At 45.7% G+C, this 144,179-nt stretch overlaps 1 protein-coding gene, 2 long non-coding RNA genes and 1 pseudogene across 4 annotated transcripts; 1 reads left to right on the top strand and 3 right to left on the bottom strand.

Annotated features, from left to right (window-relative positions):
• Positions 1-12,665: 12,665 nt before the first annotated feature.
• On the bottom strand, positions 12,666-15,364 carry LOC115310482 (annotated as a pseudogene).
• A 31,230-nt stretch (positions 15,365-46,594) lies between these two features.
• On the bottom strand, positions 46,595-69,902 carry LOC8037284 (juvenile hormone acid O-methyltransferase). The gene is made up of 4 exons (XM_040212697.1): positions 69,244-69,902; positions 58,083-58,248; positions 49,542-49,655; positions 46,595-47,195 (listed from the first exon to the last, which is right to left on the bottom strand). The coding sequence occupies exons 1-4, from the start codon at positions 69,862-69,864 to the stop codon at positions 47,164-47,166; spliced, it is 933 nt and encodes a 310-aa protein (XP_040068631.1). The 5' UTR covers positions 69,865-69,902; the 3' UTR covers positions 46,595-47,163.
• Positions 69,903-77,040: 7,138 nt separating this feature from the next.
• LOC115320974 lies at positions 77,041-84,897 on the top strand. Of its 2 annotated transcripts, none has more exons than XR_005715798.2 (3): positions 77,041-77,120; positions 77,184-77,337; positions 82,679-84,897. It is a non-coding gene; the product is annotated as an uncharacterized LOC115320974 (long non-coding RNA). The 2 variants fall into 2 exon arrangements; XR_003918742.3 differs by having other exon boundaries at positions 77,184-77,333.
• A 39,316-nt stretch (positions 84,898-124,213) lies between these two features.
• LOC120841734 lies at positions 124,214-125,421 on the bottom strand. The gene is made up of 3 exons (XR_005715801.1): positions 125,328-125,421; positions 124,424-124,522; positions 124,214-124,275 (listed from the first exon to the last, which is right to left on the bottom strand). It is a non-coding gene; the product is annotated as an uncharacterized LOC120841734 (long non-coding RNA).
• Between the last annotated feature and the right edge of the window lie 18,758 nt (positions 125,422-144,179).

Raw genomic sequence — 144,179 nt, forward strand, 5'->3', positions numbered from 1 at the left:
CTGTCTTGCTTTAAAATAACATAGTTTGTACATACTGAATTTAGCACTATTTTCTGCAAAGGGGGAGTGGTCTGAGAGCTCCATTTGTTTCAACAACGCTTCCGAGCGCCGCAGCGTTCTTGTTTTTGGACGTGACGTCACGGACCGTGAAGAAATCACTCGTCCTTCAAAAAATACTCGGTACACGAAGTTTGCCCTCAGGTATCAGTCTCCGGAGGCGTTCCACTCCGTTTAGTGAACGGAGTGCCAAACTGTCGCCCTCTGAGGTAAAACTTAACGCGCTCATTGATAGGTGGCGTCGACAGCCGCGCCGGAAGTTGTCGCCAACTTGCGAAAGAACTCAGACGACGCGCAAACGAAATCCGTTGGTAGCAAGAGCGCCGTCATAATGGAACCGCCTTTTTTATTTTTGTTGCTTTAAGACATGCTATCGTTGTCCGCATCTATTGTTTAATCAAAGATACATTACAAAAAAAAAAATGTATTTTAATACGCCATGGTCGTCGCGGTCACACTTTTGATAACGACCTCGCTCCATCTATCAATACGTGCGCCAAACTCTCCCCGCCACTCTACTCGGTCGTCTGCATCGCCAAACACCGATGACCCCGGCAGTTTGCGTGCCCTTTCTTGGGAGTTACGCGTTATAATTTTAAAAGGTAAAACCCACCTGTGTAATAGACATTTGACACAATTTTAGGTTGCTACGTGCAGACGCCGCTTTTTATTTCCCATTTTAGTCCATCCTTTGTATATCATAAACCCTTTTTACACTCTAATGTGAAATTTTCGACTCGCGCCTTTGATCTACTATACATTATTTTATGCCGCACTAGCCAATTGCCGCATATGGTGTCCGATAATCGCTGAGAGCTTAACGAAGGCCAGGCGTGGCTTCTTGTTCTAACGCTTCCTCCTTCCTCACTGGCCCCCAAGGTAGCACAGATTTTGGGGCAAAATGAGGGAAATGTCTGGGAGTTTTGGGCCTTAAGAAGAGCGAATAAGTCATAGTAGAGCCAAGTCTGACCTTCTTTGGCAAGAGTATGGGTATTTCGGCCCTACTTTGCCAAAAAAGTGCCACAGCTGGGCTTCACTTCCTGGTAATTAGGCTGACATGTGGCATCTTTAGGCCAAAATAGTCAAACGAATGCCAAAGTTAGGCTTTCTTTTTTTACAGCGGAGCAGTTAAGTGCTAGTTTCCCCAGGAATGTGTCCCCCGGAAAGAAATGTCGACACAAAACTCTGGTTGCCGCCGTCGCCCATAGACGGCGGTAGCTGTCCTTAGTGTTTTTTGCCGGTTGTCCACTTGCCGCTGTCGCTTATAGATGGCGCAACCTTTCCAGCCCATCCACTCTGGCTTCCGACTTGCGGCTGGCCATTACTTCATTCCCACCATAGTACAACTTCGCTGGTCTTCCTTCTTTACAAAGATTGAAAGGCTAAAAGTTTTCGATAGTTCGGTAGTCATCAGGCATTTCTGTGCCCAAATCGCCCAACAAGTACTAGAGTTAGGCTTCCCGTGTCAACGTTCGGTGGTCATCTGGTTTCTTTGGTCTAAAAATCACCAAGCAAGTGTAAGACATAAGTTTCTCTTTATAGTAGTACGGTTAAGGCTCCATTAAACTTGCATGTTGAGTGCAACGAACTCAGCGTAGTGCATAACGTGCGCCTTTCATTCGTAGGTGAGCAGGAACTCGCTATCTGCGACCAATCAGTATACGCTCGTGCTGCGCTACGCCGAGTTTAATATTAATAATAATTATAATAATCTTTTATTTGTATCATGCCCCAGACATCCTATTGGTTACAGTGTGGTGGCAGGTAAAAAGTTTAAAAAAGGGGAAAAAAACACATGAAACAGTAAACAATCTCAAACGACATATGCTCCTGAAATTAAAACATTTCACAAATCAGATGCCAAAAATATGCATATCAAGTAGTCTTTTGAACGCAGCAAAATTTAAAAATATGTCCACATGAGTTGGAAATTCATTTAAACAAATTTGCATTCAAGCCAAAGGGGACGGTCTCGTTTGAATAGATGTATAAAACACACCTGAGTTTCTAATGACACGGGCCGGTACATGAAATTTTAAAGGCGACACAAGATTGCTATCTATTTGGCCGTGAAAAAATTTGTATAAAAGTATAATGTCCCGAGCGATTCGTCTTTTTGACAGGTTTTGTAGTGAAAGTTCTCGAAGAAGGTATTCATATTCAAAATAACATTTTCTATTAAAATATTTATCTTAAACAAACTGTATAAATCGCTTCTGAACTCTTTCTATCCGTGCAGCGTCGGTTAATTGTTAGCGAATTCCACACTGAACTGCAAAACTCAAGTTTAACTCGTAAATGGGACAAAACAATCGTACTACGCACATTATATTTGAAAAATCATGCGTCCAAAGGCAGAAGCAACAATTTGTGTAACGTGATATGAAAAGGCAAGATTGCCATCGAAATATACACCAAGGTCATGTACTTGTTCCACACGTTCAATAGTACAATTACAGATAAAATATTGATGTAAAATTCTTTCACGTTTTCTACACACAGAGAGCACATCTGTTTTATCCGTATTGACCGTCAAAAAGTTACCTGAGCATCACTTTGAGATACGTGATACATCTTGCAAAATAGCACAATCATCTTCCGACTGGATTCTCACCTAGACCGTCGTCGCGAAGTGTGATCCGCTCTTGGGATGAAGCGTCGGGTGATGTTACCATCACAACCACGTCAGCACACCGTACCACGTCATTTCTTTTAGTAATCTTTACATAGACAATGGGTATGTTGCCAGCAGTCACAACCCTTCTTCCAAAATAGATGACGGCTCTTATGGCCGAAACATCCTTGACCTTTTGAAGGATTTTTCGAGAATGCCGAATCGGCTGGCCCATGGCGTCCTGCTGTCAAGGTAAGCCGCCAGCCCTGTCTGGGGAGAGTGGGTGTTATCAAAGCTAGGCGCATGAGGAAAAATGGCACCGTTGAATACGCTATGGATGCAACAAAAAACCAAATTATCAAGTTTATGAATGGTATTTTCATCTAGAAAACTAGAAACAAGCAGTATATAGTTATTAAACAGTAAAGGGCAGCAAACAGTCCATAGCCAAAAGAGGCGTATTCTATCAGGTGTCACTATAAAAAAAAATACGAAAACCCAGCGTTGCCCCTGCTGCTTCTCTAGAACACTTAACAAAACAGGTTTAAAACGAAAGTGTCTTAATTTTGTTTGCACTCAGGTATAATCTGGCACGGAGCAGAATATTTATCTTAAATGTTAAAGTAGGAAAAAAGTTGAAAGGATAAGACAGAGAGTGAAGTACTTTGAGAAGTGCACAACGTGGTCATACATGCTTTTAAGCCCCTGTCTGTAAATTGCCTTAAAGGGGCACTCAAGTGGTTTTTGAGTTCGTGTTTTGATGATGACAACTGAATTAAGACGCCCTAAGTATCCCCAAAAACCAAAAAATATGGTCATACAGTGATTATTTCTTTAATAAAAATGTAAATGAAGACCGCCAAACCTCGGATCAACCCGAAAACGAAACCACTCTCATTGGTCATCGTACGCATATCAAAACAATCTCGGGCCAATGGCGTTGAACGACGTTCCGTCGCGCAGCGATCCCGAGATAGCCGCACCGGCCGAACTTCTTTGTCATTCGAGCTTCGATTATGGCGGAGTTCTGTACGCTCGAGGACCTAACGCCGTTAGAGCTCGACATTCTTCGGCGGACAGCCGACCTGGGGATGATTTCCTACGACGCCACTCCGACGTGCGATGTATACGACAGCAGCGCATCGGTGTCGTGTTCGGGCTCTGAGGACGAGCAGGCGGCCATGTCCGAGGACGAAGACGGCGCCTTTGACGAGACGGGGCGGATCGGCAACACCGACTGGTGGGTGATACGCTGTTTTAGAGCGCAGCTCTTAGGGGCCCGTTCCCGGCTTGAGCGGCGTCGCCGTCGGCGTCGGCGTCGCCGTCGGCGTTGGCGTCGCCGTCGGCGTAACCAAGGTCATCCCAAGGTCACTTGACCCCCAAGGTCACGTGACCCCAAGGTCACCCCAAGGTCACGTGACCCCTCCCCAAGGGTCACGTGACCCCAAGGTCACGTGACACCCAAGGTCACGTGACTCCCCAAGGTCACGTGACCCCCAAGGTCACGTGACACCCAATCACGTGGCTCCCCAAGTCACATGACCCCCGGGGTCACGTGACCCCCGATGACGTCATCAGTGACGTCACTGGTGACGTCACCGGCATCTGCATCGTCATCGTCATCATCACTGATGACGTCATTAGTGACGTCACTGATGACGTCACCGGCATTCGTATCGTCATCGTCATCATCACTGATGACGTCACCGGCATCCGCATCGTCATCGTCATCATCACTGATGACCTCACCGGCATCCACATCGTCATTGTCATCATCACTGATGACGTCATCAGTGACGTCACTGATGACGTCACCGGCATCCGCATCGTCATCGTCATCATCGCTGATGACGTCACCGACATCCGCATCGTCATCGTCATCATCACTGATGACCTCACCGGCATCCGCATCGTCATTGTCATCATCACTGATGACGTCATCAGTGACGTCACTGATGACGTCACCGACATCCGCATCGTCATCGTCATCATCACTGATGACGTCACCGGCATCCGCATCGTCATCGTCATCATCACTGATGACCTCACCGGCATCCGCATCGTCATTGTCATCATCACTGATGACGTCATCAGTGACGTCACTGATAACGTCACCGGCATCCGCATCGTCATCGTCATCATCACTGATGATGTCACCGGCATCCGCATCGTCATTGTCATCATCACTGATGACGTCATCAGTGACGTCACTGATGACGTCATCGGTATCCGCATCGTCATCGTTACTGATGACGTCATTGGCATCGTCATCGTCACGTGACCCCCCTAGGTCACGTGACCCCCACCCAAGGTCACTTGACCCCCCAGTACCCTTCCCTCCTCCTCCTCCTCAAGAGCTGCGCTCTAATTCGGCGTTACAGGGAGTTGTAAACGGCTTTCACTTTTATTTTACCGCTGTATGTGTCATTTACGCTTGTTCTCTTCTTATCTTCTTTCTCAAGGGTGCCAGTGCGGATGTTGCGCGCAGATGCCGACAGCTGACGAGTGCGTCTGCTGCCGCGAGTACCCCGCCGCCGCGTCGAGGCAACCTGGCTGCCTCACAAGCAACCCTGATTTCAAGACGGTGCGCCTGAATCCGGGGGTGCTCGAGGTCGCCTACCTCATGATGCGCCACTACCGCCAGGCCGGAATGGGCACAACAACGCACGAGTGAGTTCAACGCCGTAATTTGTTGTTCGGCTAACTTGCAAACCGGCGCCAGCAGTAAAACGTTAGACAGCTGCTTTACTGTATGCTTCAGTGAGCGTTACGCACGTTACTTTTCAAATGTCAAGTCACATTAGTGGTTGCTTCGCATGTTTTACTTGCGTTTCGTGCCGTGTTTCATTGTGAAGTTGTGGGTCATCATAAAGTAAAATGTTCAAAACCTTGATTGCTGCATCAGTATCTCTTGCTCCAGAACAAGTTCGTGAGATCTGGTTAGCTCCAGTTTAGCTCATCACTAGTGATGGGACGGATCTTTATCCGAATCTGAAGGTTCGGAAAGATTCGGAAAAGTAGCCGAATCCCAAGCGATTCGGAAAAGTTCGGAAACATTCGGAGCGTTGCCATGGTTGCCAAATCACGTTGATGAGTGTTTCAACTTTTCGTGATATTATACTCACTGAATTCTACAAAGTGCACTAAATATATTGTAGTATAATATCACAGTAATAAATAAAATGTTCCACTTTGTTTAAATTATTTCGGATGTTTGTCGAGAACGGTAGCCAGACATCACGGGAAAATTGGTTTCAGTTCCAAATTACGACCCAATAGGCATGCTTGGTGCACACATATAGAAATGCAAACGAATTTTTTATCGCTGTCAGAGATCGATGCCGTACCTGCTCTTCGGTACAGACACATTTCGTGTCCATAATTACTGTCACAGTGGCACACAACCACACAAGTGAGTGTGTTCGATTCGATTATCTCCAACGAGTTTCCACTGAGGTATAGGTGACATTCATATGACGTCACTCGCTAGGTTCGCTGGCATCGCCCACCACGGTCGCCATCTTCGAGGTCTCTTTCTATCGCGGGTGTCGTATGGCCGGACCTTTTAAGAGTGGTTTAGCAACATTTTACAACTTTAAAGAGCTTTTTTAACCGAAACTAGGGGTTATTCTTATACTTTGGTACTTTTGAAGCGCCGTAGGAGTATTTTAGTGTGTTTTAGTTCGTTTTTGTCGCTATCGGGCTCGTTCACCGCGGCCGCGTTGCTCCCTCGGCTCCATGAAGCGCTCCGTGTCGCGCGCCGTGCCCACGGCGGTAGCTCTTGCAAGAACTGATTTTTCTACTTTGGTGCTTTTGTAGCACGGTGTGATTACTCTGTTTTGTTTTGCTAGTTTCTTTATTGTTTTTCTCTAGCGGATTTGCTGCACTACGGCCGTGTAACCGCGTTGCTCCATCGCCTCTGTGTCGTACATACGTCCTGCCTTCGGTGTTCGTTCCTGTGCAAAGACATACCGTGCGGCTCACAGAGTGCGCAGCTTATGAAAAATGCGGCGGATTTTTCAATAGCCCAAGCGATTTAAAAACCGCATGAAAGCGATTTGGCGAGCGGCGAGACAAGCGACGGCGACCCGCTTCGCTGCCGCGAGGCAAACCGCATGAAAGCGACGGGAGCAAACGACCAAGGCGATGAGCGCTAAGTTTTCTAAAAATCCCAAAACAGAGCTACGCGACGAGCGACAGTGAAGCGTGAACCGCATGTAAGCGATTTACCGAGCGGCGACGAGCGACGGAGATTTCTCACGGTCGGTCGTCGCTCGGTTTTTGGATTTCTAGAAAACGTCGCTGATCGCCTTGGTCGCTTGCTCCCGTCGTTTTCACGCGGCCTGTCTCGTCGCGCAAGTGACCGAGCGACAGCGAAGCGGGTCGTCGTCGCTTCTGTCGTGGCTGTCGCTCGTCTCGTCTCGTCGCTCGCTTACAAGCGGTTCAGCCTTACACACTCGCGGTACTCGGCGGCAACAAGAAAACTAAAACGGCCCGCCCCCGAGATAAACCTTTTTCTTTCTTGTTCAACGAAGCTTCTTCAACGATATGAAATTGTGCGACCGCGTAGCCAAGCCAGTCAAACCGCGACCTCGATGATGGCGAATCGCAGGTGGCGCTCCCTGGCAAAATTGAACGTGCAGGCTCAGTGAATACCACCTATTGCTATCGAAACACGGGAAACAATGTGAAACTCCTGGTTAATGCTATCCGATTTAGTTAGTGTTTGGTTGCGAACAATGAAGTTGTGTTGGACACCCCTGTGTTGTGTTTCTTTTTCGTCGAATAAAGTTCACGTATAAAAAAACTTGCTGACGAGAACGGAGAAACGACAGTGCAACGTTTTTCTTTGCCACCGGTGCCGGTACGCGGTCGAAGTTGTGACGAGCAACATTCATCTAGTTTTCGCGCCTTATAGGTGCAGACATACGCAGCTCTAGAGAAGGAGACAAATCATTTCCTTGCTTGAATATATATTTATTGTGCGTTGCGTCACATTATGTATAATACACAGCATTTTGCTACATTTTACCGATCACCGCGAAACCGCACAGGAAGCGAAACCGTGCATTGGTTAGGCCCACGTCAACCACACCGATCAGCTCAGCTGGACCTTGGCGCCTGCCAGGGTTTAGAACGACAGTTTAGCACATACCATATGTTGAAATAAGCAAGACGAAATCTGGTTATATGCAGTAACAGTACCTAAGAAAAGCACAACTGTCCACATTCGCGAAGTTTACGACTATTTTCACACTGCCGTCTGCAACCAGCGACGAATCTGATGAATCTCCGAATCTGTCCGAATCCAAATCTCCAGTGATTCGTCCCATCACTAATATTGCGTTCACACTATGGACCTAACGGGCGTAACTTTTACAACAAACGTTGGCACAACATGCATAAACGCTACGTTCAGGGTACACTACTGAACGCAGCGTTCACAGCCATTGGAGTAGTGCGCTCAAGTTTCGCCTCTGACTGCTGCGCCACTCGAGACCCCCGTGGGATGCCTTTGAAGTTTTGATATGGCCATTTTCTCCTCGGTAGCAGCGACGGGCTTGCAATTGTGGCGTTAAAAAAGCTGATAACGGCGGAATGTGCCCCTTGATTCCACTCCGGCAGGTGCAGCTTCCAGACGAAATGGTGCGTCGAGACTTTGAACACTAGATAAAAAACAACAAAAAAGCTAATTTCCCTGAGCTTCATTGAAGTCCCTCTCTGAATTATTCAAACGTTATTGATAGCGTGCAAGCAATTATGATAAAAGCAATGCCCCGTCTCTTCGGCGTGAACTACTGCATCTCTTTGCCACAAAGAGATGCAGTAGTTCGATCGAGTCAGCATGAACAGTGCTGCCGCATATTTTAGGGTTTTGACATGCATATTGTTATGCATGTTAGGCTTTGATCATCTGGTCTGTTGGAATTGACTTTTTCTAACAGTTCTTTGTGATGATTTATGGCCCATTACTACACGATGCAGAACTACAACGCAAAATGGTTGCACTTGTGCCCCATAACCGCTGCTACTTTCTTGTACATGGAGTATACACTACTGCGGTTCAATTAGCAACCTAATATAATGTTCACACCTGTCAATTGAATTTGTGGGAAGAATAATGGACACAATCTAGAACTTGCTTTGCTCCTCGGGTTATTTTAGATAGGTTGCTGCCCCAGGCATGAGGGCCCGTTGCAGCACTTTATTTTTGTTTCTGCTGGTAGAGCCCAGAATCTGCAATTTTCAAAGGTTGTGATATTGCGTCTTACAGAAAATTATTGTGGTTATTCTTTCAGGCGCAACCGCTACGCCGCCTACCGGCAGTGCGTCCTGTGGCTGTGGCGGCGCCTTGCCCAGCACAACAGGCGACCACTGCTATCCTGTGTGGTGAAGGCCATCAGGGGCCGGTTTCCCGACACTTCGTATTCTGGCTTTCGGCACAGTCACTGAAAGCCACTCTGGGGGCTGAAACATATGAGGGTAAGTCAAAACGCATCTGCATTGTGGCTATAACGTTTCGTACATTGTTTTTACTGACTTCTGCCTTTGTTTATTTTATTTTTATGCCGTTGTGGTTCTGCTATGAAAGTTTGACCATAATTCATTAGTTTTCTCTTTGCTGCAAATAGATCATGGCCTCTCCCTTGGAAGTTTGCACCAAAGAGGAAAAACGAGCAGGGAACCAGTGTCTCGCTCAACGGAGTGTCTATGAATTGAGTGTCCACACCTTCCGACCACATAAACCGGAACCCTGCTAGTTTTTCCTCTTTGGTGCAAACTTCCAAGGGAAGGGCTGTGATCTATTCGCAACAAAAGGAAAACAAATGCAGAATTATTATCAAACTTTCATAGCAGGACCACAACAGCATAACAATAAAATAAACGAAGACAGAAGTCAGTAAAAACAATGTACGAAAAGTTATAGCCACATTGCAGATATTTTTTCACTTGCCTGCCTCCCCCCCCCCCCTCCCCAAGAGGATTCCCACCTTACTGTGGTGGAGGGGTTTGTGTGCCCCAATGACCCTCTTGGGCTATGCCGGCCAGGGTCACCCATGCCGGACAGGCCAGAGGATAGGGGCCAGACAAAGAGGAATCCGTGGGTTTGTACCCACTCATGCCTGGCTTTGTGTGGCGTTGCCACTGTCTGGGAAAAGAGAGATTCTGGTGGTTGAGGTGAGCCCTGGGTCATTACTGGACCCTTGGTTAGCTTTGCTGCATATTACGAGTTTTCTTGTTGTGATTACTGTTGTAGCGTTAGCATTTTTACAGCTCTACTTCATGGAATAGCACAGATTGTGGGCGATGTTAGAAATGTTGAAGTATTGATTCCTTCGTTGATTGACAAAGTGTCAATAGTGCCATGTGATCTTTGAAATGCACTAAAGATATGTGAATCCGTCATGTATGTTGTGAAGGTAATAAAATGCGATTGCTTTTTTGGACACATTGGCCATGTCTTTGTCATGCGAGTTTCTCTTTGGGGAGGCATACAAACATGAGTGGTGTACCGGGTCGTACACTCTGCGTGGCCAGCGCTCCGCGAAGCGCCGCAAATGAGCGCCTTGCGAGTTAGGGCCAATTAGTGCGCAGGCTCAGGGAGAGCCAGGGGCCAAGCCTCCCCCGCGTCATCTGCTACAGTGTCGGCACAGCGGCCATGTTCTGAGGCGAAACAAGCACTGTTCTTACATCCCTGGTGTCACATGATACTCAGAAATTTTGATCTGCAAGTGCTCTGCACAACTTGTTCCTCTGAGAAAGGTAAACCAGCCGGCACACAGCAAGTGTCCCGCACGAGAAAAAATTACTTTGCCACATAGCGAAGTAATTGCCGCGTCGGCTGCTTATGTAGCAGACGACGCATCAAAGGCTTGGACAATGGCTATCTCTAATCGACCCCAATTCACAAGGCAGCCAACTGCGGCGCTCCACCGAGCGTCAGCCACGCAGTGCCGTGAGCACCCCAACAGTGGACAACCCTGTACATCGAGACCTACTTGCTTATTTGCAGGGCACAATCATGAAGCAATTTTTTAATATGATTTCACCATTCCTTTATTGGCAGAAAATGCCCTCTATCCATTTTTTTATGCCTGATGCGCCGGATCCTACAGGTAACTCTTAGGTTACATTCTATCTGCTTCCACCTTCTCTTGATGAGTCATGTGAAACAAAAACAAGTTATTCCAAACATTTATTTATAACTATCTGGAGTGCAGTGCACCTCCCGGTCTACACAGGAGAGATATCGCACAAAGGTGAAACAAGAGAATGATTCAAATGGGGGAAAACCGTGGTGTAGACTGGCAGTACTGCTTGGATATTATTAAAAATAACTCTGAGTGATCCGAGTTATGCACAACTTTATTCGGCATTGCCAGTTTACCTCCTGGCTGAAAACCCCATTTATTAAAAAAGTCGCAGGCGAGCAGTGCTGTAATCGTGGTAACTCCTCTTCAACCTGTCAGCTTGCCAGCACATGAAATGGAAAATCAACGCCAGGGTATTAGATGCTTCAATTATAAAAACGAAACGCGCCATGAACACGTTCATTAGTATGCTTCAACTGAATATACATTACACTTTCAGTAAACCGACTATTTTTTCTTTGACAATGTTGAAAATTCCTGGCATGCAATGACAGACCCTGTCCTTCTACTTGGTTGTCAATGTCACACTCCGGTCGAGGTCACATCGTGAACAGTGCGTGAGATGGTAGCCCACTGGTAAGTATAGGGTCCTGATTATCTTTACTTTACTAATGTAGCTGCACCGAAGACAATATACTGACCAGACTTTCTCAAATAAATGTTACGCCTCACTCCTTGCTAACAAATATTGAAAAATGGAGGCCTCCTGATATATTTTGCTTTGCTCGCTGGTGTTCCTTGTCCTCTAACATCCACACTGGCAGGTGATATCAGTCGTCAAAGCTTGCATCTCTCGTGGTCCTGAAATCTAAACACAACTGTTGGAATAGCTCTCAATTCTACTTAAAAATGATTGCAAAGCAACACATATCCTTACTGCGGGTCTGTGGTTTCAGGATTGGCCATTCTTTCCTGGTAGTGCTCACCTGGTGTAAGTGTTGTAAAACAAACTTGCTTCTTTATAAGCTGGTTCACCCTTTGCTGCAGCCAAACTTACTGCCCGGGGCATTTCTGTAGAGAAAAGGTTGCGTGGTTACAGGACTGCTAGCATCCTGCAGCGGCCACACTTACTGCTGGCTTTCATGACCAGACTGCGAGGCGAATGAGTGGAATTTGTACTGGCCGGAGCATTTCTGTAGAGAAAAGGTTGCGTAGTTACAGGACTGTTAGCATCGTGCAGCGGCCACACTTACTGCTGGCTTTCATGACGAGACTGTGGGACGAATGAGTGGACTTTGTAATGCCCAGGGCCTTTCTGTAGAGAAAAGGTTGCGTAGTTACAGGACTGTTAGCATCGTGCAGCGGCCACACTTACTGCTGGCTTTCATGACGAGACTGCGGGACGAATGAGTTGACTTTGTACTGCCCGGGGCATTTCTGTAGAAAAAAGGTTGCGTAGTTACAGGACTGCTAGCATCGTGCAGCGGCCACACTTACTTCTGGCTTTCATGACAAGACTGTGGGATGAATGAGTGGACTTTGTACTGCCCAGGGTATTTCTGTAGAGAAAAGGTTGAGTAGTTACAGGACTGCTAGCATCGTGCAGCGGCCACATTTACTGCTGGCTTTCATGACGAGACTGCGGGACGAATGAGTTGACTTTGTACTGCCCGGGGCATTTCTGTAGAGAAAAGGTTGCGTATTTATAAGCCGATTATCGCTTTGTTGCAGCCGCACTTACCACTGGCTTTGAGGATGAGATGGCAGGCTGCATGGAGGGCATGGCGATGTTCAGGGAGTCCTGTGAAAGTAGAGTCATTGATGTACTAGGACGCTCATTTTAACTGGCAGGTATACTTCGTTCAGGCTGCGGAAATGAAACATGAGTTTAGAGAGTGCCCTTACTGGAGACTACGGCCGAAGCGGGACCTCCGTGCTTCCACTAACTCCTCCTTTAAAGGCCTGGCAAAGGCCGCAGTCATGGGCGCCGGAAAGATGTTTGTGCTGGCCTTCGCCGCAGTAGCAAGACACCGCCATCGACTATTAATTGCGATCACCTCCTCTGCGAGCTTGTGAACGTAGCCTGGAATTGAAGGTTTTTTTTGTTGTTTTTTTTACTTTATTAAATGACCGAGCACGTCAACGACCATAAAATGAATGCCACACTTACTGTAGGTGGGTGCTGTCTTGACGGGACAAGCTGTGTGGTGGCCCTTGCGTGCTTTGGATGTTTTCACCGCCCAGCGTCGCTTGCCCTCTTGCGTCTCAACTTGGCAGCGATCAGCGTTCTCATTGAAATGCAAGAATGCCACTCGAGTCCTGCAGTGAAATGGTGTTTTATTAGGGATGATGTTTGTAATAATAATTGTCATTCGACCGTTTATCTTGTACTTTGAGAGACCAATATCTAGTCGTTGGGGAAAAGGACTAAGTCAAGTCGTCGTAGGTTCAGGTGATAAACGATTATATGCAAACTGATTAAACATTAATGCAGCTTAATCATAATATTACCTTGCCCGCATGCCCTCTGAAGTGAATGCCCGGGACTTGGGAGCGAAGTCAATGAGGACGCTGTGGAAGGATTCCAGGGCGAATGTCTGGCCGGGGGGGGGGGGGGGACATCTGGGCCAGGTCCTTCAGGAGGCGCTTGTTCCCAGTGATCTGCCCCCCGTGACCAGTGTGCTTGTCCATGACGTGGTTCTGCATGCTCAGCCAGATCTCGACGAGCAGCTCCCTGTTGCCTCCCGCAGCCATGGCAGACCAGTACATGTGGTTGGTGGTCGCCTGCGTCCACCCTTCTAGCGGTTGACATCCAGCTCGTTTTCGTGCTGCGTTCAGCTTTTTCTTCACACCTAAGATTTGACGAGATAACTGAGATCAACCTGCAGCATATTTCCCTGAAAATGTAGGTTAAATGCAATGCTTATCAAAATTGCTTACTTTTGGAGATGTGCCAAATGTCGAAGTAGTGGGCGGTCCCAGGTTCGTGCACCTCCATGTGTTTTCGTATGGCAAGGTGGCGGTCAGTGCTCAAGGATTTTACAGGATACCTGCACCATATAATTCCAGAAAGTTGCAATAATAAAACTAAATGTGAGGTCAGGTTGGTGAATTTGCTGCGTAGCTGCTGAGCCTTGACTCAGTGCACGTACGTTTCTCCTTGAAGAATTCCAGCAGCTTGATGAGGCCCTCCTTCTCCATGTTGACACTTGCCATGGCTCGCTCCAACTACAAGCAGAGGTGTGGCATATTTTAATCGAGTTATGCGACCAGCAAAGCAGTGTTTATATTTTCGCTCAGATCAGGTTTCTTACCTCTCCTAGCTGGACTTGGATGGAGTGGAGGATTTTGTTGATCTGCTGATCATGTGCAGTGTAGGTCAGGAACTTGGCAGAGAACTCAGGAGAGTCGAATCTGCCATCGCTGGTGATGTCAACATCCTGGTCCTCCAGCTGTCTGACCAGATCCTGTTGTTCTTGCAGGTAGACCTGTTAATGTAAATGATTGTTGCTGTTCAAACCAGGTGAACATTACAAAGTTACGGTTATGTGTGCACAATAAAATAAAACTTGCTTATTTGTAATTTCAGTACCTTCTAAATACACAAGTAAATAAATATTTAGTAGTCATAACCCTGGCTATGTTGCAGTATTTGTTTACAAAACTAAAATGCATTAGTCATTTTTCAACTAAGATTTCACCCTTCTCTGCCTTCAGATCTACCTATTTAAGCACCACTAAGAAAAAAAACAGAAAGCAACTAAGACCCTTTGAAATATTGCTCACTTCGTCGATTGCAGGGAACAGGAGGCTCTTCTGATACGTGTAGAAGGTCTGATCGCCGAAGACCTCCACGTTCATGTGGCGCAGCATCCTCAAGGTGCTTGTGACATTTGATCCAGAGAACAGCAGGCGGCTGGACAGCAGGATGTTTCCAGCTGCCCTCCCGTTCATGAGAGGCTGACTGCCCCATATCCGCTCGTGATTCAGGGGGCAGATGCATTTTCATCTTGATCAGTGTGCCCAGGGGGGTGATTGTGGTGTTGCAGGGCCTTGAACACTCCTGGCAGGTGCTGAACAGCTCCCTAAGGCAGCTCTCAAACATGAGGAACTGTCGCTCCCCTCTGGTGGGCCTGATGTGTATTGATCGCTGCAGCAGAATCAAGAAAATATTTAGAAACGAAACGGAATGTAAACAAGAACAGCTTGCCTCTCAAAATCTTCGTCACGAGTTGGGGAGTATGTCAGATCGGATCCCGATGAGATGCTGGTGGCTCCAGGGCTTAGCGGACTTGGCGAAACCGCCTCCTCCACAGCAATGGCTGTCGCTGGTGGTGCAGCTGCTGGTAGTGCAGATACTGGTGGTGTAACTGCCTCCTCCATGGCAATGGCTGTCGCTGGTGGTACAGCTGCTGGTGGTGCAGCTACTGGTGGTGCAGCTACTGGTGGTGCAGCTAATGGTGGTGCAGCTGCTACCACAGCAAGGGTGTTTGTCGCTGCTACAATTAGAAATTACAGAATTGTAACCTCTATATGCACGCTGATTTCCGAAAGTACTTACGAGCACCTTGACCTGTTGTGGCAGGCTCCACAGCACCATTGTCCTGATGCTCAGGACTACTAGAAGATACTAGTACCCCACTGGTGGCACCAGTGTCGTTGCCCTGCGGAATAGTTGTTTGAAGAAAGATAAGTATTTATTTATTGAATCTCATGGTGACACAGTGGTATTATGCATCATCTGCCTAGTTCTTGGGATATGTTCTGCATACATGATTTTCATTACTCGTAACAGTTTGCAATAGTACAAGCTTGGTTTGCAATAGTACAAGCTTGGCAAGTAGTAAAAGCAAGGGGGGCCCTATTGGAAAAACCAGCATGAAATTCAAACTGGCCAAGCTGGTAATTAAGCTGGTCAATCTGGTCAATGTGGCAGTCAAACTGGTTTAACTGGTAATCAAGCTGGTTTAAGCTGGGCAAGCTAGAATTTAAGTTGGTCAGTCTGGTTAACGTAAAAACCAGCATGGTCTAACTAGAATCTGGTTTTCGATTCAATCTGGAGTATCTGGGAGCCAGTCTGGTCCTAATTGGTCAAACTAGTTTTCCATGGAGTTAATGTGGTCAAGCTGGGAGAAAGCTGGTCATGCTGGAAGACAAGCTTGCAAATCTGGTCGAACTAATAACCCTGGTGGTCAAGCAGGTCATGCTAGGAGCGCGCATGCCAAGGTCGGCTGGAGATAGCCGAACTGGCATTGCTGGGAGCGCGTGCGCCATGGTCGGCTTAGGCTGAAACGAGGCCACGTCTTGTTCTTTGTCCTCTAGTTTTTGGTAGACGACCGGGCGCCCCATGCGCGCTGCAAGCTACCTTTGTGTGCGAGAAAATATATATATATACAGAGAGAGAGAGTGGTAGGAACGGAGAATTTGAGACGCGTTTGGCTATCTTGGACAGATTTTTTGAAGATACGGCTGTGTGCGCGTTGTTTGCAGACTACTTGAACGACGGTGCAAGCGAAGCGGGTTTTGCGGAGACAGCGAGCAGCAGTCCGTTCAGCGCGGGAAGATGTCGGACGTCCCGATTGAGGCCTCGCTTTGTGTTTTCTATCGTTTGTGTGCTCGTGAATGACGGTGGTGCCGAGGAGTATCGCCAGTGTCATCCAAGCCGCACGGATTTTCTCGCCTCTGCCAACCACGCAAGTTGCCGCTTCGCCCCCATCACTGGCGGGATCCAGGTTCGCTTCTCTAATCCGTGTAGTATTCTCTTTTGCTACTGCCTGTTTTTGGCGTGTGTCCAGTATTTTTCTTGTTTAAAGATAAGCAATCTGGTTTTATTAACATTGTTGGCTTAGCACCGAGAACCACTGTCTGTGTGTCGGTTAGTACTGTGTCAGCGCCGAGGGTATGTAGCATCTGAGTTCATGTGAGGTGGCCCCAAGTACGAAAAAATTAAATTGGATGCCGAGTTGGCTTTTCTGAAAAGCTTGGCTTGTTTATCCTGTGTATTAATTTAAACAGGTTAAACTGGTGTGGAAGTCCACCAGCATGGCCAGCATGTCAAACTGGGCATGCTGAGGCAATAACCCAGCTTGAAGCTGGGACCAGATCTTGCATTTCCCACACTTTTGTAACCCAATCATTTCCTTCTAACCTTCTACGCGCAACATGTACTATCGGGACCAAAAGAATGGAAACAAAGCAGCGCATAATACGGCGTGCAAGTGAACCAAAATGCGCCTTTGGCGTAGGAGAGAGTTTGTACGAGCTTCCGGGAAAACATAAATACGCATAAACAACGTGCCAATCAACGCGCAATTTAGAGAATACGCAAGAAACACACGTCTACGAAGCAGCCAGGTACGCGCTGCCGCTGGTTGATCTCAGATGGCAAACAAGAGCACGTGGGCACATGTCGGTTGTAAACGAACGCGTGAGATACGCGAACAGTAGACGCACTTGCACTCCGTATATATTCCACCCACCCTTATTTCGCCAAAGACTACCGTGAAAAGACGCTCACGCGCTCCTGTTCTATTTCATCTGGTGCCGACGGATCACAGTGTGCACAGTAACGACATTACTGTTGCTTGTGAAAACAAAATTACGCTGCGACCTTCCGGGGTCCGAAATATTGAGACTAACCCTCCATAAAACAGGAAATAACTGATCTTGACGACACTACTGGCGCTGGGATTATCTATTATTATACCTTACGTATCGATTGCACTTTTTGTGGGTATCGGTACGTCCGTGTTCGGTCACTGTCCAAATAAATCCCTTTACGTGGACAGCTCCTGCTCATAAGCTTCGCGTGCACGCGCAATTCGTCTTGCAACTTGTTCCGAACACGTGGCTTCTAAGATTTTCGGAACTCCCCACAAAAGCTATGCCGCGAAAAAAAGAAAACTAACTTACCACGACTTTCTGGCGCTTCGGCGGAGATGTCTCGATCACGTCCTCGACTGGAAGCAGAAGCGTCGGCATTGCGTTTTATCGAAGCTGTGAACGACCCGTGTCCTCCGCGCAGAAGAACTCACTTTGATCGAAATGGTCGTGACAAAAACGGGGCGTCATAGGCAAGTTCTGTGTGTCGTCTTGGCGGCCGGCGCGACGTGACCACGTGCTTATCCGAGGTTCATCTTTCCCCAGGACGACGAAACGCAGGCCTTTTCGGGCGTTCTTCGATTTGCGGTTGGGGCAAGTCGTAACCAAACAAACGTTTGGCATCGCAGCGTAACCTCTGGTACGTGATGTCAAACGGTGTCGCGACTTTGAATTTCGCCTCGGGAGGACGGGCAGACACGAACGCACTTCCCGAAAACCCGGAGGGAAAGAGTTCATGATACGCGCGCTTCCTCGCATCCCGAGGGAACGGGAAATTCACCCCACGCGGAGGAAGGCAAGGAGAAAACGTAGTCCCTTGTTTGTGAAACGATAATTGCAGTACCGCGTATTCTAAACGAGAAATATTTTACGTCTTGTGAAATTATCATGCACAACATATTTAAATGAACTGAAATTTGTTTCTTTAGCGAAACTTTACAAAGACCGCCAAAAGTTTCAAACATACGATAATTTCATTGGCCCTCGCAAGTACAGAAAAGAGTCTGCACGTATTTTATTCCTGCGTGATTAATAGGCGGTTCTGACTTCTTAAACTGAAGATACTCATTCACTGACACTTCCTTAACGCCATCGCACCAAAAAGTAGTTTCCCCAAAAACTGCTTGAGTGCCCCTTTAATGGGACAATTAACCTGTACTCTACAACTACAAAACGTGAAGTGACACGATTAGTGTGCGTTCCAAGATCACTTATATAACACAAATATTGTTACACTTTTATGATTATACATCATATATGTGCATATATTTCCTCTCTTGAGGGAATGTTTGCTAGGTGTAAATGTGTCTTGAAATTGTTTAATGGTTGGCGCATCTACCAGTTCGAACTATCTATTGAAACAGCGAGCGTTGAAAGACACTGCAACCACTTATGCTTGAGTAAACAATCATAGATCCCTAATAATATAAGCCAAACCTGCGCAGGCGAAGGGATAATAATTGAAAAAGAAGAGCTGGTTTCGTCATCCTTGATTACCATGCAGTCAGCACAAGTTTTTCCACTCTCACAAATAAGGCGAGCCTCCAATTCTTGTCCAAGCCTGCCAACAATGCGGACAGATGTTTTGTTCCCCAGTTCAAAGGGAAAAATAAACGTGCGCGTCAATGTCGTCACAAACGTTTCTGATGTCTTCAGAAGCTGTGTAAAACAGAAGAAAATAAAATAATCAATAATTTTGAAAACCAATTATATAAAATCGGAATTTTTCTAGATTTTCAAAAAGCTTTCAACACTATCGATCTTGACGTGCTTCTTCGAAAACTACCATTTTGCAGAATAAGAGGTATCCCATTAGAACTAATTCAAAAGTACTTATCTCATCGATCACAATACACTGTCATCAATGGCTACCAATATGAGCTGAAGCAGATAAAGGATGGCGTTCCCCAGGGCCGGTTTGCTCATCTGGTGGACCCGGCCGCGGCTGCGGCCAAGAGGGAGTTTCTGTCACAAATCTACTCTCGCATAATTCAGGGGGCAAACCTTTTTAAGCACACTGTTTCAAATCAACTTTTGCGGACCCCATCCGCACAGTGAGATATAACTTTGTTCACTCACCAGCACAGGTTGCTGCCACTCCGGAAGATTGGAACACAGGACATCTATTGCGGCTGCTTCAAGCTGTGATACATTGCCTGTGATACATTTTTGACATCTCCGAAGAAAAAGGCTTTTCCACCAGTTTTTTCTGCAAGCCTGTACAAGTCTCCAAATACAAAACCGAAGGTGTGGAGGACCACATTTTTGTTCAATATATTCCGGAAAATATTATCGGTGTCACCGCTCTGATTTGAGTTGGAGCTCACAAAAATACACACTGAAGCACCGTCGGGCGATTTGTCTTGTTATATTAGAACATGTTGATTAGAAGAAAATTTACAAAATAGGCTTTAAAATATTTTTTTATATTACCGTCATAGATCTTTCAAAACCGCAGGCGGCGCAGGTATCGCCACTTGGTCTAAGAGACCTGATGGCGTTCACAAATGTTTTTCTTTATTCTTTATTCATAAGTTACCCCGCATTGCCCGAAGGCGTTACTGCAGGGGGGTTACAAACGTGAAAAAAACAATTCTTCAGTTGCAGAGCACACTTGTTCCTCCGACAGCTTGTTCCATTGTTGGATAGTCTTGACAAAAAAAGAATTAGCGTACATGTTTGTTCTGGCACGGTATTCTCGTATTTTAAAACAGTGATCGGTCCGGCTTGAAATATAGTGCGGTTGCTTTAGGTAATCGTCTTTGTTAATGCCCAGTCGACCATTAAATATTGAAAACAAAAATTTCAGTTTTAATTTGTTCCGTCGGGCTGAGAGTAATTCCCAATTTAATTCTCTTTTCATGTCAGTACAACTATCCTTTTGCCCATATCGTCCCAGAACAAACCTCGCTGCCCTATATTGAATTTTTTCTAGTTTTTCAATTAGATACTTCTGCGCAGGGTCCCATACAACACATGCATATTCTAGAATTGGTCTAACACATGTCAGATATGCCGTTTTCTTCAAGTTTGTTTCGGAACATTTTAAATTTCGCTGAATGAAGTTTAATGCCCTGCCGGCCCTTAAGACTACATCATCGACTTGGGCGTTCCATGAACAGTCATTCGATAATATAACACCCAGATATTTGTACGTACATTCTGTTTTGATGAAGTCATTATTTATACTGTACTGAGTATCGATTTTTTTCTTACTCCTAGTAAAACTTAAATGGACACACTTTTTTGGATTCAAATTCATCTTCCATTTACAACACCAGTTTTCAACACGTACCAGGTCACTCTTTAATTGTTCTGCGTCATGCTCACTCGTAATGCTTCTATATAAAACACAATCGTCAGCAAACAGTCGAATACGGGATGTTTTTTGGCTAGAAATGTCGTTAGTATAAATTAAAAACAAAAGGGGTCCCAAGACGGAGCCCTGGGGGACTCCAGATGTAACATCAACGTAATCAGACTGCTTGCCGTTCAAAACCACACATTGACGCCGCTGGGACAAATAGCTTTCAATCCACCTAATAACAGTTGAATCTAAATTAAATATCTTAAGTTTCTGGAGAAGAAGCGAGTGTGAAACCGTGTCAAATGCTTTACGGAAGTCTAAGAAAATATAATCTGTTTGTCTGCGCTCATCAATACCAGATACTAATTCGTGAAAAAATTCCGCAAGCTGTGTTGTACAAGACAATCCCTTACAAAAACCGTGTTGCTCACTGATAATCAAATTGTTTGCGTTTAAGTGAGACACTATCTGTGAATAAAAAACGTGTTCAATAATCTTACATAAAATAGACGTCAATGAAATAGGTCTGTAATTAGAGACATCCTTCTTCGGACCGCCTTTGTGGATAGGTACAACGTGAGCAACTTTCCAGTCATCTGGTAGAACGCTCGTAGCCAGCGACTGGGTATAAATTAAGTATAGATAGGGCGAGATTGCCTGAGCGCACCTTTTTAAAACGCGTGGTGAGATGCCATCGGGACCACTGGCTTTGGCTTCATCGATATTCTGCAATAAGGTTTCAATGCCACTTACACTAAATTCGACTGGTGGCATTTCGGGAACACCGCTAGTGTATGAAATACTTTGGTAACTGCATTTAGCCAAAAAAACGGACTGAAAGTAATTATTTAAACACGTGGCTTTCTCTGCATCATCTGAAATTACCTGGCCATTTTGCACAATTTCGCTGATACCCACGGGATCCGAACCACAATTCTTTATATATTTCCAAAAAAGTTTAGAGTTAGTTTTCATGCAGCCGCTGAGTTTTTCGAAATATTGTGCCTTTGCGCTTCTGACATTCAAATCGTATTCATGTGTTATCTCCGATAACTTCTGCAAGTGCGTATCACTTTTGGTTCTCTTGTACCTAATAAATGCTCGCCTTCTTCTTTTCCTTAATCGAAGAATAGCTGATGTCATCCATGGTTTCTTTCGTTTCTTAAGCCTAGTGGAATCTATGCTTGGGATGTATTTTTCGACAAGGTCAAGCAGCTTACTTTTGAACAGGCTCCATAATTTGTGGACGTCAGAATCCTCAGCTAGGCACTCAAAAACAGGCAGATGATCACGGAGCGCCTTAGAGATATTACTGTAATCACCTTTTTTGAATAAAAACACCCTCCTTGACGCGTTTGATTTTTGCCTCTTGGTTTTTGTTCTTATACTCGCAACTATAGCATGGTGGTCACTTATGCCTGGGATAGTTACGACAGAGTTAACAAAGCTAGGAGAGTTACAAGACAAAAGGTCCAAGATATTATCATTTCGAGTTGGTTCTTTCACATATTGCGAGAGCCCAAATGTATCCACAATACTTTTCATTTCCAGGTTAGCGCGTCTGTTTACCTTGCATTGGCACATTTCATTTTGCCACATTAATTCCGGCAAATTAAAATCACCAGCAAGTACAAAAGTCTGACCAGAGGCCTCCGAAACTATTTCATGTAGTAATTGTAATGTGTTTAAATTAGAATCTGGTGGTCGGTAGAACACACCGGCTGCAAACGAGGAACTATCTGCTAAGGTGATTTTACACCATATCGATTCGACGTCAACGTGCCCCAGATCTAGTAAGGATGAGTTTAATGAAGAATGAATCAGTAGAAAAACCCCGCCCCCGAGACGAGTCCTATCCTTACGATAAACGCTATAATCTCTCCGAAACACCTCGCTATCAGCGATGTCAGGTCTCAACCACGACTCAGTTCCGAAAATAATATCAGCTTTTACGGATTCGATAAGTCCAGCAAATTTATCAACTTTATTTACAATACTTCTGCAGTTGACTATGACAGCGATTAGTTCATGTCGGATACATTTCTTTGGCTTGATTGGGCGTCAGTAATTCTTTACTGGAACAACTTCTTCAGTCTCTTTATTCCACGTGAAAGCCTTCCCATTAATGATTAGTTTGTCAAAATTTAGCTTCACTTGGTTAGTACTATCTTTCCTCTTTTCTTTCGCGTATTCCCACAACCTCTTCCGCGTGGCTCGAGTCTCAAAAGCGTAATCCTGGTCAAGGCTGTAAGGCGAACCCTTGAATTTTTTGGCATTTAACAAAACATTCTGTTTTTCTTTATATGAAGCGAAGTTCACTATGATTGGTCGCTTGAACTTTGGGTTATAACGGCCAACGCGGTGCGCCCTCTCTATGGTTTTAAGTTCAACTCCCAGGTTTTGTTTACAGATTTCTTTGACAATATTCTCTGACTCATTCCATGTTTCGGAGTGACTGTTGTCTTCGATTCCGTAAAAAACTAGATTTTGTCTCCGACTTCTATTTTCAAGGTCAACATTCTTGTTGTGTAACTCCTGGACTTTCTCAGAAAGTTGCCGAATTTGATTCTCTTTAACTGACAGTAATTTATTAGCCTTCTCTATCTGGCCCTCGGTTTTGTTAAGTTTATCTTTCATTTCTTTCATCATGGTTTCGTGCTTTGCGAATCTGAGGTCAATGCTATCTAGTTTCTGCATAATAGTTGTTTGACCACTTTGTAGGGATTTTAGTAATTCCATTTCGAATTCTGTGAGGGGACCAGGGTTTAGCTCTATGTCACCGGAGAGCAACAGCAATAAAATGAGGTAAAAAGCAGGGTTTACAAAAAGGCGAAAACGTCTACGAGACAATACGAGGCGCGTCCGCTTATGTATAAAGTCATCGACACTTGGAGTAGTGGGAGGAGCCGGCAAAGTGCACAACAGTTTTTGCACTTGGGTAGGGTAGTAAGGACTAACCTGCAGCATTAGGAGCAGCGTTAACTGCATGTCGGAGAGTGTGCCGGCTCCGAATCCCACGAAGCCAAAGTCGCCAGCCCTTATGTAGCTTTGGGTCGGATCACGCGGGTCACGTTGGTTAAAGGCGATTTGTAGATCCGTAGCGAATGGCTTGTCCGGGCATGGGTTATCAGCAGCGATGACTGTCGCTCCGTCGTGGCTTGCCGACACATGCAGTCCTGGTGACGTGGTTGAAGATGGCTTGGGCAAGTAAGGGAGTACTGCCTCCGCAGATCCCGCGTCGAACAATGCGGCTGATCCATGCACGGTCAAGACCTGCAGCATTAGGAGCAGCGTTAACTGCATGTCGGAGAGTGTGCCGGCTCCGAATCCCACGAAGCCAAAGTCGCCAGCCCTTATGTAGCTTTGGGTCGGATCACGTGGGTCACGTTGGTTAAAGGCGATTTGTAGATCCGTAGCGAATGGCTTGTCCGGGCATGGGTTATCAGCAGCGATGACTGTCGCTCCGTCGTGGCTTGCCGACACATGCAGTCCTGGTGACGTGGTTGAAGATGGCTTGGGCAAGTAAGGGAGTACTGCCTCCGCAGATCCCGCGTCGAACAATGCGGCTGATCCATGCACGGTCAAGACCTGCAGCATTAGGAACAGCGTTAACTGCATGTCGGAGAGTGTGCCGGCTCCGAATCACGGGTCGATGCACTAATGACAGCAAGGGCGTGCTCGATGTGACTGCCCTCGTTGAGTGACACAATGCTTAGTCGTTCTCCTTCCAAAAGTACACTTCGGATTATGTAGATAGCCGAACGTTTCACCAGACTGAAGAGTCTTGGCTCCTAAAATATTGAACCAGATGTTTCGAGTTACTGGGACCCAAGAGACTGACCTTTAAACGAAATAATTTTTTATCAAAGAAATAGTTTCACGAAGATTATCTTCACGACTGTATTCTATTTATTATGCAACAACGACATCTGAATTCTACACGAAATAAAGTTAGAAATAAATGATCACTACTACTACCGACGCTAGCTGTTCCGGAAGCAATATATTTTCCGAGGAATCCAGAAAACATATGCAATATATCGATGTCACATTTAAAAATGCGTACAAAAATATTATTGTTGTAGCTTATGCAAGCAGAGTCATAACGGCAACGTACATCTTTAATGGAGACAGGCGTTCTTCAACGACCATGGCTGGTTGCCGATGATTGAACCACAGGAGCACGGGCTCAGCTCGCCCACCTTAGAGTTCACGCGCCGGTTACGCTTGCCGGTCATGCAACCACGGCATTGTTGTATTATGCAACAATGATCACTATATTACATTCCTTCACCCTCAGGTGGGACAGTTCCGTAGCGGATGACTGGACGTCGCTCTCGTGCTGATCTTCTGAGTGGCTGCTCCGGCTGAGCCGCTGACGATAACACAACCTGAGGAACAGGTCTTTCTGCGTTTCGCCTGGCAGGAGATGTTTGTGGTGTTCCATGTCCAGGCGCAGTCGTTGGTGGCAGCTTGACGTCGTAGTCAATGTCAGCTTCAATGTTGCAATCCCAGTCAAGCCAAGCCTTCCTGAGCTGATCACGATGATGGCGATGAACTTCTCAATTGACCAACTGTACCTTGTAGGAAACTGGTCCTGTCACTGCAACAACCTTTGCTGCTTTCCATCGTGGTCCCGTCACAAAATTCCGGGCGTAGACGGTGTCGCCTGTGTAGAACCGCTCGACCTTTCGTTGATCCGCTCCTGGATCTCTTTGGAGGTCAGGATGCATTCTGTCCAACGGAGACCGCAGCCTCCGGCCCATCATCAACTCTCCCGGAGTCTTCCCGGTGTCCGAGTGAGGTGTCGTGTGCTGCTTAAATAAAAACGTGAAATCTTGCACTCTGTGTAGCCTTGAGTTAGCTTCTTTAAGGCAGACTTGACTTCCTTCACCATTCTTTCTGCTCTGCCATTGCTCGCAGGATGGTACGGGGCTGTGTAGATAAAACGGACAGCATTAAGTTTTAGGGACTCTTTCATTTCTGCACTTTTGAAGGCCGTTCCCTTGTCCGAAACAATTACGTCGGGCAACCCATGTTTCGCGAATAGTTTCCTCAGCGCCGTAATCACTGCAGCTGATTTCGTGGACGGCATAATCTCGACTTCGGCCCAGTTAGAAAATGCATCCACCACAATGAGAAAACGTTCACCTCGAACGGGTCCAGCGAAATCTATGTGCAGGTGGCTCCAGGGCTGTTCTGGTTTTATCCAAAAGTGAACAGGTGCTTTGGGATCGCTCTGCCTGTTTTCCTGGCACTGTTGGCAATGGAGTACAAAGTCTTCGATTGCTTGATCGATTTTAGGCCACCAAATGTACGCCCTGGCCGACGTTTTCATTGCTCTCATTCCTGGCTGGTTGGCATGAACCAATTGTAGGACCTTCCTTGTGGCTTGCTCGGGAATTACCACTCTATTTCCCCACAGAATACAATCTCGATGCAAGGAAAGTTCTGTGCGTCTTACCTCAAAAGGCGCAAAAGATCCCCCCAGGGCTTCTGGTAGCCAACCCCAGAGTATTTATGGTTTGACTCTTGCCAGCGTAGGGTCTTGCTCTGTCAGCTTTGCGATGTCTGCTGCTTGCAGTGGAGGGCACTCGACGGAGTAGTACGTCACCTGGTGGCACTGGCTCGTCGACATCACTTGGTGCTGGAAGGCGGCTTAACCCGTCTGCGTTGGTGTTGTCGATTCCTAGTGGAAACACAAGCTTGTAGTCATATGCTGCCAGCAGCAAGCTCCACCGCAGCATCCTTAGTGACAGGATTTGTGGCATTGGCTTCTCTGTGTCAAAATTTCAAGAAGCGGTTTATGATCGGTCACGATAGTGAATTCTCTTCCCGCGAGATACTGGTGAAAGTGCTTAACACCATAAATTACGGCAAGCCCTTCTTTGTCGATTTGAGCGTAATTGCGCTCACTTCGCACCAATGTCTGTGACGCATAAGCTATCGGCACTTCTGTACCATCATCGTTCTTGTGAGAAAGAACTGCACCAACACCAACCGGTGAAGCGTCACACGACAAGACCAGTGGAAGCGCTGGGACGTAGCGTACTAGCACCGCGTCGGAGCTGAGAAGCCCTTTTAGGATCCGGTACGCTTTCTCATGCTCCCGCGTCCACGCCCATTTCCTTTCTTGGTCCAGAAGGCGATGCAATGACTCAGCAGCTTCAGCTTTCCGTTCAAGAAATCTGCTGTAAAAGTTGACTGGTCCCAAAAAAGCTTGCAGTTGTTTTTTGCAATCAATCAAGTGCGCCGAGCAATCAAGAATGCTCGGCGCACTCTTGATTGCAGTCACTTTTTCTTCACTTGGGTGAATGCCGGTGGAATCAACCACCGGCATTCACCCAAACTTTGTACAATCCTTTCAACGAATTCACGGTGAGGACTTCTGATGACTCGTTGTCAAGTACGAGCTGCTGATATGCCTGGGCTAGGTCTAGTTTCGTGAATATCTTACTTGACCCTAGAGTGGCAAACAACTCGGTGACACGCGCTACTGGATAGACGTTGCTCTTAACCGCCTTGTTAACTGTGCTACAATAATCGCCGCACAGGCGTAAAGTTTCGTTTTCCTTTCTCACCACGACGAGCGGTGTGGCCTAGTCGGAGTACTGGGTCGGCTCCAGGATGCCTTGCTTCTCCAGGCGGTCTAGCTCCTTGGTCACATCCTCTCGAAGGGCGAACGGCACTGGCCGACTCCTTAAAAACTTGGGTTTGCACGTCGTTGAGCTCGATGTGGATCGGAGCTCCCTTGAATCCGGGCAAATCGGTGCAAAAAACCTCGGAAAACCGCGCTGTTAGCGCTTCGTCGGACGTGCTGAGGTGTCGTATGCCGTGTAACTCGATGCCTGGCGGTTGAAACCAGTTTCGTCCCATCAAGCTTCTTCCGTGCTGTGCCACGACCATGATTGGCTAAACAGCCTTACGTCCTTTAAACATGACGCTCACCATTGCTTTGCCAACTGTATGCAATGTTTGTTTTGACCAGGTTAACAACTTGGTGGGTGTACTCTCGATGGGAATCAGTCTCTTGTGTATCTGGCGAAACGTTTCTTCGCTCATGATAGAGGAAGACGCTCCAGAGTCAACTTCCATGATTACTTCTTGTGACTCTATCTTTAGTGGCACTAGAAACTTTTCTTCGGTTTCGTGCACCTCGCAGGTCGAACAGAGTTCGTCTACTTCGTAAACGCTGTCTCCCTTTTTTGCGTTTCTTCCTTTCTTTGCTGTGGCTGCCTTACTTTGGCATGCCTTTGCTATATTCCCCTTCTTCTGGCATGTGTAGCAGACGGAGTCTTTAAATTTGCACATGAAAGATTTGTGCATACCGGTGCAACGGTGGGGGTTTCCGCTGTCTGCTTGCTTCTGAGGTTTCATAGTTGTCGCTTGAATTTCCCCATCAGAGTCAACTTTAACGCTCTGTTGCCGTTGCTTCCTGATGTCTCGCTGTTGCTGCGACGTTGCCTCTGCTGTGACGGCCAAGTCGTAGGCTACGTCGAACGTCAAGTTCCGTTCAGCCAAAAGCCGTTGCTGCACTCTCTCGGGCGCGATCCCGCAGACGAACCTGTCGCGCATCATGATTTCAAGTGGCAGCTGTCTACCTCCGAAACCGCAGCCTTCTGCCACCTTTCGGAGCGCTGTCACGTAGTCTGCAACTGTCTCGCCGGCGTGCTGGTCGCGTTTGTAGAACAGGAACCTTGCGTAGAGTTCCGATGGCCTTGGGTGCTGATGAGCCTTGACCGCTGTCACTATCGTGGTATAGTCTGCAGCTGTCGGTCTCGTCGGCTTCACCAAGGTTACGATTAAGGACTATGTTTCTTCTCCGCAGCAACTCAGCAGGACGGCGCGCTTCTGCTCAGGCGTTGTCAGACTCTTGGCTTCGCAGTACATTTCCAGTCGCTCTACCTACTCGTCCCAGGAAGCGTTGGTGCTGAGGCGATACTCGTTGATGCCGCCCACAGCCATCCTCGGGGTCCGGGCAATGGACGCTTGCCCGTTGCCTTCGTCCGTTTCGTCGCCAATTGTTGTAGCTTATACAAGCAGAGCCATAACGGCAACGTACATCCTTAATAGAGACAGGCGTTCTTCAACGGCCATGGCTGGTTGCCGATGATCGAACCACAGGAGCACGGGCTCAGCTCGCGTACCTCAGAGTTCACGCGCCGGTCACGCTTGCCGGTCATGCAACCACGGCATTGTTGTATTATGCAACAATGATCACTATATTACAATTTAATAAAACATTTTACATTTATACCACTCACAGTCGTGCTCGATGTATCAAAAACAAGTACAGTTCGCCTTCCAGGCGCCTTAATGTGCTGAATCTCATGGAATATCACATCTGGCTTGGTCTCAAGGGCAGGTCCTTCAAACCTTCATGAGAGAAAGTATGCGATGCTATAAAAACGTTGATACTGAAAACACTTCATATTAAAACATATGCGTCAAATCAGCCTAAACAAGGCTTACTCATGAAAGTCGTCGCTTTCTCTGATTACAGCCCATGATGATTTAGATGAGCAAGTTCTGTAATGTGAATTTCTTGCTTGTTCAATTTCGATATTCCCTTCGTCTTTGCCAAACCTGAATTCCTGTAGAAAAATAGAGACGTAACAAAGTTCTTAATTACGTGAAACTCTAACGAAAACCACGCAAGGATTGCAATGCAGGTACCGTCCCTAATTTTAGAGTGCAGTTCTTAGGCACCCGCTTCCGGGTTGACCGGCATCGCCGACGGCTTAACTGCGTGACGTCACGAGGGTCACGAGTGACGACACCCTTGTGCACGTCATACAGACGTGCAGTCCCTTCCCGTCCTCCTTGTGAGGAGCTGCACTCAAATTCGGCATTCCAGATAATTCTGAACGTCTTTCATTTTATCCTTTTTTTTTTTGGGGGGGGGGGGGGGAGGGATGTTATTGTCGACGTCTGACATGTATAAACGTCCTTTTCTATGTCATAGAAAATGGCGAGCCTGAGTCAGCCCCTTTTATGTTTTTAGAGCGCAGCGTTTAAACGCCCGTTTCCACGTTTCGCGGCGTCGCCGTTGGCGGCGCTGTCGGCGTAACCACCCCACTAAATTTAACAGGAAATCAATTGGTGTTGAAGTCATGTGACATCAACTTTCTCACTAAATGTAGCGGAAAAACTGAATTTGTTCATGGGTGACGTGACACGAAGACGTGACGTCAATTTGTCCGCTAAATTTAGCGGGGTAGTACATTGGTGCTCAGGTCCCGTGACGTCAATTTCCCGGTTATATTTAGCCGGAAACTGACGTCACGTGACCTCAAACCCAATTCTGCTTCCCCGCTAAATTTAGTGGAGAAAACGACGTCACATAGCTTCGTGTCACGTCACCCATGAACAAATTCAGTTCTCTTCGCTAGATCTAGCGTGTAAAAGGAAAGGAGGGGAAGGTACGGAGGGCATGCCTTACTCTCCGTACTCTCCCATTCTCCTCCTCAGGAGCTGCGCTCTAATTTCGGATTATAGGGATTTGTAAACGTCTTTCATTCTTTCTTTGCAAGTTTAAAAATCACAGATAACGGGCTTCGCCAAATGTCGAATCTTTCATGGTGACTTAGGCAAACGCTTTGACTTATGTTTCTGAGGCTCTTTTTCCAATTTAGTGTACCAGATTCTATTGTTGAACGAATGCCGCAACAGAAGCTCTTTTCTTAAAAAATTGTTTTTACTACATCCAAAAATCTTTACTTGTTATTTCAGGCTGTAAAGCGATAATGGCATTTTCGTAGAAAGATGACTGTGTCACGAGAGGGGAATTTGGGTATTTTGTTTCTGTGTCAGGGTTCACTTTAGAACAAAGCACATTGAAGAGATAACACGCAAGCATAAAAATAAAACGTAAATATAGGAATTCATTTTACCTGCGCACTATCGTTGCAGAAGAATTCGCAAACGTCCTCAGAGGGATTTTCGAAATCGCCAAGCACTCCATACCGAAAACGAGCCCACTCGTAGGCCAAAAGGAACGCTGAAAAATAAACTACTTCAAGTTTTCAAATCAAACGGAGCGCCCCTAGCGACGCGCCACCGGCGCCCCGAATGCGCGATGGGGTGTGGGCAAGAAACGCGCCGTCCCCCATCGAAAAACCATTGGCGTGCAGTGGTGTCGGCGCATGCGCGGGTCCCCATGCTCTGTTCTGTATCGAAATTGTTAATTTGCTACGGCTAAGCGCCAACAAACCAGGACAGACTGAAGAACGACGATACTGCAAGGCGCGCTCACAACTGAAATTGTATTTGAAACACATTGGCTTTTATACTATTTAAAAACTAACACATTGTCTTTAAGGTGCGCCTTCATGTTCTAAAAATGAAGGTTCCTTATGTATCAAGGCCCAACTACAGCTCGCTTACCCACGTATCGGGACCCCCTGTTTTAGGCACACATGCTTGATGAATTTCTCTTGTAGTTTTCTTTTTGTGTCGCCCCAGAGTCCCTGTGCCAGAAAAACGTACATTGCACTAACATCGGTTGAAGTGAACTGCTAAATGCCCTGAGGGATTTGAGGAGGCCGCATGTTCTCTGGAGCGGTCATTAATACAAAGTTCAGTTTGGACCAAGTAGAGAGGCCAGCTGAAAAGTGGAATATCATATACGACCATAGTTTAGCATTCCATGACGTTTTTTTGTGTTTGGTCTTAGATTCATGCCTCTCTCCCTCTAGGGCCTTGATTTTTTTTTTTTTTGGGGGGGGTGGGGGGGATAATACGGACAGGTTGAGTTCAGCTCGCCCTCCTTTGTGTGGATCTTTGCTTGTGTAGTTTGGCTGTGATCGAAACATCCTCTGGAGGTGTGATTGTGGAGGACGGCAGAGGAAGTCGCCAGAGGGAGTAGTACCCCAAAACTTTAATCTCAAGCTGTATAATGTGCGAAGAGATGTAAATTAGTAATTCATTCATGTTCATTAAGTAAACAGCTCTTGGTTAATAACAGTTTCTTCATCAACAAAAAAACGTACCAATTTTCTTCGTAACAATATAACTTATATTTTGATCAACATAAAATAAAAGCTACATTTAAAATTCGCATAAAACATGAGACGTTTGCAACTCTCATAATGCAAAAATATAGTGCACCTCTTAAAGGGACCATGAAATGACCTTTTTACTTTTTCCAGATAACTTTTACATTAAACCGTCAATGTTCACTGAATGCCGAACAGGCATCCGTTTTCGTCTCGGTTTAGTAACTTCTACACAAAAAATTAATGAAATATCGACTTTTTCTTTCTCTCCAACTGACCGCAAAACAAGCCGTGACGTACACTGCTTCCGGAACCGGAAGTTCTCTCGGCAGTAGGAGAATGGGAGCGTTAGCGGCGACAAGTTGGGGTGCGCCGGTAGGTTTTACTGCGCTGATGTCACCGACGTATTTTCTGAATCGGCGCCTCTCATCGCCGCATCGCAGGTGAGCGAAATTCAATGTGATATGTTGCGCTACAGCGACAGCATGGGACTAGTCCCATACGCCGGTATGCCTGTTGGGAAGTGCAGCGAGTCTTCCGGTGAAGACTCCAGAAGTCAACCCAACTGTCATTCTTGGTAAAAGGCGGCCCGTGTCAGTCGTTTGCAAAGCGACGTAGATGGAAACAAATTGCCGCGGCGTTTTTCGCGGCCTCGAAGATGCAGGAGCGAGCCGACGTTAAAAAAGATACGTTTGAACTACGAGTGTCAGCAAGAGCCACGTAAATACCTATTCACACTCGGAGCGGACGCGCGCGTTTCATGGAGGTGCTGTATTCGCGCTGTTGGCAAGCGCTTCGGGACCGTTCTTTTACGATTGCAACTCGATACTGACGCGACACTCGGCAAGGAAAGGTTGGACCGGCATTGCACGTATACCTCCCACGAACTGTCATAGCTCGACAGTGACGTGCAGTCTGTCAGAATAAAAATGGCATACCAATAACAAAGTGTACATACCGTGTTACGAAGGTAATCCATACGGCGTTTATTTCAGCTCTATATCACACAAAACAAGATAGAATCGACGAGAGTCCCTTTTCGACGAGTGTTCGCCAACACTGCCTCGGAAAACATGGGGAAGAGATTGACCTCACCTCTTAATCTAAAATTGAGGTCAGCGATCAAACTATAATACGGGAAGAGTCCACAAGGGTCGCGCGGGCATATTCCATTCAGCACGCCAGCCGGTCGTAGGCAGACGGTCTTACGACGAAGCAATGCTGCGCCCAGTCGGAGTGCCTGCTAGGCCTATATTCTGAGCAGCTCGCTTCGTCGGAGTCAGTTCGGGTGTTTGTGGATCCAGCGTTCTTGTTCGCCGTGGTCTGCTTTAAGTACTTTTTGTCTTGCTGCTTGAAGTCGTTACGCGCGAGATGAACACGTAGAAATATAAACGTTCAGTCAGTCAGAGTTTTGAGAGGAAGGAAATCAAAGGAAATAAACGTTCGTCGGCCGTCGCGACCCTGCCCTACTGCGCACGCGCAGTAGTTGCTTCGTTTACCACACGATAGATGGCGCTTGGCTCTCAGCATTATGAAATTTGGCAATTTTCGCCACACATCTCTAATTATGCTACAAAATGTGGATCTGAATATTATTTAACAAAACTTTTAGGAACCATTCGCCGGCTATTTATTGTTTACGATCGCGGTGCTAGTGAGGTAGGCTGTTACCCAATAGGCGACGTGGATTCGGCTGACGTGCTCCGTTTCCGCGGATGCATCGTAGGGAAAAGGCGAAGGAAAGAAGGCGCAAAAGAGTGCAGTTTTTTTTTTAAAGTTCTATAGCAAATAATTTTTGGGGCTCCCTATTTTTGTGCTTTTGTGTTTCTTTTCACACCTTTTACGACGTGCGGTGGATGAAATTCGATTTTAAAATCATTTCATGGTCCCTTTAAGGAGGAGGAGGGGAGGGTGCGACCCTTCTTTTCCTCCGTACCCTCTTCTCCTCCCCTCCTCCTCCTCCAGTTTAGTTTCTCCGCTAAATTTAGTGGGGAAACTGGCGTCACATGACTTGATGTCACGTCCCCCATGAACAAATTCAGCTTCTCCACTAGATTTAGCAGAAAAAATGAGGTCACGTAACCTCAACATCAAATTAAATTCCCCGCTAAATTGAACTGGGAATTAAATTTGTATTGAGCTAAAGTGACGTCAATTTTTCCTCTAAATCTAGCAGAGAAACTAGATTTCCCCGCTTAATTTAGCGGGCAATTGAATTGGTTTTGAGGTCAGTGGCGGTTGATTAAATTGACGTCGTGATCACGTGACGTCAAGTTTTCCACTTAATCTTGCGGAGAAACTGAATTTTTCGCTAAGTCTATGGAATAAACAGATATTCCCCGCTAATTTAGCGGGGAATTCAATTGGTGTTCAGGTCATGTGACGTTAATGTTTCCGATAAGTTTATTGCGGTTACGCCGGCGCTGACGCCGACGCGGACGCGGACGCCGCGAAATACGAAAACGGGCGCCTAAAAGTTGCGCTCACAAAAGTAGAAAGAGGAAGGTAACTAAAGGACGATATTTACACGTAAAAAAATAAAGGTAATCCCCAGTACAAATAACTAAGGTGATAAAAAGTGTCCCAAATTTGGTACCACGCCAAAAATGCCTGGGTACAGATGGTGTCTACAATTCATGACACAGCAGCAAAAACTCAAAAGTCTTGCAGAAGATGTATGGTAGATTGTGTAGATCTGTTAATGACAATGGAACCAACTCCTGGAGGTAAGACAGATATTGTCAACATTGTATGTTATTTCAAGCAAAACAGAATGAAGTTCTTTGTTACTAGTAATGAAGGGGGAATTACTGTTCTAGAATAGATCTACTTCAATAAAGCAGAAATGCACCCATTGTAAAAACTTTAGCCAACGACAAATCTACAAATATAGGTCTGTAAAAGCTAAAGCAGTTCAAATGTCTCACGGGTCTGATCGAACACACCAAAAGAAAACAGATTTCAGCAGGCAATAAGGACCAATTGAATATCTTTTTCGCCGGCAAGACACAGAAGAAAGGTTGTCCATTTCTTGTGGCGGTCACGGAAAAAGGCTCGTAGCAAGGAACAATATCAAGGTATCTCCACATGCCAACCCTAAGTTTGGATGAGCCATCCCTCGCCCACAATTCGGAGTCAGCAGGTGACTATCTAGAAAACAACATTCAACCGTGTGTTACGGCCTGTCTTTTCCTGTAGGGGCTTCTTTGACTCAACCCCTTACGCGGATCTTTTAAATGCTTTGAGAGAGTGTATTGAGGAGAATGAAGCCGTCATACTTTAAAATGACCGTGGAACTCGAGTGGATTCCTTCATGGAACTTCTAAGATTTTAGCTAGCCTCCAGAGTGTACAAGTTTAGTAGCCATTTATATATACAAAATAAAAGTCTAAACATGGGATTGTGTTTGACACCTGTTTTGGGTGATTCATACCTCTCTTAATATAACAAAGTCATTACTGTGAATATTCCCATTGCACAGCTTACATGTATCTTCAGATATAGATTATTATCGTGTACTCCTATCATGCCCCACCACTAGGCGAATCACAACTGGTAAAAACCTTTGAAGCTATCGTCGTCGAGCAGGGTGGAATACTTAACTGCACACATGAATTACCCGAAAAACAGATTACGCAGTTTCTTGACCTGAGAATAGGGACCTTTCGCAGACCGCGTTTCCCCCTCCGCTAAGACTTCCGCAACAAAGCAGCCGATACTTTACCTGCGCGCCCATGACCCATACCCGAAACTGTAGAGTTTTGGGTATCGTGGCATTTGCAGAGAGCGTTCCAGGACGGCAAAGCAATCTACGAAAACTCCCTTATAACATTCGACGACGAAAATGTGTGCTGGAGGAATTCCCCAAGTTTTAAGAAAAGACAACTTCAATATTAATTAGGTCACACCATAATCGTCAAAAAAGAAATTATTGCCAGTGCCTTGGGTGCAGCACTTAAATGTCTTCTGAACACACTGCAGGGGAGAGTTTCAACAACCAAGTGCAAACACTTCAGACTTTAGGATGCCCAATATCACTAGTGTCCAACGTCGTCGAGATCAATATTAAACAAAACTTGTACACGTCACTATAGTCGGTTAAGAGTCAAGAAGGTAGGAGAAGCTCCTCCCACAAGCGTGATGCGTCCGTTTCAAATCCCTCCGCAGTGGAAACAAGAGTTCACTGGAAACGCTCCTTGTTCCGCTTCAATGGATAGATAATGGCCACAGAGTGGTGCCGACTTGTCTTCGACCCCCACTTTTTAAGAAAGCGATCTTTGTATTCATTGGAGGGGGAACCGAGCCCCTGAAAGCAGCCTTTGCATCCATCGGAGGGGGAAGCTAATCCCCGAAAGTCGTATTTGTTTCCATCGGAGGGGGAAAACTCTAATCTTTCTCTCGTGGCTTCCACAATGCTAAATCAAAGTGGAAAGATAGAGAGAATAGGTACAGAAAGGCAAGACCCTCCTCGCGCGTTGGCTGCGACGTCACGGAAACGATGGGACGCCATTGGATCCGGAGGTGGCGGAGGGATATATGATTCCCTTTAAGAGGCATTTGCCGCTATTTTTTTCACCTGTAACTTACTATAAATAAGTATAGAATTACATTTAGAATTACCTAAGACTGGATTGTAACCAATTACATTTACAATTACTGTTTAATAAATGTAACTAACCCTCACTTCAAGAACAAACCCTTTATTTTCGCGGCGTTCCTCTCAGCCTTCGGTCTTAGGGTAAGACGAACGACAAGAGTGTGAGGAACACTTTATGGTTGCCACCAGTCACAGTTTTGTAACTTTGAGCAACAGCTGGCTCTCGAAAGTCTCGTCGGACCTATTGCCTCGTTGTTAACGGGCAACTCTGCCCAGTTCCGAAAATTTTAGGACGAGAAGTGGCTTCACCGTGAAAAACACTTATAAAAGGCACTTCGTCACTTGCTTTGCGAAAAAGGGGATATCGATTGTGAAATCTCACCTTAGACATGAGCAGAAATCGAAACTGAAACTTCGGCTCCGTCCGGCAACAATGGCCTGGGGCCGCCAAAAACATGGCTATCATGTGGTACGAGATGTCACGTAATCCTTGACGCAACGACGGGCGAAATTAGGGAGGTTCCGGAACGCGATGATAATCTAATCATCAACGTTCCGAAACCGCTAGCCTTGTACCTGCTTGACGAGTGGTAAGTTTAGTGCACTATTACGCTTCTCATGCGCTCAAAATCTTTCTGATAATTACAGATTTAGTGGTTTTCGATGACGCTCAGCAAGTTTCTAATGGAATCATACGTATATTTTAACTAATGAAAAAGTTCAATAATAAATTTTAATTACCTAACAGACAGGGGCGGATTTAGAAGGGGGGTCCGGATGTCCTGACCCCCCTCTTGATTTCTGCATGTGTAAAATTTAGGGCGTGAAACGAGGGAGAGGAGGAGGGGGTTCCTAAACATAGGGTACGCTGACCAACAGCTGACACCCCCTCAGGAAATTCCTGCATCCGCCCCTGCTAGCAGACTTATCGCAAAGATTAGCCACTCACATAATGTCCCCCTAGCCGTATAACTCATCTCCACTCTCCGGCATAACTGTAACTTTCAAGTTATCTTAAACAAATTTGTTAGGTCAAAAAAAAACATTCTGTATATATATATATATATATATATATAGGTGAAGTAAGGTAAGTATAAAAACAATGAACCGGGAAAAGTCAATCAGTCAAAAATGCTTACTGTCGGAGTTACTAATAGGATGTTTATTGCGACATTTCGAGGGGGGCCCGCTCTTCATCAGGTAATATATAATAATCAGGTAATGTATATATATATATATGTATATAAATATATACAAGGTGTTCCAGATAACGCAGGAGAAATCGCTCCGGCAAAAACTAATCATCGCAACGAAAAAAGGCTTGTGGCGTTTTGGTCCTATTCCAGGGGCCGATTTAGGAAAATTATTAAAGTCCGGGATAATTAAGTTGTTAATTATTTTTTCGTAATTAGCTTTTTAATGTTGTGTCTAGAGGCATGGCTTAAATCAAAAAAATTGCTCAGCATCATCAAAAAATATTAAATCAACAAACTGCAGAACGATAGAAGGCACGCGAAGCATTTTACGGCTTTCTAGAAAACAGCACAAATTCGACCCGTTTTTAAGTTTCGGTTTGCTAACGGAGCGCATCTCGGCCCCGGCGGCACCGCGCCCCGTGAAGAGATAGTGCAACCAGCCTCTGCCGCGTCGCGCGATGACAGCGCAGTAGAGGTTGGTTGCACTATCTCTCCACGGGGCGCGGTGCCGCCGGGGCCGAGATGCGCTCCGATAGCAAACCGACTCGTTTGCGTAATTTATTTGTTCACTCATTTTATTGGGTCCCGGGCCACTGTGTACACCCCAAAAAAGTAATGCACTGTGGTAATTACACCTTGACGAGAAGCAGTCACTTAGCCAGGATGTTGTTTCAGGGGGGGGGGGGGGGGGGGAGGGGGGGGGGGAGGGGGCGGTCATGACAAAGTGTTCTATGAGGAGGAGGTGGGAGAGGAGGCCTCAGCAAATGGAAGATTTCGGGGGGTGCCTTGTGCCCCCCCCCCCCCCTCCCTGGGAACGTGCCTGACAAGAAGGGGTATTGTAGGTTTACATCTTTTTAAAAAGACTTTTAGTGCATTATCCCATGTTTTAAGAAACGTTTTTAAAAAATCACACATTTTTAAAATTGTGAGGTTTACATTTTTTATAAGGTCTATTGCTAGACTTATTAGGGGGTTATTTATAGGACACCCCACTTACATGTATAAAGGTGCGAAAATGTTGAATGGTGTATATACCTCTAACTGAAGAACATCTCTTTCATGTGATTACATCGCGTGCCGATTAAACGATCTGTCGATGACACGTCGTTCGATGAACTGATTTGACCGCCAATGAGTGACGACTGCCAGTACAATTTCGGGCAAATAATTCTGCCGGCTGCCGGGAGACTCGACCCTACCCAAGAATCACCCCGGTTCTTGTTTTTTTTCCAAAATTCTGAATTGTATACCAGCTTATTAGTGCGTCTTCAAATTTTACAGAAAAAACGATGGCAGCCGCAAAACCTCTGACAGCCCGGCTCACAGTCATGTGGGAGACTGACAGGTTGTCGTCAGTCGCCACCATGCCTTGAAAGCTACCGGTTCCGAAGAACCGGAGCGCGCAGACGACTTGTGGTTCCATGGTCATGGTAGACGCGATTGTCCGCGCCTCGAAGGCCGGGCACCGAACAAAGCTCGTCACAGAGTCAACGCGCAACGGCTTTCTATAGCCGGTACTGTCGCCGAAATTTGTCGTCGGGGAGTTGAAAGGCGTCCCCGGCGGTCTCGGTAGCGACGCCGACGATGGCGGAAGATAAGCTCGGCCGCAGCGTACGGTACCGCCATGTTGAAAAAGTGTAACTTCGCCTCGATCCGAAGCGAAGATCTTGAGCTCAAACCACGGCTCTCGCAAAGTTTTGAAACGTCACTTTGACGTCAGCGAACCTTTCGACAAACGAGGTTTCTTTTTAACACGAACTTTGGAGGAATTTGGAGCGTCAGCCGGTCGCCTAGGGACAATCTGCAAAGCATTAATTTTAGCTTGGCGTAGGGATGTAGGGACAAACGGGCGCTACGTCATCGGCGAAGCCGTTCAATCAGCGGGCTCATCGCGCCCCTCACGCGCTGCACGCGCGCTTCGATGAACTTCGCTACATTCTGCCTTTCTCAAAGAAATGAGCGTTCGAATGATTGACACCTTGCTCGGCGCGACGTCAGCGTCGCGAGAGTCCAATTAGCGCGTTCCGCAAACTTTGGGCACAAAGTTGTGCTTGACGAGTTTAGCGACCCAGAGCGTCGCGGGCGTCGAAGTCGGCGTAACAGTAGGTTCGAGCGCTAGGGCGAGACTGACTCCGCTCGCCTTGCGGAATCCTTCATGTACCCTCGTGGGTTTCTGGATCGTTCGGCGTAGAAGGTTTAGTGCGTAGAACATTCTAAACTCGAATCACCCAAGCCGGTTCCCGAATTCACCAGAACATCACATTACAGTGTTAAAAAAAAATGCGTAGCCGCACCAGGAATCGAACCCTGACCTTCTGCGTGGAAGGCAAGCGCGATAACCGTTAGGCCACGCGCGCGCTGCCCACTTGGGCAGTTGCGCGCGCGGCAATATCATGGCACAGGTCACACTTGCGATTTATGGTGACCCAATTATTTGTTTTTCTTTTTTCCTTTTATTAAAATTTCTAGTTGCGAGTTAGCACTATGTTCTATCCGGTGTGTTTCTTCCCTTTTTGCCCTTTTGCGCTGTGTATTTGTCATTGTGTATAACCAAAAGCAACTAGCCCAACTTTCTACTTTATACCATATTGAGGTATTTAGCGCACAAGGTAGACAGAAGAAGGACAGGACAGAAAAGAGCGCTAAATAAGTAGCGCTCTTTTCTGTCCTGTCCTCCTCTCTACCTTGTGCGCTAAATACTTCAATATGTTAAACTCAGAATAAATGTTGTTGGCTGTATTTAGCCAAAAGAATCGAATTCGTAGCGCGTTCCAATTCGGCGCCCGTTCTCAGATTTTTTGGGCGTTCGTGTGGGCTTTGATCGTCTGTCGCCGAAGATTTAGGCCTCCAACTATGCCGAAACTGAGATGACCGCGAGCGAGCATACTCTGCGAGCACCTGCTCTATTTAGATTTAAGCTGGAGCGACTCTAAAGCCCTGAAATTCTTGTTTTCAAGCTGCAGGTATGGTGCCACGAACGAGATCCACTCGGAGCCACAGAGTAGCGATACGTTGCCATGTCAACAATTACGTACAGCATCTCTTTATTTTTAGAAACGGCCAAAATCAGGGGCGATCTTTAAAATGGGGCGAGCCCACCGCTCATTTTTTGTGACTTGAGCGAGATAAAGCAAAGCGAAAGCCGGCTGCATCATTCAGTGGCAATGAAATCGGCTGATACTGCAGCGACCATGACGGATTCGCTCCGAAGCGAGCGGAAAGGGCGCCGCCATGTTGGCCGACGCAACCCGGCCCCAAGCAATTGGGGGCCCCACGGTATTTCTCCAATTCTGCGTGGGGGGCCAGCGCCAACCCAAAACCTCAAACGAAGTTCGGGTTGTGCGCATGTGCAGTGGTGAGCCCCTATTTCTCGGGGGCCCCCAAGCATTGGGACACGGTCGTGCATTGGGGGCACCTATTCTAAAACTCTCTAATATCTCCCCTGTGAGGTTATCACATAGAGTAATATAGTAAACGTAAAGAGAGGACACTAAAGCCGAATCGCGGCAGAGATAGTGCGGTTAATGCCCTCCGCTACGTGGCGCCGTTCTGTAATTTGGTTAAAATTAATTATAACTCTTACTGTGGGGAGTCTTTATTTTTTAAATTGTTATGCTTTATAAATATTTGAGTACTTAAAACGACTAAATAGTTCTAATCTAATAATCCACAAAAACCCCGTGATGATTGGCGCTTGGTTGAAGCTAAAGACCACAAAGATGCGGTTGAAGACGAAAAACTCGTGCATAGAATTTTGGTCAAAAAAATATATGCGAGACGCGGTATCGAATTTAGATATTTAAAAAAGTTCCCAAGCAACATATATATCCTATGGACGTCCACGGGGCATCCAGTACATCCATGAAACTTGTGGGGGCGTCGTCAGAAGGAGAGGACGACCTAGAAAGGAGCGAGTGGGGGCGAGCCGGGGGACAAGCGTCAGAAAATGAAAAGAACTTGAGGAACGAGGGGAACGCCAGGAACCGAGAGGCGGAACGGGCGGTCGACAGACGGTCGTCTTATTTCCCCGTCACTCGCTGCTCCAGGACCGGCGGCCAGTGGCCAGCGAGGACAGCCAGGCCGTCTCCCCGGGCAAGAGAACAAGAGAGGCACCCGGCAACCTTAGAAAAGATTAATGCAAGTTGCGCTTACTTCCAAGCTTCCCGTTGTTTGATTTCTTAGGGAGCGAACAGAGCGCAACCCAGTCGGGCGGAATTATGCTATTGAGCGGCCCAGAAGCTTAAGGGCACCCTGAGGATTTACGAGGACCGTGTGCGATGCTAAGGCTTGCTATAAAACAAAACTGCGTCAACATTAAAAAAACAGCTGCTCCGGGTGTTGAGGAGCTCCCGAGAGCAGCGAGGAGGGAGGCGAGAAGGAAAGAGAGGGAGGAAAAAAGAAGTGTGCAGGAGAACCGTAGCAGAAATGCCCAAACCGAAACCGAAACTACTTGAGCGGAACCGGAACTAGGATATGCTTCATGCAGCCCGCTAGGAGCACTAGCTGTCACTGGTCTATCTGGGCCGCTGGGGCCTATGGCAGTGTCCGCTCTTTACCTTGAGTATATTACTCTATGGTTATCCTTTTCTCTCTCGTTTCTTTTTGTTTCGCGAGCTTTTTCTCTTTATCTTCCACTTTAACCGTCACTTCAAGAACGTGGCATTCCCCCCTCCTTCAAGAGCCTGACTTCCTGAGGCGGAGAAACCGCAAAGCTCTTATCAGGTGTGCGTCATGTCGTTGACGTCGCTTATCTTCCCCACAAACTCGCACACACACACACACACACACGCAGAAAAACATTAACTTACACACACAAAAAATTAGACATTGATATTCGCACCAGTCTTACACTGTTTATAACACTTCTTCAAACTCAGCAGTTTATCCTTTGAAAGTTTCGGACAGACGTCTTCTTATCGACACATTTCTGTGACTTTTCTTTAACTTTGTTTCAAATTGTCTTAAAGCTCAATGGTAAATTATATTGGCTAGACACGACTCCTCACACGCGACTTATAAAATCAGCCCCTACGTTGTCTATACTTTTAATATATTCTACAAGAAAACTTCGTTCTTGTAATGTCATACTTCATCTAATCACTAGACAGGTTGTGAGCATGGCTTTGTTAAAAATATACAAAGGAATATTTTAACAAAGCCGCTCTCGACTCAGAACGTCCTACAAAAACAGCTTGAACCTGGCAACGGCCCATACCAAAGCCAAAAAGTTTTTTTCACCGTTGCCAACTTCCTTTCTGCATTTCTAAACTTTCTGCTTGCATACGCTGCTGGTCATCTTTCTCTTGAAACAAGACTGCACCCACACTTCCATCAGTGGCGTCCTTCCTTAGTACGAACTCTTTTTCTGAGTTCGGTGCTAATAGGATATGCGACTGCCCCAGTCTTATCTTTAACTGCTCGAAAGCCTCTTCCTGCTCTAGCTCCCACTCAACCTGATCCGCGATCCCTTTTAAGTTAGCTCTACTAGTGGTGAAGTCAGACGAGCATAGTTCTCAGCGAATTCTCGATAGAAGCCCGTAAGACCGAGGAACGATCTTATTTGTACGGGGGATTGGAACATCCTGAATCATTCAATGAGTTTAGGATTCCGTGGTATCTTCCCTAGTCCAGTATCGTGTCCCAAGAAGCTGATCTCTTCGAATTCTAACTCGCCCTTTTTCGGCTTGATCATGATGCTGGCCGCTGGCAGGCGTTGAAAAATACGGCAGAGCGTATCAATGAGCTTCTCCCACGAACGTATTGCGACTGGGATATCATCAATGTAATCATGCGCGTCTGGGATGCCGTCCAGCAACTTGCGCATTAGTTTAGTGAATGGTAGTTGATGCAGTCTTTAAATCAAAGAACATAAAGTTGAACTGGAAGAGTCCGCTTGCTGAAGAGAACGCTGTATTTTCCTTCGTGCATTCCTCCATGGGTACCTGCCATTATCCCTTGGCTACATCAAGCTTCAAGAAAAAGCGCTTCTCTCCTGTTTTGGCAAACGTGCCGTCAATTTTCGATATCGGCTCCGCATTGGGTTTGAGGACGTCTATAAGTCTCCTGTAATCAATACAAAATCTGTTTGACACGTCCTTCTTCTTCACGATCACGAATGGTGTGTTGTAATATTACGTACATCTCTCGATATCACCTAGCGTTAACAACTCGGAGATCTCTTCCTCGATCGCCTCTTGAACCGACAGCGGAAGTGGATGTTGTTTCACATGCACTGGTCGTGTCATGGTTACTTGCAAAAAACACGTTACAAAATGAGTTCTTCCTAGAAGATCGGAGAAGATATCTTGATAAGCTTTGATTAGCGCACGCACCTCGCTACTTATTTTTGTGTCCAAGTTCTTGCTGACAATCACATGTTCCCATCCTTGCTGCTTCGTCCAACTCGCCATGGAAATTTCCTTGACGTCTTCGAGACTTAGCTCTCCTGGAGCCTTCTCGTTGACTAACGCAGCAATATTACAGGTTGTCTGCTCTTGTCGCGTCATCTCCATCTCCTCGTGTTCCTTTAAAATGTTGACATAAAAAAAACCTTCGTCTTGCCTCTCACTTCTAATTCATATAAAACTTCATTATTCCTTGCCGTTACTACGAAGGGCACTTCCCACTGAATGTTCATCTTGTTGGAGTTTGTCGGCAGAGGAATTAAATCCAAGTCGCCTGGTCCCATCTTGCGAGTAGAGCTCCTTCTGTCGTAGTAACCCTTACAATTGGCTCTGGCTTCGTCTAAATCCATATGCGCCCAGTTCGCAGGTTCTCCCCAGTTTTTTTTCTTAGCTCAAGAATATAGCTGTACGACTTATTCATCTTTTTCTTCAGCATTTCGCATGATCATACTTTTTTTTAGAATCGTGAAGGGACCTCGTGCTTGTTTGTCGTAGAGTTGCCGGAATGGTGAAAACTTAAGACTCGACGACGGCACCTCTCTGTATGCAAAGAGCAGCGCTGGAAAGTACCTGTCCTTGTATTTTCGTCTCTCTTAAAACATCCTCCTTAGCATTCGCTTGATGGTGCCTTTAAACCTTTCGACCAGTCCGTTACACATAGGGTGGTAGGGTGTGGCAAGCAGGTGCTTCATCGGTAACACGCGAGCATTTTCTTTCACCGTGTAAGATGTAAAGTTAGCGCCGCGGTCGCTAAGCATGTCTGTCGGTACACCCCCCCCCCCCTTCCATAGTGTGTGAACATTTCTACCAACGCTTCGGCCACCTGCTGATATCGAATGCTTTGCAACGCTACCGCGTCCGGATATTTCGTTGCCATGTCTGCCATGGTCAAGATGTACAGTGGCCCAAGTTTTTAATAATATCAAGCGAGCGTCGATTGCCGGGCCGGCCAGCGCCGCGCCGTGGAGGGGTGCGGCGATACGGGAGAGGTTAGGCGCGTGAGCACAAATCTTTCTGGTGTGAGCGTCGTCTTCTAGGCTATTTCTTTCACCGCAAAAACCCCTGCTACGTAGCAAAGGCGCGCAAAGCGCTGTTTTATCCAACGCCCACTTCTCTTTTTCTTTTTCTTTCTCTCTCCTTCTCTTATCTGTTGGTAGAGGAAATATCTGAAGAGCGCGCTCTGGCACGATACTCGTCTTGCGTGGCATAAACAGTGCCGCAAAGACGCGCGGTTTCGGCCAACGTTACTCGATCAACTCAGTTGGCAAACTCTCCCGGAGAGCGCGATCACTTCTAAGACACACGCTGACACATGTCGGTTTCCGCTGATAACCCCTAGATACGGAAATTCTGTTTGAAGCGTCAACCTTCTTGCCCGCTGCGGCCGTGTTTTGAACTGATGTTGCAAGACGCACCGCAGCGAGCAGGAAGGTTGGCACTTCGAACAGCGTTAGCCCGGCTGAGGGGTACGAGAAGGAATCACGCTCTCCGTGGGAATTTGCCAACTTAGTTGGTCGAGTAACGTTGGTTTATGCTGCGCATGAGCAGTACCACGCTTAGCTCTGCCAGCAGATAAGGAGCAGGGGTTCTGTGCGGTCAGCGGAATAGCCTTGCAGACGACGCTCGCACCGGAAACAGCTTTGTGCCCACGCGCCTAATCTCTCCTGTATCGCCGCAACCCCCCCTCCCTCCGCGGCACGGCGTTGGTCGGCCCTGCGGTCGACACTCGCGTCGCGTGATCTTATAGTAAACTTTGGCCACTGTACTTGTTTCTCGCAGTGGCGTCACGAGGGTCAGCGGCACCCAGAACGGAAGCCCAACAGGACCCCCCCCCCCCCCCCCCCCCCCGCTCTCGCCGCTCGCGTGACCCGCCGCTACTCCTCCCCGCTCTCGTGGCCCGCCGTCCTCGTAGTGCTCGTTAAATAGTTATCTCGTTTTACTCTACTCTATACCTATATTGAAGTTCCTTCGCAATCACACGCCCAACAATAATTATACTGATTTAAGAGTGTATCTTGTTTTAGACGGCTTGATTGGGATTTACCATAACTATTATTTGTAAACAAAAAGTTCTTGCTGAACACATATTTTTTTACTTTTTTTCGATTATTGCGCTCGTTAGCCGCATTCACGATGCAAGCAGGAAACGTAAGCGCGCTGAGCTGCGTTGCGAAACTCCTATTTTATACACCGTCGACCTGCATTTGGATCCCCCAATTTCTTAGGGTAACCCAAACGTTCGGGCCCCCTATCCTAAAACTGTCTATTGGTGCGATGGGTCGAATAATGTTGATTCCCACTTTCTCGAATGGCGTCTCAGTCGTGGGCATATTCCCCCAAGTTGCCCTGACAACTTTTTCTTTTGGCACCGTGCGCTGACAGAGATCGCATGATCGGACGTACAGTCGGCACGGAATGAAACGCGAACGAGGAGCGCATGGTTTTCGACCCACGCTGAGTCACCTAGAGACGCAACACCGAAGGTTTGGATGCACTAAGCAAGAGTCTAACACATCGAAGGAGGAGCCATCTTCTTGCAGCTCTCATCTGGTTCAGGTGGTGCAGCATCTAGCGAAAACCATGCACCCACTGTTCGCGTTTCATTCCGTGCCGACTGTACCTTCTAATATCGCTTTTCATCCCAGGCCAGAAAAATTCTTGTCACCAAGTTCAGCGTATTCTTCATTCCTTGGTGCCCGGACATGATGCCGTTGCGAGCGAATTTGCGAATGTTATCACTGCCTGTCAGAGCTTTTTCGGGATTTCGGGAGTACCAGTTGGGTTGTCTTCCTCCCTGACGAGTACTCAACATACCTGTAGAACAGGTCGATTTTCACGAAGGACTGAAACTTCGTCCTAGACTTAGGCGTTCTCGTGATTTGCCCAACCACATCAAAACACTTAATAAGTGTGTCATCTTCTCTCTGCTCTCTAGTGAGCGCCTCTGTAGTTGTATTGATCATTGAAACCTGCGGTACCTTCAGGCGTGCCTCTTCGTTTTTCTTTTCTCTACTACGCGTCACGTTCGTACCTAGACAACTTCCGCTGGAATCACCGGACATGACCTCACATTGTCCTTGACCGAGCCAGACCCTCCGTGAACATCAGACCACCTTTCGGACCATCGACGCTACTTGACCTTGTCGTCTGAAATCTCATGTGCCACTTTACTTGTCTTTTCGCAATTCGGGTCTGGATTGTCCGCGTTTCGGACTTGCGGAATGTTCCCAAGCACCAGATAACACAATAGATTGTCGATACTTCGCTGAAACCTGACCTGTGTAGAACGGCGTCTGGATCAAAATCTTCGCTTCAGGTAGATACTTGACCCTGCGGTCCAATAAAAAAAAGAGTGTGGGTGGGCAAAGCCAAAATTAGCTCCTTATCTACTGTACTCGGCCTCTCGGACATTCGACTTAGAAAGTTCGGGAGTGAGCTACGGCGAGACTGATTAGGCAAGATCATTCTCGCCTCTTTATCTTTTCACTCGGGTTAGGAGTAAAAACGAATCATCTAGATGTATTGAAATCGTTTCTTCTCGATCATGCACGCGGCACTATTACATACACGGAACGATCATGGGGTAACATGGTTTGAGAAAACTTATCAGTCTGTGAATCTCAAACCGAAATAATTAATCGGGACCATGCCCTGTCGTGTTTTTTTTTTTTTTTTTTTTTTGGCAGATTACTTTCCTATCATGTTGTCATTCGAAGCGCTACATTAAGAGAATTGTATAGCCTAGCAATATAAATAAAAATAGCACTTGTATACCTATAACACTTGCAAATACTCTCTGTATTTATCTAGAAAACAGCGGTACTCACTACCCGAAACATTGGCCGAATATGGTAGGGCATATATACAAATCGGGTCGGTAGGTGGTTAGAATAGCGACTCGCGCACCTGTCGCATCGGAGTTGTTTGTGCGTTTTTGTACTGCTGAAGTGTATATGCCTGTAGCTGGTGCTCAGTACGTCGGTTCTTGTTCGTTTTGTGCATATATGCTGTATGTGGTAATGTGCAACCTCAGAAGCCCGGAGTAAAAAAAATCCCTTTTAGCGCTCTCTAGTGGTTACTGCTACACTTTCTAGGTGGCGCAAGCTGCCACCTGATTTAAGAAGCTAAGTGTTGAGCTGTCATGCATCTATTGATTTAGAAACAGCTGACCTACTGGCCAGTTAGTTGTACCCTCCATACCTCTCAGTTCGATAAAAATCGTGATAATCATGCCACCCAGCAATCTAAATGCGCGTTCTGCGTCCAAGAGCTGCGAATCGCAGGCACACATGCACACGAAGGAATACCCACATGGTAGATGTAAACACAAAAAAGAAACAATCAAAAAAAAATAGCTGCAGAAAAAACTATTGTTGGTTGTCTTTGCCGTGCGATATCATTCGTCTAGAACAAGCTCAAGGACGACGTCAAGGAAGACGTCGAGGACGATGTCCTAGGACCTAGAGGAGGACATCAAAGGCGAGGTTTGGGACGACTTCAAGGACGACCTTTATTACGACGTCTAAGACGACGTCAAGAACGACGTCTAGGATGACCTCTAGGACGACCATAAGGAAGACCTCTCGGAAGACGTCGAGGAAGACGTCAAGATTGTCAGGTCCTTCGAAGAGGGTGCTATTATAAAGGAGTGTGAGATTGTGAGCTGAAATGGTCTACTGCGCAGACTTACTGTACATTAGGAGGCCAGAACGTCCAATAAATCCGAGGGCGGGGGGGGGGGGGGGGGGGGGTCGTGTAGGTAATAAGTGCTGTCGCATTAAAACTCCATATGGAGCGTACGTGCCAAAGCGTCAAGCAGTGTACAGTGCTCACCTAACGTATACGAACGACGCGAACTGTGTCTTATCTTATGAGAGCGATATCCTGACTGCAGCCAGAGTTGCTCCACGCCATAGCGCTCTTTAGGGCAGCCAAGCAGGGTAGGTCACACGCTCATGGTCGAATTCGGAGCTGGGCCATTGACACCACAGGAATTCTGCAAACCGGTAAATCACGCTTATCGCAATTTCTTTTTCGCACAAGTTGCCTAGGCCAAGCCCGTAAGTGATTGGATTGGGTTAAATTAGTAAGAATCATGTTTCTACTGAGTGAGCCATCCACTAATTAACAATCTTGGCATTCCTTAGTGAGAGGGGGTAGAGAAAAATGTTATTCGCCCTGCAGGTAAAATTGCTGCGTTTTTCTCAGGTCAGCCACGATTTAGCTTTGAGGGAGGGAGCTCCCTATTAGAATGAACATCTGGGCGAGTTCATAGTGAAAAACAGCGCGACGGGGACGAGAACATAGAAGAAAGATACACTGGACAAGCGCTGTCCAATGTGAATATTTTTTGTCCTCGTACCAGTTGTGCGGTCTTTCACTGTCATCTCCCCATCTTGGGCTGTTTCATGGAGCTCTACGACACTAATCAGTTTTTCGGCTGCCGTCAGGATTGTGCTCCCTTGACATTAAACCGAGTTCGCTTGTGTCGTACAAGATTGATAAAAACTATACATAGGTAACCGGGGAGCTAATGCCTCAAAGGTTCTGAAGCATTATTTCGTAACGTCTTTAAAAAAAGTTTTATTATCACTCTCTTTCCTTTACCCTATTGTGGGACATCTTGGAGGACCTTCTTAGTGTGAAAAAGAAAGAGATTGATGTCGAAGCTCGAACCGTTGGGTGTCATCTTGAATCTCTTCATCAGCCTGGATGACAGTTCGCTCCTCATGTTTGATGTCTCCTCCTTCGATGCGCCTGCTTTCACAGACACAGTCGGAACCAGGATGTCTGCATAGAATTTGAGCCTGGGTTGTAAAACGTTTAATCGGGTTTTACGTTAGAAGACTGTTCACTATTCCTACATTTAGAGTGTTAAACCGGTCATCATTCCGGTTCGGTTCAGGTTCGCGTTCAGCGTTTTGTATTTTGTTCCGGTTTGGTTAAGATTAAGTCCTACAAACAATATTTCGCTATGGTTTCCTCCACCAAGCGCGAATCGGTTCAAACCGGTTCCTATTTCTACCTTTGGTCGTGGCCGCCCATGCCTTTCCTTGTTGAGCAAGCGCTACTTGCAGGATTCGCACAGAAGGATGAAGTGTAATGTTTTCATCGCACTAAAATAACAAGGCAGAATGGGAAAGACATGCGTATTATGTTGGTCAATATATGCGAACTTTGCTGGGTCGCCGTGCGCGATGAGCGCACTATCTCCGTGTGGCAGTTCTGGTCATGTTCAGGGAATAAAATGTAAAAAACAAAAAAAACATACTACTTCGAAGGTCAATGTTTTGGAAATATCCTACAAATTGATTAGTTATTAAACGACAGAGGGTCCGTTGGGTGAGACTAAAGTTTCGAACAAATGCGACGAAAGGTCAAGTCTTATTATTAGTGGCATTTCGTCTTCTAACTAACTATATCAACTGAGATCATCAGGTGGCACAACAGCTTAGCAATCGGTATGCAGTTATTTCTTTTCAGGAAAAACGCTTGTCTTCAACATAAGAAGCACAAATATAATGTTGAGGAATGCGGAAACGCTAGCACAATTTCTATTTTAATTAGAAGTAAAATTGTTTGATGCATTGCCGGATTTCAGTCATAAATATTTATAGATAGAATCGTGAGAGCGTGCTGGTTAAACATCTTGGTATGCCAACGCAAAAGGAGACTAGGGACACGCAAAAGCTGTCCGTGTCTGACGAGTTTTTGTGTGTCCCCTGTCTCCTTTGGCGTTCGTATACCAAGAGGTATAAATAATTGTATGCACCGAAAAAATATAATGGAGACTCTTCATATAATAAAAATAGGCTTAAAAATAATTCCTTTCGTAAAAAGATTTTTTTGGTTACCATGAATCAGTTTAAATAAGGAATTAACCTAGTCTCAGTCGTTATTTATATTGTCTTCATTTTCATTGTACCAGACTCCATCGCAGTGCCGTCGAGTAAAACACAGAGGAAATACAAGCGACAATATAAGTCAACCCCCGCTCGGCTATTTGTTTGTGCTTTCATTTTATCTATTTAGCTATGTGGTCTCGAATCTAAGTTGCCGCGTGGATTATACAAGCTGAAACACCAGATCTGGCCTTTTTCTATGTCTGCGGTCCCTAGAAACTCGATCCATAAGATTCCTAGACCTTAGACTGTTCATAAAAAACCACAATATCTGCTGGTCCTACGAATCTACAGAAAAAAAAACACTCCTTAGCTATAGCTCAGCACACTCAAAGTTTATTAAGAGGAGCATTGCCAAACCCTGTCTAAAATAACTCTCTTAAGAAATTATGCAAGCACAAAGTGCATACGAGCTTCGAAGTGCAAATATCTCGATTTGACTCCGCGGGGTACCCTTCGTCTTTATTAACAGCAGTTACCGAATGCCTCCTCAGGGAAGTCAAGCATGAAGGAGTTAAGAGACGCAGTCCAAGAGACCGCACCACAGGGCCTCTTATTGTACCCTATCTTCACAACTTCTCCCACAAGCTCAATAAAACAGCGAATCGGGTCAATGTAGACTCGTCTTTTCCGCTCCGCATAAACTTTCCAGCTTAAATAAGAAGGTAAATGGGCCTTGGAGGCATGCCGCAAATTTCCCCCTAGTTTAGACATGATAGCTCGTCAAGTCTGCCCGACCTGAGCTATCCGTGAAGGGCGCCCCAACGGCTCATCCATTTCTTTTGGCGGCACCGTCCAAGGGAATTTACGGGAACGGGCTGACATGGCCGCGTGGGAAGCGAGCCGAGTAGCCGTTACCAGAGCCGCATTAGAATCGTTTTCGTGGAGCGAGGGCGGAAAGGGTGGTAGGGAAGCCTTGGCTGCTCACCTTGTATGCGTGGAGAGTTTGCTGTCACTAGGGCCAATAGGATTGCTTAATCTCCCTGATTGGTCAGGCCCATCGTCAGTACGTGGGTTTTGAGGTCCTGGCGAGCGAGGACGGGTTTAGTTGAAACGGGTCCGCGGTTCGAGGGCCGGGTTTGTGTCCCGCGGTCCGAGGGCCGCGTAAGTTTGTCGTGCGCGACAAAGTAGTCTGCCTGCACCGTGCGCTGTTGGGCACTTGGCGCCGAGGCGCATCATCGTTGACTGAGGCTGTCGCGAGCGACAGTTCGCAGAAGCGCGACGTGTCCTTGTTTTGTTTTCTAAAAATCTGCTCGTCATCTCTAAATATATTCATATTTCCCCGACCACCGAGCCTGAGCGTCACTGAGCTGACCGGAAACGAGTGACCCTCCAGCCATCGCAGCACCCAACGATCGACCGGTCCTGATCGGGACTTCGAGGGAGGCACCCACGGACCGGGGAAAGCAATCATCCTCGGGGGAGGACGAAACCTTACTGGCCTTCTATTCAACCAGTGGGCTGCACCAAGAACCACCAAGCGAAGTTTGTTCCTTCCACATTGTTATAATTGAGCGCAAATAGAAAGGAACAGAGGAGAGTGAAGAGACAAGCGCAAACAATAGGGGATTCAAAGTCTACCTCCTAAACCCTGTGAGGCTGAGCTCAGTAAAATACATTCGACACCCACGGCTGCTCGTGTAAAACTCTCCTTTGCTTCCTCTAAAGAACATGCACGCCCCCTTCACACTAAGAGGGCGCCACTAACTGGACCTTTTAAACTCAAAACTAGCGACCACTACATCCCCCCTTAGAGGCCGCATTTTCGCCAAAACAGTTCTTGTGTCGAAGCAGACCCGCTTATTGTTCTAAATGGTCCCATAAACTGCAATGTTTTTAAACTGTCCGCCCTTACAAGGCAGTAATACATAAAGGAGGGGATAAAAATGATTTAAACAATTATATACAAATTTCTGTTCTACCAGTGTTTTCGAAAACTATAGAACAAGTTATCAATGAACGAATTCTACACTACTTTAAAATGACAAATCTTATATCAGAACAACAGTACGGCTTCCAGTAGAAAAACTCGACGGAAATCGCACTGTTAAGCCTAAAAGATAAAATAATTGCTAATTTTGAACACCAACTGTATACAGTAGGCGTATTCATTGACTTAAAAAAAGCGTTCTATTCAATCAAGCACGATATTTAATTGGGAAAACCTTATAGATGTGGGATTAGATGGAATTCGCTTAGCCTAATAAACAGTTATTTATCTAATCGGTTGCAATATACAGACGTTAATAACGCGAAGTCAAATATGGGTAAAATCAAGCATGGTGTCCCGCAGGGCTCTATCCTTGGCCCGCTGTTATTTTTAGTGTATATCAACGACATAACTAACACACCGCTTTCTGGAATATAATTCTTTACGCTGATGACACTAATATATTTTTTTCTGGGAAAAACCTTCAAGAGATTGAGCACCATACCAGTACGTGGCGCAGAAATGTATCATTATGCTCATAGCAAATAAGCTAGAATTGAATACTAAAAAAAAATAAGTATATAATTTTTAGACCACGCAATAAATGTGTCGAGCAAAAAATCCTCATACAATATCCAAGTGAAATTATTGAACGGGTTGTTTCGCACAAATTCCTTGGCGTTTTGTTTCACGAAAACTTAAGCTGGTCTTTTCATGTAGACAAACTAAGAACCGAGATCTCGCGCTTCATTGGTCTTATCTGTAGAGTTAGACATTTATTGCCACGTCAAATAAAGAAACAGTTATACTGCGCATTGGTTCATTCTCGTTTTAACTACTGCCTACTTGTATGGGGAACAACTACAAAAACAAATATAGACAGCCTATATACACACTGCAAAAGCAAGTCCTGCGTTCAATAGAAAATCCACCGTACAGGAGTCATTCTGCTCCACTTTTCAGAAAGCACCAATTATTAACATTGCAAAATGTTATAAAAGAAATTATAAAGTCCGAGCCAACAGCCTTCTTTCAACAGTACCTTTGGAGAGAACATACATACAATCTTATATCTACAAACTACACAAGAGAAAAAGTACGCACAAACTACGGCAACCAAAAACTATCTAACCAGATACCCATCCTTTTAAATGACCATCCTGATCTGATGGCTATAATCTAATGGTGAATTCCGCTCGCAGATCTCGAGCGCTCCAAAAGCGCTCCATTTGGAGCGCGCATATTCCGCTCGCAGATCTGGATCAAGTTGGTCATCTTCCGCTCGTAGATCTCTGGCAGCGCCCGCTCCACGGAGCGCCCCAAACGCCGCCGAACTTGCTCGGCGGGGTTTCACAGATCTCTCCGGAAGTTGACAGAGCGGCCCACGTGATTTCCGTCTAAATCGGCGGTGCACATCCGCGGCGAGGTTGGAGAGATCGGCGGGCCGCTCGGCCGGTCGTTGAGTTGGATCTGTTCGGGTGCGTCGGTTGTTTACTCTGGATTGTGACGGCTCCAACGCTTCTACTTCGCGTAGATCAGGGATAAAAAGCCGGGAATGTGGAGCGTGGCAAATTGTAAGCGCTGACTCTGTGATCGCGAGAGGAAGAACGAGAAAAGGAACGACAGAAAAGCCGGAGGCAGACGCAAGGTTAGGCCTATTCATTCTGCAGCCAGTGATTGTTTACCTTTTTGCACTGCATTCCGTCGGCGTTTTCCCGTGAAATAAAGCAAGAAGTGGTTAGGCAACGACCGCGCAAGTAATGGTTTGTTACCTCTGTGTTTATTAAAGTCGTACTACAAATCTGAACTCCACCGCTGGCAATCGCTGTCCGTGCCCCGCCGCTTCGAGGCGGCCGAAAGGTGTGTGACGGTGCCGAACGCGGACGTCTTCGTTATTTGTGACATGAGCGCCGTGGTACGTATAATTTCGCCCGGTCTGTGTCGCGTGTTACTTCTGCAGCTAAGCAGTGACAGTCGTCACTGGTCGTCGTAAAGGTTAGCCGGCTGAGGCGTTGGTGGGACTGGTCAAGTTCGACCAGCGGCCATTTTGTACGGCGGAGGGAGAAGGGATGGGAAGGGGTGTGGGGGAGGTCGCTCCAAAAATGCAAGTTTATCTTCCCCTCGTCGATTCGGAGCGGGTCCCACGGAGCGGAATTTCACCTCCCTCGCGGATTTTGGAAAGCGCTCCAGATCTACGAGTGGAATTCACCATAAGACAGTGTATCAATTCAGGCTTTACTTTCTGTCATATTAAGAGTGACTGCGTTCTCGGTTTTTTTATTTGTTTCTTAGAGTGTTATGATATGTGCTGTGTCATGTTTAATACTTCTTTTTTTTTATCAAAGCAAGTTATTTGTTATTTCTTGACCTTTATGCTGTGCTATCCGTGTGCACTGTTGTGCTTATGGTTTTCATATGCTTGTTTACGTTTCGCAAGTTTTCATTATTCTGCCTTCGTGTGTGGCACGCTGAGTGATGTGCGGGGGGGGGGGGGGGGGGGGGAGAGAGGGGGTCGACGCCTCGTCAGGCATTTAGTGGCCTTTTGCGACGGCCCCCTAGACAACTGTCTGATGTATATTGTCTGAATAAAACATTGAATTAAACGTCTGGAGTGGGCCACGGCTCGTCCGCTGCGAGTCCGATAGGAACTTGTCGACACAGGTGGCCTTCTTGGGTCACTGCTAATATTCTGCTGAGCAGCTATTGGGAATGGAGGCGCACCATTGGCTGCCTGGTTGTTCAACCAGTGACCTTGGGGATGCAAACCCAACCAGTCCCCTGTGGTTGCGCTTAAAGACCGCTTCACTGTGGTCAGCTTCCACCAGATAGCTGCGGGGACGCTGTCCTGGGATGAGCACCATGGCCGGACACTGTTTTGACTGTACCCAAACTCTTTTTTCAGAACGTAGAGGAGGCAACTCGCGGGCAGCAGGTCGTTGGTTGAATGCATGAGCTTGTTTCCGTTTATACAACTGATTCCTCCTTGCCACGCGAGTGGGCGACGGTGGCCGCGGAGGAGCTTCATCTTGAGCCCTATGAGGCCGTGTCCTCAACCGACGCCCGAACAGAAGTTGTGCGGGGCTGTCTCCAGAAACACTAGGTTGCAGGAATAAACAAAATACACGTCGCTCCCCGGAATCGAACCCTGACTTTTAGCGTGGGAGGCAGGCGCGATAACCGTTAGGCTACGCGCGCGCTGCCTACTTGGCCAGCTGCGCGCGCGGCAATATGCATATATTGTGAAACTTATTTCGTAAACTATATTTCACGATATATATGGCGAGAAGCTGCCCATTCACGATTTTATGTTCTTTAATTAACTCCTAAGTTCAAGAGCACCAACTAGCATTTAACTTTTAATTCTGCAACGCAAAGTTGTATCCATCACGGGTGTTTTAGACGAGCCACCAGACTGATAACCTTTCGATTCCAGTAAAATATGTGCGAGCGAGTTAAACAAATAGATGTTGAGTAGTATAAATACGACGTTTTTTATGTTAATAACGTTTTTCTTTTAATGCTTCGTCGAAATTAAGTGACGCAATTTTTATCTTTGGCACCCGAAACTAAAAGTGGATTGTACGAATGATAAGAAGCTATATCATTACTCGTTCCAAGGTTGTAATTGTACCTAATGTGAAAACAACTAGGAAAATAGGTTCTGAATTTAGCAGTTCAAACCGGTTCAAACAAGTTCGAACAACTTCCGAACCGTTCAACCGAGTGCCTGTTGCCAAAACAAATCCGAAAATATGTTCTCAAAAGAAAGGTTCGTAACGGTCCAAACCGGTTCGAATCGTTATTTTTGCTTCCCAGATCTGAACCGAAACTGAGCTGAAAACCGTGAACCAGAACCCGAACCAAACCGATACCAATTTCGGTTCGACACTCTACTAGCCACTCAGCTTCAACTGCCCGTGCCAACAACTGATGGTATCGAGACAGTGCACAGGTTGGGTCCTCGCGAAGAAAATATCCCACCAATAATCGTACGATTCAGACACCGTTCTGTACGTGACCGTTGAGTTGCTAAGTGCGCGGCAATCAGGGACAAGCCTATCGTTGATGATAAGAACTTTACCGGGCACTGAGGCAATTGCTCTGCAGTGCAAAGCAGCCTGCTAGATAAAAATGTTAAACGTTGCAAGTTCGTGCGGGTAAGGAACGGAAAATTCTTTTTCCGTCAGAACGGGCACAAGGCAGATATTCGTATTGAAAATGACGGTGATTTGTTGAAAATCTCGTAATGGAGCGAAAATCAAGAAAGTCTTGTAGTGTTAACAACCGTGTTCAAATCGTCTGCAGTGCGATAAGTACTGAAAATATACCTTGGAAGCCTGTTAAAACTAAAGTGGCCCTAAAATACTGCACATTTATATAAGAAGTTTACACAAGCATTCGGACCAGTTACTGGTTTATTTGTCATATATATTAGATGATCAGAATGTTTTAATACTAACTGAAACAAACATTGACTCAGCGGCCTGCAACTTGTTTTCTTCGAATGGTTTTCACTCAATTTTCTTATGCAAAGTAATTCAAAAGAGAGGGAGCATGCATGCTCTCGCAGTCTGATGTTAACACACCTTTCAGTTTCGCCAAGGTAGGGTCTCCCGCAGGTAAATGATATATCGTATGCTCGTAAACTGCGAGAGCGTGCCCTTTTATTTAAGTCGACACCGGCTGGACATCTAGCCACTCACGTGAGAGACTGCAAATGCTTCCCAGTGTTAAGCCAAACTAAAGTCCTCAAGCGGTATTATAACCGGAACAGCAGAGATATTTATGAGGTCCACGCCATCAAGCTAAAGGGTATACGTGCATTAGTGCACCGCCTATAGGTCTGTCTGACAAAAAAATAAGCTCCCTCGAATTCTTTTCATAAACAATTTTTCCTGGAGATTTTTAAGGCTATCATGAAACATTTATGTTTTGTTTAATTTATATGATTTCCAAAAACAAATTTCACAATTTCTTTACCTTATTATCATCTCTTCCTGTATTTTTAATTAACACTTCCCTCACTGCCTCCTAGTCTTTCACTACTAATGAATTAAAATGTCAGTTTATAGTAAGCGCTTTTCCTATCTTGTTCTACGTCTCGTCCTTGTCCTTTGCGCATTTCGATATTTATTCTGTGTAACCAACTAGCCTAACAGTTAATTTTAATCCGGACATTTTGCATATTATTTTTTTAATTTTCGCGACATTCACAAATGTATATACTGTACGCTAATGTATTTCTGATATGAGTTTCTTGCGATACACGATCAGTGCTCTGAAGTGCTAATTTTCTATGCAGTATACACAGAGCAATTTGGAATATACTGAGCACCACATGTGTTTCCCCCTTGCTGACGGCAAAAAATAATGCATACTACTTACCAAGCACTCCTGCATAACTGGGGACATGTGCCACTGTCGAATAGAACTCGCATGAAAGGGTTGACATTCCTGCGTCGACAATTAATTGTCGCACAGCATTCTCAAGTTCGTTCATGCTTGGTGACGGATCGCGATGCCAGATGTTTGGGAAAAGGTCCTTGGTGTCCTAGACCGAAAAAAAAATGTATTAAATATAATTTTTATTACTGTGTTCATCCTTTAACCTTAAAACTTTTGTTCGAGCTGTTTGTTTTATTGTAATATAAAGGATGTAAGAAGCGCGATCTAGGCACAGACAAAAAAAGAGACGCTTGCAACGCGTTCAAATGGTGTCAGTGTGGCACCTGTACATTCCCTCCTCCCTGCCTATACACCGACACGCGGGTTTGACGTCACGGAGCTGCGGCGGCGCTGCGATCGCGCCGGAGCCGGGGGGTGTGGGCAAAAGCGCGCACGTTTCGCATGGGCGTCATAGCATTTCAGCATGTCGCGAAGCTGTGTTGTCGTTAATTGCACCGAAATGTACAAGAAAAGCAGCGGAGTGAGTTTCCACAAGTTCCCGGCAGACTCTGAAAGGCATAGAAGGTGGATAATATCCGTGGATCGAAAAGAATGGTCGCGTCGCGCGAACGACCGTTTGTGCGGCAAACACTTTCTTGGAGGCAAGTGCGGCTTCCATTCCAATCTCCGTCGCGAGGCTTGCTTATGTGCAGGGAAACCGTCGTCTGATCAAGACCACCCGGATTTTGTTCCCACGGTGTTCGCGCACAACGCACAGGCCAAGCGCTCGTCGGAGGCCCGCTACGCCCGTGCTACCGAGCAGAAGGGGATCGGCGACAGAACGGCAGAGTTGTAGGCGTTACCGAAAAAAAGTAACGAAATACGTCACTCGTTACTTGCAAATAAAAGGTACGCGTTACTGAGCTACGTTACCTAAATATAAAAGAAACGCGTTACCGCTACCGATAAAAAGTAAGGCACGTTACTTCTGCGATACTTTTTTAAATTATGATTTAACACATTTTACGGTTTTGACGATACAGGTCATATATCAAGCAGAAGCTGAACATAAATACTTTATCTCTTTTTACGGTTTCACCTAAATACTTACGAGAAAAATCGCAAAGAAAACATGGCTTCACGCCTAAAACACGGAAACAATTGAAGTGCGATTTCTTTAAGACTTGGGAAGTACTAACGACTAACGTAACTACGTTATTTGAAATAGTAGCATAAGTACGTTACCCGTTACTGTGTCAAGAACGTAGCGAGTAGGGAACTACGTTACTGAAAAAAGTAACGCATTCCTGGTAACGCCGTTACTTGTAACCTGTTACCGCCAAGACTGCAGAACGGACAAACCTTTACTGGTTGTAATGCCTTGTGGTCACGAGGGTATGAAAAATATCATACCTTGACTTGAAGACGCTCTGTGTATTTAATCAATTAATGAATACACACACTTCCGCAGACCCACAGTCTGCTGATCCCGCCGGCGGTGCGGAAACCGACTCGATGTAATCGTAGGCCTTGAGAGACTTGTAGGCCTGCACCGTGTCGGCCGTGAACTGACTTGGCGAAAACTAAATAAACGACGACCTGAGCCGTCGACTTCCGTGGCAGCAACTTTACGTCGGAAGTCCAACACCTAGGCCTTGTTTACGGCGTGCGGATCCTCGTAGGCAACGCCGTCCACGCACAGTTTGTTTCGATACCGCTACCGTTCAGGCTCGGGCAACGAGTTCAAATAGTCGGGCATAGCATACGACATACGTTATGAGGAAATACGACGCACAAATAAAGATACAAGCGTCCCTGCAACGTCAACAACGAGCGCACGCCATAGAGCGCAATGGCGAAAAAACGGAGAGCCGGGATGCTTTTGCCCACATAGCTACCGCGCATGCGCGGCCTTCCGGCCGTGTTGGTAAACAGAGCCGCTCCGCGTGTCGGTCTATAGCTTGTGCTTTCGTGATTGATTGTAGAGCGCAGCCCTTAGGCCCCCGTTACCGGCTTGCGCGGCGTCGCCGTCGACGTCGGCGTAACCGCGCGGTGCATTATGGGACGCGCGACGTCACTGATGACGTCATATGGGACGCGTGACCTCACTGATGAGATCATCAGGGACGTCATAAGTGACGTCAACGACGTCGTCATCGTCATTGATGACGTCATCAGTGACGTCACCGCTGACGTCATTGTAATCGTCACTGATGACGTCATTAGTGACCTACTGATGACCAATCTTGGGTAAGTTACTTTTAAAAAGTAATTCGTTACAGTTACAGTTACTTTCAGAAAAAAGTAGCGAAGTTACCGTTACAGTTACCGCAACAAAAGAGTAACTCGCTACAGTTTCAGTTCCTTTCAAAAAGTAACGACGTTACTTTTAAGTTACTTTTCGATAACACAAAAAATTTAGGAAAAACTAGTGTCTGAAAGAAAAAAAATATAGACACGAATCAGCAAAGCGTTCACCATAGCGGTAAATTGGAACTTCATAGTTTAGCTGGAAAGTTAGTCAATATTATAAAAAAAAATGAAGTCCAAAATTCAACTGAATGTGTTTTCTCAGATTTAAATACGAAGACTTGTTGTCGGAGTACTCCTTGCTGCAAAGTTTGCATACTGCCGTCAAATTGTTAGCAACCCCCTTCACACAGCAAAATACTGTCTGTACGCCGTTCATACTAATTCTTTGTTCTCATCAATCCTTGGTAGCACTAGCACATTGCTTGCTCGTTGACGGTTGCGCTGGGTTCATGGAGTCTTCGGCATATTTCAGTACGTACACGGCAAGCCAGAAACAAACCCCGCGCAAACAACAGTAAATTTTGCCTCCACTGTTGACACCACGCTGGAGTTGGGGCGCAAATCAAAATACGAAACATACGAAGTGCCCTCGCGTGTATTGTTGTTTCACGGTTGATTCACCCGATTAAAAGAGTGTGCGCAGAAAAAAAAAACTGCAACAGAGATAGTGCTTTAAGATACTAAGATATAAGTGTTCAGTCACAAAGTACAAGCACGTGCGTAAAGATAACTAGATTCTTCTTTTCTTCTTTTTTTCCATCAAATCTACACGTGGCTATATTCGGGTCGTGACTCGCGAGAAAGAACGTATACCCAAGTTTGTGCAAGGCCAACTGACACTCGAAATGTCGGAACAGACAATCTGGAAAGTGCAAGGAATGGCTAGATTATACTCGTTCAATGATATATTATTCGTAAAAAACTGAAAAGTAACGACAAAAGTAACATCGTTACTTTCATTGTTACCTCAGAAAAAGTAATAGAACTACAGTTACAAGTTACTTTCTTAAAAAGTAACTCGTTAGTTACAAGTTACCGAAAAAGTAACGAAGTTGGAGTAACGCGTTACTAGTAACGCGTTACTAGTAACGCGTTACTACCCAAGCCTGCTGATGACGTCATCGGCATTCGCATCGTCATCGTCCCTGATAACGTCATCAGTGACGTCACTGATGACGTCATCGGCATCCGCATCGGCATCATCCCTGATGACGTCATCGGTGACGTCACTGATGACGTCATCGGAATCCGCATTGTCATCGTCACTGATGACGTCACCGGCATCGGCACTGATGACGTTATCAGTGACGTCACTGATGACGTCAGCGTCACGTGACCCCATAATGGTCACGTGACCTCGTGAGGTCACGTGACCCCCGTGAGGTCACGTGACCCCCGTGAGACGACGGAGGAGGGAGGATGAGGACGTGAGGAGGAGGGAGGAGGGGTATACCCGCCCCTTGGTACCCTTCCCCTCTTCCTCCTCAAGAGCTGCGCTCTAATCCGGCATTACAGGGCTTTCATTTTTTGTTTTGGGCAGAAGTTCGCCCCATTAAACGTTTCAATTTCCTCAGATATTTCTTGTTCGTCACCTCGTCATTCGTGGCAATATTAGTAGTAGCTCTATTTCCAAAAGCAGCAAGAGCACACAGTGTGGGTGTAATATACAAAAAACAGTGTAAAAACCATTCGGCACAGAAACCTGAATTCGCAATTTGACGCAGGACAGTCAATCGCAGGCAATCGCGTTACCCGCCTTGCGAATCGCACACATTCGAAACTTAGTCTGCGTGTGTCGCCCGCTATGAAGCACGAAAAGCGACCGCTTGTGATTTGCAGTCTCATATCCGACGGCGCCCATTACTTTCGGCGCCGAATCTCAGAAAAGCGGATGTGTTGCGATTTTTGACCCCGTGCTGATAAGGATGTGGGAAGCGTATCAGTGTACTCTCTGGTTTATTTAAAATGGTTAGAACCCGCCGACTGATTGATCATTATAGATAGACGATCCGGAAAACCAGTTGCACCCTTAAGCATTTTTTTTCCTATTGTGGGTTCTTAATCACATTACTGGCTCATTTCTTGGTGCTCGATCTCCGACTAAGCGCCGATGGCGTGACAGGAATTTTTGATATATTTCTCTTCCGCTTGGTTTGCGAATGTAATCTATGGGAATAAATTGCATGCACATGCGGTACTGCACAAAGAAAGGATGGTTTCCGAAAGCCCTAATTTTTTCCATGGCAATAGAATTGCGTAAACACAGTCCAATGAATTTTTCGAACTCTTTTTATTTTTGCAACTTTGATACCACGCAACAGTTCGAGATTATGAAGGTTTTGTTTTTGATCTATAAAAATAGAATTGCTTTTATGCCCGGCATTGTTTATAAATTCTCTACAAGAACGACAGGTGTAATAAAAAGCAATGGTAAGTTGAAGAATTAATATCAAGTTAAGATAGATATATCGTGACTGCGCAGATAATTATGAGCATGAAAATATCCTCCACATGCAGCTATAACTTTGGAAGAATATCTGTCTAGCGGATACTCAAATGTGTGAAAGGCGGCCAGCGCTGGTAGTGCTAGCAGCGAAGAGGGTTGAGGTTACTCTTGAACTGGATTGTAAGTAAGTCGCACACAAAAAAAAAGGATCGCTACCGGACTTATTAAAATTATTTCCAGATATATATGGATATTATTTTAGTACGTATTGCGCAACTCTGGGGCACACTATGCCACTATAAGATGTTGACCACAGATATATGCGTCATATAATATGTTTAGCGAACACACAAACCAATGTGGAATTTAGATTTCAATGTCATTACTAACAGTGTGACTTCAGGGTACCTATTAACCAAAACCATCCGCCTTGCATTCGAAGTAAAGTGCAAACATTTGGAACAAACGAACCAGCCTCCTTCTCCCGGGCTAAACTAAACAACTAAACTAAAACTAAATCTCAACAACCGGCACAAAACCCACAGGGGAAAAGAACGCTTGCGCTTCATGCCTTTGAGTGCTTCTGTCGTCTCTCTAAAGTACAGCAGAAACTGTCGTGCCCACCAGACACACCATATCCGTAATCCTGCGGGGCCTAACGCCAGTGCCCCTCAAGCCTAACGCTGAGAGCTTCAACATGGCATCGCTCCAGAACACATCTCGTCTTACTTTTTCCTCAACATCGTCGGTGCGCTTCTTGTCAAAGTGAACGCCGGTAGACTCTTACACCAAGGATTTTAATTGCATCGTGTTTTGTTGTTTCTAACGCCGGCGGAACTCGAGGTGCTGAGACAGCGGTGTCGGAGGTTACGAGTGCGTGAAGTGCAGTGTTCCGCTCCCGTGCACTCCGAGGTAGAATTTCAAGTTGCGGGACGTTCTCGGATGTGGCTTGCGAATTGCTGCTGCCTTTACTTCGTCCCCTCTCTTCGGGTCTGCCGCAGGAAGACGGCGGATGCCTTACGGGGAAGTGAGCGCCGAGAACTCGTCTGGAAACAGGCGCGTCCGTGCTCACGTCGCGTGTTGCCGAACCGAGCTCCGTCTGCTGGATGCTCGCTTATTTGCCTGACAACTCGTGCAAAGCACTCGCGAGCTTGTTTTTTCTGCCCTTTTGTCGTAGCAATTTGAACAACTTTGCTTGAGTGAGATCGTTTTATACGAACCCGACCGTCGGCCTCTTTGGCTCTTGGTAGGACTCCGTGCCTAATTACTTTTTTACATTGCGCGGTTCAGTCAGGCTCCAGAATGCCGAACATGTTGTCGTGGCCGATTCCAGACAGAAGGAAAAGAAGTGCATGTGGGAAGATGAAAAAAGTAAAAGCAGCGGGAGAGCGAGCTGCGTGGGATATTCGAACCAGGCTGTGTCAGGACGCTGGACCTCCATTGTCGCTTGGGCCTCAAGAGGTCCAACAAAGTCTGCTGCTTATGGATGGGTCTTGGCGCCAATTTGGAGGGACTGACCTGACCTCTTTGGGAGCAGGGACGGTGTCCACATCTGACGCCGAGCAAGACCGAAAGCTCGCGTTGCAAATCAAGATCCCGCCAACACCTAGAGAGACCTCAAGACCGAAGCGCCCTTCCCCACCTGACTCAACTCGACCCCAAAGTCGAGTTGAGTCCGGTAGGGAAGAGCGCGCCAAGGTCGAGTCGAGTTGACCAGCCTGCGGCCCGTTATCTACACCGAACTCGCGAGCTAGACCTAACCCTCCGCCACTTGTAACTTTTCAGATCCTTTCGCTTCCTTGGTGTATATATTTATGCATTTATGCTTTCCTTAAATCTAGTACTTTTTTTTTTTTGTATTGAGAATGGGCTTTTTTTTAGAGATAAAACAGTGTATCGTTCACTTATTAACACATGTAAGTCACGAACAACACCGCGACACTCTGCTTTGAACATCACTAGCTGTTGACCCAATTAAGACGTGTGCTTATCTTAAATACTGCACTCAAGATACTGTATCTTAAATACTTTTGGTAGTATTTCGGTATCCTGAAAATATATTTCTCCTGTAGCGTTTGCTACTGTGTCTTAATTACATTTCCACTTATCTTGTACTCAGTATCATAAATGCATTTTTGAAAATTCGAAAACGTTTTTTCCAGGACAATTTAAGGTGCTAGGGATCGTCAGACTCCAGGGCAAAGCTGAACCGATTGCGCACTTGGAGTCAAACGACCATACAGAGGACAGGAAACAAGGCACGAGCAAAATGCAGTCTCCAAAAGCAAACAAAATACCAAATAGATACCCCCAAGTACACACGCCTTAATGGGTCCGCCTGTCCGCTTTTCTTTTCTTTCTTTTTTTCAAGTTGTCTTTGAATGGCACAGTACGCTTGAAGGTACCGAAGTGCCGGTGACGTCATCCAGATTTTACAACTTTCTTCTGACGCTAGAGCGGTTCCGTTAGTGGAAGATCGTGACGCCACCGCCTGGTACGGTTGATAATGGACCATTTTTGGAAATCGCCGGTACAGGCGGTTTTGCCTTGGTTTTCGTATGAAAAGACGCGAGCGCGTTTTCATGTGAGCGCGAACACTTCCTCGGCCAAGGAAGCTGGATGCTGCAGGTTTTATTGAGCTGCAGTGACCTAAATTGGGCTTCCCAAAAGCCACTTGTGTGCCTATTGTGTCTTAACTTTGGATCCCACTTTCTGCTAGGTGGAGCCAGGGATTGAAAGTGGTTTCGTAGACATTCTCTTGCGTTCCTCGCCTTCCCTCCATTGGACCACCCTCGGATGCGACTGCGTTAATAAAGTGCCCCCGGATGCGAAAAAAAAAACAAAAAACAAGACACGTTTATTGGTAAGTTCTGCAGCTGTGTACAAGTAAGTATATTTTGTGTTAAATACAATATTTTATTAATGTCTTATTATGCACTGGATGCAATTTATAGGTTAATTTACTAACACTTTTTTATCAGATATCCTCCCCGGGAACAACGATCGTTTAGTCTATATTGTCAGAAACATAGAAAAAATATTGAACTAGGAGAAGATTAATGCATAATCATGCCCACTGATATCTGCAACTGAAACGTAAAGTGCGCTGCATACCTTGCAATGGCAAGGAAAAGTAAACGCATTCGACAGAAGACTGCCTTGTTGGGATCGAATTATAAGAAATTAAAAATATTTTCCAACCAATTTCTAACTATCAAGGGGCCCGACGTTTCAATAACAACAAGGTTCCTTCATGTGGGGCGACTGTGTCCGTTGAGGAGTCGCTTCTTCTTCGTCTAAGAGCGGGTATTAACGTATACACGCATCAGTTTCTTTTTTTGTCTAAAAGTTTTTTTGTTTTTTTTTAACCAGCATTTGAATATATTTTTTTTCTACCCAGGCACGGTTTTAAGATCGAATTTTGATTTTGCCGAAAAAAAAATGTACGCTTTGGGAGTTTTCTTGGAATGAAGAAGGCAGGAAAGGGCAAGCTTGGTAGACAATTTGTTATCAAGTTACTGACCAGCCGAGGCGAAAGCCTACGTTTCTCTCACCCGTTGGGAACCACATGTTTGACCGTTCGCAATTTTGTCACTTTTAAAGCTACTGCAATAGGATTTTTGGGAAAACTCGCAAAACGTTTTTATTATATATAACTATAATTTAAACAAAACTCCCATATTTTAAAAGATAAAGAAAAAAATTTCTAACCTCTTCGCCTTTATTAATATTTGCCAGCGTTTGGCAAATTCTTAACTGTCACCTATTTCAAATATTTAATGACCTTTATATCAAATAAAAAAGATCTAAAATTAGTTACTTTTATTGAATTCAATTTCAGTATTATATGTGCAAGCAAAAATTAGATACAATCATTTCAATGAAGAAATGTTTCGAAGTTTAACAACCTCCAAATAAATATTTCTAGGTATTACTTCTTCGGAACCCTTAATGTAGCAAGGTATGATAGTTGCTCAACAGAAAATGTAAGTAGAAGTTGAGTATTTAGTTTGTGTGACCGCAAATAGAGCTTTAATTTTAGGTGGTAAACGTTATAATAAATCCTCCCATGGGTGCTATTCCGGCCAATAATATGGCGTGGGTATGCTTAATTACAAAAGAATATAACGTTTACCTTCAAATTTAATTAAACATACAATGGCGTGAATAATACATGCTTCTATGACCGTTATATTGGTCGTACTGTTTACTGTTCTTCTGCGAAACGCTTTGAACGACGCAACTGCCCTACTTCGTGCTCTAGACGGCGTGCGCGAGATATAATTTTCCTGTATAAATGTATTTATGGATTGATTGAATGTCCTGATCTTACACAGCCATTAATATTTTTGTTCCTAGTCAATTTTTCCGGATTTCTCTGACTTTCCAAATTAGTGAAATCATCGCAACCAGACCCATGACCCAGATTCTACACTGGTATAATGCTCTCGGCGTTATAATGCTCTCGGCGTTACAATCGCCACTTTTGTGGCGATTGTAACTAACCTGTGATCAATCTGTTGTGCATCAATATCAAGGCATCAAGCTGTTCATGTGCTCATAAAATAAAGAAATTAATGAAAGAATGAACAAAACATTTCTGAATGAATGAATGAATGAATGAATGAATGAATGAATGAATGAATGAATGAATGAATGAATGAATGAATGAAGAATTTATTTCGAGGGGTTGTTGGCTATATACAAGTGTGGACCCCGAAAAAACGAAACTTGTATTTACATAATTGTGTATGTATTTTTGCATGCTCATATTTTAGTCATCCTGAAAGTACTCTCCACCTAATGAAATGTCCATATCCAGTCATGTCGGCTCAATACACGAAATGAGTGCAAACTCGTTGATTTTGGTACCTTTCAATGCTAGTGCCGCTTTTTGTTTTCTTCTTGCACATCGGCACACAGTTTCACTTTTTGATAACTTTTTTTATTTCATCCGGGGAAGTAAGGTTGGGTGAAGTAAGGAGGTGAACGCGGGAGAGGTCATTTTTGGTCAAAGACCTATGAACACTCAGCGCGGTTTGGACAGAATGACGACCCGAGTTTTCGCGTGACAGGTTCGTCCACCGTGACAACGTGACCGTCACCCCTCTCTGAGTGTTCCGCTGTTTTCGACCAAGAACGGCATGATTCTCTTGCAACACCCTTCCTATACATCCGAACTCGCCCCTTGTGACTTTTTGTTTTGTTACACCGCATGAAAAAGTTACCAAAATGAAACAGTGTTCTATGACGTCTAAGAGCTGAAGAAAATAAAACTGTAGCACGGAAAGGCATTCAAATCACGAGCTTCTAGGTTACCTAGAGCATTGGCAGAAACGTCTTGATAAGATGCATTGCATTAGGCAGAAAGTACTTTGAAGGCTACTGAAATTTCAGCGTTTACAAATAAATACGCAATTTCGTAATAACAAATACCGGTTTCTTTAGGGTACCCTCGTACACAACAATGAGTCCCACACCATTTAGCAACACAAAATCTAAAACATAATATAATGTACAAATTAGCACGACCTACATAAGCGGAAGGTTTCCGCAACGTCATCAGAGTCAGATCGATCGAGGCCTGAGATTTGGCATGAGTGCTGCGTCAGTGTTCGGCCGGGGCTCGTGTTCAATCAGCGCGTCGAAGGTTGGGCTTCAGCCCAATGGCCGAGTTAGCGCGATCCGACTCCTATGACGTTTCATAAAGGGAGAGGTGGCAATGCGGAGGCTTTTATTCTTCTACGTTGTTTTGGCAAATAAATGGACGAAAAGGATTACGACTAGAACAATTTAGCAGAAATCGGTGGCAGTAGAATTTAAATGTAAGACGTAGCACTTTTATTTTATAGGCCACACACTTTATGAAATGTTCCAAAATTTACCAGTTACTGTAGTTGTTGCCAAGTGCGTGGTCCGCATCCTTCTCGAGCAGCCCGGTGAAGGTCAACAAGCGCGTGCTTGAAACGGAGCCTCCACTGAAATCTTAGCCTGTCACCGACTAATTGGTTTGCTTTTTGTAAGCTGCAGTACAAGAGACGAGGGTAGAAAATTGTATTTACTCGTAGGTACATATGGCATTACCCTATCAAAATATGGCATTGAGTTTCAAACATCGATAGTAAGAACTTATGTTCTACTCGTTATCAGAAAAGCGTAACAATATTACTTATTGTCTCTGGGTATCTGAAAAGAACCCCAGTGCAGTATTTCGAAAAATGAGCGAGCGGTCAGACATGCGATCCGCGGTAGGTGAAGAAACGTCAGCTTTGGCTTCGGCTGCTTTAATTATCAATATCTTAAAAACAAATCAGCCAAGCATGCTCTTTCAATTCAAGACTGCTCCATATATATATATATATATATATATATATTAAAAAAAAAACACGGTCCAATACTCACACCAATGATGTCTTTCCAGCGTTCCATTTTGGCCATCTCTAGCCAAACGTCGTAAAGAAAAAATGGAGCAGTGAACAGAAGCAGGCACTCTCCATCATCTGTCAAGAGCCTGCCAATGTTCCTGAACGCCGCCTCCTGGTCTTTAATCCAGTTCAAGCAGCAGAAGGAGTAGATCCGAGTAAACTTGCCGTGTTTGTCCAGGAATAGGGTAACGTCCGGCGTCGTTATGTCAAGGACCTCGTAGCGGATTCGCGAATGAGCGTGATTTCTTCTTGCATAGTCTACCATCAGCGTGGATGCGTCGACGGCTACAATCGAGTGGCAGGGTTGGTTCCAGGGCAGTAGCACATCACTTGTGAAGTCTCCGGTCCCGCAGCCAACGTCAAGGATCTTTTGACACTGGATAAAATTGTTTTGAAAGGTTGTCTTCTTCAAAGCGATGATGTTTTCCTCTCTTATCCAGTTATGGGATCGCTCATAAGAGTTGGGATTAAAATATGCTGTCATTGAAGTTTGTTCAGAATTCACTGTAGCTTGAAAGTTCATCACTGCCGCCCTCTTGTTGCACCGATTATGCCACCGGATGGGCGTAAAAAATATCAAAAGTTTCTTTAAACTCATAGTGTCTTTAGAGCCTGTGGACAACAGCGTCGATGATAGCAAAGAACTTCAAATGCCCCCCTGCCCTCATACCCGCTGAGCGGCGGATGGGGAGGGGCACGATAATGGGGCATCGCTGTGTATCGGCCATTGCCCTAGCAAAACAAGCGACCGCGCGCATCCATAGACCACGCGCAAACGAAATAATATTGGCTGCTCTAATCAGCTTCTCTCAACGTTGATATGATTGTCGTCCGTGAAAGAAGTGTTAGCGTGTTTCCCCTGTGTGAAACTAATCGGCCATAGTGATTTGAGGTTGGCACCCCGTGCAAGCGAGAAGATAAACGCCTGTCCCTGGCACTATGTAAGTTTTAGTTATTTATTTATTAGTTGGAATTATATGGGAGAGCGTATACTGCTTGTGAGCGCCATACGCTCTATTTTTCCGAAATTTAGCTATGAAGAGTAGACATGTCGCGATTTTTTGTTGTGTTTTTAAGAGGAAAAATGGCTATGCATTATTGTTTTGTTGAATGTTCTGGGATGCTTAGAACCTGCAGGTTGAGATTGCGCCATATAATACCGAGCTTAAAAGTTTACTTTAGGGCAACTTTAAGAAGCTGAAACATTGCGGTATGGGGGAACATGCCATTCCTCTACTTAATTTCAATGTACAGCATTGACAGCACTAGAACCGTCTAGATAGGTACTCCTTAGCTGTGAAACCTTTTCTTTCGGGGGTCCCTCCAGGAACCTGCTTGACGGGCTTCTTTTTAATGTCTAGTACATCAACTACAGAACTAACAATGACGTAAGAATGAAGGTTGTTACATGAACTAACGACGCTAGAATATTTTTATATGAATCATTTTAAAATAATAAAGTCATGGCACAAAATATAGCAACTTTAAAATTATTCCGATAAAAATGAAGGCAGTACTTTTTTATTAAAAAATAAATGATTTCGAATATTGAAGCAGCTGCTATAAACTTATTGTGTTATTGAAATTATCAACGAATTGAAATCTCTTGGAGGGATATTTTCGGGTCATACGACATGGAAAAAAGCAGATCGATTATGTTCATTCTATGGCGAACCACACTGTGACACTAGTACGACGTCACAAAGCCATGTTTGCAACCAAAGCTAAACGATTACTCTCCAACTCATTGTTTCACTCACATATCAGTTACTGTGCCCCCCCCCCTCTCTATGTTGAGCAACAATCATTACAAACCTGAAAAATAATTCATGCAGACATATAACCCGAGTAATAGAAAACTTGAAAGTCTCATGAAAACAACGCATACTCCGTAAATTAAAAAAACACCACATCCTCAACCCTCATGCAAAACTTTAAAAATCTTAGATATGCAAGCTCAGTCTGATACAGGTACACGGCAACCAAGCGAGCACTCACACACGTTCCTCGTCGCACCGAGTTATTGATAAAAAAAAAAACCTCTGCCCTCTGTTTATTGTGCGCATTCACATCTGGTGCAATTGACAGCCAGATTACTCCATACGAGATTCGACTCAACCTTATAAAGCTTGAATCAGAGGTCTGAGACCTCAGTTTGCGTATCACAAAGAAGTGTGTCGATCTGGAATGTTGCAGCTATCTTTCACTCTTCGACTTCCCTTGGCTTCAAGGAAGAAAATTCTCAAGGTGTAAGAATGCAAATGTTCAGCATTTGAAACACCCACAGCATACCTCTGAGATAGTTTAGGAAAGCTACAGAAAACAAAATTTTAAGTGTTTTTTGTTTTGTTAATATTCGGTTGGGTAGACCTTAGAAGCTCAGATTTTTATGGCGGTTTAGGCGCAACAAAACGTGTGTCGCAGATTGGTTGGGTAGCTCGGAAACCATTAGACAAACCGTCACAAGGAGTTGTAGCAAAGTTGGCTGTGTGAACTAATCGTCCATTTGTAGGCAGCGTCAAGAATCCTTTCAACATTCCTTTGTCTGGAAGGCTCCAGAAACGTTTAGCTGGTGGGCCGAAGCTTTGTACAATATTAAATCGGACAGACTTGATATAGTGACCTCGGTGCAAACGATTACAAGAATGTTGAAGACTAGGGTAAAAGTGATATTTAAAAAAAAAAAAACTTTTAGAGGTCTGTTTAGATTGGTAAATAACTTGTGCTTTCCTGTCCTCTCCTATGTATCTCTCTTCTTTGACCTCGTCCCAGTCACGTTGTTTTTCAGCGTGAACTTTTACCAACTTGTCCAAACACAAATTTTGATATACTCGTTTTACATTGCTTAGAGTGATTTTAGGACAGTAAAGCAAACAAAACAAAAAATAGAGCAGAAGAATTTGATGTTGCCGATAGAAATAAAAGAGGGGTGTTTGCCGTTTTGCCAACGCAATCTTTTATTGTCAGTGTTTAGGCTGCTGTGGTCACCTTGTTCCCGTCGTGCACAAAGAATATTAAGAAGAGAAGACAGAACTTATTGCTACCCTTAAGCGCTGAAGTTAACTTCGGTAGTGAAGGGAGTAACAGTACGAAGGCAGCTTTAGCTTTCATGCTCTTGCTAAAAGACTCCAAGCCACAGCTTAATGTCGCTTTGCGGTAAACGAGAATGGGACGTGGCACTATGTCCTCTCGGATTTTCTTAAAAAATCTATTAAAATCCAAGAGGTTCAAAATCTGTTATCGCTCAGACGCTTCGAGGGCCCTCCAACCCTTCCCTACAAAACCCTGCAAGTTGAAATTGCTATATAAATTTCTTTTTATTATTTATTTTTTATTTTTTACAGATTTGTTTTAAAAAAGCCATGAAAGCTACAGTTATGCGGTTTGTGCGAGTGAGTTTTACGCCGAGGGGGACATTATGTGGGTGGCTAATTTTTGCGATAAGTCGGCTAATTAATTAAAATTTGTTAAATAACTTTCTTAAGTAGTGAAAATGGACATATGGTTCGAAACAGAAACTTGCTGAGCGTTGTCAAAAACCACTAAATGAGTCGTTTTCAGAAAGACTTTCAGCACTTGAGAAGGGTAGTAGTGCACTAATGTTGCCACTCGTGGAACAGATACAAGGCCAGTGGTCGCGGTAAGGCGCCCGCGCAATTTTTCTGTCTCCTATTTAGCCCCAGCCTTGCACCTGCTCCACGAGTGGTAACTTTAGCGCTAATGCACTTCTCACTCGCTCAAAATCTTTCTAAAAATTGCTGACAGGGGTTTTTAAAAACGCTCAGCGATTTTCTAATTGGAACTTAAGACTATTTTTACTACTTAAAAAGTTATTTAACAAATTTTACTTAATCATCCTACTTATCGCAAAGGTTAGCCATCCATAATAATGTCCCCCTGGCCGTATTACTCACTCGCACGAACAGCATAAGTGTAGCTTTCATGACTTTTTTTTTTTTAATCTGTAAAGAATAAAAAAAAAAAAACATTGTATACTAAGAAGCCATGTTATTTGCTGATATGCTCATGTTTTAATTTCGAATTTGCATCGAATAATGATTGCTCGAATAAGTTGATTTAGTTCTTAAATTTCCAGTGTTCGAGTTTTTAAATAATCGACACATCCAATGCTGAAGAACAAAATCTATGCTTCATTCAATAACGGTCTCCATATGGGGACCACGTCCTCGCACGTTTCTGCTGAATATGAAGCAAGCCTGCCTTAACACGGTGTTAATAACTACGCATTTTAATGAAAAAAAGTACTTTGATTTCTGTATTCCTTGAACAAATCAGTTGTACTCAAGTTCCTTCGAAGCGCTTAATGAAAACACGCAAACCACGTATGGTGCCAGTGTTGTAGGCATTACAAAAAAAAAGTAAGTAAAATACGCTATTCGTTAATTGCAATATAAAGGAAAGCATCGCCGACCTATGTTACCTCGCAGTAATAGGCAGGGTTGTAAAAGTTACTTAAAAAATGTACCTAAGATACAGTTACAGTTACTCCTACGAAAAGGTACTTAGGTACGCACCTAGGTACTTGGTTAAAGATGTACCTAGGTACAGGTACAGTTACTTTAAAGATACTGTCTTTATTTACCTTCCCCTAATGTATAAAAATATATTGGAAGTAGAGCTTTTATACTAAGGATACACTAAAAAACGAGTTCGATAAATGTGCTTTATTGGTGTCAATGCGATGTCCACATCGGTGTGGAGTCATGTGCCTTGACCCCAAGCTCCAATTGGTTCACCGAGTCCACAGCTTCCACTCTTTACCATGTCACGCCGAAACCGCCGAAACTCGCTTATAGACGTTCTTGGCCTCAAAGCCGGTGCTGACGCCGACGGGCCCAGGAGACGTCGGCCGCATGAAGAAACGCATGAATCGAGTGCATATGCACCTAACCTTCACGACGACGAGCGAAAGGCTTCAAGCTTCCTCGTTTTTTCTTTTTCTTTCGTTAGTCAGTAGAAAAATGAGATTTTTTGTTTTTGTTTTTTCTTTCTTCCTTTGGAACTTTCTCAGTTCTGATAACTGCAAGATTTAAGTCCGATTTATTGAGTGGAAACTGCATTATATATGCAATGTTACATTGCTTTACGATTGTAATTATAATTTATTTATAATTACATTTTATATCGCATTAATGGCAGAACAGTGCCACGACCAGGACAAGATACGGGCGACAGAAACTGCGCACATCGTTCAAGTTATCTCCTTCCTTGTATAGCTGACAGAGGAACTTCAAACACGCAATGAAGTCGATTTCAGTTGGAGATGAAGGAAGAAGGTCGCTATTTTTCCTAAGCGGAGTTCCAAAGCGATTAAATAAATTGGTATCGCTAGAACGGCATTGCTAATTCACACTCGCTCAAATGAACACCTACATTCACTAAAGTGTGTCGTTCGCTGAAACATCATAGGCGGGGCTTCATTCGCTAAAACGTTGTTCGATCAAGTCAGTGCCTCCAATGCCGTGCACAACTCAATGTTAATTACGGCACATGGTAGTGGGTTAATACTTCAAGATTTATAGTTTCTACCATTTTGACGAAGTGAATAGAAAAGTACCTGTAAAAAATAGCTTCACTTAGTTACAAGTTACTGAAAAATGTACCTAAGATACAAATACAGATACCGAGAAATTCAAGTACCTAGGTTTGTACCTCAGGTACAACTAAAGTACCTAGATACCGATTTCCAGTTACTTGTACCTAGGTACTTTACAACCCTGGTAATAGGAACGCCTTCCGTTGCTGCGATAAAAAGTAACCCCTTTACTCTTGCGTTCTTTTTTATTTATAAATTGATTGTAAGAGCGTTTTGGGGGGCAACAGCGTTTTTCGACACTGGGACAAAGGGCGTTGCGATGGGGTTTTTCTAAACTGGGACTTTTTGCTTGAGGAATGGTCACGCAAACTTTCGAAGGTACGTGAAATGAGTTCAATAATGAATTACTTGGCGCCTCCACTTTGTTATGGGCTTGAGTTGAGCTAGTTGGAGCAGTACTAGGATAGGGCCAGCTTGAACTTGAAAGGCAAAAAATCTATCTTTGTTTTTTACTTTTTTTCGCATCCCAAGTTCAGGCTGGCCCCATCCTAGCCTCTACTTCGTTCCAGCTTAAGGTGCTTATGTCCAGACGCACCCGACACTACGAGCGATGAGGCCAATCAAACCGCGTCAAAAGTGCAACTCACCAAGACTGTTTTGCTTATGATTGGTTCAGCGATGATAGCACATGTAACGAAACATAAGAAACACCATGATGGTGCCCTTTTAAAGCTCTCTCATTTGTCCCATGAGCTCGTGGCGTCGGCTGTGTCTGGACCTTTGGTAAAACGAAGTATAGAAACACGAAAACAATTTAAGTGCACTTTTTTTTGTTTCGGGGAAGATGTCAAAGTTAAATTTGGGGGTTTTACTTGCCAAACCAACGACGGGCATCTGGCACGCCCCAGCGGAGAACTGAGGATTAATTTGGACCACCTGGGGATCTTTTGACGTGCAACCGAAAGCTCGGTTACACGGCGCCTCCTCCGCCATAAGCCTCCGTCAGATTGCGGGCACCTAGGCCGAAATTCGAACCCGCCACATGGGGATCCGTAGGCCAGCGCTATCGCTTCGGAGCCACCGAGGCGGCTTTGGGGAAGATGTAACAAGTAGCTAACTATGTCACCCTTTATTTAAAATGCGTGACATAAGTGCGTTACCCGTTACTCTTATGGAAAAGTCAAGAGTACGTTACTGCGTTAAGCGCGATCCAAACCATCGTGTGTTTGTGCGCGCGCAGGTCATGCCCTTCCCGGAAATTCCGTATTCCGTGACGTTTTTGCTGTTTCCGGTGAGCTTTCTGTCACAAGCATGCGTGTGGGTTAGGTCGGTGAACTTTCGGCCAAGCGGAGTGCCAGACGACGAAAAAGCGCGGAGCCGGATGTGGTGCCCTCCGCCGATTGGCCGGGAGAGGATATAGGGGAGGAGCGCCCTACTACGTCACAGCACGTGTTCGTGCGCGTTCAGAAATAGTTGAAATCATCCAACTTCCTTATGCGCGCCCGGAAGGCCCAAGAGATCAGCGCGACATCCCGAAATACGCAATTTCCGGGAAGCGCACCATTTACACGCGCACAAAAACGCGTAGGTATGGATCGCGTTTTGCCGAAAGAAGTAACGCGTTGCCGGTAAGGCCGTTACCTAAAACGCGTTAACGCCTTCACTGTTGAATTCAAATTCCTTGAATCACCTACTGCCAGTTCTTTGCGCTTAATCTGTGGCCCCAATTATTTCTTAATTATTTCGGTGTTTTAGATAGCTAAGTGAATGAGAATGTACTGTCGTTCCAGCCAAATGGACCTTTTCCGAGAAGCGTTCTGCGCACGCGCGAGCGCCCGATGCCAAGCGGCGGAAGTCAGCACTAGAAATCAAGGAAATTCGGAAGGAGGCTGTGAATTAGCGAGTAGAACACGTAATTGCAACATATATATAATTATGTTACACAAAAAAAGAAAGCGGATGGAAAGAAAAACACGACGGTTGGGTGGACGCCGCGGATTTAAAGTCGCGTTGGTGGCGCGACCAGTCAACAACTCGGTAGGGAAAAAAAACCTAGAATGGCGCGAATGGCGGCTGTACCTCTAATCGCTGTAGTCGTCAGCTGTGCAACCTGTTTTTGGTTTTGCGGTTTTGCGTGAACTGCGCGTCATGTTGTCAAACCACCCTACCTAAGGTATGCCAACAAACAACGTTGCCGTTGACTGTCGTAATTTTCACCGGCTTCGCTTCGATTTGGGCGGCTTGGATTAGAGAGTGCTCCCGCCTGACGCGGGTTAGACACTTCACAACAGGCAGAGGTAGGTCGTTTTCACCGTCCCTCGGAAAAGCATCGGTACCATAACATTACCGCTTTATCACAGTGTCACCGTCGCAGGACGAGAGCCACTCCGACAACGTTCTCCGACCACGGCCGCTTGATTCACCGTCGGGCCCATCGAGGGGCCGCGCTCCGACATACAACTCCGGCTACGTGGCTCCTCGGGTGCTACGAACGACATCGTATGAGTAGGGTAGGTAGTAAGTTCCACTTCGTAATCACTCTTTATTTTGACCTGTGCTAACTTGAGGATCGTGCTCGAAAGACACAGTCGTCGATACGGGCGTTGATTTTGTAGTACTTGTTTTCTTTTGGAACGACGGATGATAGGCGTCGGAGGACAGGGTCAGTGCACAGTGTGCTGAGCCATCTCACTGCACGAATGCATGTTAGCCCAGTGAAAATCCTTGATCGTGATACGTTTTATATGGCAAAACATACTTGAAGCTGTCATAAGACTCATAACTAATTATTCTAACAATATCTATTGCATACATGTCCAGTGATGTGATTGCTGCGCCAATTGCGCCAAACTGCGCCAAGGGGCGAACCCTGCTACATCCTGCTACATTTTGCCAAAATATGGGAAATCTGCGCCAAGCCTGCGCCAAAAGAGCAATTTTGGTCGGCTTTCAAGACCGAAACTAAACTGAGTACCGTAATTGAGTATGCATGAGCTAGGTAGCACAAGCGGCCGCCCAACAAAAAGTACCCTGTATCAATTTTCCTTCCGGTCTTGCATAGTTTTTCCCGCCACCTCTCATTTCACGCTCTCCTCGTTCATGTGTCTCGTCTCGCGTCTTTTTAGAAACAGTTTCAAAGATAGACGCGGTCGTGTGTTGACACTTTAGTGCTTCAGTCGTTGCGCAAAGCGCTCCAAGTACATTTTTGACCCTGAATCGCGATGTCCTGTTTTAACCTGACTCGCTGAGGTTCTTTTTTTCTGTGTGTTTAGCTTGTACCTTGCCTGCTGGCCTGGCAAGCACTTGCCGCTGGACTGTTTTTTTTCGTATGCTGGACAATGGACCGATCTCACTCGGCAGGTTGACTACGCCACCGCTGCCGCAATGCATCTAGGGAACTTTAGTATTTCTGCACGTGCGATAATCCTGTTGGAGCTCTGCACGTGTTAAACACGAGACGGCACGAGCCCTGGCATGCATGGCCTTCTGCCTCCTATGAGCTAAACTTATGTCGGCGTCAGGCATGCGCTGAACGTTTAGTGAGATCGGTCTATTACATTTTGCATACAATTTTGGGAACCAGTTGGCGACGGAGCGGAGTGGCATGGTGTCTGCTTCGATCGAACAGCCATCTCCGCTCGCGCGACGAAGCACGTGCAGATGCAAGCCTGCCGAAGTTGCCCTGATGTAACGGTGGGAAGCGGTTTTTCTGAATTGCTTGGCAACGGCCACAGCACTGTTCACTTGTGGGATGTCTCAATGTCTCTTTGGAGACATTGAAAGTGGGAATTCATTACAAGCCAAAGGCAAAGTGAGGCTTGCAGCAGCCTTGTAGAAAGTTTCTAAAAGCAAAAAGAAAAGCGCCCGCTAGTCTTAAAGGCGCCCTGCAATCATATTTAAGCGTCTACCTTTTTTGCGGTTTCCACGTCTCTTGGGGTTCGGGCAACCTAGCGGACACGGAGGGAGTAACTAAATATCAGTGCGTCATATTTTAAATGGACGACGCGGAAACCTCCTACCCCTACGAGGGCGACCCACGTTGCCAAAAGCGCGCGATATGTGACGTCTTTGGTCTTGGGCTTACTACTGGTCAGAACCGCTAAAATCTCTTTTTTTTTAGTCGAGATAAAAAATATAAGTGTCGCGAACCATTTCTATTATGTATGAAAGTAGTTTTTGTTCAGTCTTTTAGATCAGAAAAGAAACAAATGCAGTTTATAAAGTACGGAAACAAGAAATGACCAGTCGACATACCCGCCATCAAGCGGCGGAAAAAAAGCGCATACTAGAAAGGGCTAGTGGGATGAGGCGCCAACGAACGGTGAACGTAGAAAGGTCCCGGATGTACGTGGCGGCGCTGCGGTTGTATACCGGTACGAGGGTCCGACCGGTTCCGAGCGTTCCGAGGGCTTTCGGCGCGGGCTTGACTGGCGATTTTACCATTTGGCGTTATGGCAGCGTGAAGTGGCTCCCGTTCTGAACTGATATTAACCCCGTGTTTGCTGTCGTTTGTGGCCAATGAAATGTTATGCCGAATTAGTCTTTAATCGTGCAGCAAATGCAATGCGATCCGCCCTGGCCGTCCGCTTCATACAGCCTATCCAACACGTGCTTTAGCGGCGCCCTCTCGAGCCGTCGGCACGAAGTGCGGCAGCCGTGACGCTCGATGAGCCCACTACCCCTCCTCTAGTTTACGGCTACTCAAGCCAGGACCTACGACGTCATAAAGGAGGTTAGTTTTTGCTTGTTTTGTAATTCTAATTTGCATATAACTTCTAAAATAAAGCGAAATTTGAGAAAAGAAAAGTTTCATTAAGTTACTACGTTCAGGGCGCTCAGGATTGGTGCAAATTAAAAACCAGTCAAAAATTTGTTGCAGGGCCCCTTTAATGCACCTTTGTCTTGTGTAGAATTTCGCATTGCAGTGCAGTAGTTACGTGTTTCATCAGTCGGAGACAGCTTCCATTTATTATATAACTACGGTAGTCAACCTAATGCTGTGATATTTACTAATAAGCTGGTCATTTTCAAATAAATTTTAATATGTGCAGTTTGGTTATTTATCTATAACTGTACAGATATATCACTTAACTTAAGCGTCGCAAAATGTCATCTCATTGGCATTTCAGTTACATGTTGAAAGACTCCCAGGTGGCCTAACTTGACCATAATTTGTTTATTGCGGCGAGCGAAGTGTCTTTCGTTTGTCCAGCACTTAAAACAAATATGTTTATTTTTCTAAGAATATCTTCTCCAAAAGCCACTTTTGCTGCTCCTAAACACTGTTTTGGCCGCTCCAAAAGCAACTTTTGTTGCTCCAGAACACTGTTTTACCTGCTCCAAAGGCCACTTTTGCTGCTCCAAAACACCGTTTTGGCTGCTCCAAAAGGTGCTCCAAAACGGCTTTGGCCAATCACATCACTGCATGTCTTTTGCAGTTCGGTATGTATGGCATTGCCCCAAAGGTGGAAGTTGTTCAAATGAGAAGGAAATGAGTAATTGTAGAGTGAAAGTGTGACGTGTCCATTCCACCGGCAGCCGGTACTCTAGCCCAGGAAAGACATTTGGCGACGGTAACCCCCATGTCCGACTACACTCATGTTACTATAATATCGTCGTACCTTTTCGGATGCCGGATGCCGGCACCGAACCGACACATATTCGCCGGCATACCCTTTCTTATGCGGATGATATTGTACCTGTTTCCACCTGTCTAATTGCGGCATTAAGTATTTGCTGATTTTCTAACAGCTATGTTTATTTATTTGGTTATAATGTGTGCTTGAGAAAAATGACAGGCACCAACTGGCAGTATAAAAAGTTGAAAACGGACATGGTCAGAATTTTGTTTATGTTAAACAAGCATCTGCAAGAAAACTACAGCGGTCCATCTCGTATCCGAGAGTAGGTGTAAGAATAAAAGGGCGGCAGATGCTAGTGCCATCTGTGTATTAGCGAGCGCACCCCTTGTGCGCATCTCCAGCGTTGTCAAGAACTAGGACGCTCAAAATCCCAGACGAGCGTTGATAGAAAATCAGTTATTGAATCGAGCCCCCATTCTACGTCTTCTTTTTCGGGCCCCTGTCTCGCAATGTTATAACATCCTAGAACACGCGCCGCCGTAACGAGCAGAAAGTACACATGCCACTCTCGTACCGCTATGGGCTCCAAAAATCGCCGGTGTACCCAGCTGTTGCAGAACCAGCAAAAAGCCCTGCACACCAGCAAATGCGCAAGACAGTTGCGCACAGCTGACCCAAATTTGAATACCTACATGAACTACGCATGGTATAGCTCGATTTCTACAGTGCTCGCGTCCCACCCCGCTGACCCAGGTTCAATGCCCAACAGGGGATGATTCATTCTTACTTCAAAGTCAGCGAACACACAATTAGAAAAGGTTTCTGACATATTTCGAAAAGGTTTGGGAGTAGATTTAGAGAACGGTTTTGGAGAAGGTGTGGCGACAATGAGAGCAATATGCATTTCATGCTCAAAAATGTACACCTTCCTGACTCTAATAGTTTATTTTGCACTTACATTATACAAAATGCAACACTCTGCAATATTGCCCGCTATTTCTGTAGAAGACAGCCCTCCTCTTGTACCCGAGGCGTCATTTAACTTTTTGGGTATGGTTACACTCACTGCCGAAGATAAGATTTCTTTCGTCCCCATCACGCAACCGTAATCTACCTGAAATAGTAAGAAAACGGACTTTCAAATTTCCACATGGGGAATCACAGTACCACGGAAAAGAACCTGGCAATCAGACGTCCTGTGCCTTGACAGATTAGAGGGCACTGCTGGCAATTTGTTTCCAAACTACTATGGTGTCCCATCAACTAGAAATGTGGAACTGTGACGTAATGTCATTGGTACGACACTTAACATTTTTGCTCGTAGTTTCTGTGGTTGTCCCATGACATCCAAACTACTAAGATCATTAAAAAGAGTACTAGGTGTAAGTGTCAGAGTTGTAAATACAATCGTGTCTCTTTAATAGGAAATTCCCCAGAGAAAATGTTCATAATAACGAATCAAGGTAGCCCTGTCCATTTGTGCTTTGTTGTCTTCTTTTCCGCTTTCGAACTGACCACAGAGACCTCCAGCCTTGCATGTGCTCAGGTTAGTGCTATGATTGTAACCTAATTTACACTAATGGAGTCAGAAAAACCTTTCTGACCCATTTAAATTTTTCTTCGCTGTTTTTCTGCTCTCTCTTAAGGCCCAGGAACAAATACTGTCTTTGGTGGAGATCGCCTGCTAAGAGAGCTCAGAAATAGCTTTAAGTGAAGCCTTCCTGGAACAACCATTGCTAAGCAACTCGGGGCATGTTTAGCAAACCTCCACATTTTACCCTGATAGCATTTGCCAATTGCCTCTGTGCATTTATTGTTTTTGTGTGTCCATTCGCAACTTTCAGCGATAGTGGTGCAGCGGTGTGAGTCATGTTCCCTAGCTCGTGGAGGATAGATTGCCAAATAAAGATTCTGGCCAGCTCTTCTTTCGGGCAAAATTATATTGCATATGTCTCATATATTTGCATCACTTGTGCGTGGAGCCTGGCCACGTTCTGGTTCATACAAATGACGGCCATTTTAACTGGTGCCAGCACACCCCCTTTAGACCGTGAAACTTGCAAATAATTCCAATGCGAATAGTTCCAGCCTGTTTAGAGAGCAGATTGCAGCCAGAAATAAAAACCCAAGTCCCTATGTATGTTTGGATACAGGTAGGTGAGTTCAGATTCCTGTAGGAACAACCTATATATAACAACTGAGAAGTTAGGAATAAGGAAAAAAAATGGCTGTATAAACTTTAGTTCATATATGCATGCATTTTGTTTTTACAGAGCTGGACCAGGAGGATACCATTGGACTGTTAATGATGTCCAAGACTTGTGACGGGTTCAGGTCATGGGATCTAAGGACTGCTGAGATGCAGCTGCAGATCTAATCCACAAGGTGACAAGGAGATGGAAGTTCAAGCAGTGAATCTGGAAGGACGACAGCTGTCTCCTAGTTCTTCACAAAACAGAAAACAATGTATTTATTACGCAATGCTTTCAGAGCCTCCTGTATTCATATCATGGATGGTCCTGATGTCCCTGTGATTCTAAAGCAATGAGAAGAAAGGCCACCATCTGAAAATGAAACTCATTGACAAGTTCTTTGCGGTATTTGTGAGAGTGACGCTACAAATGGTCTACTCCTTTGATGTGTGATAATGAGTAGGCTTCCCCACTCGCATCAAGCTTTACCGCCCGACACCTGTGTTCTCAGGTGAAATTGTGCTGTTGTGTGTAAAGCTTTATTGCTTTGCACCGGAATGCGTGCAGAAGCTGTGGAGCATCAGTTAGCTCAATGTTGCTCACTGTTATGGCTCTTTGGTTACGAGTTATAGATATGGGGGACCCTTAAAGGGATGCTGAAGCGAAATTTGAATTTCCCAAAACACGCGGCAAAAGCGTGCAACGGGATGCTACAAACACCGAAACATCCCTCAATCGGCGATATCTCGAACGGATGACCGTATTTTAAAAAAAAGAGGCGCATTTGGCAGGAATGTTGACGTCATGTTTCTCTGAGAAGGAGAGGGAACGGCCTCTTGTCTTCTCCGCCTCGCGGCCTTGAGGGAGCGAAGCGAAGAGAGAAGGAAACACGGTATCTTGACGTCACGCGCCTCGTCGGCCTGGTTCAATCTCGACCTCTTTTTCCAAAAATACGGCCGTCCATTCGAGATATCGCCTTGCGAGTAGTGTTGTAGGGATTGTAGCGTCCCGCCTACATCCCCTGCATTGTTTTTTTTAAATCCAATTTTCGGTTCACCATCCCTTTAAAGTGAATTAATTGAACCACGATAGCACTTTTACTGTGATCAGGAATTTCTCCCCGAGATGTTGCTGCCTGCCATTACTCTTTTAAAATATTTATACATTATAGTTTGGTCTACCCCCAACTGATAAGGAAGGGGAGACGTTTGTCACTTCAAGCCAGCATGAGTCTATTGGAATGGAAAGCTTGATACTAGAGAGTTCTATAGAACATTTTCCACAATTTGGATTGATAGCCTGATCCAACCCCAGCCAGCCGCAAAATGAGGCCTTGTATTGGATTGAGTTTCAAAAATGGTTCTCTAAAACCCTCTAATGTCAAAGGCAAGCACCTGTGGCTGTTTGTAAAAATAGGGACAGCTATTCTTCCCTGTGGCACGACGCTGGTTAGTATTTACTGTAAACGACTAAATTTTCGCGAATCGCCTACAATTCGCGAAAAATATGTCCCACGTACAATTCGGGCAATATGTGAACGCTACGAAAGCTACACTCGATTCACGAAAATTGGAACCCGCAAATAATTTCAAATTTTCAGCTTTGGCCTGATTCGCGAAAATTAAGTCGTTTACAGTATAGTTGCTCTGCTTTCTTTGCCATTCGAAAAGTTACAGGCCACATTGGGGTGGCAGTAATTAAATTCTGTTTTGGCAGCCCTCTTCCCATGGCTCTGAATGGCTTGGCTGCAGCACAAATATTTTGAAACACGTGCCAACAGGTGCAAGTTCCTCATAAAATAAATGAAAAGGCATGCAGGACCTCTCATATGATTACCTGCATGTGCTCCCAGTGAAAGTTTAGTGCACAGTCAATGTTTTCTAAATATTTCTATACACAAAGTTAAAGTTCAGGTGCCATTAGGCATTAAATGTTTATACATTTTGAGGTACACGTCTTCCAAATATGGGATTGAAACATACTCTCATTATAATTGTCATGCCAACCTAGCTTCATAAAATACCCTCGGTTCCAACCAACGTTGTACTGAGCAGATGTGAGCTGCTTTTATCTCTTTTGTATGGTCGTCAATTTATCTGCTGGCATATGCTTTGTCTTACGAGTGCTTCAGAAGGCACATTTCCTGAATTTGGCTTGTGTGCCATCTTGTGCAGGCATATTTGAAATCTGTGTAGTCTAAATGATTGTATAAATGTTATAAGAGCATATTGCAACAAAATGTATTATTTGGCAGCTGGTTGCAGGCTAATAATACCAATAAAATAGAGCTTCGAAACATCTGCGATGTTTTCCTGCATCATCATAGACACACAATAGTTTTGTAAGTGCCAATTTTCCAGGCAGACTTCTTAGACTGTAACACTATAGCACATGGCTTACCACGGCAAGCTTTGTCTAAACCAAGTTGGTGATAAAGGAAGTGGCAGGCCAACACTCATTTAGTATGGAAGGAGCATGTATCGACCATTTTTAGTACTCGGCAGAGGCAGTAACTGCAGCTACGACCTCCATCCTTCTTTCAGAAAGTTGCCAGTTGCTGACGTAGGAGAAAGTGGCCATAAAACTATGCTTAACTAGAAAGCGGACAATACGCTTCTTTTAATAACATATTAGTTGTTTCTGTCACTGATACCGTGGTGAAATCCAATAGGTTATGTAAGGCTGCGCTAAGATAGGTTGTTGCGCGAACTTTTTTTGCAAACCTGACCAATCCGACCATGTTCAGAGTCGCAAGTGCTCATTCAGGAACCCTGATCCTCAATGAGCACTGCAGTTTAACTTACACAATATTTTCCGCAGACAAAAGTACCATTCCACCCTAGAGTTTTTGGTTGAAACTGGTAGCATGATACACTTTCTCTTCGTGGAATTGTTGTGTAGTCTGGTACAAGGACCGACGACCTCAGGAAAACAAGGCATGCTCAATATGATGAGTTAGCCAGGCAGCAGCTCCTCACTGACAAACCCCTCATCAAGGCTGACGGTTTCAATGTTTTATCCTTGCAAGAGTGGTGTGGTTTGTCCAAATACCAATGTCGCGCATCTTGCACCGACACATTGTCATCTGGTATTTATCCTGATAAGAGTGTGCATGGTGTGCATATCTCCATGAACCAGTACACTGAGAAGCTCATTTTCATGCGGGTGATAAACCAGTCTTTTTTAAGGGATACTGTCCTGAAGGGCCGACGAGCACGGAGCACCTGCTGGTGGGAAGACCCTCTCCCAGTGACCTTCTTTCCATTCCTTGTCGCACTCTTTTCTTCTTACCCGAAAGGAGGAAGTCTGGAAGCTGATCTCTGCCAAAAGGAAGAGGACTCTCCTCCTGTTTTGGATGAAAAGGAGAAGTTGAGGGGCGTTTTCCTGCTCTCTACCTGTTGGTCGGCCTAGTCCCTTCTTTGTTAAACCTTCTACACGACCCCGTCAGAGGACGTTGCAAGAAGGTTTTGGAGCTTGCGTGGGGAATTAGAAACAATGAAAAGTGGCCGCCAATGGGAAGCACGAGGAGGAGGTGATAGAACTGGACAGAAGTTTGCAACTAGACGTCACGGCTAAGTGGCATTGATGGCCATTACCATCATGCCTTGCGCGCCCCCTCTGGATAAGCAGTGAGCGTGCATATTTCAACATGCAGTCAATTTTGATATGTTTGCATTTTCAAAAATTTAAATAAATGGAGATGTTAGCCACTCGAAGGCATGACCGGCTACTCCATTACCATTGAAGAAAATATTAGAAATTAAACATTTCAAACATAGATGCAGTGCATCTCAGCACCCACACACCCCTCTTCCCCCATTCCCATTCTATTGTCTTGGTATCCCACAAGCTCAACATGCACAGCAACAGCACCGTCCTTCTTTACAATTGGATACTGGAACACTTCACTTGTTGCATCTCGCCCTCGACTCGAGATTCCCTTAAAGGTCGACCAACAAGCAGAGAGGAAGAAACTTTTTCTTGATTTCCTTTTTCCATCCAAAAAAGAAGGAGAGCCATCCTCCTTGCGGTGGAGGTTAGCTTCCAGACCTGCTCCTTTTGGATGAGGAGGGCAAAGTGCAAGAAGGAATGGGGGAAAGGACATTGAGAGAGGGTCTTTCTTCTTGCAGAAGATGCTTCGTGCGCGTCGGGCTTTGAATTAGTATGGTCATTACGCAGTCTTAGGTTGCCAGCCTGATGGTGACGGATGTTACGACATCTGCCCCATTTCCTCCATAAACCTGCATGCTACTGCACTATTTCTTTGTCCTCCTAGCTCTACAAAGATTGTTAATCATTGCTTGGCAGGAGGAGCTATTACTCCTTTGCTAGCTTCATGGGACGCACATTGGCACATTGTACCCAGGGAAGGCAGGATTTGGTGCTGCAATGGTCAGCCTTTGATGCAGCAATGTCAAAAGGCAATGAACCAGGAATATCCCCCACTCTTAGAAACGTCTCTCCTTCTGATGGATAATAAATATACTCTCAGCAAGCAACTGAAAAGTGGTGTAGAATCGGCAAGCCTCTCTTGGCTGCAACAGCAGGGAAATAGGGGCCAGATAAGCAATGATCATTTAGAATCGGAAAATGTTTATTGAATGAAAGACAGCACTGCTTGCTCTGAGCTTTTTACCATGAATCTGGAGTAGGTGAGTATATTTAATGAAAATTTCAATGCGGGCGAGAGCCTTATCAAGAGCTGCGAGGGTGAGAGCACCGGCTTGATGAAGGCCAGTTAGAGTTTCATATCTCATTGCTGTGTCCGTCTTTTTCCCTCTGGGCAACCCAGTCCTTGTTAATGTAAGGCAGAATGTGGTAAGCATTTTTTTTATCTGTATCTTGCACCTTAATAGGTATTGTTTAATCTCAAATACTTTTAATTTAGAAATAATTACATTGGCAAAAGTTGTATCAGGATACATATCCAAGTAAATAAAAAAATTAAAAAAAACGTCCTACTCTAGGCAGAAATATATCCTTCTGAGTACCGGGCGGTTCAGATATCAGGTCGAGACCTAAATAAATCGCAAAAAAATTGGATTTGTAAGCTACGACACTGACTTAATGCATAAGTTTGGCTATGGTTTTATTTGTAAGAATATATAAACAGTGCTGACCTCAGTGAAACGTTACAAAACAAGAAACTTCGTATGCATTCCAATGAAACCAAAAAAGCATTGTTGTAGGCCATAAGGACCTTAAATCGGCCCAGTTTTCTTTTTTTTTTTTTGTAATTTTTGATTGGGTGAATCCATCACCCAGTTGGTCTTGTGTGGTAAATTAGTGTCATAGTTCACAAATAAAAAAAATATTGCGATTTATTTAAGTCTCGGCCCGATATCTCGAAGACATTGCTCACATCGTATCCCAGTATTTTCTCCATTGCTGAAGGTTCTCCTTTGCTACCGCATTCTCGATACTGTGCTTTCGGCTCTCGTGCAGAGACCACTTCTGGTATATCTTATCTTTAGCATGGGGTACACCTAAGGTTCAGAAGCAACCATGTCATGGGCGCAAGAAGCTGGCCGCTCCTTATCTTTCTTTCTGTCGCAGGAAGTATTGCAAAAACACCACAGCGATTATTTCTTCAGGGAATGTGATTAGGATCTAATGATTTCCAAAACAGCCGTGGTAGTGACTGTACAAATAAAACGTACGGTGTGAACGTGCGACCGGAACTTCATCTCAGCCCACGTCAAACACGGGCATCTTTTCAACTGAAGCCGTCGTGCTCTCTCGCGGGGTTTACACTCCACGTGCGACTGCAACTCACCGGACATTACTTTGCAATTTTTGCAACGTATCAGTCGCTTAGGAATCCAACTGGAAATACAGCCCGTGACGCAGCCACGCGTAAGCGCCTATTCTATAAACGCAATGCTCCCGGATATACTCTGTTTCACCTTATGATGTACCGCAAGAAAGGCTACAAGCGCGAGCTCCTTGCTTTAGGGCACATTTCGGCGGCACAAGCTCTCGTGCGTTAAGAGCAGCTCCCAACGCTATGAGCTCGCGCTTCTAGCCTTGTCTGCGGTACAACATAAGGTGAAACGGAGTATATTTTAAGGCACACTAATGGAAAATCGTCAAACTTCCACAAAACGTTCGGTCGGGATGGCCTGGGCAGCCAGCTGCGAGGATTCCCCTTAACCGCCACACACGCTCCCGAAGAAAGGTTGGCCACAACGGGTGTTCTCATCTTCAGCCGTTGCTATCGTTCGGCGGAAAGTGATGAAAAGAAGCATACCACGCTGCTAAATCCACTGGCGCGAGTAACTGAACGGGAGGTTGTGGGTTTGGTTTGTCCAGCGATTGATTTGCACGCGCTCGCGCCAGCAGCATTGACTGCGTTGCACAGGAGGTATCCAGGTACGAAGCACAGTACGGACTAAAATCAGCGCGCAAAAAGAACGTAGGCACCAAACAATACGGGAAAATAAAGTCCAACTCGCGTGCCCGCTCAGCCGCCCAGCTGACCACCGTGGCCCCGCAACCGTTGCGCTCAGCCAACGCTCAGCCAATGGCCAAGCCAGCCAAGCATAGAGCCAAGCGCCAAGCGGTCAAGCGATGTTTGAAGCTTTCGATTTGGAAGTTTGTATTTCTGAATTTGCAACTTTCAACAAACTCCAGTAGAGATAAGCATTCGACGCCGCGAAAAAAGAACAAGAAAGGAAAGTGCAAGCATAAAGTTTGCGGATTTTGACACAAAAACAAATCGCATGGTTAAAAAAAAAAAATGGCCACAAGCGCATCATCATCATCATCATGGCGCGTAGCAGACGACGTATCGCTGTCTGTTATGCGCGGCAGTTTTGAAGCGCATAGACAAGCATGGCAGCAACCTGCTCCTCTTTACTAGACGCAAAGGGTTGGACAACCAACCTAGCGGAAGCTCCCGCGGTGTCGGAGGGAGATATAGACAGGTTCTTCAGGGAAAAAGCTCCAATTTCAGCAAGACAAACGCTCAGAGGGTGGAGCTTCAAGGAAGAGAAGTTTGTGAGGAACGTCCAGTTCCTCCGAAACGACGACAGCAGCTGCTACATAAGAAGCACCTGTCTGCCCTCTATGAAGGCAGGCCACTACAAGCAGCTTGTTTTCATCCAGAATGATCCGGTGACGATACGTCACGCATTCTGCCAGTGTGCAGCAGGGTGAGGCGTTTCAAATATTGCCTTTTTTTATTTTCTGCAACTTTGTTTTCTTTGTTAATAAAATAGTCGCAACTTACATCAATAAATAAATGTGCACATACTCGAATTAGTTCATTTCCTTTCCAGGCTCAGCCAAACATACCAGCACGTCGCTGGCTTGCTGTATGCGTTGGTGGCAATCAAAACACCCTCATGTACGGACACACCTTGCACATGGGTTGTTCCAAGCAATGGTAGGTACACATACCAACACTCATGTCTACTTAATCAACACTTAAGGGTGCTTCAGACATCAGCGTTTGACTGCGCTGCGTCGCATCAGGAAAGGCATGCGTCCTTTGTAAAAGGATTGCATTAGTCCCCTTACAAAGGTAGCGCGCATGGTCTCAAGCGGACGCACTGGAGATTAGCACAACCAAACGCAATGTCTGAGGCACCCTTTAGTAAGCAAAATTATGATTAGGCAGACAGGTGATGCAAGTTTGAGAGACCAAACAATATCACTTAAAACTGTTACCATGAACAGATGCGTACCTATGGATCTGGTCTGGTTTGTGCCAACCCTTGTCCGCTTTTCTACCATTTGTTTAAAGAAAACATTAGGTCACCGTCTCCATCCCTCATGTCAAATATTATTCACAGCTGCAACTGTCAAGAATATGACCCCACTTTGCTGAGGCTGCAGAATTTGTTTTGAGAAGGATATTGAGTTTAAATCATGTGGGTTTGAAAAACAAAGTGCTTAATCCACGAGTTCTTTCTCATCGTGTGCGTACTGTACTTGTTATTTATTGTTATTGGGATTACCCCTAGGACTGCATTGATGCTTAACTAAACAGTGTTAATTTTTACATGTCACACTTTTTTGAGTGGTATACTTCCAAGTTTGAAGGGCAGTCATTATCACAGTTTGAACCACTATAACATAGCGTGCCAACCAGAAAGGTAACAACATGCTACCATGACGACAATAAAGTGCCTACCAGAAGTATTCTTCTGTCTGACTCGTGATTTGGACGACACAAATATGAAGAAATAACTAGCTCATGCCATGCAGCCTTTTTGCACAATGTATTAGTGATCAGTTTCTATTAATCACTGTCTAATTACGACTAGCTCACGCCATGAAGCCTTTTTGCACAATGTCAGTGTCGATTAATGACTGTCTAATGACTATGCTCATGCCATGGAGCCTTTTTGCACAATGTATAAGTGATTACAGTCTCTATTAATGACTGCCTTTCAGACCATGATTACAGTGTGACCAATAAAAAAAGGTTTTGGTTGTTTATCAAACTGACCATCACGGTTAAATACCCAACTGACATTCACAGAGCCAGATAAACGCAATGAGGATGGTGTTTGTGCAATGGTCACTTCTTTTCCTTGAGATGTCTGCACTATTGGGTAATTATTTTGCAAATTATAACACCACACTCGTGCCTGACACTCATCGCTTTGGACTATGTTAGTCTGGAAGAATAATTTTTCTATCTTGAGAAGCCCTTTTTATTTTCACTTTTAGGTGGAATGCCCTATAATACCCCGTCTGTTGACAGGACCTAGTATCTGTACATCGTTTTGCTAATAACTACAGCAGGCTGAAACTTCCATGTTTGCGGTACTGCTCACATAATTTCATTTGGGAGCAAGTGTCTGCTTTAAAGTGAGACATTTGACTGTTATGCCCAAATAAGACCTCAAACTTTCTCAGGGATATTTATCACCACAAAACCTGGAATTCGCTCAATGTCATACGGTGGTCGGTAGCACACAATTTCTTGCTATATTGATGCCTATTCCATAACAAGTATGTCTCCTTCAGCACAGAAGAGACCAGCCCCAACGGAACTGGACAAGGTCCGGTTTTGGAAGGTCAAGGAGGGGAAGGCAGCCTTCGACAAACCAAAGCAAAGGAGTACCCAGCCGATGACTTCCACGGAAGGGGACCCTCTCGATGTTCTTGTTGCATCGCTGAAAAAGACTGCACCAAATGTTCTCTGGCTCCGCTATGCGGCTGACGAAGCCAGCCAACCAAACCCGTCCCCTCCTCTTCCTGACACAGAGGATCTGCTATCAAAGAGAGCGCAGTTCCTCTGTGACGAGCATTTTGAGGGAATCAGGCCACTCAGTCTAGAACAAATTGAAACGATCAGGACCACCACTATCGGGCCGACAGAAAATGACAATTGGTTAAAAGAAAGGGTGGGGAAGATCACAGCTTCCAAATTCAAAAAAGCACTGTCCTGCAGAAAACCCGAAGGCCTGGTGAGGGACATCCTCTACCCAGAAAAACCGAAGCAATGCTCCGACCTCCACCCGAGCGATCCACGCCGCTACGGGCTAGAAACCGAGCCGGTTGCTGTGGAGGCTTATAAGCATTGGTGCCGCCTCCTAGATAAGGACACCGTTGTGACGTCCACTGGACTTCATATCCATGAGTGGTTCCCTTTTCTTGGGGCATCACCTGATGGCCTAGTGTGTGAGGCAGGAGAGAATGGTCTTTTAGAAGTTAAGTGCCCAAAATCCAAAGCAGGAATGACGCCTCGTGAGGCCTGTGCCGACAAAAAATTCTGCAGCTTGTTTGTAAATGGCGAGGCCACACTGAAGACGGACCATGCCTACTACTATCAGGTCCAAGGCCAGCTGGCAGTGACAGGCTGCCAGTGGTGCGACTTCGTCATTTACACCAACAACAAAACATTGGCAAAAAGTCTCGCTGTCGAGCGCATTTACTTTGACCCCAAATTTTGGCAGACTCTCATCCTCCCTGGACTACTTTATTTTTACAAGAGGGCGGTGATCCCAGAAGTCCTGACAAAGAGAATTCAAAGAATGAACATGTTGTACACATGTGGTCCTGGCTATCTGCCATTCAAAAAACATGTCAAAGGGTACTACGAGTGCACCCTTGACGAGGAGTCACTCAAGGTAACAATTCGGAAATTGTAACTCATTTTTTTGCTCAGAATGGAAGCTTGGGTGTGTTGCTAAGGCATGATGATTACAACGTACTGCGCAACAGACGGGACGCAAGGAAGGAGACAAACAATCATTGATGATTAAGACGTACAGAGATTGTTTGTCTCATTTCTTCCGTCCCGTCTGCTGCACTGTACGTTTTAATTTCTTTGCTTCAACCAAATTTTAATTTCTTTGCCTTCTCTTAACCTACTAGGTGTCATTCCTGCTTTCGATGTAGATATAAATTCTTTGCTTCAACCAAATTTTAATTTCTTTGCCTTCTCTTAACCTACTAGGTGTCATTCTTGCTTTCGATGTAGACGAGCGTCATGCTGGCGTGCAGCCATGCGATCAGCATTGTGAAGTGTAAAATGGTTGTTTCTTGAAGCATGAGGTTAGCCTGCCTTTGAGGCGTGGTGCCATTGTTGCACAGTGTGGATGAGCAATTTAGTCAGTGCAGTATGGCCGTTAGCCTGGAGTCTTTAATGTGTATTATGCAGTAGCGATACACAAATGTGTGCCGGTATGATACTCATCTAGATCGAAACAGGCAGGGATGGGGAATGAACCCGGCATCCCTAACTGCTGTAGCGCGAGCTTTCACCCCACGTGCTCCCAGCTGAGACGTGTTAGCATGCCAGGCCACCAGGCTTTTAATTTGTTTCTAGTCTGTAATATATATATTCAACATGCAGCAGTCATTTTTTTGTAGGGAACATAACCCCCTTAGCTCCATTTTCTCTGAACTAAAGGGGCAACATTTCCCCTTACTATTTCAAATAAGAGCCCTGGCCATTGGCAATCGGTTCAAAGCTGGCATCAGCTTCTGGTGTATAAAACAGTCGAGTTCAAGAGTTTGTTCAAATTGTTGCTTATATTGCTCAAGCAAAGTCTCCGAGCACATTGCGTTTTCAGAAATGCATTGACCCAGTTCAGCTTATGTTGAAGACATCCCTATAATACAAGTTAGGTAATGGAGATGATGTCTTTTAGAATTCAACTGTACAAAAATCAACACGGCAACAAGTGCAAAGTACTATTCACAGATATAGTTTGCCACATCTACATCGCTCGTCATGCTTGCTGGAGGTTGGAGGCACATCAGCTTTTCCCCTTTCACCCAATGTTAGCCTCCACCGCCTAGTGATGCTTCAGGTCATGTTACTCATGAAGAAAGTGCTGCTTTAATTGGTCATCTTCCCTGACTTCACAAACCTTTGGATGGCTTTGCTTGATAGTTCTGGTGCTTTTCCAGATGCCTAAAATTCCCTGCCAATGCAAGTTTTCTGGGTCAGTAAACAGCCTGTAAACTATACTGCTTAAGGCCGGTTCAAACCTAAAAAGATTTTCCCTTTGCCTTTATACCGGAACTAGGACGATTCCCGCGAGACGCTATGACATCACAGCGGCGTTTGTCCAGCGTTCCTTCTGTTATACACGCCGAAGTGACATCATAGCGTCTCGCAGGAATCGTCCTAGTTCCAGTATAAGGAAAAGAGAAAATCCTTTTCGGTTTGAACCGGCCTTTAGATGACAAGGAACAGAAAAAAATGAGAGAATGTAATGACCTATTAACATATCTAATTGCTACAAAAAGCTCCGCAACCACAAGGTATACAAAATAATGGATGTTCGGAATGAACTCAGGCAGTGCTCTTTTGCAATGATTTTATTGCAAGCTGTGCAAAAACAACCACCTGCTAACTGTACATTTCTATTGTAAACAATGCATGGTACTGCGAGAAGTAAAAATATCATACAGCCTTGTACAACATAAAACCTCAACAGCTTTTGTGTTTGTGGTGTTGTGTTTCAATCTCTGGTGTCCTTGTAAATACAGATTGCAACCCCCAGTGATGTTGTGTCTAAAGTCATGCTTTGTACGTCACACGCACAGCTAGTCCAAAATGTGGCAATAACTCTGAAGAGCAACACAAAGCTAATCACGAAATTACATCACGAGTAACCTTAGCCAACCTGATTCATATTTACTAGACAACTGAAACAACCCCAACCTGGTTGGTAAATTATTCACAGTGTGGCTAAAATCTCAAAACCAACTTTTAGTAGCTCAAAAGAGCTGCAGAGGTAACATACAGCGAAACCTCCCCGGTGCTGCACCTTCGTAAGTCAGATACACAAAAATTGTACCCCACATATGACAACTCATAACCAAAATATTCCCCAGCCACACTGCTCAGTTGTGGAGGATCCATGCCTCAGGTCGAGTGCTATCAACCCAGATCTACTCCAAGTCTTAGGATAGTCTATTGAACAGATATACACAAAACCGCAGAGCAATATGTTTTGACACAGGAAGAAACAGATGATAATATTGAACTCCTTAGCACAAGTGTATAAGCCATACGTGGAAATAAGTGCTACAAAGCACACTTGCTGCAAACTATTACATTCCCCCCCTGTTGTGGGTTTTCCGTACCAGCGATTTTCACTAAGGCAGAAAGAAGCCCTAAATATGAGACATGATCCCTGCATGCCAGTGGAAGCTAGAATGAAGAACCTAGGTGGGTTATGATATTATGTTTCCATGGAAAAGAAAACTTCAGTGCAGCCTTTGCAACAGCATTGCTCGACCTCGTTCTCCACCCCCTTGCAGCAGCTTTTATTTTCCCGATTGTGCCATAACAATGCACCACCTGAATATCTTGGAAGAAATCCACTCTCCCAGTACCACTAAAAACAAGATGGTTAAAGACTAGTCTCGCTCGGACCCAAGGGTGCAAAAGCACCCTACAGCATATCCACTCAGAGCGGCGTGATAATGATACCCGATAGCAACTCCACATATGACCCAGAACAATGCACAGGCCCTCCAAACATATGAAGTGTGTGAGAATAAAAACAATGTTATGATGTTCCAAGAACCTGGAGTGGTGGCACCTGAACAGCTTTAGGAATAATTTTCCTATGGCCAAATGAGGCTCTACAGAAAAATGATTGCCCGTGGTGGCTCGGAAAATTTTCGGCCTCGTGGAACAAATATTTCTTTTGATTGACAGCCAGGAAACCCCCCCTGCTTTTGGCGTCATGGCAGTACAGCAGCACAGAAGCATAGAGAACTTATAAACCGCAATAAAACACACTATTTAATGTAGGAATGTAGCACGTATAGTTATGCACCAATGGTTGGTTCACATTTGCTGGAGTTTTCCTAGGTGGACAAATACTGTAAACAGCCTATTTTTTATTAATTTTACGCCTCACTGAAAATCATGAGAAAGTGGTCATGTAAAGAAGTTGCTGCATAGATATGACTACATTCAGTATCATTCCTCACACCCTGCCGGTTTTTCTTTTTGCGCGTTGGTTTAGCGGACGTTTCATGCTAGCAATGCACTATGACGCTCTGCAGTATATCTAAGATAGATCACAAGCATGTGCCTGAGGCTTGGATTATTTCCTGTTCCAATCAGGACCATCATGCTTCCAAAAGACATTTCACTCCTGAAGTTAACTCTTCTTGCTCGGATCCACCTACGGCGGGGGATCTTCTTTAGACATCACTCGAAAAGCCACTTAGATGAATCGCTTCATCATTATTGGTTCCATTGGAGTTAAAAATTTTAGTAGTCCATAATTTTTGTCATCCGTCCAAGAGCGGACGCAGATGTAACACTGACTCGCCATGGCTGCGCTGCCGACGAAGCGGATGGGAAGGGTTAACCAAACTTTGATAATTAACTTTTTAAGTAACGGTTTAATTGGCCATGCTGCAATTGCAGTTTTGAAGGCAGCAGTTAATAAAGCCTAACCCAATTGAAGCAATTAAAAAAAGACAACGAGCTTTGTGATATTCATCGTTAAAATGTTGACGTTTTTTGCTTGATTCAAAGCCATGTGCTGAAGAGCCTGCCAGATTAAGGGGTGTCCAAACAGGATACTACAAAACTCACGACTCCGGCAAATCGTGCCGCGCTCTGCCGCGATCCGCTTCCGGCCGTCGGAGGGAAATTTCCCTCCGTCAATTCTTCCCGGGGGAAAACTTCCCTCCGTCAAATCTCCCCCTCGCTTCCTCCACGGCGGCCTTGCTCTGCTCATCACGTGGGTCCGGAGAGCCACTCACACGCTCTGTTGGCTGTCGGTCAATCGCTCAAGGCCTCCGCTGTTTTTCAGGTCCCGAAAACGGGAAAGACAACGATAGGCTCCTTGCACTGACGTCACATCGCATACTTTCGAACACCATGTAAGAGGAGGAGAGAGAAGCTGCTTTTGTGAGAATTTTGAGTGACAGGTTAATCTTCTATAATCTTCTGGGAGGAGAATAGCGACACCTATGCAAATCCTGGAGGCACAAAGGAGGATCCTGATAAGAGGGGAGCTCCTTCTTCCCCTTTTCTCTGGAGGGCATCGGAAATGACGTCATGTGCAAGCCACGTATACAAAGGTGTCCTCCTCTTTTCCAGTGGGAAGCGAAACACACGCTTCGACGCAGGAATATGTGTGGCTCTCCGGACCTACGTGATGAGCAGAGCAAGGCCGCCGTGGAGGAAGCGAGGGGGAGATTTGACGGGGAAAAATTTCCCCCGGCAAAAAGAACGGCTGGAAGCGGAACGCCGAACGATTTGTCGGAGTCATGTGCCCTGACGATCTTTGCAGTGTCGTGTTTGAATACCCCTTTATGAGTGGTAGAAGAGTGTATATCTGTCACTGTCTTGGAAGTGTAACGCCAGTGTGCCTGCCAAAGACATGCTGTCGAGATAGTGACAAAGAGCCCGAAACAGATGCGTCACTCTTCTATGCATCATAATCAGGCGCGCCCCTCAGGGCGCAGTTTTGATTCAAGCGAAGAGAGGAAAAATTTTAACCATGAATATCTCAAAATTTGTTGCTTTTTCGGGAACTGTGTCAATTGGGTTAGCCGTTATTATTTGACCCCTTTAAAACTGCAATTGCAACCATTAAACCTTTATTTAATAAGTCAAAAGAATTTGGTTAATTAGTCAAAATACCGTGACATTTATGCACTCCTCTAATGTCCACCAAGCCCTAAAAACATACATTAAGACAACATTCACGTTATTGCCACGTCTATTTTTAAATATTCTGTCCATATTAAAATAAAACGCCCGGTACATTGTGTCAATGGCTGTAAGTGCTAGAAAAAGTTTTAATTTAGTACAGTCAAACCTCGATGTAACGAGGTCGGTAAAATTCCGAATTTACTTTGTTACATCGAAATTTCGCTACATAAAAATTGTGGGGTAACGTTAATGAAAGTTTAACAAATGTTTCTCGGGTGCACAAAACTCACCGAGGACATCTTTATTTCGGTTGAATGTAGTCTGTCACCTTTATCTGGGCCACTGTTGGCATTATTATTGGCATCACGCGACGTTCGCATAGCCAGACGGCCTGCATCGTGTCTTCGTTTTGCTGTGTGCTCGCGAACCGCCTCAAGACATCGATTGCGTCTACCATCTCCCGGTTACTGGGCACAGAGCAGGTGTCTTGCTCATTAGGCCTGATGTCGTCTCCGTCTTCAGAGTTCCCACGAACATCGCTAGCTATTGCCTCGTTGGTCATTTCCTCCGTTGCAATGAGAGGAGCGTCGGCTTATAGAAAGTTGTCGACGTTGGGGTGGCTCCATCGCCTTCAAAGCTCCATCATCCAGGTTGAGAAACGCACGCTTTTAGTTAGGCCTCGAAACGAACTATGCAGCGCGAACAAAGGGCGAGGGTAAAGCGGGCCGGGGGGTAGGAAGCAGACAGAACGCTAAAGAGAGAAGGAGGTTCCCCCTCTCTTCTCCAGCGTTCCGTCTGCTTCCTCCTCCCCAGCCCGCCCTACCCTCACCCTTCGTTCTTGAGTTGCAACGGACTATAGTGTCCTCTAGTGGCTGTTCTGTAAACCACGTGTGCCAAATTCGGCCCGTTTCAGCGTATGTGCTTCCTAAGATCTCCTTTGGGAACCAAACGTTTGTGATGAATTGTCCACGAAACTTCGTTACATCGAAATTTCGGCGAACGGGACTTCGTTACATAGAGGTCAAAAATACATGGCGTGCATACACTTGCGGTTAGAAAAAGTTATGTACTTTGTTACATCGAGGGTTTCGTTACATAGAGGTTTGCTACATCGAGGTTTGGCTGTAGTATATTTCTGGGCTGCACCAACGTTGTGCAAATATCGCAACTGCCAAAGCTTCCAATTCCCTTATGTATCCTCTGGTATAGTTCAGATTGACGGAACATTGAAAGGGAATTTATAATTAAACAAGGTGCACACACTTGACATAAGGATGTTTGCACTGTTAATGCTAAGTACGTGCCGCTTGTTTAATTAGTGATAATCCCGGATTTTGGAATAATTTGGCATTTAAGGCATGGGTTCTCAGAGTTTGTGATCTTGAGGAACTTGCATTTCTCCACTGACAACTGGGGAATGCTTATCACTCTCAGCAGTGAGGCAATGATGCAGTGGAGAGGCTTACAGACCTTGTAGACAATAATGCCCACATTAGAGATTGTTTAGTACATAGCCCGGCACTAATGGACAACTCGAATCTGCTTAAACCGGAAAAAAACAAACAAAAAAAAAACTTCGCCTAGGAAGAGGAATAACCAAGGATGTTTGAGAGCTCAGGGAAACCCACCGAGTGCTTTGGGTAACCCCTGGGTTCGCTGGAATCCAGTTTGAGAATCCATAATTCAAGGTATCTGCACTCGTCTAGTTTTCCTCAAACACAGCCTGTGAGTGCTCAACCGCCGAGAAAATCATTTGAGCCCGAAATCTCGCTCTCTCCTGCTCGAAAACTGTCAAATGAGATTTGCCTAATCAGCACTATCTCCCTCTTTTTCCCTGGCCACATGTGGTGACGACATAATGCACAGGTAGTTTTTGAATTCTGGGCTATCTTTAGGCATTTACTGATAATTAAGACTAAAAGATTTCAGGTAACATCATTTTTATTAGCACAGCGACACCAAACATGTACATTAGACTTGTGTAATATACTCAGAAGACATGTTTAAGTTATCAAGTAACCACTTAGGCAACTGTATAGACCAGTGCTTCTCAGTCACTGATGGCTCAGGGACCCTTTGTGGACTGGTGGAAGTAATGGGGGACACCTTGCATTGTGCAGACTGGTGAAAAAAGGGGGGAATTGAGCGATTACAGTAGTAAGATGAAAAAATACCACTACCATGTTTGCTCTACATTGACTATAGTGCAGGTCGGTCCCTATATAAAATAACGGATTGAGTAAAAAATGTTTCTGTAAATAGGTCGACCCATCGTCCTAACAGAAAAAGGTATTTCATAGTGCTCACTAGTTGCCCTAGCTAAAAATCACTTACCAATTGCACTGGCGACATCATAGTTAGAACTTACAGAACAATCAACCGCATGAATTTTTAAGCCGTGGCACTCGTGATGCAACAATCGCGCCATGCTTTTCGCACCAGTCCCCTGTGCCAAGCCTTCCCGCATTGCACCATTGCGCGTGGAGAAGTGCCAGCGTTCCTGCGACAGGCTTTCCCGCATCGCACCAGTGTGCATGTAGAGAAGTAGCTGCAACGGCGGAGCGTATCGACATCGCACAAAAAAGGTAACATTTGTTCTGTGCACAACAGAGAAAAGTTTGTAGCTTAGCTTTATTAACGACCGAGGATTCTGCAGACCCTATAGAAATGCTTTCTCGGACTGCCATTTGAGAACCACTGGAGTAGAGTACAGTGTAGACCGCATATAACGTTTGTCGCGGGAGTCGCGAAAATCCGCACTGTAAACGGTACCGCGCTATAACCAAAACATCAATTTTTCAGGCCAAAATGCATGCCATCAGACAACTTACATTTGGAAAAGAATTTATTTTATGTTAGATGAAAAATAAAGCTTAGTTTGAGGAAAGTCTTTATTTCACCACACTAGTACACTTCTCTCTCAAGTGTGTCACACATTTTGAAAGAAATTAGCAACTTTTGCCTGGCGCAGCCTTTTAACAGCGTCGCGGGTTGCGGACGGACGTTGCGAGCGTTGAGGATTGCTAACCCTAATCACTTTTCCCCGGCGATGAAAACGTGTGAAAATTCACATCCTTTATACGGTATGCGCCAGTAATACCTTCAACTTTAGCACAGGCGTGAAATGTTCCAAATAAGAAATCTAAGCGATGTTCGAAAACACAAATGCTTAGAAAGCACCACTGCAGTCGAAGTAAACAAACACGACGACACGGGCGTTTCTGCAGTCTTGAGAGTGCCGCCACAACATCGCCGCACAAGTAGGTGGATCTTCCCTTCTAGTACACACAACGAAAATTCACAGTCAAGGATAGCGCTTTTACGCGGAACGATGAGCTTCTACCACGCCGTCTACATCGACTATCAAAACCGACGCCATGTTTGCGGATAGAAGCAGCCGGCCGGCCGGCCGGCCCGCGACCGGCATGCAACGCGCGCGAACACTTCTCCTCGACCTGCGATTGGTCTGTCGTTGCGGTTGTTTCCAACGCAGCGAAGGGACGCACGCACGTGAACGACACGTGCGTGCATCCCTCCGTCGCTATGGCAACTGAAGCCTCTCTCCGCTTCTTCAAGCAACCTCCTTGCCCCGCGAGTGCCGCTTGCGGCTCGCGCCGTTATCTAGTGTCACACAGGGAAGCGTGCTCTCTGCGTCGGTCAGTCGGCGCGGTCGCCGGGTTGTTCCGAAAACCGCACTGTAACCGGTATTTCCCTTTGCGCGCCTGCATTTTAAGTGGTATGTAATTACATGGAGTTCTATGGGAGGCGAACCGGTGGTTTAAAAAAGCCGCGTTATACCCGGTCCTGCACTATAAGCGGTTACGTTGTAAGTGGTCTATACTGTATTGCAGTTACATACAAGTCTGCCCCGCACTGGTCTTCTGGTTTCAGTGTGGCTATGTCAGCTTTTCTCAGGAAATGTGGGACCCTTCAGCGACTAAAATTTTTTTAAGTTTACAAGTCTTTTCTTGACAAATAATGTTTTCAGATGCCTTGTAATGATGGGATGGCTGTGCCATTTGATCCAAACAGCACCAAAGTATGCACTTACAGTGCCACAGGTGACCGAGATGTGAAGCCTATACATCAACCTTGCACCAATACTTGGCCAAACTTTATCAGCACTGCAATTTGATCTCAAGGAATGTATATCACTGTTGACTGGATTCCGAAGAACCTACCATGCTCTCGGCACTGTCGCAATAAAGCAGCAAAGAAAGTGAGTAACCCTGTAAATAACAATGTACAGTATGCGACACTGTTAGCACGAACAAGCTGTCGCCAGGTTTGTTGGCTTCTCTCAGAGAATTTGAAGGTAGTCATAGAAACAAACAGTGCAGTCAAAAGTGCTAATCTGGGACTCTAAGTTAGGCAGTAAAACTGGCTGCTTGTGAAAACCCTGTTTGAGCAAAGCCCGGAAAAGCGCAGACATTGTGTTCTTGCTAATTGTGTCGCGTAGTGTACATACTAGGGAATGTCTAGCACACAGTTAGGCATCAGTTGACGCCCAAGAGTTGCTTATACAATGCTTAAATTAAAAAAAAAAAAAACTTTTCATGATAGCTGGGACAATAGGAAAAGTTTAAGAGGTCGGGGGACGCCTGAGGGTGCTCCAGGGAACCCTTGTGTTCCCAGGAACCCAGTCAGTGATACCTATGCAACACCGAAAATAATAGATGAGGCCATGCTGCACCGACGTATTGCTATGGTAGGATTCCGCAAGTTTCATAAACTTGCGGAATCCTACCGGAGTAACATACTCTTAAGATTATTCCTCATATTGTAGACAGCTAGCAACCAAAAGTTCTAAAATAATTTTAAATTTTTCGTGGTCCATTCGAGTGTTGCTCACAGCTCACTAGGTGGGTGGATGGGTATGGCTAGACCTTTGAAATAGGCTAATAGCTCTCATGTTTGGAACATCTGCGCTAGCAAGAAAGATAGGGTATTTTTATGTTGCATTCCCACCGTGCATCTTAGGATCTCTCACATCAATCAGGGATGCTAAGCTGCAAAGTGGCCAGTGTTTCGAAATGATGACATGAGCTGCATTGGTAATGATAAGACGTTGGTCACCGGCATACCTTGGCAAACCTCACTCATGAGGGCCCTCACTCACCCTCATCTTCACAAGTGAGGTGAGGGTGAGAGTTTCCAAACCAGGAAAATTCATGCTTCTGAGGGTGAGTGAGGGCCGTGAGGGCGGTGAGTGCGTGAGGGGCGTGAGGAGTGTAAGGGCCATGAGTGCGTGAGGGGTGTGAGAGCCATGAGTGCGTGAGGGGCATGAGGGCGGTGAGTGTGTGAGTGGCATGAGGTCCGTGAGGGGTGCGAGTGCGTGAAAGCCGAGAGGGCGGTGAGTGCGTGAAGGGTGTGAGGGCCATGAGTGCATGAGGGGCGCGAGAAGTATGGGTGCGTGAGGGCGGTGAGTGGCATGAGGGCCATGTGTGCGTGAGGGACGTGAGGTCGGTGAGTGGCATGACGGCCCTGAGTACATGAGGGGCGCGAGGGCGGTGAGTGGCATGAGGGCCATGAGTGTGTGAGGGGTGCGAGGGTGAGTGAAGGGCTGAAGGTGAGAGTGACTGTGAGGATGAGGGTGAGTGAGGGGCTTAGGTGAGTGTGGCTGTGAGGGTGAGGGTGAGTGACCTAAAATGCCAGCCTCTGGTCACCGGTTGGTGTGGTACCGCTTCATGTGAAAAATGGCGTGGTCACATCCAGTGGCGTCACTAGGGTCAGCGGCACCCAAGGCGGTGGCCAGCTGCGACCCCCCCCCCCAGCTCGTTGCCCGCCTACATCCCCCCCGCCCTCCGCGACACCCCCCCACCCCCCTCCTCTCTCGTGGCCCGTCGCGACACCCCCCGGAGCGCTGCACCCGGGACGGTCTCCGCCCCCCCCTTGTGACGCCACAGGTCGCATCGACGCTTCCAAATTTAGATAGTTACGTCTTATGGGCACTGCAACACACCCAGGCTGAGAGGAACATGTCTATCAGGCAGCGGGTTGTGCTACTTAGCCTTGGCAATTGTGAGTACTATCTATGTTTTAACAAGAGTTAGGTTATCCAGAATGACTCGGTTCAATTACGTCGTTACCTTGTGGACTCGCAGGAGGGACCCTTTCACATTTTGTAGGCGAAAGTAATGATTATGGTGACAAGATGCATTCATTGCTTGTGCAAACCAAACTTGTTTCATTAGTGTATACCGGGTGTAACAAGAAAGTGTTTGCACTAAAAGAGTCTGCAAAAATATAAGAAACCTGACAGATCAGGTAGTAACTGCCCTCAAAAATGTCTTTTGCGGGTAACATTTTCATGCCAAAAATTGAAAGTCTGAGCTCAGAGTACTAAGAAAACAAGGAAAAAAAAGTGTTTCACTTGTTTTTTTCGACGGCGCAGCAGAGACGCTAAACGACTGCTGTGCTTCTTTGCCCTGTCCAGGGATGGCACCACCAGCAGAAAAATATGCTAGGCACCCAGGCTGCTTGGCGTTAAATGTCTCTATTTGCTGGCGGTGTTATCTCTGGATAAGGCAAACAAGCATGGCCATTGTTCAGGGTTTTCCTTCTACACCAATGAAAAAGCAAGTAAAACGCAGGTTTTCTTTTGTTATATTTTTTTTGTGCTAAGAGGACAGACCTCCAATTTTCGCACAAAAATCGACTAGAAAAAGACGCTTCTGAGAGCCGTTACTATCTCATCTGAAATTTTAATTATGTTTGCGGACAACTTTAGTGTGTTAACACTTTTTTGTGACACCCCGAACAACAGGAACATCACAGTAGTGTTATGCTTCAGTGCGTGACAAATTTTATTGCTTGCATTGAAAAAGGTCTGGTTCACACCAGCAAATCGGCAGGCGAATTTGCAAGATATCTGACACCGGGCGTAGCGTTCATTGTGCATCGGCGCGGCCGAATCCCTTTTGGCGGCAGGGGATTCGCTGTACATGTGAACCAGGCTCAAGGGCATAGGCCTTTGCACACCCCGAAAATTCCTCCATGGACCGCATCTTGATAACCACTGGCATAGTCTCTCACATCAGTAATAAATTAACATATTTTTCGGTCTATGAGTGGCAACGGTGCACAAGATTAATTTTTTTGCATAGTCAGAGTGATTAAACTGCATTCATAAGCACGGTATGTGTACTGTAATCGCAGCATGCACTTGCCGACCAGTTTTTTGGACGGCGAAATTTGTGACGTGTCCTATTATTCGGACGTTTATGTGGAACCATCAGTCTCTTCGTAGGAATACTGTATAGCATATACTAAAATTTAGCATGCTGTACTACTCGTTAGAATTTTCTTACATAAATTTGAGTGGTTTACTCCGTTCACTCATAAACAGCCACCTTCGACTACAATGCCACCATTTTTGTTTTGGCTTGTAGCCTCGATACCACATCTCTGCTATTGCCGATATGGCCGTCATCTAACCGCCTTTCCGGTTCCTTTAGTGTTTAGTGTCTTTAGAGTGCAGCTGACAAAGACAGAAATGCCTTGTTTCGCTGCCACACCGCCGGCCCTTGCCTGCAGAACCAAAAATGAAAGAGAGAAGAATGTCCATCTGCAATGTTCCTGGAGTGCGAGTGTTTTCTGCTGATATTAGTACTGGATTGAGCTTAGTCGGCTAAACACCGTTATGAAGTCAAAGGCCGAGACGCAATGGGCATGTCCCTCCTTCTAGAAGACACCCCCCCAATGTCCTTCTCGTGCTCTTCGCATCTCCTTTCCCAAAAGGAGCGGGTCCGAAGACTAACCTCCACGAACAAAACAAGCGATTTCGCTACTTCCGCGACCAGGATGAAGAAATAGAGGGGCGCCTTCCTTCCTCTGCTTGTTCGTTGACCTTTAAGCCAACAAAGGCCCAATTCACAGTACCCAACGACTGTTTCTGATGGATCTAGACCCGCTAAGATGTAGCAATACAATAAAAAGATGATATACGCACCTGCCATTTTAAGGTGTGTGCAAGATGTGCGATCGCGGACAAAGATCACCACGGCATTTGAGCAGCAACTGGAGTGCATCGATGCGCCATCTGCCGGTGGCTCGACTGATTTCAAGACTGCAGAAGAGTGCATGCGTATCCTAGTGTTTCCAGGCTCTTTTGCAAAAAAGTGTCATCCCCCACAATCTGGTGCAAGGTGCCACTTGGATGGTGGCCATGATGAATGTCTGCTATGGATCCCGTGACTAGGATTTGCGGCTATATCACAGAGCCAGCAGCATGCGCTGCAAACCTCATTCATGAGAAAACACAAAATAGATCGCCTTTCCTCTATGAGAGCCGAAGTGAACATAATTATTAGAAACCAGAAGTCTGACCGAAGAACTTAAATTACGGTTACAGCATGTCACTGGCCAGTACTGAGTTTGGTTTTGTAATGGGACAATTTCATGTTTTTCTTCGTAACATGAATGTTAGGGTGCATTGCCTGCTGCAGACTCTATAAAGCGACAAGTGACAAGCGGAGTTGAGCGACAAGGTCAGCTTGATCAAAAGTTGGGCGCAACTGCTCAGCGATATGAGTCACACAGCCACAAGTGTGTAGCGCTGAAAACACGTGGACTTCCATGCTACTTAAAATAAAAACTATTTTTAATTATCGTTATAAACTCGGAGCTAGCTAACTGACCGAGTACCGGGATCAGTTAGAATGAGAATGGCGGTTGGTCAGAGTTTCAGCCTCGGGACGCGCCTGTTCATGCCCCAGTGGTCTTTCGCACGTGCAAAAGGCGCACTGGAGCTTGTCGGCGATGCTTCTTCTTACTGGCATCTGTTGGGTCTTTTGACGGCCACAGGAGCTCCCCCCTAGTCACAGGACGGGGAACACGTCGTGTGCTACGATGGTGTGGAAGAGGTTCAGTAACAAAGTGCACCCTTTTGGGAGTCGTATTTTTTGTCGGTGCCTTGGTTGTGGTTGTCGTAGGATGGCCTTTAGTTGAGTCGTTTGTCTCAGCTTTTGTGGAGGCGTTGGAAGACTTAAGGTTACTTGCATTTGTTTCGAGTGTGTTGGCCATGTAAGCGGGTTTCAACCTGTCTATTGATACTGTGTCTTCTTTGCCATTAATGTTAAGCCTGTCATATTTTGACGATCGCGAAATTACTTTAAAAGGACCGGTATACGGAGGTTGTAGTGGCCGCCTTACTGCATCATTTCGGACAAATACGTGGGTTGCCGTTTCCAGATCGGGGCTCACAAACACTTGTGGTTGACGTGGTTTGCGAAAGGGAACGGGCTGAAGGGCCTGCATCATTGTTTTAAGTCGTGTTACGTAGTTGAGAGGGTCTGGCAACTCCGCGTCTGGTGAGGCAACTAAAAGGTCCCCTGGCAGACGAAGCGAACATCCGTAGACTAGTTCGGCTACGGTGCAGTCGGTGTCCTCTTTGAGCGTAGTTCGGATTCCTAGAAGAATCATGGGGAGGGCTTCTGTCCAGGATGTGGTGTCTGAAGCCTTCAGTGCTGCTTTTAGTTGCCTATGAAATCTTTCGACTAGTCCGTTAGAAGCGAGATGGTATGCTGTCGTTGAAATATGCTTAATGCCGAGTAGGTGTGAAATTTCTTTGAATAACCGGCTTTGGAATTGTCGTCCTCTATCCGTTGTTATAGTCACCGGTACGCCAAATCAACTTATCCAAGTTGACAAAAAGGATTTTGCGACCGTCTCTGCAGACACGTCGACAATGGGACACACTTCGGGCCAATGTGTGAATCGGTCGATGCAGGTCAACATGTACCGGTATCCTCTTGACGGCGGGAGGGGACCGACAAGGTCAATGTGTACATGGGAAAATCTTGCATCTGGAGAAAGAAATGTTGAAATTGGGGTAGTGGTATGACGATGAATCTTGGTTTGTTGACACTTTAGACATGTCCGAGCCCAGTGACGAACGTCTGTGTTCATTCGAGGCCACACATATCGCTTTGCAATTAAGCGTTGAGTGGCACGAATGCCAGGGAGTGATAGAGAATGGTACATGTCGAAGATCTTTCGTCTGAATTCGGTGGGAAGATAAGGTCGAGGTGTGCCAGTTGACATGTCGCAAACCAATTTCACTGAAGGTGAATCCAGCTGGACGTCTTCTAGGACAAGGGCAGTTGTTGATGTTCGGAGTTGTTGAAGCTCATTGTCCAGAGTTTGTGACGTGGCCAGTGCAGGATAGTCGATGGAAGGACGTGTGGCGCCTGTTGCATTCACGGTCATTCTTGATAGGGCATCTGCAACAACGTTCTTGTGGCCGGAGATGTGTCGAATGTCTGTGGTAAACTCAGAGACAAAGGCAAGGTGCCTGATTTCTCGAGGTGAGTGCGAAGCGCTAGAGGTCATTGCATATGTGAGCGGCTTGTGGTCGGTGTAGATAGAAAACTGACGTCCTTCGAGTAAGTACCGGAAGTATTTCACAAAGAGGTAGATGGCGAGCAATTCTCGGCCGAACGTGCTATAACGGGTTTCAGCTGGAGAGAGAGCTTTGGAGAAAAATCCAATCGGGCACCACTTGCCCCCGAGATACTGTTGAAAAACAGCACCAACTGCAGCGTCAGAAGCGTCCACCATTAATGAAGAGGGGGCATCACAGTGAGGATGAGTCAAAAGTACTGCATCAGCAAGTTGCTTTTTTACAGTAGTAAACGCGGCAGTTGCTGTGTCATTCCACACAAGTGGTGCGGTTTTGCTCTTAATTCCCGCTAGTAAGGTGTTGAGCGGTTTGAGTGTTGCTGCTGCATTTGGAAGAAATCGACGGTAAAAGTTCAGTAGGCCGAGAAATTCTCGCAACTGCTTCACCGTTGACGGCACGGGGAAGTCATTGATTGCTTGGACTCGAGACTGTAGTGGACGTATTCCATTTCGGTCAAGGTGGTGGCCAAGGAAGTCAAGTGCCGGCACGCCAAACTCACATTTTTCAAGTTGTATGGTAACGCCGTAGTCGTCTAACCTTGAAAATATGGTATGAAGATGCTCCTCGTGTTCTGTTGCAGTGTGGCTGAAGACAAGGATGTCGTCTAAGTATGCAAAGCAGAACGAGAGCCCTCTCAAGATATGGTCCACAAAACGTTGGAATGTTTGTGCAGCATTACGGAGGCCGAAAGGCATGCGCAAAAATTCAAATAATCCGAAAGGTGTAATAATCGCTGTCTTAGGAATGTCGGACGGTTCCACCGGGATTTGGTGATAGGCCTTAATAAGGTCAATCTTTGAGAATATTGTTGATCCTGCGATGGTACCGGTGAAGTCATGAATATGGGGTATAGGACACCGGTCAGGAGTCGTGACCTTGTTGAGGGCTCTATAATCGCCGCAAGGTCTCCAATCACCTGACTTTTTGGGTACCATATGAAGTGGAGTAGACCAGTTGCTCGAAGAAGGGCGTACCAGACCAAGTTCAAGCATATGGTTGAACTCGTTCTTGGCAACCTGGTAACGATCTGGAGCAAGACGGCGTGGTCGGGAGAACACGGGAGGACCGGTTGTTTCAATGCAATGAGTTACGGTGTGTTTGACAGGTCGTTCTGTTATAGAGGGCCGTGTGAGGGCGGGGAATTTTTTGAGAATGTTGTGCCATGGAGAATCGGTCATGACTTTTGAAATGATGGGACTGAGGGGCGGTTTGTCTGAGCATAACCCCTGTATGCTGAGTCGCGTTCCCGCGTCAGTCAGTTCTTTACGTCGTACGTCCACAATAAGGTTGAAGAAGATAGAAAGTCGGCTCCAAGAATGGGTCGAGTTACCTCGGCTATTAAAAACACCCAGCGAAAAGTGCGACGAAGACCAATATCTAGCGTGAGCGATCTTTCCCCAAACGTTGAGATGGGAGAACCATTTGCAGCTTGAAGTGTCAAGCAGTTTTGGCGGTGTCGGCGATCGTCTGGAGTTGGAGGTATTACGCTGATCTCCGCCCCTGTGTCGACCAGAAAATACATTTTCGTATTCTTCTCCGTGATAAGGAAGACGGCTGACATCAGGTACCACGGCATTTGCCGTCTTTAATGCGTGGTTGGGGAGTTTCCCTGGTAAGAACAGGGAGAAATGCAGCGGTGGGCCATGTCGCCAAATCGTTTGTGGTACCAGCACAATCCGCTTGCTTCGGCGGAAGGAGATCTGCTTGCCCTGGGTCGAAACCTGGATGATCCCCGACGGTTGCTTGAGAAAGATGACTCCGTGACACGGAGAGATGACACCTCAGAAGAGAGTTGGTCCATCTTTCTTGAGAGCTGTAGGACGACGTCGTTGAGTCTCTCTAGACGGTCAACCGCTTGGTTCGATGAAGGTGTCGTGGAAGAGAGAGTTGCAATGGCAGGTGTATTCACCTCCATGATTCTATCAGCCATGCGAGCTAAGGCCTCGGTAGATGCTATTTCCGAAGCGGACAGGATCATGCGGACGTTGCTTGGGAGCCTCTGAAGGAATAGTTCTCGGAAAATTGGTTCCTCGACTCTGTCTGGTCTGTCGCTGAGTAGCTGATGCATACGTTGCAGAAGGTCCGTTGGTTTTCGATCACCCAATTCTTCAGATGTCAAGAGCTGCTGAAGTCGGCGTTGTTCTGACGCCGTGGTGCGGCGAATAAGTTCATCTTTAAGGTGATCGAATGGATTGTCTGGTGGTGCACGAAGGATGTCACGGACAATCGCGGCTGTAGCCTGGGGTAGCGCGGCTACTACAAAGTCAAAACGGGACCTTTGGGAGGCAATCCGATGAGAACGGAACAGGGCCTCGATGTGCAAGAACCAAAGTTCCGCGTCGCCATCCCAAAAGGTGGGCAGCTTGAAACTTGCGCTGGCGATGTGTGCAGCCGGCAAGATAGGATCAGCGGCGGGAGAACCAGTTGGCGGTTCAGACTCCGTCATTGCTGTCGAAGGGATGTGGCACGGTTGATGAGAAGCTAGAGGTCCGAGCCCGGGACACCAATGTAGCGCTGAAAACACGTGGACTTCCATGCTACTTAAAATAGAAACTATTTTTAATTATCATTATAAACTCGGAGTAGCTAACTGACCGAGTACCGGGATCAGTTAGAATGAGAATGGCGTTTGGTCAGAGCTTCAGCCTCGGGACGCGCGTGTTCATGCCCCAGTGGTCTTTCGCACGTGCAAAAGGCGCACTGGAGCTTGTCGGCGATGCTTCTTCTTTACTGGCATCTGTTGGGTCTTTTGACGGCCACAAGTGCCTTATTCAGTCGCGGTGTCCATAGGAAACGCTCATCATGCCATAGCTAGCACCGAATTCTGGGATAAGCACCACACCACACAGAAAAGTGGAATAACACAGATGCCTGCGAGCATAGTTGGACACCAATGGACACTTCTGTGGTTCCAAAACCAGGCATGCTGCAGGCAGATGGTGCAGCAAAGCACAGCCTTTAGATTTTCTAACAATATATGCTAGGGCAGGCCGGTCGGAAGATCAGTACATCATCACAGCGTGAGGTGATGAAATCGACGAGAGTAAGTGAGTGCGCAGAAGGCACACGCCAAAGTTGACGTCGTCTGCTAGGCTGTTCTAGCATTACCACCCCTACTCCTGTTACTCACGCCGCATCTTCTAACCAGTAATAAGGGGAGCACTATCTCCCACGGTTCGTTTTCTTTTCCATTGAAATTGCCCGACGTTTCTCCATGCATGCGCCATAAAGGAAAGAGAAAATGAACAGTGGGAGGTACAAGGAGGTTATAAGTACTAAGAAGGGGTGCGTCGCAATACAGTCCGATCCACTTATAACGATACCACATATAATGATGCACTGCTTATAACAATCAGTTTCTATAGTTTCTAGTTTAGAAACAATCAGAATCTAGTCCAGATGCAATGATAATTGGTTATAACGACTGAAGTTTCAGGTTTTCTCCTTTTCGTTATAAGTGGATTGCCTAGTTATAAAAAGTTTAAACGATGTTGTGGCCAACCTGACCGTAGATCTCTCTGGCAATTGGTGCGCGTGACATGTCACGTGTGAGATGGACGGTTGATTGTAGAAAGATTCCTTGCAGACTTGCGCGCGCTCCGTCCGGTAGGTTTTATCAGATCGAAGGCTAGACGAATGCTAGCTGCGGTCACGTGATGTGGTCCCGTTGGCCTGATACCTGAGGAGGGTAAGGAGGAAATTGAGAAAGAGGCGAGGCGTCAAAGGAGCATGGCTTGTGGAGTATACGCGGCTGACGTCATGAACTCTCCTACCCTTCTATCCTCCTTGGGGAGATAGCCCTCCCCTTATCATCAGTTAGCGATGCAGAGGAGGCGGCACGGATAACAGGCGCAGGGGTGAGTCTTGGTCGTGCTCGAGAGAATGGCCTAGCAGACGACGCTCACTTCGGCGTGTGCGTCTTGTGCACATGCTCACTCTTGTCGATTTCACCACTTCACACAGTGATATTGTGCTGACCTCTCAGCCGATCGGTGCTCGCACTATGTTCTTAAAAAATCCCGAGGCTACACTTCAGTAACTGGTCGCACGTCCTGGAGATCTTGTCCTGTGAGAGTACAGCTTGCGCAATTCAGGTGAACAGTTATCAAAAAGGAGCATACAAGTCGTACATTTGCTTAAGATGCACAGGTGGAAGCTAGAAAGAAAAGCCAAAAAGCACCATGGAAAACATGGCATTTTTTATGGGTGTCAGTTTCCCTTTAAATGATTGAAGTCATTTTTGAAAAAGGTGTTTTCATCATATTGCTTAAAAGGTGTGAGTTCTATATTACAAGTCCTATATTACAAACCCGCCCATTCATCTCAGGGCGATAGAAAAACATGTGGAGTCTTTTTTTTTGCAGACTACATTGTGTGAACCAATGAAAGCCCTACAACATGCGCAGATTCCGAATGACCTTATTATAACTTGTTTCAAAGAGTGTCTGATAGGTACACATTCGGATAAGTGCTTAAAGTCTCCCGTAAGTTGAGGGAAATCTCTACAAGAGGGGGGGGGGAATGTTTCTGACGAGATGTACTAGATGCACATAAAATAAACCCCACTGCTGACTCTGCCCACGCTATACCTGCAACCCTCAAATTGCTGATCCCCAAATGTCACATCCCTAAAAGCAAGCTATTTTATTGCAAGATATGATTTTGATTTCACCAATGCTGGAGCTGTGGGGGAGGGTCTCAGACCATCCGTTAAAATCAGTGGGGGGTTTCAGACCCCCTGAGACTCCCCAGACTTTAAGCCCTGCGGATAAGACTCCTCTTTCTCTCCGCGGGCAAAGCCATCGCTTGCAACTTGCCGACAAGCGCCCTTCGTCGACCACTTCACTCGGAAAAACCTTCTTCCCAAAAAGGGCGTGCCGCGATCTTTGAACACGCTTTTTATGAGGAAATAAGCTACGCACGGTTGTAATTTCGGGTTTGTTGGGATGCTTAGAGCGTCTACATTGAGTTGTCACCACAAAAGGACGATCTCAGAATTGACTTCAGTGCCCGTTTAAAGGGGTACTCCGGCGATTTTTTGAGCTACCTCAACTAACTATATTTTCTGACTCCCTGGTCTTTACCCTTTCCGGTATGCTATTGAGTATCGCGAAATTCATAATAGTTATTGTGAAATTGGCAAATGAAAATGATGCAAAACCAACATTCAAATATACCCACACTTTTCAGAGCCGTGACGTCAGTGGCGGGAAGGCTTGCCAGTCGAGCAAGCAGTTTAAAAAATAGACTATGCCAAGCATTTGTCCCGTGCTGGAGAGAGCTTCCAAAGCATTCATTTGACACCATAAAACTGCTTATAATCAGTTGGGAACAAATTCTACGGTCCAAAGAGTGAACCCCTGCCCTCCACTGACGTCACTTTTTCGTTGCTGCCATAGAGACTTTCAGTTTGAAAAACACGATGAGGACCAAAAATGTAAATTCAATAACTTCACGAAAAAAATTATTTTGACCTAATATTTGGGATACTATTTTAGCGATGTTGTTTGGCGAGTTTAGCAAAATTTCAAGCAAATCGGGGATTATGAAGAAATCGCCAGAGTACCCTTTTAAGGTACTACGGAACACAGTTTACACCAGTGTTTTCCAAAATCTGTCACCCCCTAAAATACAAACTTGTCGTGCCCCCCCCCCCCCTCTCTCTCCTCCCATTTTCGCTATGCTATATAACTTTTTGCTTCACTCTTTTCAGTAGAAAGGCATGGACTACGAGTACCACCTACCTATTTTTGACAGTTTACAGGGTCAGAAATAACCAACAATGCAAGGAAACGCACAAAAATAGCACATACACATGGCTCTCCTTAAGGACTGCCATGAGCAGTCATCAATTTCGCAAAAGAGCTTCTAGCTTAAATACACGTGCTACCAATTCTGACTTAATGTCAAGGTGCGATCTGTGCTGCTTGACTATGTATGTCGTGACATGGGCAATGAGTACTCTCAAGGCCTAGTGTTCAAGTGGATGCTGTCTTGCTAAATCGTCTCGAAATACTCGAACGGCTGCAGCAAATGCTGGAAGCCCAAACACAACGTATTAGGCAATGACAGCATACTCTTTTCGCTCTGCCGTAATGAAGTCGTCAGGACGTGCTAGAACAGGGTTGGCCAAGCTGCGGCTCTTCGCGTGTCACAGTGAGGCTCGCGGTTTCGCCACCCCTCCCCCTTTTTCGCCTCCCTCCCGGTCACACAAGCACTTCCCCCGCCAAAAAAGAAATGGAACGCGTTTTAAATCGAAAGACAGGTTCCGGTTTGGTAGTCTTATGCTACTGCTACATTACAGTTGGACTGCTTTTGGCTCAGAGAGATTGAAAGTAGCTCAAGTTTCGTTTATCGCTCCAAACAAAAGTTTGCCTCCCCCCCCTCCCTCGCAACTCGAGTTTCGTGGTTTTGCTTGCGGCTCTTAAACTGGGTCAGCCTGGCCGCCCCTGTGATAGACATACCTTTTGTCTTACCGTATCTGCTAACATGGCCCTGGGGGAGCACTTCTCAATTTGTAGTTTCAGAACCAAGGGATTTCTGACTCAAAAGTTATTCTTTCTTCATCCTTCCCAGCTGCTTGGGAAACACAGATTGGGAAACACTGGCTTACACCAGAGGCATCTTAAAATTGCTCAGAAAGGCACAGGTTTGAAATACAGCATCGAAGATGTCGATCATGTTTACAGGATATTCGTTGTTCAAAATTTTAAATTCTTTAATCCGCCGAATGACACGTTCTATGTGCACCCGTGCACGGGAGATTTGTCGTGTCGCTTCTACATCCTCCGCACTCATTTGCCCTTCCTTAGCATGGTGAAAGGGAGGCATGTATTGCTTCACACCTGGGGGCAGCAAGTCGCGTACTGTAAAGCCTTTGTCCATCATTACTGCATCCCCTGGTTCAAGAAGGTCTAAAAGGCCACTGTTCAGGACGATTTCTCGGTCGCTTGCAGAGCCCCCCCCACGCTCTAGAGACAAAGCTGACGTAGCAGTCTGGCGTGGCACCTACCAGGACCTTGATCGTGTTGGCATGCTTATAACCCGAGAAAGTCAGGCGCTGTGCCTCCAAGGCGGATGGAACCTGGAGCCTTATTTCTGTGCAATCAACCACCACACGCGTGTCAGGGAACTGGCGGAAATGTGAAGGGAGACTGCGCTGAACTTTTGCAAGTGTGGGGAATCTTGTGATCTTTTTCAAAGATCGTTGCAGAAAAAGAATCCATTTAGAAAAAATTCGACTGGCTGTTGCCATTGAAACACCAAAATTCCGTTCAAGCTCCCTCATTGGCATGCCAGTCCGTAGGCGCACCAGCACCATAAAGAACTCATCCTCCAGCTCAAGAACTGGGACGGGTCCTTTTTTGTTCGTCACTATCTGCGACTGTAAGTAGTCGAATAGGGATTTAAACATTTCATAGTTTGGAAGGCCTGTGTAATACTCAACATCCCCAGCATCCCTAACGTTCGCTATGTTCAGGGTTCGTGCTTTAAGAAGGTGGTATTTATCTCTCCAAACTGCTGCATCAACTTCAGATACTGCCAAGGTGGCCTGAGCAGCCGCAAGCTGCCGTTCAAGGTAAACCACTCGCTCGCGGAGGGCACGGGTGGATGGCTCAAGCGCATCAGTTTCTCCTGCACACAAATCAATCATTTCATGCAAATAGCGTTCATTATCAGCAAACAAAAGCCACCCCTGCACTCTACACATGGGAGCTGCTCCTGTATTCCAGAAGCTTAAAAAAGTGCTGTTAAAGGGGTCTTGAAACGAAAATAGATGTCCCCAGTTTGTTTGTTTTTTCGGCCTCTTTAACCACTGAGCTTAACATTTCCGAAATATTTAAGCAAAATGTTGCATTAATAGTTATTATAATGTACGCTACAGGTTCAAGTGGCGCTAGTGTGCTGACGCAAATTGAAGCAGACAGCAACCAGTCGAATATTTACTTCCAGTAATGCATTTATATGGGAAAAAGTGAGTGTATTTTCTCCCTTCGCTCGATCATAAGAGCAAATATCCCAAATAATTCGTGCATACTAGGTAGCTTGGAACATTTGTCAGTCAGGCCGATGAAAGAATTAGTCAGTTACTGCATTTTTCTTTCGAATTCATCGCATTAAAACGGTGCTAAAACGGTTTCCTATGTGTATTTATGTGCACTGTCGGACCTGTTAGTACGAACGCGGCGCCGGCAATTTCCAGCATGGGGGACATACATGCCAAACGAACGAAGGACATCTGGAAAATAAAGAGCGGCGGCAAGAACTACGCAGTTACACTGAATCAGTAACTACACGTGCATGTACGATCAAAATAAATTGAAGGCCACGCAATCTATTCCGATTTTAAATAAGTAAGTACCGCTTTATTCTTTCTGCCCTGAGCGAAGCTGCTTGTTCTACGTTCAAAATATCACCCACGCGCTCGAAATCTTTGAGAACAAGTGCCCGATAAAAACTGCCCGGCAGAGAAAACAATACGAAGAGACACCTTTCATAGCCCTGGGACTTTATTCTCTACGTTTTGAAGGTTTTTATCCGCTCATGAACAACGGGATCATTTTCATATAGTGACAGAACTGGCATATTATCAATATACAAGCGTCACCAAAATGCTGGCGAGCCTTGAACACACTCTATATTCGTTTCGATTGTAATTTTGCTTTGAATCGTCGCTCGTTTTTACACACCTGCTGCAGAACACACGTTTGGGACTGAAATGTAGCGAAGTTAAATATCGTTCACTGATGAAAAAAAATGTGCTAACTAAAGCAATTACACTTTTACAGAGTTAATCAAGGTACATGCTATTCGGTACGGCCCAAATAACCAAAGTGTTCCGCGTTATTTTCCGGCGAAAAGACAAACTGCACGCGCGTTTTCCCATAGGAATACACAGGAGCACCGCAAAAGTAGACTGGTAGCTGTCTGCTTCAATTTGCGTCATGGAAGTCGCATAGACACTAGCGCCAGTTGAACCTCTAGCGCACATTATAATAACTCTATGTATTTTACTATTCACGTTTAAAAAATATCTAGCTTGAGCGATCATGCGACACAAGCGGTCGCTACGAGAACCAGAATGAGTCACATAAATATACCAAGCACCAAGAACACTTGTAGCCATCTGCAGTATGTTGAAATGATTAATTACAGAAAACACAGCCACCATTAAGTACATATGCATCTTCAAATTGTGGCAGCATTGCATAATCAGTTGCTATAAAGACAGTTCACAGTTAATCGCCGTAGTTTCTGTTCCAAACATGCACATTACGTAAGGCATTCCTACCCAAATGAAACACAGATGACAGTCTGTAACTGTTTCTGAGCGTGCAAGAGGCACCCAATGGAGTTATCGTCTATTCATTAATATATAATAATTATTCAAATATGTTCTTCTCAAATTCAAATAGTCGTAGTTGACTACAGACGATGCCGCCTGGTGCTGCTGTAGTGTCATGGCATGCGGGCCATACTATTGGCTATGTTCCACATTGCGCTGCAATGGGCTTTCGTTGACCGCAAATAAGGAGGTCTTAAAGGATCGCTTCTCATGCAAACAGAGTTGCCAATGTCGAAATGTGTGACTGAGTTAACTTTATTTTCTGCAACTCGTCCAAGCCGCACGTGAGCATGTTAACGCTGTACGCTGCGTTTCCTGACAACTCCTGCAAAGCTGTAGGGATGACCATGGAAACAAACGAAAATGCTGAACCTCGCTTGTGTATTGTCGCATCCTTGATGCGGTATGTATGTGTCTGATTTATACTTTTTTGTTGTTTTTTTCAACGAGAACAAGGCGGAGAAAATTCATTTGCATGGCCAAGCGATGGCGGGGAAGGAACACGATTTAGAGTATGTGAGCCTGCTCTCAGCGACGACCACCATCCTCCGGTTCAAAATCTTCTCGCGTATTGAATTGTTACGCAGGGTATTTTTTTTAGCTCAATAATTTTCAAAAAGGCCATGGCGGCCTCCGAGAAAGAAGGCGGAACTAGGTGATTAGCAAGCAAAATAGCTACAAAGCTTTAATTAAGCTCATTTTTCACTTGAGGGCGCATAATGTATTTGGAGATTTAAGGCTCAACCGCAGTATGGTCCAGACATGTTGTCAAATTTTGAATAACAAATTCATACTAGTAGGTACTACAGACTGCAGATATGTCACAATGGTGCACGGCATAAAACTGGAACAAAGCAGGGAAAATGTAAATTTGAGGGTTTACGTGCCAAACAAACGATGGGCATCTGGCACACCCCAGTGGAGGACTGAGGATTAATTTAGACCACCTGGGAATCTCTCGACATGTAACCCAAATCTGAGTTACACGGCGTCTTTCTACAGTAAGCCTGTCATGTTGCGGGCACCTCGGCCGGGATTTGAACCTACCGACCGGAGATCCGTAGGCTGACGCTTTGCCTCAAAGCCACCGAAACTAAGCGGGGAAAAGCACCGGTGACGTCATTGCTTCGCCCCTCTGTGCATGCAAACCGGTGTTATCGCAGCCGGCTCCGCTTGCTCAAGCGAAGACGGTTGCAGTAACGCCGATCTGCGTACACCAGCACTCCTCCCCGCTTAACGGCCGACGGCTTTCAGCAGGGAAGACAATCCTCTTAGTGCTCCCCTATCCTAAGCTGCGAGGGGAGCCAAGTTGGGCCAAGGTAAAAAGTGGAGAGGATATAGGAATGGGGGAGGCGGTAGAAAGTGGAAAGCGCGAAGTGTACGTCGGCCTTTAAGGGCTGTTCACACACATGCGTCAAACAGGTCTGCACCTCGCATCTATCAAATAAAAGTGGTCCGGGTATGAAGTAAAGGTGACTGGCTGTGTCTGGTGTTTGCATCCCACGAGCAGCCCCAAGGACGCACACAAAAACTGAGGAATCTCTTTGCATAAAAACGCGGAACGCAGGCGGAAATGGGCAGAATAAAGCATATTCAGTTTAATTTTTTTTTTTATGGATGTGGGGAGTGGACTTTTTTTGTGTTGGGTCAGCCATTTAGCTTCAGTTTCACACCATACACCAGAATAACATTTCTCACGGTCACAAATAGTCACAATTTGACAGCACGGCTAGACTATATTGAGCTCCAGCTTCAACTCTCCAATTATGTTATGTGAAAATTAAAAAGTTAATTCAAACGTTTAAGTCAGAGATGGGCAAAATACATGCAAATACGTATCGTAATACAAATACAAAATACTTCGTCAAAAATGTATTTAATTACAAATCTAATTACATTTCTAAAAAAGCATTTAAGTACAAGATACAAATACAAACAAAAGTATTTTGTCTCCTCCAAATACTTTTCCAAATACATTCCTCAAAATTTGCGTCAGCGACTTCAGGGCACCTGCAACGGATTTCTGGGTACCTCATTTTAATTTTGCATCGCACACTCGGGAATTAGTGTGTGAGGCTCTAGTAACGTAATAGAAATATAATCACAAAAAATGTAATCACCTTGGACGTAATAGGTGAAAAAAGTACAGAGCTTCAAGCAGCTGTTTTTGTCGTTGACATTTTAATATAGACCAACAAAGAACCGAGACGACCAAGACGCGCAGCACTAGCTAGAGAATTTTTTATTGTTGCAACTTGCACCAGTTACGAAAATCTGGACGACCCGCGCATTTAAAATGTTCCAGGCAAAAATATGGATGGAAATCAGGCTGAAAAGCATCACAAGTTGTCACAGGCACTTATTTAGCCAGTCTGCCTGTGAACGTCGATTTCGTCACTATTCCTGCCCTGGACTAGCGCCGTAATCACAAGGTCACTAAACGCTTGTGCTCGATTGAGAGACACTGCATTCGGTGCAGAACGTAGTTTTCTTTCTGCTCTGGACAGTGACAATAAATTTGAGGGATGTATTTTCGCCCACAAAATTGTATTTAATTAGAATTGTATTTGAAATACCCACGTTTTAGTATTTAAATACACACATCAAATACATTACCCAATTTGTAATTAAATACAAATGCAAAATACAAAAAGTATTTGAAATACGTATTTAAAATACTTGTATTTGAAACACTGCCCATCCCTGGTTTAAGTTAATTAACTAAGAGATTACCTAATTGCACCTTTTTTTATAAGGCAGCCACGGCCATTAACACTACACCAGGGTTGAAATTACCCTATCTCACATTTTCGTTATTTATGAATTTGGTGCAGCTAAAAACTGTGTGTAACTGTGTATGTATGTATGTATGTATGTATGTATGTATATATATATATATATATATATATATATATATATATATATATAAAACGAAGAGGGGAGAAGGTGATTATGGAATTTATTGCATTAAAGTTTTAATGCAATAAATTCAATAATCACCTTCTCCCCTCTTCGTTCTCAATATTACTACGGCTGCACTTGTCAATCTTCACTCAATCCCATTATATATATATATATATATATATATATATATATATATATATATATATATATATATATGTTTCAAACAGCCTACAATGATTGAATAATGTTTTAAAACTAAAGGCAATGGGCAGAAAAAACATATGACGGTAGAACACCTGCTCTACGACTCTTTTGTGTCTTTTTGCTTTCAACCACGAAACTTCTTAGAGGGGATGTGCAACAATTTTCAGACTTTGGCCAATTAACTGAAAAAATTAATTTGAGTCACCTGTGGAACGAAAAGCAGAAAACCGTATTTTCTTGCGAGCGCTGGTTCTAATTTTAAACAAAAATGAAACAAATCAATAGTGGAAGTGCCTCTCCACTCTCCACGTTGACTTTCGTGTGACGCACTCTGGGGGTTCACATAGTTTCCCCTTGGGTTCTCTCGTCAGAAACCAGTCGCTTCCTGGCGATTGTCGAGTTTTAAAGGATTAGCCTCGTTGAAGGTCGCGGCGAGCGTAGCAGCGGAGGGGGACAGGTTTTGTTGACTTCCGCGTACCCCCAGAGAATCTTAGTTCCCATAACCCCGACAGGCGACTGCAGATCGGCAAATAATTTGTTTTTTGCTTTACGATTACGCAGCAGAATAGCAGTTTTATGGGGAAAGGTGACGCGTTTTTGGTCAATTGGGCTTGCATGAACAATATAAAAAATGCAAATCGACAATTATTTCAACATTACATATGATCCACAATATCCGTAAATGACAATCGCACGTTTCTATTTTGAGCCTGGTAGCTGTATTTTTCGTTATAAACGGCCCACTCTGGCAAGCGCTCGGAGAAGGCCCAGCTTAGGGCACGTGACATCCAACGCAATCGTGACGTAGGTCGTCTCAAGACGAGCAAAGCTACGGCGAGGCTGACGTCGAGAGGATGGCCTAGTCGTTCCAGCCACCGAAGCGGCTGCTTTTGTACGAATTTTGAGTGACGGGTTAATCTTCTATAATCTTCTAGGGGGACAATAGCGACTTCTGCGACACACAAAAGGGATTCTCGGGAAGAGGGGAGTTCCTCCTTCCCCCCTTCTCTCGTCGTGGCCGGAGACGAGACAACCTCCGTCACTAGCTGTCAAGGTTCCTAGACGAGCATTACAAACGAGGCGTTAGCGACATCCACCAGGTGCTCTTTGCTAATCGTTTAATTCGTTTTAAAATTCCTTTTCGAGACTTTTTTAACAAGATATTGGTATGTTCCATGTGATACTGCTTTTTTGAACACATATAGACCAAAAAATGAACGCCGAAATTTCGTTGTAGTATCCCTTTAAGGGCTGGGTGTTCGTGACATACCCTTCGAGTTGAAAGAGCAGGAACTGCAGAGGCTACGCACGGAACTTTTTTATGTTTCGCACTCAAAAACTGCTCCCGAGAACGAAAAAAATATTCAGGGGTCACAGAGTAACGCCTAAAGACTCGAAATCTGCACATTAAAAAAAGCTCAATATTCGTTTCACAACTCCTTTAAGCTGTTGACTACCTCAGTTATGACATCCTCATGAGCAGATCTGCAGTTATGCACTGTAATGCAATTGTAGAAACAAAAAATACATGAGAGGTTGTGGCCATAGTGCAAAAATATTCTTCAGGTGTTGACAGCGCACTCATCAACGTGTGCTGATAAAAATCGCCCCTTGTCTGGTTTCGAGTGCTGACTTGTGGGCATTAAGCCCATTGAGAAATCGTCTCCCATGTTCATTTTTATCACAGTTTCACTCTCAGGCCAGCCGATCGCTCTGTCAGCTGGGGGGCCCGGTGGCCGCAAGATGACAAGGCCTCTCGCAAATCTGTAGACGGAACGTTGCTAGATTTCTCACACCATGCGTTTAGTTGCAATGTGTCTTCCCCTAAAGAGTATACCTTACACCATGGTAGCAGCACACACTGGATGCTTCATGGAGCACATGAGAAGCCAAGCACACTTGTCAAAATTGGGTGAGGGACATGCAATAGTAACAAACAGACCAGCTGCTGCATGCCTTTCTTCATCCTGTGACCAGACGGTCTCTGGAGAAGGGGAGTGCGAGTGGTCGCAGTCCTGGAGGAGTGGCACACCACTTGGACCTGGGAGAGATAACGGACATACCAATGGTGCTCTCAGACACCCCAGATGTAAAAGCTGCAGCACAGTCTCAATGCCTCATGCGGCACAAGAGAAGCAGATATCACTGTCAAAATGGGGTAAGGGACGTGCAGTAGCAACAAAGAGGGCTAGGCAGTATCACGATACAAATGTATCGCGATAGTATCTTAGAGATACTTTCGAGTATCAGTATCTCTGTATCGAGATATATTTGTAAAATATATTTGTACCTCAGTAGTAAAATCCATTTACAACGTATCGCGATACTTTGCGTGACTTAGACATCTCGTTACATTTGTTGCCCTTTTTAATTTAAAAGATAAGAACATCTGTTTGGTGCAACTTGCTTTGGAATTTATAATATGAACCTGCCCTATAACATGATGCATCTCAGTCACCAACAATAAAAAAAGATATTGTGGTTTAAAGAAGGTTATTTGCAAGAATAACAAAATCAGCTCCTCTCACAAAGTCCTCCACTCTTTCCAATTTAGCAGAGCGAACGCTGTACAGGAGTTGAGTGGAGAAAAAGTATGGCCCTGTTGTCCAATCTCCCAACACTATGGATGACTCAGAAGCTTATAATGTGACAGTTTGAGATGTACCCTCACGGCAAAACAGGGCTCATTTCAGGCGGATGCCTTTTGTCAAGCATGGTACGCAGTCTTTACCGTTCTGTAACTATGTAACTCAACAGGGGTGACATTTTCTTTAACGTAATTAATGATAGTCAAGGAGTTCGAGGTAGTGGGCAGTGCATAAAATGGCACAAAAAAAAAGAGCATAAGCATAAATTACCTTTCGCGTTCGCCACGAGCTGCACCCTCTCCACGTTGCACCGTTCGGGAACAAACGTATTTCTATGAGTATCTGTATTCTGGAATGCCTTTCCGCCATTATTGCTGAAGTATCTCAGGGATATCCCGTTGCATAAAGACAAATGTATCTCAGTATCTGTGTTTTGGTCTTAAAACACATTTATCTCAGCCTTTGTATTCCCGAATACTTTTTGGGGTATCCCTGCCCAGCACTGGCAACAAACAGACCTGCCGCCGCATGCCTTTCTGCATCCTGTGGCCAGTCGGTCTCTGGAGAAAGGGAGTGCGAGTAGTCGCAGTTCTGGAGGACTGGCACACCACTTGGACCTGGGAGAGATAACGAACGCACCAATGGTGCTCTCAGACGCCCCAGATGTAAAATCTGCAGCACAGTCTCAATGCCTCGTGCAGCAGTCTCAATGCCTCGTGCAGCACAAGAGAAGCAGAGATCACTATCAAAATGGGGTAAGGGACGTGCAAGGGACGTGCAGTAGCAGCAAACAGACCTGCCATTGCATGCATTTCTTCATCCTGTGACCTGTCAGTCTCTGGAGAAGGGGAGCCCAAGTGGTCGCAGTCCTGGAAAGCTCGCATGCCACTGGGTCCTGAAAGAGATAACAGACGAACCAATGGGGCTCTGAAACACCCCCAAGGTAAAAGTTGTAGCACACTCTCAATGCCTCGTGCGGCACAAGACAAGCAGAGATCACTTGTCAAAATGGGGTAAGAGTAGCAACAAACAGACCTGCCGCCTCATGCTTTTCTTCATCCCATGACCAGTCGGTCTCTGCAGAAGGGGAGTGCGAGTGGTCGCAGTCCTGGAGGACTGGCACGCCACCTGGACCTGGGAGAGATAACGAACGTACCAATGATGCTCTCAGACACCCCAAATGTAAAAGCTGTAGCACACTCTCAATGCCTTGTGCGGCAAAAGAGGAGCAGAGATCACTTGTCGAAATGAGGCAAGGAACGTGCAGTAGCAACTAACAGACCTGCCGCTGCATGCCTTTCTTCTTCCCGTGACCAGTTGGTCTCGCGAGATGGGAAGTGCGAGGGGTCACAATCCTGGACTGCTGGCATGCCACTGGGTCCTGGAAGAGGTCACAGACGAACCAATGGTGCTCTCAGACACCACAGGGGTAAAAGTTGTACCACACTCTCAATAGACCCTTTTCAGAATTCGGTCCGGCCACTTTGATCATTATCATCATCTCAAAAATGGCATATGTGCTATACTATAATGGCAGCCTTCTGTTTACTGATGAAGGAAGAAGTTGAAGATGCTCCTAAGCAGATGATTCGAGACCAATAGATTCTAGACGTTAGCGCGACTTAAAGTAGGATTTGGATGCAAGATCTGCGTAAGTGTTCATTTCTAACTCGGGCTCAGTAAATATCTTAGTAGCAAACACTCGGCTTCAAAGCCCCTTGATGTATAGAAGGTGGTAAGTTGGGCGAGTTGGTTCATCATCTTAAAAAGTGGAGGCAGCACAAAAACATTAACAAAGGTGCCCTTCTTTTACTCTTCCTTTGTTATTTTTTTTGCACTGTTTCCACTTTTGAAGATGTATAGAGCTTCATCAAGGAGTCTGTCGGTTAATGCTTCATTCCGACTCGTTGCATTTTTTTCGCCATCAACATTGAAAGAGATTGAAAAAGAACTATACCGTGCAGCGCACATTCTCGTTTACCGTTGACTTGCAAAAGTGACGGTGCACCATAAAATACTGCAAAACACAGGTTCATTTCTGCCATTAGTATGGTAAAAGTTAAACTGCCATTTGAGTCACCAGATGGCACTGAATTCCGGAAAGGGTCTACACGCTGTGCGGCATGAGAGAAGCAGAGATCCCTTGTCAAAATGGGGTAAGGGACGTGCAGTAACAACAAACAGACCTGCCGCCGCATGCATTTCTTCATCCCGTGACCAGTCGGTCTCTGGAGAAGAAGAGTGCGAGTGGTCGCAGTCCTGGAGGGCTGGCACGCCACTTGGACCTGGGAGAGATAAGGGAGAGACTAATGTGGACGGTCTTGCATTCTTGTAGGATCCCAAAGGTAATGTAACAAATTGCAAATGTCATCTATCTAAGCCAAACATTGGGCTTCATTGTCATGCAGCTGTAGAGGTTGGGTTGCAGTTAAACCTGTGGGAAACATCACATCATAAGATTGGGATACCACAATAGTAGGCAGGCACATAGCCAGGATTTTGTTTGGGAGGGGGTGGGACAGGGGGAGGGGAGGCATGACAAAAGGTCATAGATGGCTGAAGGGAGAGGAGGCTCCAGAAAAATTCAACACTTTAGAGGGAGGGGCACCCCCCTGGATTAGGTATACTCGGGGACAGCTCTTCTTGGCAATGCAGTCCAAACTACAGGCACCCGTGAGCTTCCTCCGCTACGATGCTAACCAAGGATGTCCACCTGTGCCTTCTAATATTCCAAAAAAATGTTGTTGCCAAGTGTACATCTGACGTCATATCCGTATTCCTTGCTGGTTGCAGAACCAGCAAGGAATACGTAAAGGCTATGCCTGAGGCAGTTTTGCAAACAGAGAGGAGGACCGAATTACGTCAGTGTAACCTGCCAATATCAAGAAAAACATTTCACGTACCATGATCTCGGGCACCAGCAACGGGGATATTCAGGATGCTCGGCACATAGTCCGGATGGGTGACGCAGCGAGATGGCTCACCTGGATGGTGGCCACGTTTGCATTTGGTATGCTGTTGCCATTTGCAAGTTGATGCAGCACATCCCAATTTATATTGTCAACATAGAAAAAAACATCACTGCATTGACCACGTTACCTAAACACCCCGTTCGTTAATCTGGCGTGACTGCAAGCAAGATTTTGCGACGGCATAGTCACGATCCATTTCTTTTAACCACGAATTATATGTCGCGCTCAAACAATGCTCATGGCGGTTCACTGAATCAGTTTGATGCGGTGGTCGGCGCGAGCTGACGGGTCGTGCGCCGTACTCGTCGCGAACACATGGGTCTGGCGCGTGCATTGCTGAGGCCGCGTACCGTAGAGTGCACGATGATCTGCACGCACCCATCGGTGAAGCAGCTGCACCCGGTAGACCCGTAGGTAATAGGTATAGGCACTTTTAAGCGCTGCGACGAGGAGGGCACGACGCCGAGCGTCCAGCCTGCTGTCAGCGCAACAGCCGCTGCACTTATCGAGCCCTTACACGCCCTGCCCATGAGAGATGCTCCCTCTCGAATAAACGTTCCAACTTACCTGTTATGAAGTGCGCACTGCAGACTCGAGAGTTCGACTGCGGCAGCCATGGAGTACCGTCTTCATTTGTTCGATTCACAGCAGTGACGGCAGCGATCCAGAGCTTCCTCCTCTTGCGTTGGAGCCGTTCGGATGGGAAGCAAAAAAAACGGCATCCGCTGCCGCGTTTCGCGACGTTCTTGCAGTTCCCGAATGCGCAATCCTGCGGCATCTTTGGAACCGTTAAGCTTCTGACTACCTCTTCCACACCCGACACCCGACCGCCGCCGTCGCCATCTTTGCTCGCTTGTTTTTCGCGGGTTCCCCGGTTCCCCCTGGTTTTCCCTACGAAGCTGATCACGAGGTATGAAAGTCCCTAGGTGCGTACTTTGTACCGCTCGCGTGGCCGCACCTCAGAGAGCGAAGAAACTGGTAGCGTAGCTCCCATTATTGATTGGTAGCGCAGGTCACTTCCTCGATTCTTTAGTTCGCGCAGCCACCGCCTGGTGCCGTCGGTAAATGGAAAAGGTCCATTGTGCAGTAGCGGTACGTTATGTTGACTATTTTTTAACTGAGCATTTAACGAACTTGTCATGAAGGTGTGGCTGGATCGGAAAGATCAGCATTCTCCGGACCTGTCAGTCACTAGTGAAATTTGTACAGTGGGGTTTATCCAGCATGCTGTTTTGAAAATATTTTCACTTCAGGGTTTTGGTGCAGTGGCGGTAAAGATGCACCGAAGTTTATTTTTCAGAATGGCAGTTGCCGTCCAAAAGGTGTAAAGCGGGGGAGTACCGGAGTCAACTTTCCGTGGGGAAAGGGGGCCGGTCAGGATGGTGACGACCGGTGATGTTCGCCCGATGCAAGTCCCCCGGTAAGTCGAATAAGAAAAAAAAAAAACTGAAAGTTGTTAGATCCCGCTGCACACATTACGACGTTGGTTGGTTTACGATGGTTTGTGTGGCCCCGTTGATTTTAAAACAAAACGACAACAAGTCAACAGTAATTTACATTACAAAACTCCCAAAATTATAACCTGTACTTTAGTCCCCCAGTCTCAAGAGCCAAATTTGCCTGATCTCAAAAGTTGAATCGATCGAATCTCCGAGAATCCTCTCGGCAGCCCTTTTCTAGACTCGTAGGGCCTCCTTTCCCTCCAGAGACGGACCAACGACTTCAAATTTTCCCGTTGTCACGTGGCCCCCCTCCGACCCAATGATCAGCGAGCTGTCAACGTAACCCATTCCGACACCTCAACGGTCAAACCCAAATTCTTTGTAGAGTCACTACATGCTTTCTTCGCCGTCTGACTTGCGCCACCAAGTTAAGTTATTGCGTCGATTAAAAGCGAAGTTTCCACACTGAGCGGCGAAATACGCCGGACACAAGCACACCCGCTTAAAAGCCACAAGTGTGGACCGGAGCCCAAGACAGGGGTGTTCCGGCGCCCCAAACTGAAACCCAATCCGTTTGTTAACGATCGGGGTCCGACTCTTCTCCACCGAGCCCCGCGGCTGCTCGAAGCCCCCCGCGCTTGAGAGAACAAGACGACTCCCCGTTCACGCTCTCACGACCTGCCGCGGGTCTGCGAGCAAACGCCCAAAAAGGTGGACCCAAACATAGGCAGATAAAAAAACGATGCCGACGCAACTATAGAAAGATAGACTTTTCTAAAACAAATCTTACTTATTTCTAAGAAAATCCTTCGTTACTTAAAGGGGCGGTGCAATGATTTTAACACTGAAAGAATGTGCAGCTTGTATTTTTTATATTGTTTACTTCAGCGTAAGTGAGAGAAAAAGTGCCACCATACCCCAAAATACCTCTATTTCGCTGCGTAACTGCAAAATGAAAAATGGCCGCAAATGAAACCTGTGGTGTGACGTCATTCGGAGTGTTTCTTATAAGTGATAGTGTTAGGCAATTGTAAGCTTGATTTAAGGTTAAATATAAAAAAATCTTGTTGTTTAGGCATGCAGAAACGCTTCAAAAACCTAATATTGCCGCTAAAAGATTTGTGGCGCCATCTACCGCAAGTCAACCAAACCTGCCGTCGCCGTCATCCGTCGACGTCCGAGGCGCCTACGGCGGCTACACGAGCAACCCGGACGTTTTGTCTTTCCCTCGCTCGACGGAGTGCGTTGGTCGTGGTCCGTAGTATCGTGGCAACGTTATTGTTCCTGGTGTCTCGACCTCGACTTCGACTTCGACTGCCCGCCGCGTCGACTGCCCGCCGCGTCGACTGCCCGCCGCACTTACTATACGCAAGCATCTTGCGCTCGACGTCGCTCAGGCCGTCCGCCCATGCCGCCATGTTGGTCGGGAATCGACGGGAGAGCGGGAGAGCGGCGAGCCTGGCGAGCCGGCGAGCGCTGGGGAAACGGAAGGCAGAAGTACCCAACCGGAAACCAACGCCACTCCGAATGACGTCACAGGCGAAGCTGGTGCTGCTTCAATGTTCAGTTGAGGGCAGTGTTGCGGAATGGGCACCCCCATTCCATTCCAATTCCATTCCGGGGAATTAGAGTTTTCGATAATTCAATTCCTTTCAATTCCTAGGAATGGAGACACTGCATGAGCCCATTCCAACTCCTGGAATGGCTAAATCGTTCCATTCCATTCCTTTAATTCCTAAACGTAAAAATTGGCACTTGACAGCTACATTTTGTTGCCGGTATAAGCAGCATAAAGCTGACATTATCAAATGCAGAGACACTTGCAAAAAAAAAGGGGGAAAAAAAGCTAAATTCCTCAAAAAAGCACCGATTTTTACTAAGCGGACCGCTGGTGGCAGAAAGTGTTTATTTACAATGTACTGCCAACATCGAGAAAACCCCTTGATATGTCAATGCTTGTTTAAGACATCGGTCTCGCGACCACGTCGCTCGCAACAAACAGCAAAACTTAAATCCACTCATTTTCTTTTTTTTAACTTTTTTTTTCCATTTGACTTTTAAGACATACGCGGCCAGCGTGTTTGTTTGATAAGACCATAAAAAATATCCAGTTCGTGCGTGGCGCAGGAATAAGCTATATTACTGTATTCTTCAAATACAGCAACACGGCTAGTACACTGCTGGAAGCGACTCAATGCACAGTGGCAGAACACATCCTCTGACAAAATGCAATCTCTGCGGCGCAGCACTAGGGACCGTATAGACCATGTCACGAAACCTGTTTTAAAACGCATAAGTTCACGCTTGCTTTACGAATCTCGATATTTCTTATCATATTCAATTCAATTTTTGGCTGGTTCGCCTGCCCTCTTCCACCCTTCGCATACTCATTCTCGTGTTTCCTCTTCAGACGGCGAATAAAGTTCGATGATATACGCCGACTGCACCGTGTATAGTTTCGTTGCACAACTTTCAGCATGCAGCTTGTTTCTTTTCTTCGCGACTAATGTAGAAAAATGTCTTCTACGATGCCATGACTCAATCTGTATTTATTTTGTCTTCTCGTCCGAATCGTGATGTTCCTCTTCCCGCTGATCGAGTGGCGGGTTCAGGCAGCAGACGCTACCAACCAATTCATTCTTCTACCTCGTTGTCGGTTGTTCGCGTAGTGGCGACGGGTCGGCAAGTCAGCATTCACATCAAGATACAATTAACGGGGTACTACCGCACCGTTCGAATTGACATTCCCCGTGTTTCCTTATTAACACCGTCCAACTGACTTCTCACCGCCTCAAATAGGGTCCAGGACAAGGAGCACGAACGCAGACCGGACAGCCGAGACGCGCGGAAGCCAAAACCTCAGTGGCAGCTAGCACCCAGCTCTCCTCAACTGCCCTCACAGCAACGGTCGCACCTCGTCTGGCGCAGGACGGTCTTTCTGCAGGTCTAGTCAGTTCGGTCACACCAAGAGCGGCGACGATAGTCTACTTCACCTTACGATGGACCTCAACAGACAGCACGAGAGCCATTGAAACCAATCCAGTGCTTTCTGAGTGCTGCGTCACCCTGCAGTCCTGCTCACGGTACTGGATTGCCTAGGGTGACCCGTAGCGTCCGCAGCGGTCCATCGCAAGGTGAAACAAAGTATGCGGAGACTAAAGTCAAGGGAAATCAGCGGGAATCCGCTAGCTTGCTTCTAACCCCAACCCACTAAAACATAAAACACAGAAAACAAGCATCGGAACAAAGACCAAGTAATAGGCGGACATACAATACAAATGCAGTACAAAAAAACAAGCCTCGGAGCAAAGCGCAAGAGGAGAAGAGGGAAGTGAATCTCGCTTTGTTTTAATGCCGAAGCAAACCCACATTTCGCACTTCAAAGGAGTGCGCACGAATGAACGTGGAAGGCAGCAGGGTTTTTTGCCTGCTAAACAACGCGCCTCGAACTATAAGAGAACAATACCTGATCATCTTTCGACGGCGCCCAAGTCAACGAGTTATCAGAGCTCTGCGAGTTATGAGTCGCTTTCGCTTCCAGATTTCAGTCTGTGCGCGCGCGTGCATTCTACAAACCGTCGCAACAACAACAAAAAAAGCATGACAAGTAGTACGATGAGGAGTTGCGCGTGGCGGTTTCTTTCTTTGCCGCTCCCTTTTCTTTTGGTTGGTGCTTGGTTTCTTGTTTCGCTCTCGTGTAACGCCATCGAAGCCCGACGCCTGCGCGTCCGTGAAAGGCGCCACGTTACCCCCCTTTCCCCCTTTGCTCTTTGCTTTGACGCTTTTTTTTTTTTTGTATTGCATTTTGTTGGCGTATAAGTCTGTTAGGGCTTCTTGCGGGCTAGCAGTTTCTCGCTCATTTTATTTCTGAGCAACTGACTCACTGACTGGCTCAATTTAGCTAACCGTAAACACTAAAAAAAAAAAAAAGAAGAACCGTGCTTATTCCATTTCCATTCCATTCCGGGCAAAAGGCACCTAATTCCATTCCCATTCCATTCCCTTCAACGTTGCCGCCATTCCATTCCCATTCCCATTCCATTCCGGGGTCGTGAAAATGCGGAATGATTCCGGAATCATACCAACTCCGGAGTGGCAACTCCGAAACACTGGTTGAGGGGTGCCAGAGATACCAATTTCTTTTATTTTTTTTTTTTTTTAATGAAAACTAGGGCAAGCAGGAAAGAATAGTTTTCGGTCCTTCGTTTTATATGTGGCCGGGATCAATCTCCGCAATTAATTAGCCAAAGTCCGCAAATTGTTGCACCGCCCCTTTAACAAGCGGGTTCTCTTCTTGAGAATGCACTGGAAAAATTCTGTTGTCATTAACTAAAGAAAGCGATTATCTTTAGATGTGAACCTCGCTATATTTGGGGTACAGTTTGAATGCTTTGTTGAGGGGCGATAGTTACTTTCTTTCGCCTAGGAAAATATGTGTTGGCTTTGTTGTGTTTGGGCTCTATGTGATCACTTCTTTTGTTTTAAAAGGTGGAGAGGGTGCGAGAGTAGGATAAAAATTGCCCAGACGTCACGGAGTGTGGGGTTGATTTATGTGGGTTAGATGACGACGGAAAGGCTGCGCAATAAAAAGGCTCAATTCGAACACTGATCTGCAGCTGTGTTTGGTACGCGGCTGTCATGTCCCTTTCTTGTATCCCGTATTTCTCGGTTTTGCAGCAAACAGAGAAAAATGTTTTCTTTATTTTTGGTTGACGCATCGGCCTGATTTCTTTATACATAATTTAAAACAGGACTATAGAATTGTATATAAGACTCCGTGTTCACACTTCATTTACTGTTTTAACCCTTGTTTACCTGAGGTTTTCAAAGAAAAAGCGTCAGAAAGGCCTTGTGGGGTATGGGGGCATCGTACATAAAAGTATGCTTTCGTAGGGTAATATAATTGTTTATTCCAGGCCGCCAGGCAAAGAGGGAGAGAACAGGAGAGGTGCGGGCCTATAGTCATATGCTAGTCAATGCTTAGCATCTCAGAACGACAAATAAAGAGAAAGAAAAAATTATTCCACTCCAAGTGTCAAAATCCGATGAACGGTGTTTAAAAAAAAAAAAAAAGGTATGTTTAAACCTGTCTTATAGCACCTGAGACTGTGGTGGTGTTATATGACATGATTAGTTATCACCAGTTGAAGCGTTCCTTTCTGTAAAAGTTTCCAATTTCTTCCACCACAGTCTCAGGTGTCATTAGCATGATTAAATATCATCAGCTCGCCTGCACACTCACTGTCTTTTCAGGTATGTTGAAACCCGTTCGTGAGAAACGAGTTCAGGACAAGCAAGGAGGTAGCGTCTGCAGTTAACCCAGAGACGAGCCAACATGGCATGATCTGTCAGTGATTTTTGCAACTGCCATCTCAATTCCGTTCTGAAAGTCGGGAATCTTGCCGTGCTATAGCTATTCACTCCTATATGTATGTAAATTGAAATATTGAATACTCGTCGCAGATATAATTTTTTTTCTACTGATTTGCAGGCTGTATTAGCCTGCCTTTGAATTTAGCTTGATTACTACAAAATTATTTTGTTTTGTCTGGAGTTTCGTGAACCGAGGCCTTTCAGTTATTTCTTCACTCGAGAGCGATTCTTCATCCGTTTCGCCTTTCGTCCCACCTTTGTGTGTCTCGCTCCGAGATGTCGCATCACAATCTTTACGCTCATATAATAAGCCTCAGAAAGAAAAGCAATAGTAAAAGTAATGAGTAATTTTTTTCAAAATTATGGCCTGGATGTTCTTCGATACATTACGAGCCAAGCAAAGCAATTTATTACATGACTCATTACAAAAACAAAGGAATTTATTACATCACTCATTGCAGTAATGTCCTTACTACCATCTCTGAACTGTTCCGAGCTACCTGCTATAGACCATTTCACTAATACGTTTTCGTGCTCTGCCATCTTTGTGTGCCGCGCTGCGGTATGTGTGCTGAGCTTGCGTCGCAGTTCTTTTTCCCGGAATATCAGACGCCGAGCATACGTCTGCAGCCCAGTGACTCGGCGTTGTTCGGACCGGAGAGAATCAGTAGAAACGTACATATATAGGGTTCGTCGCAAACTATACAGAGGAATATCGCCCACAAATAATAGCAGCGAGGCAGTCGCACTTTGCCGTTCTCTGACGCAAAGCAACGCAGAAGCACAAGTCCTTTTTATAATGCGAAAGCATTACCTGTCCCGTGGAGCGAAGCTGGAGTTGTTTGTAGCCGTTGTCTGTAACCGTCTGTAGCAAAAAAAAAACGGCACCTAAGTTTCCACTTCTAATAAAACACAAAGAAAAGCACAGCAACGCAATGCTTCGTCAAGGAAGCCGTCGTGGAGTCGGCAGGGTTCGCCTGCGCCTGCGCAGTGGGGGAGCGTGACGTCACCGCCGCAGCGCCGTGTGCAATAGGAAGACGTGGCGCGCTGCTTGTAGGAATGCTTTCGCATTCCTACACGTAAGCAGCCTTAAGGGTCTTTGCCGAATTTTCATTTTACAGCGATAGCTTTTGGTGCCCGCTTCCGGCAAAATACGGCGCAGTTCGTACACAAAGGCCCACGTGAGGAGAGGAGCGAGTGAAGTTACCACCACACTTTCAATCTGCGATAGGACGTGTTGCCATTTATGGCAGCACGTGCTATCGCTCTAACTCTCTCTCTCTCGCTTTCTCTCTATTTGTTCCACGGACTCCAGGGTCCGTCTCCACTGATAAACGTGCAACACATGCTCTTGTTTTCATATTTGGAGAGTTGTCACGATAAAAGGAGACTCTTGCGTATGAGTTTACAGGTAGCCGCACATTTTCTTAAATGAATTTCTACCGTTGAGATTTATTTTGATGCTAATAGTGTCTTTAAATAAAGCATGGCAGTATCCCCCACCAATAAATTATGTGACAAATAAATCCAATGAAAAGTAGCCAAGACTTATCTTTTCTTTTATTTGAGCCGAAACTGGATAAGAGAGAATATTCGCCAACATTGATTCTAAAAACTACTTGATCTGAATTATTTTTTTACAGAGACACAGAGTTGCTTGGCTAAAGTGAAGGGCCTCGCATTCGACCTCATCAGGAAAGGCGAGTCGATTGGCCTTACCATTGGTGCCATCATCACGGACATGGGTCCAGGAAATCAGGGCCTTAGGAGGGAATGTGGCATTACTGTCACTAACCTCGGAAAGACCTGTTTTTTTAACATTTATGTACCAGAGGGTCTGACCGACAGTTGTACTTCCTAGCAGATGCACCGCGCATTCTCAAAAGCCTCCGAAATCATCTTGTGCGAGGACAGAATGTCCTCATTACGGACGAGATTGTACAGAAGCACAACCTTTCATAAAGCGAGCTAAATTTACTAGCTTGTCAATCATCATCACTCACCCCCTTTGCTCCAACAATCATCTGACAGTCTAAGTGTAATTACATACCACTTGTACTTTCGCCTCGCTTATGTAAGCATTTTGCTATGCAGGTGCCTATCAACTATATCCGAGAGGTGGCCCAAAGAGATAGAACAAGCAAGTTGAAGCTGGCACCCCACCTAAAGGGCAGGCAGGTTGACCCCGGCCATTTGAAAGGATGAGTGTTGCCTTGGCCCTGGTTGTAATAAACCACACCACAGGGTCGGTTATACGGGCGCTCGTGAAGGAAGTCCAGATGTCTTCTGCAGCCATAACGACAGCGTGGTTTTTGTAAACCATTTTTAAGTGGTTCCGTCTGTTATCCTCGCGCAAGTTAACCTCACGCGAGATTAACGCTGGGAGAAATGTCAACGCCGTGGAGTTCCTGCTTGAAGTTCTGGATCTATTAAAACGACTCATAATCCAAGGACCAAGCAAGAAGCCAGCGTGGAAACCCGTTCAAACGGTTGTCCTCATCACATCCGGGGCTCTCTCCATCCATGAGCTTTGCTTAAAAGGGAGTGGTTTCAGGTACTTGTACCTGAGTCGGCTTTCTCAAGATCCACTTGAGAACCTGTTGAGTTTCATTGAGCGAAAAAATCCCGCCCTCAACCTGCGCAGTTTCAAACTGTATTGCGTACAATTACGCTGTCATAGTTTTTTTCAACCCTATCACACAGGGAGCTACGAGATGGACTACCCGCAGTATCTGGCGGACTTTATTTAGAAAAGGCACGCTGAACCAGAAGAGGTGCGGCAAAAGGAAGACGTCGTTGTCGTCCAAGCTGAAGCTAAGTGGGAGTTGCCAAATGGAGAACATCAGATGCTAGCTCAGCTCGTGACGACCTTACTTCTACCCAATCAACAAGTAGGCTGAAGCCGACTGATCGATCAACTGTCGATACACTACCTTTGTAGGAATACTGCGCGAAAGCCGTCGGAGCAGAATACAAACGTTGTGCAATGTGCAAAGCTGCACTAACAAACCCGCTGAACACAAAGTACGCCTCTCTTCCTCAATTGAAGCCTTACCGAGGCCCTAATAAGGCAAACCCACTGTGCATGGTGTCGGCAAATGTTTTTGCCTTGTTCCAGAAGTTTGAGGTTGTCATTCGATACGATACGACACGATACGGTACAAATTTATTTTTCATAACAGATACGTTAATGGGAGGCCGGAGAAAAAAGCTGCAAAAATGCAGCTTGTCTAAGCTCCGATACCTCCCCCCCCCCCCCCCTCCAATTCAGCAGCCACGACAAAGCACAAGAAAATTTATTTACAAAGTGTGTGACTACGACATATAATGGACAACGTACAATGCTAAATGAACAGTTTAAGGCTAATGCTTTTGGACAGATGTACAACAACAATATGTCTATTAAAATAGCTATTCAAAAAAATAGGCCAAGTGTAACATATTCTGTGTTTACCATAATTGGCCCTACACTTCGGAATCTGCCAAGGCTGGCTATGTGTACAGAAATAAAAGTCATATTTCTCTTTTAACTCAGAAAGTTTATAACCTATACGCGATAACGATTTTTCCCAATTTAGCGCAGAGATATTTAACAAGATTAGCCCAAAGCATGTTTTCCAAGAAAACGATTTCAAGCGTTTTAACACTTCTTACAAATGCAATATTTACACAACCAAAATTAAGAGGATCGTAAAGTCCATTACTGGGACCTCGTGGGCGGAACATCACGGCTTTTGTTTTGAATACATTAATATGCAAACAGTTCACGTCTGCCCAAGTTTCGAACTTTAAATGAAACGCATTAGCTTTATCCCTAAGACCCGCTTCGCATTAGTCTTAAAGAAATATAGTTGTATCCTCGGTATAGACCCTTTCAGGCAACATTTCATGGGCGCCGCCATCTTGACGTCACGTGACCCTGCCGCCATAGCCGCCCTTCAGTTTCTCGCCGTTCCTCCGCGTTGTGTGCTGCACCGGCCACTACCGGAGCTTTGTTTTCGCGTTCTTTTACGCTCCGCGTTGAAATCGTATGTTTTCTTTATGTCTTTTCGATATTTCGGGCTTTCATTTAATCATTTGATATCTATATTTTAACATAGCTCTTGTATTTTCTCATTTATGAAATGGAATCGGACAGCGAATGGATCGACGATACAAGTTTATGGCTTCAGAGACCATGTAATTTCCTCCCATTCTAACGTTTTTCTCGCTAATAAAGGGCAGTCAACACCATTGCGACATATGAAAATTTTAACTGACGCACTAAGGCTATCCAGTGGTGCTTCTCGCTGCATGTGCGCGCTCGTTTCTGTAAAGCCGACCCGCACGTAAGCGATTTAGCGTGCGACGAGACGAGCGATGGCGACAAAGACGAGAGTCAGCGACGAAGATTTCTCACTGTCGCCTGTTGCATCGCTCGGTTTTTCGGGCTTCTAGAAAACGTCGCTCACCGTCTTGGTCACTTGCTCCCGTCGCTTCCGAGCGGTTTGCCTCGTCGCCCGACTGCCCGAGCGACAGTGAAGCGGGTCACCGTCGTTTGTCTCGTTGCTCGTCGAATCGCTTGCATGCGGTTTACACTTAAAGGGACCATGAAATATTTTTAAAATCGAATTTCATCCACCGCACGTCGTAAAATGTGTGAAAAGAAACACAAAAACACAAAAATAGGAAGCCAAAAAAAATTATTTGCTAAAGAACTTTTAAAAGACAACTGGACTCTTTTGCGCCTTCTTTCCTTCGAAAGCTCTCTGCCTTTTCACTACGATGCATCCGCGGAAACGGAGCACGGCAGCCGAATCCACGTCGCCTATTGGGTAAAAGCCTGCCTTACCAGGACCGCGATCGTAAACAATAAATAGCCGGCGAATGTTTCCTAAAAGTTTTGTTAAATAATATTCAGATCCACATTTTGTAGCATAATTAGAGATCTGTTGCGAAGATTGCCAATTTTGATAGGATGGATGGATGGATGAATACGGCTGAGCCCTTTGAATCGGGCGGTAGCTTACGCCACCTAGCCATTTTGTTTTGCCATTTAAGCTTAGATTATTTAAATGTGAAATCTATATTCACTCCGCAGTGCAAAGAAAGTGAGGCTATGAAACCCCCTTGCCATCAGTGAATAAGAAAATGCCTAGTTTTCTCTCGATTTCTGCCACTTTGCTTGGTAATCTCTACAGTCTTGAAATCCACTCTCCCTTCGCTGTCTCTAAAACCCAATGACTTTATTAAATCTATGTTGCCTTCGGTAGGCATAGGGTGAAGCCCTTTACAGCAAAGTATCAAGTGCTCAGCCGTCTCGTCCTCCTCTCCACAAGCAGTGCACACTGTACCAATTTCCTGGTACTTCACTCTGTATATTCTGGTTCGCAGAACACCCGTCCTCGCCTCAAACAGCAATGAGCTTCCCCTAGAATTGTCATAAATGCTTTCTTTGGCAATAACTCTTTTGTTTAATCTATAGCTTTCCAGAGCCGTCTTTGTCTGCATTCCCTCTAGCCACCGATCTCTTTCTGTGGCATTAACTTTCTTCTTAACTGAGACTTGCTCTTCCGTATCTTCGCTATAGCCCAAAAACTTTCCTCTTAATTTCCTAGTGCGCTGTCTCCACTTTGTGTCTACACTCCTCATGTATAAATAGCTGAAAACCTTTCGTGCCCATTGCTCCCCATCCATTTGCCTCAACCTACCCTCAAATTCTATCTTGCTCACCGCTTCTCTGCTGAGAGCCAAGCGCCATCTACCGTGTGGTAAACGAAGCAACTACTCCGCGTGCGCAGTAGGGCAGGGCCGACTTCAGTTACTTGGGTCGCGACGACCGACGAACGTTTATTTCCTTCCTCTCAAAACCGACTGACTGAACGTTTATTTTTCTACGTGTTCTTCTCGCGCGTGCCGACTTCCAAGCAGCAAGAAAAAAAGTACTGAAAACAGACCACGACGAACAAGAACGCTGGATCCACAAACACCCGAGAAAAGCGACAATGGCCACGAATCCACCGACTCCGACGAAGCGAACTGCCCAGAATATAGGCCTAGCAGGCACTCCGACTCGGCGCAGCGTTGCTTCGTCGCAAGACCGTCTGCCTACGACCGGCTGGGGTGCTGAATGGAATATACCCGCGCTACCATTGTGGACCCTTCCCGTATTATAGTTTGATCGCTGACCTCAATTTTAGATAAAGAGGTGAGGTCAATCTCTTCCCCTTGTTTTCCGAGGCAGTGTTGACGAACACTTGTCGAAAAGGGACTCTCGTCGATTCTATCTCCTTGTTTTGTGTGATATAGAGCTGAAATAAACGCCGTATGGATTACCTTCGTAACACGGTATGTATACTTCGTTATTGGTATGCCATTTTCATTCTGACTGCAGACTGCACGTCACTGTCGAGCTATAACAGTTCGTGGGAGGTATACGTGCAATGCCGGTCCAACCTTTCTTTGCCGAGTGTCGCGTCAGTATCGAGTTGCAATCGTAAAAGATCGGTCCCGAAGCGCTTACCAACAGCGCCGAATACAGCACTTCCATCAAACGCGCGCGTCCGCTCCGAGTGTGAACAGGTATTTACGTGGCTCTTGCTGAAACTCGTAGTTCAAACGTATCTTTTTTAACGTCGGCTCGCTCCTGCATCTCTGAGGCCGCGCAAAACGCAGCGGCAATTTGTTTCCATCTACGTCGCTTTGCCAACGACTGACACGGGCCGCCCTTTACCAACAATGACAGTTGGGTTGACTTCTGGAGTCTTCACCGGAAGACTCGCTGCACTTCCCAACAGGCATACCGGCGTATTGGACTAGTCCCATGCTGTCGCTGTAGCGCAACATATCTCATTGAATTTCGCTCAGCTGCGATGCGGCGATGAGAGGCGCCGATTCAGAAAATACGTCGGTGACATCAGCGCAGTAAAACCTACCGGCGCACCCCAACTCGTCGTCGCTAACGCTCCCATTCTCCAACTGCCGAGAGAACTTCCGGTTCCGAAAACAGCGTACGTCACGGCTTGTTTTGCGGTCAGTTGGAGAGAAAGAAAAAGTCGATATTTCATTAATTTTATGTGTAGAAGTTAATAAACCGAGACGAAAACGGATGCCTGTTCGGCATTCAGTGAACAATGACGGTTTAATGTAAAAGTTATCTGGAAAAAGTAAAAAGATCATTTCATGGTCCCTTTAATATCGAGACGCCAATGGTGCAATGGTGTGTGCATGGAAATTAATTGAGTATAAACCGCATGTAAGCTATTTGGCGAGCGACGAGATAAGCGACGGCGACCCGCTTCGCTGCCGCTCAGTCAGTCGCGCGACGAGGCAAACCGCGTGGAAGCGACGAAGCAAGCCACCAAGACGGTGAGCGACGTTTTCCAGAAATTCCAAAACCGAGTGATGCGCCGGGCGGCAGTGAGAAATCTCCGTCGCTCGTCTCGTCGCACGCTAAATCGCTTAAATGGCGGGTCGGCTTTACGGAAACGGGCGCGCTCATGCACCGAGAAGCACGACTGTGATAGCCTTACTGCGTCAGTTGCAATTTACATATGTCGCAATAGTGTTGACAGCCCTTTATTAGTGACAAAAACGTAAGAAGGGGATGAACTTACATGGTCATTGAAGTCTCATAATCTGGTATCGTCGACCCATTCGCTGTCCGATTCCATTCCATAAATAAAAAAATGCAAGAGCTATGTCGAAATATAAATATCAAATGATTAAATGAAAGTCCTAAATATCGAAAAGACCTAAAGAAAAACCAATATTTCAACGCGCAACGTAAAAGAACACGTAAACGAAGCTCCGGCAGTGGCCTGTGCAGCACACAACGCGGAGCAACGGCGAGAAACTGAAGGCAGACTTGTACGTAATCCGTTACAAGTAACGAAATTACTTGTAATCCCTTACATTCATTGGTAATTTAGTAACGGAAAAATTACATATTTTCTAGGGTAATTTTAAAGTAATTCCCTTACATTTTAAACGTAACGGATTCCTTGTAATCCGTTGCATATTCTTCAGGACGAGCCCCCCCCCCCCCCCCCCCCCGCCCTCCTTCTAAAAAAGTCGTTTTTATTTTGGTAAAGTTGAGGGCAGTGATATGGGAGGGAGGCTTGGCACACTCTTCAGTTCGCTTCTGGTCAAGAGATCCAACGAGTCAAAAGATCCAACGAGTCAAAAGGTCCAATAATGGATCTTATGACTCGTTGGATCTTTTGACTCGCCAGACACGAGTCAAAAGATCCAATGTGGGTCAAGAGGTCCAACGAGCCAAAAGATCTAACGAGTCAAAAGGTCCACGGCGAGTCAAGAGGTCCAACGAGTCAGAAGGTCCAATAATGAATCTTTTTACACGTTGGATCTCTTGACTCGGCAGACATGAGTCAAGAGATCCATTGCGGGTCAAAAGCTCCAATTACTCGAGAACTGCCGCTTCATACCACAAAGGAGTCACGGAAAGCTCCTCACCGCTCCTTCCCTAGTCGTGGGGAGGCGTTGTACAGTAGGAATTAGTTCAGTAGGCCTTGAGCCAAACGCACGGGGGCTCAGCATAATACCCAGCACTCTCTAGAAAATGTCAGCGGGTGCCTAAGCCCCTGTTGCCCGCTTCTGGTCAAGAGATCCAACGAGTCAAAAGATCCAACGAGTCAAAAGGTCCAATAATGGATCTTATGACTCGTTGGATCTTTTGACTCGCCAGACACGAGTCAAAAGATCCAATGCGGGTCAAGAGGTCCAACGAGCCAAAAGATCCAACGAGTCGAAAGGTCCACGGCGAGTCAAGAGGTCCAACGAGTCAAAAGATCCAACGAGTCAGAAGGTCCAATAATGGATCTTTTTACGCGTTGGATCTCTTGACTCGGCAGACATGAGTCAAGAGATCCATTGCGGGTCAAAAGCTCCAATCACTTGAGAACTGCCGCTTCATATTGCAAAGGAGTCACGGAAAGCGCCTCACCGCTCCTTCCCTAGTCGTGGGGAGGCGTTGTACAGTAGGAATCAGTTCAGTAGGCCTTGAGCCAAACGTACGGGGGCTCAGCATAATGCTCAGCACCCCCTAGAAAATGTCAGCGGGTGCCTAACCGCCGAATTCAGAAACCTCACTCAAACTGCACTCAAACTGAAGGGCCCCTCCACTTCCTCGAGGAAGGCGCGAGGGCCGGCGCTGGCCAATCGCGAGGACGGATCCGCCGTCGCGATTGGCCAGCGCCGGCCCTCGCGCCTTTCTCGAGGGAGTGGAGGGGCCCTTCAGTTTGAGTGAGGTTTCTGAATTCGGCGGTAAGCCCCTGTTGCCCCCCCCCCTCCCCCCCCCCTTCCCCCCCTCCCCCCCCCCTTCCCCCCCCCCCCCCCCCGGTTCCTGGGCCCTTGACGCACTAGATTCTTTGAACATCAAAATCACTTCACAGCCCCTTTAAAGGGGTCATGAAACGTTATCGGGTTGGAACGTTCATGACTTTGCCGGTTTGTACTGGTCCCAGCCTGGGATAAGTATAATCGCACAGACCGCCATTGACTCAGAAACTTCTCTGTCGCGGTGAAATTGCGAAATCGCGAAGATAAAAGGGGACTATTTCTTTCAGTCTTGCCTTTGCAAAGCTGGATGACGTGATTATGGAATCGAAATCACCCGACTGATGACAGTCGAGCGCGGCTCGTGCATAGATTGGACACGAGAGCTACGTGAGCACTCACCTTCAGCTCGTAACAATCAATGCCTCGGCGGACACTCGGGTAGTGGCTCGTGTCCAACCACAGCGGTGATGAGAATAGCCGAACTCCAATAATGTCTGAGTTGAGCACACGTTCTCTACTTTGTCAAGCCCAGCACGTGCGTATGATTAACGTTAAAGGTATAGGATAGGCGCCGGGTCACGTGGCCGCTTGTTCTGGCTCCGAGTTGAGGGGATGAACGATGATTATATTTCTCAAATTTATTTGGCGACTGTGCTTACAAGAAAAACTAATGCAAGTTTATTTAGTGATTAACGTTAGGGAGTGATTCTAACTAGTATTTAGCGAAAGTAGAAAAATTGTTTCAAGGCTCCTTTAGGATGCGCCTTAGATGGCCACTTCGAAGAGAGCAACTCCCGATAATTCACCGGTTCTTTCCGTGCAGGTAAGGTATCCAACTTGGCCAATGGGGAGGCAAATGACGAAAAATAATTCAAAATAGTAATTTAAAAAATATATATTTCTTAAAGTGCGGGTTGATATTATGGTAAACTTTTCCTTTTTAATAAACTTTTAGGTTCGACACAAGATATAACGAAATTTAAATTAGCATTTGATAAGCGGTCGCTGTAATGGGTCATGGGATGCAAGGCTCAAAATATGTCGCGAAAATGTTGAAAGTACAATGTGTTTTTTTTTCTCGGCTTTATTACGTGCGAATAAAATAATTCACTTTGCACGAACAAAATCCACTAGGTGCCGTACATTAAAAGAATAAGTAATATAAAACTTCCGTGATTATGAAAAAAAAATATATATATATATCGATACTATCGCGATACATCGAAAGACTAATAAAACTGTGCATGGCTTTTGATCAACGCTGCTCAACCTGAACACGAGCCAGTGAAGCGTGTGCATGCACAGCAAGACAAGGGGTACTAGGGTCCTTCTCCAACTCAAATGCCTCGAACACAAAGGTGTTCAAGGCGTCGCGCTCTCGGCTTCTAGCATAGGCTGCGGTTCATCATTAGGTGAAACGGAGTATACCCTGGGGTCTTTAGGTGCACCACGCAGTAGTGATTACACGAACGTAAGCCGATTCTGGTTATCCGTATAGCGTGGTGCCACTTAGCAGTCATGCTGCACTGGTCGGCAAGATACTGTGACATGTTAACCCTAGGGAGCCTTCATGTGCGCTCACATGAAGGCACTCTAGTTAACCCTCTGGATTAGGGTGCCTTCATGTGCGCTTCACATAGAGTGATGCCAACTGCCTGTTTCCTTTTCCCGCATCCTCTTCCACCGCCATTTTGTTCCTCTCATTGTTTCCCCGTGCGCCGGAAAGTGGTCTTTGTGTCCATCGGTCCTCCCATCCGAGGGGGAAAATGCTAATCCTCCCTCCGTGGATTCCACAACGCTGCTGCGAACTTGTGAGATAAGGTGCTTGTTTCCGGGAGGGTTATAAGCCCCACAGATTATCGCCGAGAACCAAAATGGCTGCTGGTTTGTCGGCGAGTGGTATTACAAAGGGTGGCATCACCCTAGCAAAGCGCATATGAAGGCTCCCTACTCTGGATGACTGCCAAACACT

The sequence above is a fragment of the Ixodes scapularis genome, unplaced genomic scaffold, assembly GCF_016920785.2.
Source record: "Ixodes scapularis isolate PalLabHiFi unplaced genomic scaffold, ASM1692078v2 PGA_scaffold5__190_contigs__length_132052651, whole genome shotgun sequence".
NCBI lineage: Eukaryota > Metazoa > Arthropoda > Arachnida > Ixodida > Ixodidae > Ixodes > Ixodes scapularis.

Excerpts from the sequence above, each read along its gene's own strand:
- LOC8037284 (XM_040212697.1), bottom strand. The coding sequence starts at position 69,864 with ATGAGTTTAAAGAAACTTTTGATATTTTTTACGCCCATCCGGTGGCAT. Across the intron at positions 58,249-69,243 it reads GCTGGAAAGACATCATTGGT|GACACCAAGGACCTTTTCCC; the intron begins GTGAGTATTGGA and ends TTTTCGGTCTAG. Across the intron at positions 49,656-58,082 it reads CAGTTATGCAGGAGTGCTTG|ACATCCTGGTTCCGACTGTG; the intron begins GTAAGTAGTATG and ends AATTCTATGCAG.